The sequence below is a fragment of the Pieris napi genome, chromosome 15 (genome assembly GCF_905475465.1).
Source record: "Pieris napi chromosome 15, ilPieNapi1.2, whole genome shotgun sequence".
Taxonomy (NCBI): Eukaryota; Metazoa; Arthropoda; class Insecta; order Lepidoptera; family Pieridae; genus Pieris; species Pieris napi.
In genome coordinates this window covers 4,650,647-4,791,210 of record NC_062248.1, presented here as the reverse complement: position 1 = coordinate 4,791,210, position 140,564 = coordinate 4,650,647, and the positions used below count along the sequence as shown (strand labels likewise).

Sequence of the window (140,564 nt, the reverse complement as noted above, 5' to 3'; positions counted from 1 at the left end):
GTGACATTATACAAAGAATTAATTAAAGACGAAAGAAAGTATTTTGAATATTTTAAAATGCATAATATTTTTTATTTCGATGCAGCGGCGTCAGTGATCCGTGATAAAATATCGTTGTCGCCGATCACGTCCGTGATGGCCGGTGCCGGCACTGACACTGACGGTACTGAGACGACACTGACACTGACAAGTGTGAATACATCCATAGAGAATGTTTGAAAGAATAATTATCACTGATGCGGTACTGTGCCGGAACTGTGGGTTCACTGATATGTGTGAATCGACCTTAATGTTGCTAGGCAACAGTATATTCAATAATTGAGATTCGATTTTATTTAGTTGTGCTTGTATTCAAACAAATATAAACAATGGTGAGAATTACAGTTGAAATGGTTCGTAAAAAGGCAGAACATCACGAATGTCTTCTAGCACCGCTTGAAGAAATAGCGTTACATCAAGAAAACATCGAAAAGATTGAATTCATCCAAGACTGGTGTCCGAAACTTAAAATACTTCTGATGCAGAGCAATTTAATTGCAAAAATTGAAAATCTAAACAAGCTTAAACATTTAAACTATCTTAATTTGGCGCTTAATAACATCGAAGTAATTGAGAACTTGGAACGTTGTGAATCATTGCAAAAATTAGACCTAACCTTGAACTTTATTGGTGAAATTTTAAGTGTAGAGTCGCTGACTGGCAACTATAACTTAGAAAATTTATACTTAACAGGAAATCCTTGTACAGATTATGATAACTACAGAGATTTCGTTATTGGAACACTCCCGCAGCTTATATCCCTTGATGGTAGAGAAATTGAGAGATCTGACAGGATAAAAGCATTACAAAATCTTCCCGTTATACGCTCGGACATTTTGTTTGAACAGGAAAATTATCGTTATCAGAGAAAAGCTCAAAAATCAAGATTAGATCGTGATATAAAAAGTAAATGGGAGAATGAGTACAAAGATATGGAACCCGATGAGAGGAACAAGAAATTCTGGGCAGAAAAATGTGAACATTCACCTGAAGTACGGTGTGAAATAGAACGTATGAGACAATTGAAGTTGAAATCCTACGAGCCCGCTCCAAAAGAAGAGAAAAAACGAGTTTACAAGTACTTCGCCCCCGATGGACGACCCTTTAATATCAACCAAGCCAAAATAGACTTTCGCTTTGATGATTCGGAACCAGATAAATATGTCCTAGACCTGGCAGTGTACAAACATCTTGACACAAGTTTATTGGAGATTGATGTACAACCTAATTACGTAAGAATCACAATAAGGGGTAAATTATTTCAATTACATCTCCCAGAAGAAGTGGATATTTCTAATTCGATAGCACAACGTTCGAAAATAACTGGCCATATGGTTGTAACAATGCCCAAAGCTAATGTAATTGTCACCGATAAATCACAGATTAAAAAACCGATTAAAAACTCACAGCTATACCACGAGCATACGATTGCAGACTGTGCAATAAAAACAGAACAGACGAAAAGAGAGTTTTTAGAGATTGGAGCGTCTGATATTCTAGATTTTACGAAAATGACAGAACCCAGTACCATGCCTTCATATACTGATACTAGAATTAAATTGTCATCAAAACAGCCTGCACCAGATTTCGTTGATGATCCTAATGTACCGGAATTGATATAAAATATTGTTTCATGTTTCATAAGTTCTCATTGCCGTTAAAGACGTGCCGTGCGCGATTCACGATTCGTGTATGTTTTTCGTACGCTTACTAATGGCGAATTACTTATAAAACAAACGCTTTATTCAATATAAATATTTATTTATAACTTATGTACATATTTATTTAGAGTTAAAGCTGACATTCAGATTACACATGTATGGGAAAACTTAGATCTTTTATTCTTCTTATATAACATGATTATGATAATAAGTTTCTACAAAAAATAAATTATATATTAGTGGTAACTACATCACATATACTAACGAACAATAATATAAAATCAATATACATATCTTTTACACGTTTAAGAATAATCTGTACAAAACCAAACTATTTCGAGATAAACTATAATTGCCTTAATAAAATTACAGGCGTTTTATTTCTCATAAAGAAAATAAAAGTAAAATGCTATGTATAAACCATTTTGTTATCGACGTGTTCAACTAATTTGCATAATGTTTTTTAACCAACTAGGAAATGATAGCTATACATTTAACCGACAGAACACATATAATTAATTACAATAAATAACAATTAGCTGTCAATATACATTTAAAACGGTCATAGGCTTGCTTACGAGAGACAATACTTTATTCTTAAACCAATCTAAAGCTTAATTAAGTTTTTCTTATTAATACCGCCAAGCGCCTTTACACAGTGATTTCGAATTAATGATTACAGCTGTATGCTTTCCACTCCATCTATCGGAGGGATGCCATTTGTTATCGGCGGCGCCACAGTGAAGGAAAGGAACCCGTCAACATCGTGCATTTCTTTGGATGAAAATTTAGCTGAAATCTGGTGTTTGCCAGCCCATGGCGGTGTGATCTTGAATTGGGCTGTTGCAAACTCACCTGGTGGTACGTTCTGGAATTGGAAATGATTTTATAAAACTTGCGAGTGCACCAGGAGGCGGTTTTAATACTGCGATTCATTTTTAAATTTGTTTTATTTTACAATTTCATTTCTAACTACTTTTTAATATTTATTTAGAAGATTAGAAGCTCAAGATTCTTTGATTAACTGACAGTCCATCGATAAAAAATCTATTTGTTTTGAGATTAATTAAAACGAAATGTCAAATTCGGCTTTAAGGCAATGTTATTTAAAGTTGGTAGAATCAATTTTTTTTGATGTGAAACATCTATAGCCGCACGTAAAACCGATTTCTGGCGTGGCAACGCATGCCGTGGCGACGCGTCGCCTATGTACGCTATACGATGGTATATATATATACAGTCTATATGCAGTAGTGTGTACGGTGTGTGTATTTCGAAGTCACTGATTAAACGAATTAAGTAGTCACGATTTGAAATAAATTCGTAAATTTTTAGTCATCGTTATCTGGAAAAAATCGTAATATTTTATTTTATCATTATGACATATTTAGTTCCTATCACAATCTGTTCTTTTCTACATATTACTTTTACAAAATAATGTCGATGTTTTACATCTGCCAGGCGTCCCGTGACGGCTCACATTTTTATTTTGACCTTATTCCAATATAATCCTCACCTGGTCAAGTTCGATCTTAAGTTGTTGCTCAAGCCCTGGTCCTTGTATGTAGAACTTGGCGTTTTTCAAAGGTATCGGCAAAGGATTTTCCACTTTAACATTGACAGTAAACTCCTGTTTAGACAGCGGTTTATCCTCGATTGATATCTTGATATCCGGATTCCGAACTCTGAAATCGTCTTGCGCAAAGTAATCGAAGTTTTTGTCGACTATTGTTGCGAGACATGCAATGTTGAAGGAAGCCTGTAAAATTATGAACCTTTAAAATTTACTTATTTCTAATATTAATAATAAAAAATCGGTTATTTTAACCCAATAATAAAATAAACCGCCAAATGAAATAGGCGTGCAAATCAACAAATGTCAAATCATAATGACATGATAATGCGTACAGTTACGATATTTATAATTATTGTCAAAACTTATGGTCTACATTCTAAAATAATACTCTCCCACATTATAAAGGCAGATACCTTCCCCTTGAAAGTATAACAAGGCAATTATATATATCTTCTATTTAAAATATTAGAATACAAAGCCTTCAATGAACCAAGAACGTTAATAAAAGCAACCTTTATTGTTACAAATATACATTTTATAAACAAGACTAACTGTGAAAAAATCACTTTTAAAATCATTCATTATGTCTTTTATGTATACATTATTTTATTACATCGTATGGCATGTGAAAGATATACAATATATATATATAAAAATATTGATTCAAACCAACCTGATCAACCAACTTCTTGTAGTAATCATCAAAGGTGACACGCAATGTTATACGGTCTTTGCCCTCTGGACCCAGCACCTTATCGAACTCCTCTCTCTTCACACCATCACCTGTCACGCCAGTATAAGTGACCGTGTCTACTCGGAGTACACCCTTCACATTATGCTGGTCGACAGTAGACCGATTCTTTATATTTAATACCTGGTAGGATTATATATAAAATTAATAATATAGAGTGCCTTAAACGTAGAATACGCTTAATAGAATGACAGGAATTTGTATGGAAATTCTGAACAGTGCTGCAATATTGGGTTTCATTGCCGATGAAGAAACATAAAAATTATAAATACACTAGTAATAGTGCCTGCTCCATGTATTTACAGGACCTTTTCTAATTTCTCCTTGTTTCGTCACAATACTTACGACTGTGAAATCCTGTCCAATCTTGATATCGTCTCGTAGTTCGAACTCGAAGATAACGTCATTGAAAGCATCGTTTAGGTAATACCTCGCGAAAATACTCTCAGATTTACGTAAAGCCTTCTCCATTGTCAACCGCTCCTCCCGCGTTCGTTCGGGGTATTTGTACAAGTTTGTGATGTCCTGTAAAATTACATCAGGCGTTAAAAATTATAGTGAAGAGATAGCGGCAGGCAACGTTGTTACTTGTTACTATGTATTTTATTAATATGTATAAGCTTTGTTTAATTCGTTTGACATCTATTGTTGTAATGGCGGCTTCATCTCTTTGAATTAAGGTCTATTTTACATTGCACAAAAAATCAAATTCATTTGAATTTTTCTTTGGCAAAAACATGGAAGTAAAAATTACGCTCCTACTATGAAGAAGAATCAAAATAGTTACCTCTCTCTCCATTTTTCCGATTGCTTTGGTTGAAATATTTTGTCCAATCGATATTGTATCTCTCGCCATTAATTTCAGAGGCTGTATTTCTCCTGAATACTTCCATAGCACCTTAAAATAAAAATAGGCTTATTGTCGATACTGAACCTATATTGCATCGAAGTACATAGTTGTTCCTTCGCGCCTCAATGGGGTATCGTGCAGTTACGTTACTATAATCATTTGTCCTACCTTAAACGATTGCTATGTCGTCCAAATCAAACTCAAGATTTGCGGGTGTACTGAGTCACTGAAGCGACAAGAAGTGGCGAAGATCGAAAAACTCAGTATTGTATCGCGCAGCCCCGAAATACAACGACCACTATTTAAGCCTTGACTTGTTTAAGCTATCACGGAATATGCTTAAAAGGAGTATTAATATCCATAGCGCTAAATCACTTGTAATATTATTTAATTATATTATATCGTTCAATTAGTGGTTTATGTATGAAAACGCAACAAAGATCGGCCATGTGTTCACGTCTTAAAATTATGAAGAGCATAACGCTATGATGTCGATTCGAATGGCTTATTTAAGGGACCTGAGCATATTCTATACCTTATCAGCGTTGACCTGTGCGAAAACATAAGCTGCATCATATGGCCTTTGAAGTTCTCCATCACGCACTGCCCTCAGAGAGGCAGGCCCACATCGGTACACATCTTCAGATGTCTCCTGTGGTGTCGAGTCTATCGCCTGCCACCCACCATACTCCGGGCCTAGGTCGGGTCGTTCCATCCACACCTGGAATTCATAAACAAAGATAATAAAAGAGTTTTTAATCTTGTTTAGTTTAAAACCGACATTTGGTTTTAATGTAGTAAAACGAAAATGATCTTTAGATAATAAACATTCAAAATGCAAAATCAAAATCATTATTTCACACATATCTTCTATTCACACTAAATTTAAGAAAATACAAAGACATGATAAAACTATATATTATTACGCGAACGGAATCACAAACGCTAGTTTGAAATACCTAGGTGAACCATTAAAAACTCCGACTAGGTACACATATTATTACTCTATTTTAATTAATTACCTCTATGCCAGATAAAAAATATTTTATATAGGCGAGTTCATGCATTATAACCCAATTTTATATATCATATCAAAAGACAATATCACGAACTTTCGCAATTTTCTCATGAAGGTAAAAATTTAATGGATATAAAACTGAAATCTTTCGGTGGCCAAATCGTAAAGACAAATAAAATTAAAAATAGCTAACCTCATTCCACACATGATAGTTCCATACTGAATCTCTGGTAAACTCTTCTAACGTGTTCCCATCTTCATCCTTGATTATGTCAATTGTCAAACTACCCTGACTGTCATGCGCTGCGTCATATCCAGTGACGGATCTACAGGGTATACCCAAAGCTCTGCAAACTATATACACGTTGTTAGTAATATCCTGAATAAATATTTCATCAAATCGTGGAGCATCAGCCAAAATTGGCGCTGGCTTTATTGATATCTTCTCTTCAAAAGAATTAAAAGTTGTGTCAGTCTATCAAAGCCTGAACATAAAACCTAATACGCACATCACATACCAACTAAGTAGCGATGACAGAGATTTATTTATCGGAAACAAGACTAGGTTTTTTGTTTAAAGATTCATGCACCAATTAAAATCTATTATATCTATATATATATAATGAAAATGGTCTTCGTTTGAGGCTCAATCACGCCTAAACCACTGATCGTATCGACATGAAACCATTCGATGCGAAATTTTTCCTAGATGGTTTATGGCTATTTATTTATTAAATTCCAACGTTCCTTCATTTTTTTATTGCTGTTTTACTTTTATGAAAATTTATCCATACGGACTTCACCGCGGAAACATTCGGGGAGGCTTCCTAGAACCTCTAAACGTCAACATCTGTTAAAAACTCGATTTTCGAAATATTTCAATTTTCTTAGCGGGAAGTTAAAAAGAAGAATAATAAAAATATGAAAAAAAAAAAAAAATGAAACATAAAATTTATTTTAATTCGTCCAGCAAAGCGGGCGCGAAACGGCTAGTAATTATATAAATGATTTTTTTATACTTACTTGTCGTCAGAACTCCAGCATAAACCCAGCATTGTGCGTATTTCACTGGCTTCTTTTTTGAGTAATATTTTTGCAATATATCCAAAGAACCGACCCATTTAAGAGGATGATTACCACCACTATAGTCGCTTAGCTCCTTGCCCCAATTACCAAACAATACTCCATTATCATCTTGCACGTTTACTGCAGCGGACAGAGCGCGCGCAGTTCTGATGGGATCACTTCTCGCTCGACCTTTGATCTGTAAAATATTTTGGCTGATATTAATTTCGAGCCGTTTCCGTTTATAAAATATCATATTAAATCAATCAATAAGAAATTCACATATTTTAAAAGCTTGAAATACGTAAAAAGTTGCTTAAAAAATTAAAAGGCCGTTGTGGATTCCGATTAAACACTTATTGTATTATATCAGTAAATTTAAGAAGAAATGTTTGCATAACTTAGCAGATCACATGATTTGCCAACATACATATATTATACATATATATTACAGGTACTACGTACTTATCTGTTTCGTTGAACTAAATATAATATAATAATATTGTTTGATACATAGTGAATAAATGTGATCAACATTTGATCCCGATATCAAATTTATGAGTCAATAAGACTAGTTTGTCGTAGGTCCTACATATACTATATGTAAAGATTATATATATATAAGCTACAAGCTGCCGCAGTGCAGGCGCAAATAAATAAAAGATTTCAGTTGGCGCCTGGTAGATAGTACCGGTGAACCCAGAGCTGGTGCTTTTCTCGCTCAACGAATAAGTATCGCATTACAGCGAGGAAATTCTGCCAGCGTTAAAGGTACACTGCCACAGGGACCAATTTTTTTAAATTTGTTTTAATTTTCTATTTATCAATTTATATTAATGTTAAGTAACATATTTGGCTGATAGTTGCTGCTGTTAGATATTGCTCTGACAGTGCTAGTATAATGACGGTAAGAAATTTGGCTGGAGTCAATACCAGCGCGAAAGTATTTAGGTTTTGAATCAAAGGTATATGCGTTGATCATGGCTAGGTACATCCAAAACCTAAGTTAGGAAGACCCGATGTTTATGCACCAATTTAACAGAACATACAACATATGATATATTTATAAGTCTACTATTCATGTATCTACCTTTCCAATTTCCCTGACCAAATACAGAGCGCAGTCTAATATATCCTTCTCATATTGGGCATAATTCCAAGGTGTAGGTTTTATTCGATTGTGAACCCCTCTAAACATAAGACCTCCGTCTTCTTGCACGTACTCTTCTCTGTGACTGTGACCTATAAGCCGAGTTTTCTCAATAAGCATTACCTCAAATCAAATTTATTTATTTATAACTACAAGTATGTAGGATGAAGGAAGAATTACATTTACTATTATATATATACAAACTATAATAAATATATATATCTATAGTCCCGAAATCAAGTGCGTATAGCGGGCGAGATCTGGCAAAAAACTCTCCGCTACTCTTTTCAATCAGCAAGTTTTTGGTTCTCTAGGAAAATTGTAAGGAACTGCAACCATTGCATCACGCTTTACGTGAAGTATTGAAACTAAAAGTAACAAACACCACTGCCGCCCATTTAAAACTATGCCACTGGGAAGTCGAAATTGTAGGTAAAACTATGTTGTAAGAATATTTACCTGGCATATAAACACTATCATTCAAGCACCATGGGTTGAATAGAACATATATTGGTAAGGGATGTGTGTAGCTAAGAGAGCTGCCACCATTCAACTTGGTGTCCACATCTATGCGCCATGCAGCAACTATGCAGTCAGCCGATGGCGTCACAGCCACTATGAGATGAGAATCCATTTGTCCTTCATAGACCGCATTCCATAATCCAAGCGTTTCTGATCCTTTCTCCAGCATTGGTACGGCCGCTGATGTATCATCAGACGGCCCACGCTTCTCCACATCTGTTTGGATATTTTTGTATTATAGTATATTATAGTATTTATAAGAAAAACGATAAACGAGAACGAGAAACGATCGTCTGTTATTTTTACTTATAGAAGAATGTGTTTTTTGTTATTATTCGACTGTCTTCGAAGATCTCTTCCTAATTGTATATTACTAAGGAAAAATATATTTAAATAATAATCCAGCCACAGAATCATTCGTTTCTTTAATCATTTATATTTTTAGACAAGAAGCCTTCGGTGTATGACACATGATGTCGATTTCGGGGTGTCGTCACGATGTTCGCAACGAACCGCCTTTACCGTAGGAGCAAGTGTTAAAGATTTAAGTTGGATAGGTAGCACCGGTGAACCCAGAGCTGGTACTTTCCTGACTCAACGAATAACTATTGCAATACAGCTAAGCTTCAGGAAATGCTGAAAGCATGAAAGGTATACTGCCGCAGGGACCCAACTTTTAAAATTAGTTTTTATTTTCTATATTTATCAATTTTTAATTATTACTATGTAGGTTAAGAATATTGTTAATTATATATGTATGTGTATTCGAAATTCGATATTGATAGTTTCTGGCAAAATCGATGACATATGACATAACTTGATGACTAAATATTATTTTAAGACCTGCACATTAATTTTTCTCTCAGTAAAATAAAAGCAGCTGCAGATTCAATCCAATAACAAACCTCCCACATAAAAGATGAAGGAAACGGCGTCTCTCCGTGCATCGTATGGTCTGTTTAGCAGTATATCAAGTTTAAAGGCCTGCCCTCGTCGAACAACTAGACACCTGTCAACATCTCTCGTCATGAGGTTGAATTTGTTTGTGTGATGATTTTCCCCGTTGGTTTCGATGCAGAAATCGATGCCTTGCACTGCGAGGACACCTTGGCGTGTACCGTCGACGACATCTGAATAAATAAACATATTAATTAAAACATACTGAATTTATTTACCTAAAGTATACACATAAAAGGCACAGATAATAGAACTAATCGGTCTAATGAAGTACGTCATCGGGAAATTCGCGCCCTATTATTTGGATCGCTGCCAATTTTCATTTACAAAGTATTGGATTTGGTTTCCCAATATTTAATATTCGCGAGCTATATTTAGATTTTTTTAAACCATACCTGGCTGAAACGGAACTATGATATATTTATGACGTCGTCCAAAGTAATGTCTCCACAAATTCTTAATGTACTCCATTTTTAGTGTACACTCATAACTTTACACTTTTAACTCCGAAATCCAAAACTGCCGGCATTAACAACACATATCTAATTGTTAAACAAACGTGTAGCTCCTTGAGAATGCCGTCATGAACTGTTGGTTCCCGCATAAGTTGTGTATAACACTCCTACATCTGGGAAGATGATGTCATAAAGCAAACAACGAGAGAAGCTCAGCTATTCATTGACAGAGCCTTGACGATCACTTCCTTTGAGAAAAATTTATGAACAAATATTCGCGTTTTCTTAGAAGTTCACTTAAACTGTCATAAGTACAATTAAGTTTTGATTCATGAACTGTTTCACTATGAGATCACCTTAGATTCTGATCGTCGCAGAACAAACTCAATCAATTAGGCGAGGACGTGATAATTTATAACGTGACCTCTACAAATTTGTTAATTGGAACAATCGTTGTTTAATATAGACGTTATTCTTCTCCAGCTTTCAAATGTTCTACTTGGTGTCACTTAATTGTATTTTTAGGTAGTAGGTGATCAATTGTCTCCATCATGTGCAGTGTTTCGTCAGGAATCGAACTCAAATCGACCCACTGAGACTACAGAATACCAACGCATATAATAAATAAACAAACTACGCAATATACACTATGTAAACTAGTAATACACTATTAAATAGTATCTATATTTTAAGTTAGCAAATCACGCATAAATTTCCAGATACAAGAATTATGCAACCACAATATCATTTCGCAATAGTTGCTTTGTACTTCTAAGATAGAATCTCTTTAGAAGAATTAAATTAAAAAAAACTGAGACAATGAGTGCAATTTCTCTTTTAATTCGACTCCACAATTCGACGTTCAATTTTTTTAGTCTGTTCAAGTAGTTTTTTATGACTTGTCAGATATTATGGTCTCTTAAAGATGAACTTCCATCACGATTTCAATTTTATTTATAGAAATACATTCATTATCCTCACACTAAGCTTATGTCGAAAAAATTGTTAGTAAAGTATATAATATTAAATACATAATATCCACAATAGCGATATTGTGAACTCACTCTGCGAACATATAAATATGTCGTTATGTCGGAGACAGCATTCAGTAGGCGCAACGTCTTTGATAACGAGGATCTGTACAACACTGTACAACTGGTTCTGGCCCTTGGTATTGCAAACAACCTTGGCCTTCGGCGTCGCACATATCCCATAGGTACAAAGAAACCGAATTCTTAGATAACACTTAGCTTGCTCACCACCCCCCGCAAGACTTAGAGTAAACAAAATTTCGTAAGATAAAAACCTCTTTTGATTTTTTAAACGACCACAGATTGTATACTTTAATTCAAAGAACATAGACTAACTTAACGCCATGACACATTTAATGAATTTCTATTCCAAGTTAATGACTATATAGCCTTAATTGATATTGTGGGTGCAGATCCATATCAGATGAAACCTTGAACTAAACATTACATAAAACGCGTAGGTTTTAAACCTAACTGCATAAAGATTTATTTCCATTTGATGAATTGTTATTATGATTTATGTTAAATATTACTCATAGATTATGTTGTTAAATATTCAATTTTTTTATATTTATAAGACAGCGCTCTGCTTACGTACAAAAATACGAATTTGTGTCTATTTATCGAGATAAAAATCTCTAGGAAATCATATCTAGAGTAGATATCGACCAGGGAGACTCATGCGTAATGCGCTTACTTTACAGTACATATTCTAAATATATACTTCCATCCTCAAGTGGTGCTATTACCCTTTCTTATTGGCCTAATTGTGGTTCTTTTTTTTAGAAAAGTAGTTCAGCCTTCTGTATTAAACACCTATACCTACATTTAAATTCTAGAAATATTACGATATTTTTTCCCACTATTGTTAAGCTGCGCATTGGTTTGTGGAATCCGCACTTAGAGTCTCAATAGGTCCGTAGTTAAGCTGCGCATATCGAAACTACAATCATTGCTCAGCCGGAGTTCGAACCCATTCAATTCAGAATCACATATTAACCACTGCACATAGAATACTAATAGATTTACTTTTTTGTTTATGCTGTAAATGCTTACGTAGAAACGTCTTGTCAAGAGCTAGACCTTTTTTTTTAATAAGTGTATATAAAATAGACAAGTCAAGTCCCCAAAAGCGCTAATACATCTCCAAGAACTTCGTTAACTCAGTTAAAATATCAAAGGTGCAGCTCGTTTAGTAGTGGTTCACCTTGAGAATTAAACCATGCGCTCGTGCGGACCACGCACCTATTTGTCAACATTCCATAAATTAAATACCTTTTTTAACAATCGAGGTCTTGTTACCATAATCCTGATATGTGATTACTGAATGCCCATATATCTATAATGTGGATAAATTTGCTTGAAGAAGAAATAGTATAAAATATTGTTATTCAATAAATACATTTTATTGGAATGAATTTTACAGTCGCGACGTCAATCGGAGAGTTCAGTGCCTCCGAAAATTTTAAAGTCTATACCGTAAGTTTAGAAAATTCTTTTTTTAAGATCTGATTATTTAAAGACGTCAAATTTACTATAATAATAATTAGAAAGAAACGTTTTTTAACGCACACAAAATATTTACAAAGAAACATTAAACTAAGTACAAAAAACGATAAAAGTGCGCAGTGTTAATTTGGCCTCAGTACGCTCGCAGTGGAAACTTGGGCAAGTCTTGTGACCACAACACTGATTTTCAGTGAGGCCGTTAAGGATATATATATACTAACAAAAGGATAGAAAAAGTAATATATATGTGTACACTTATTATAAACGACTATAGCTTATTATAATTTCATTATTATTATCCCTAGTGTTATAAGACCAAGGGTTGTAGTGTCTCTAGTTTTATTCAGAATTAGATTATTTAAATAAAGTATCTATACTTTTAAATGAGGTCCATTTAATTCAAAGAACAATAATTACGTAATAACACTGTCTAAGGCCGATTTACATTATCTTAGTGTTTAGGAGAGAAAGGCAAGTTCTTTAGCGTAGCGTTTACTAAAGCAAGTAGCGTTTACATGTTTCAACTAAAGTACCATCCTAAAGCACTCTCCTAAACACTAATGATAATGTAAATCGGCCTTTACGACACCACTGATTCAAATTAGCTCACACTTATAATATTGTTTTAATGTATAATATGTTTATGTTTATGTTTTTAAAGGCTTGAATTTACAGAGGGCTGTGCGATCGTAATTCATACTGTTTTTGGCTTGCAGATAAAGCTCCGAGTTATTATAAATTAACTATTCTAATTTAACGAGTTAGTTTTTTATAAGTATTTATTTATTTTACAGAATACTATAATCTAAATCATAATATGTTACAGTTGAAAACCATTGTGGTTTGTATGAATATAACCATAGCAGTCTTGCTTAGGAGCGCGACAAATGCATATAAAATAGTTTTTCAACTTTCTCTTTTTAGCCTTACCTTATGGCCGATTTACATTATCTTAGTGTTTAGGAGAGTGCTTTAGTACAACTTGAAAGGCAAGTTCTTTAGCGTAGCGTTTACTAAAGCAAGTAGCGTTTACATGTTTCAACTAAAGTACTATCCTAAAGCACTCTCCTAAACACTAAGATAATGTAAATCGCCCTTTAGGCTATCTAATAACTGACCGGGTAGTCCATTTATAAATCGCGGTATCAAATACCTAAACGATCTCCCGCCATAGACGTAACTCTAGTACGTTATGTCTCTAAACCAAAAACTCACAGTAAAGTGGGACGTATCTAAAAACAAACTACAATTGAGTCGTAAAGAAAACGATATAAAACATCTCGGTTTCACAAGACAAAGATCAAATAATTTTATTTGTCTCATTTCTTTATCGTCTTGTAATAAAATTTAAATTAGTGTCGCTTTATGACGTGCACTCATAATTAATTAATCAATCATAATAACTATGCTTTGTTACAGAGATTTATAACAATGCAATAATTATAGATATTTCCTTAATAACTTAAACACTCTTAAGTTAGCTCAGCGACCCAAAAAGTATCATTATTAATAACCTAAAAAGTACTTAATATATTTTTTATTTAAATTGTTTAATTGTTAAAAGAATTAAGCATAAACATATTTAGGTAATTCGTGGCAAATTAGACGTAGAATTTAGTACTTTTAAGTTTTAAGGTAACAAAATTGAATTTATCCAAGAGTCGTTTCTATTTGACATTTTTTTTTGACATATTACGTCATTTATTGAAATTTAATGTATAGAATCTATTAATCAAATGGTCGACACTTGTATACACTAAGTATCCTGAATAGGTAATTTATGTAAAATTGCTATTCTACAATATTGTAAGTCAATAAAAATTACTAGGTAACTATGAAAACCGGAATTTAAGAGTTAACAAGCTAAGATTTATGTAAATTAGACGTGTATAGGTAGTATATTAAAAACTATAAAGTTTTTATAAGTCTTTGGAATTATATGTTTGTGCAAGGCAATTGCAAAAACCCCGTTTAGTAATTCATTATAACTACTAGAACGATTAATATGTCTAGAAAAAATCTCCAAGTTTTATCTCATATTTGGTTTATGAATAGGTAGGAAATGCCTTGCGATTCTGTAACTCACTTTTCGAACTCACACAGCGGTTACAGAAAAGTGAGTTACATAATCGCAAGGCTGGGTTGGTTTATTGAAAAACGACTGAAATACTTCTTATCATTACGGGTTTTTAATTTACGAATTCACAATAATTGTAAAAATATATCGAGACCTAATCAATATACATATTAAAACAATATAATAAACATATATTTAATCAAACCTTGACCTACCATTAGAGGTGTCCAATCTCGGTGGTCGTGGCAGATCTTTAAGATCATATGAATCGACGCCTCTCAAACCGCAGCATCCGCAATCAGAGTTCCAACACCTAGACAATCTACTCTTCACTGCACCCATTACTAATCACTATATAAAAATCCTTAATCACTCTCTTTTATTCAGCCACTGTGTAAACAAACCGTTCTCGATTTAGTACGATAAACAGACGCCACTTAAAAGATATTAAAATCCATTAATACATGATCGGCGCGTGCGCTGTATGCGATGGATTCGGAACATCTGCGGTATTAAACCTATAACCTAAGGTTGCTATGACCTCTTATCAGCTGAATTTGTATGTCCAAGAACACATTGACTCATCTTTGGTATAAACAGTCATATTTAAGAGAAAATTTGCGGGATTTCACGAAGGTGCGTAACCATTTGTGTTTAAGTTATTACGTAATAGAATTTAGGGCTTAATATTATTGCAAAAGTTTACGCTTTACATTTGAAGTGATGAATGAATTACGTAATAAGCGTAAGAGATAGTAAATAAGACTCTGGCTGTGTTGGTTTCAGTCTAAAAAGATTATCTGTACATATGTATGTACACTACTACAGATTTTATAAAAAAATCCCATTAATCAGGTCAAGTTCACGACTTGTGTCATCACTGAGTAATATACTCGTACATTCCACTGTAATTTTTATTCTTTTCGAGCGCTTATAATTCTTATATCATAAATAATGTGACAAAGGCTGTTTGATAAGATGATATAACTTACACACGATTAAATTTACTACGATGACATCATCAATGGCAACCTGTCGCAAGGTCTTACATACTCCGCATTTTCCTTGTAAATGAATTCTATCTCATTGATTTATAATATTCCGCGAATATGTGACATTTAACATGTATTAAATCTATGAAGGTCGTGTGAACATTGATGACTACGAGCTTTTAGTCAGTCGTGTAGACCTTGACATGTTTCTTTCTTGACCCGTGAAATCCCGTTTAAAACTGACACATTTCACTAGTATATTAGTAATTGAAATTTGAATTAGCCGTAAATTAGCTGTATAGCCTTACTCGCCTGTTAAATAGGTTAAATTAAACAAGTAGATAAATGATAAGTTCGCCACGAGTGTGGTGACAGCAACGAGAGCTGTGACACAAAAATATTTCAATTATGATGAATGGCCTTCGTAACCTTTCATTGACAACTAAATTAAATTCTGTTTTTTCTTTTTTATTGTACAACCAAAGTATTTGGTATGTTTCCCTTCTTATTTAAGAAAAACTATATGTGAAGATTTTTACTTGGCCCACAATGTTATATATATACACATCTATTTCTGTATTATTCTGTAAATCTTCTGAATAAATGAAAAATATCTGAATGAATTCATTAATTAATTCACTTTGACCATTAAAAAGAAGAAGATAAGTTACTTGGGACATGTGCTTCAACACGAACGGTACCGACTTCTTCAAGTCAATCATGATGGGCAAGGTCGAGGTAAAAAGACGCGCTGGCAGAAGGAAGATGTCGTGGCTCCGCAATATCAGAGAATGGACGGGAGTGGCCAGCGTAAAACAGCTGATGCGCTTGGCGAAGATTAAGAAGAAGTAAAACCGCCAACCTCCAGTAGTAAAGAGGCACTACAAGAAGAAGAAGAAATATCCGAACAAATGCTCAGTATTCAATTTAGAAAGCACAATAAAGTTTTTTTACATCTAATAGATACTTCTATTTATATATTTATACATTTCCCTTCCCCGAAGGGGTACGCAGAGATTTCCTCTTGCTACGATCCTGACATACCTCACTTGCTTCATCCATATTCATGACATTCACCGTACATGCTTGTCGGTTTTTGGCTTTGATTTGTCCCCTCTTTAGTACGTCCTGGATTTGTGTCCAGCCCTGCGATTCTGTAACTCACTTTTCGAACTCACACAGTGGTTTTCGCATCGGCGGTCGCTCTCAAATCAGTCGTGAAGCAGTCATTTTATGATTTGTCATTCTGAAAAGGTGGGAGCTTGTAGTTTATTGTTTATAATGCCAAATCATAAAATGACTGCTTCACGACTGATTTGAGAGCGACCGCCGATGCGAAAACCGCTGTGTGAGTTCGAAAAGTGAGTTACAGAATCGCACGGCAGGTTTGTACGAAATTTAGTTCTATGGTTGCAATATTTACCACGTAGCTTAGATCGTCCACACCAAACAGTTATCGACCCGATTTATAAATTAGGAACTTTAGATTAATAAACAATGCGATAGGCACCAAAGAAATCGTATAAGAAACAATAAGAGCAATAAAGGTAATTCGTCTGAAGCCAGTAAAACGATTTGGTGATAGTATTTAAAAAATTAATTACATGTTATTATGGACATTCCTGTTTTATTTTGGTTCGTTTAGAACTTTCCCAGAGCACGTATTGGTTACTACTTAGGATATTTCAAAATTTAAACACCAATCTGATGTATTAATAAACGTTACTGTTTAGCATTCCTTGCTATTTCAGATATTAGGCATTTGTTTCGTTTCGACACCATTTTGCAGTATGAAATGGTAAATATAAAAGTAAGTAAAGAAACAAAACTATGTAAAAATTATATAATTGGAAATATTAGCTGTTTGTAGTCATAACTCAAGAATCATCGAAGTAATATTAATTATTTTATAACAGAATCACCACTTCCCTATTTATTTTTATTTCCACAAATATAGAGTATTAGAATATTCTTAACCTACATAGTAATAATAACAATCATTAAACATTGATAAATTGAAAATTAAAACAAATTCAAAAAGTTTGTGTGGCAGTGTAGCTGGCAGCATTTCCTCGCTGTATTGCGATATTTATTCTTTGAGCGAGGAAAGCACCAGCTCTGGGGTCACCGGTACTATCTACCAGGCGCAAACTTAAATCTTTAGCGCCTGTGCACTTGAATCCTACGGCCCAAGAGTCTCTACTACAAAGGGATCAATATCAAAGTTGGAGGAAAGACTCTTGTATGAGCCGTTTATTTTATTCCGCCTTTTTTATGTAATAGGAGGCAAACGGGCACGAGGCTCACCTGATGTTAAATGATACCGCCCATGGACACTCAATTTGCCAGAAGGCTCGCAAAAGCGTTGCCGGTCTTTCAAGAATTTGTACCTACGCTCTTCTCTTTTATTTTTTTAGTTTAAAGATAAATATTTACCACTTGACATCATGAGAGTCGTGTGAAAAGTTTCATACAAGTATCGCTCTTGAGGAAAACATAAACTGAGAAATCAAACAAACAAGTGGTTTATTGCTGGAATTTAGATTGCCATGAAGCAGAAACATCATCTTTTTCCCCAGAGGCCACGAATCTCCACTTGCTACGGTCCTGACATGCATCTCTCGCATCACTTCACTTTCATGACATTTACCATGCATGCAAGTCAAATATGGGAACTTTTAACTTGTCCTTTCTCTAGTACTATATTAGTTGATCGCATCTATATAAGCATATCTATTTTTAACTACGAACTCATAGGTACCAACTCTTCTGTTATCAAAATTCTTGCGGTCGGCATAAATTCTATTATGGTTCATAGTAAAGTTTATTTTGAATGAATGACTCAGTGTTTCAGGAGTCATTCAATATTGCGTCACTGGGAATTACTGATCGCAATTATTTAATGTGATGGGTACAATTAAATAAAAGACAAATTATTAATGCAGTGAATATTATTCTTGAGATCTCAAAAACACACAAACACCGTGACTTTTTTTTTTTAATTTTACGATAAATAAACACTAACAACTTACGACTAAAATAACACCGGAGGATGTACATCAGCATCAAAATGGCACTTAAATTCTACCCTCACCGTTTCCCACATTGTGCAGATTTTTTTTTACATTTTTATTTTCATATGTGCTCTGTATAAAATGTAACAAAAATCCGGTGAATTATACTCAAATGAAATTTACTGAATATAGAAGAGACTTATCGATTTCTAAATATATATAAAGTATATTAAAATACTAAGGGTCTGTTTCACAATGTCCGGATAAGTTCCACATAAGTTCCAAATAAGCTATTTATTACTTATTGGTAGGATAAACACTATTGTTGCGTTTCACGACTGTCAGATAGCGCTATTCGTCACATAAAGTCCATCATAAGCTATGAGTCCGATGAATGTCAAATAACACAATTTATCTTATAAATAACTTATGTGTTGCATAGCTATTTGGTACTTTATCCATACATTGTGAAACAGATCCTAACAATTACATAGATTGTCTAAGATATTCCATCGAATCATCATAGGTTAGTAAAAGATATCGCTAAACAGCTGATATGTTAAGATCTATTTATATGATTAAAGCGGCATAGCTTAGGGCCGGTTTTTTGATCCGTAGTTAACTCAACTATTGGTTAAAAATCCTTACTATTAGTTAAATATCAGCAAAATGCATTTTTTGATCCGTGGTTAGAGCAACTAATGGTTAAATATCTAACCATTAGTCAAAAATGTTAACTACTCAGTATAGAGAATATGCAATATTCAAATAACACTTAAACAGTATTTCTGAACAAATTCACAGGATTATTGTAACATTTGCATATCAATAACCGTTAAACATAGCCAAGTCGTTGAAATTTACACTTTAGACAGTTTTTATTAGGGTATCTCCTTTTATATGTGGCTCGGGTATTGAATAAGATCTGAAGGAACAGTCGACGTCGATGTGAACTGTGTGTATCGTAGGGCCCAAGTTCAGTCCCCTGGGCCCTGGTTCTAGCTAGCCCTTCACATTGATGACAGCACTGCCGAAGATCTCATCAATTTGGCGTGAGGAGAAAGTAGCTACTACGTGAATATCTCCTTCGCGACGTGGCAATACCTTGTCCTGGTATGTGACCAGCTCGCCAGGTTTTACATCTCGGAAACGGGCCTGGGAGATAATATGGAATTATTCGCTGGATACTAGAAGTTGTAGATATAACTAAGCTAACGCCTTGACGGGCTTAAATAAAAAAAAACTAATATTTAGATTTTAGACCTGCAAAAACATATGATATAGAAAAAATCTTACCTGACGCGGTCTCTGTATGCCAGGACCCTCAAAACTAAAGTAACAATCTGTCAAGTGAACAGTCAGCGGGTTCTGAAAGCTAAACACCAGTGTGCCATCTTGACCTACTGTCAGCGGTCCCCTGGTCTGGAAGTAGTTATTTGAACATCTGTTAATTATGTTAAGACAATATTTGATCAAAAAAACCCGTTTGGCTTGACATGCTGGCGTATTATGTAGCCCTAATCATGAATGGCATTTATAGAGGAGGCCTTTGCCCGTGAAGGGGTTCCGATCGACGGTACTGAAGGTAGCTATGATATAGGATAACAAAATAAAAATAATGTAAAAAATCTAAGCTGTATATTATCATTTTTTTGTCATAATTGGAAATTAAACAGGCCTCATTATTATTATTATATCAAAATAAAATCAAAATACGTTTATTCATTTTAGATGCGTCTTAGGGCATGCTTATGAATGTCAAAAACGTTTACAAAATTCGCGAAAGAGCAAGACTACGCCATCCGTTCGTCAAAACTACCAGCAGGCCTTGTTCTGAGAAGAACGGGCAAGAAACTCAGCAAGTTTACCCTCCCTCTACATTACAATTATTCAAAGGAAAATGTCATAAACTATTTATCATTATATAAGCTGGGTTCGTTTACATAATTTAAGGCAAATCAACTTATAATTATTATAGCCATTATTCAAATGAAGGGATCAAAGGATGAATGGAACTGGGTCAGAGATGTTTGCCCCATTGGGAGTTATGTGACTACAACCTTCGTCAACTTACCTGTATCTGCAGCTTCGGCTTGTGCAAGGGAAAGTCATCTTCCTCAGACCAGGCCTGACGAGTCTGCTTGACATAAGCCATGGCATGGATTTTTATCATCGAATGATCTACCAATTTATCCATATACTCCTGTGACGTCACGTGCAGTTTAAGTATCTCCCTTTGTCCTGCGCGTACAATGAACTCTCCCTGGGCTCGTCTCAAACGCGAGGTGATTGCGCCCGTATAGTAACATGAAGACGCGGTCAATATGCAAAGTATCGTACGATCTTCCGTTGATTTATTCTAAAATATAAACTCTATTGGTTTGAAGGAATCCGAAATAAGATACGACATTTATTTGAATCAAGATATGAATTGGAATTTATAAAATTAGTTTATCTGTTTATTTAACGCTTGTATCATTCAAAAAGCTTAACAATATTTTAGCTAGCAACATCCACCACTAACAGTTAAGATTATCAAAAGTTTTGAACGTTTTAGCCAGTTCCTATACTAATTCTTCTTTATTACTAGAAACATACGACCTAAATAAATACCTGGATGTTCATAGAGCAGTCAAAGGGCTGTCCATACGGCACGGTCTCAATATCCATCAAGTCAAAGGTCACATCATCGTCACTTTGATTTGATTCATGACTTTGTTGTAAACGTTGAAAGCCTCGGCTTGAAGCGATAACGGACAATCGATCGGGCGCCGAACCATTCGTAGGTTTATATTCTTGGGTTATTTCAAGTAAATCACTGTCACCTTCTTCGTCTTCGATATTCGGATTTTTCGTTACTATTTTGCGACCGACCCTGCAAGTGCAAAAGCTTGAGTAAACATATTTATTTTTAGATAATAAACACAAAGGCATATTGAATAAAGATTGGTATTGAATTTCGAAAATAGCTATTTAATATTTGCGATATTGTCACAATTTCAATGTATTTAAACTTTTTAAGAAATAACTGACCAGAACACAAGAAGCAACCATTCTAAATTCGTGTGTCAATAGCAACAATTAGAAGCATGAATTGCTTTAAAATATCGTATTTATTTCTTACAAAAAAGAAAATTATAATTAGTTGAATTAAGTTAAACTTGACAAGTGTGTAGATGATTCTTTTGCATCAATCAGACACAGTAACATGGAACCATATACAGAAACATAAACACACTATTTAATCTTATTATTTAAAACAACATCTATAATCGTACAACTGTTTAATACTCACTGTTGCTGATTCGAAGCCATTTTGATAAATCCCCAATCAGAGTCATCTTCCTCTTGAAAATGACACAGCTGTGAATTAAGTTCGGAATAAACAAAGGCAGTATCATAATTAAAGCCTACTTCCCCTCGTCGAACAGCCTCCAAACTCGCTGGACCACATTGGAACACTGCATCAGCTTCCTCTTGAGGAGTAGCGTCAATGATTTGCCAACCGCCATACCCTAGAAACTCTATTTATTAAAGTTCCTGAAGATTAATTGTAATTTTCTACACATATATGTACGTAACAAGTCTTGCGTTTCATACCTTTTCTTACTAGTATACTAGAATATAATTTGTTAGCTTAAAGTATTTTTTTTTATATTTTTTCGTTTATATGAATGTTATTCTTAAAGCTAAATATGTTAAACCGTTTGCCTTGTAATTGCCTAAAGGTTTTCTTAAGACCTTATAAGATGTATGCTGTCATTTCTTTATGTTTTCAAATTTAGCCCTGCTATGTGTCTGACCGTGCACGAGTAGTGCTTCTCTATAAGAATCCTATGACCTAATAATTGCCTAGGGCAGGACAGGGCCAATCTCTGTTTTAGCCTAAAATTCAGACTTCAGAGTCTAGAAGTATATCAAATCCTATACGTTTTTGACATATGGAAGTCAAACTTAACGCTAAGTTCGAACCATACCGAGATCTACGAGAGATCATGTTTTAGTTATTATAATGAGACTAATAATAATAATCAGTGTCGCTACAACCTCTTTAGGTCTAAAAAATCTAATAGGCAAGTAGGTGATCAGCCTCCAGTGCCTGACACACGCCATCGACTTTTTGGGTCTAAGACATGTCGGTTTCCTCACGATGTTTTCCTTCACCGTTCGAGCAAAAGTTAAATGCGCACATATAAAGAAAGTCCATTAGTGCACAGCCGGGGATCGAACCTACGACCTCAGGCATGAGAGAAGCACGCTGAACCTACTAGGCCAACACTGCTTCTTAAACAAGTCTGATTGAGAGTTATGATGGAATTATAATGAGAATATCCGCAAAAAAACCCGGAAGTATGGAAAGTAATGTGTGATATTTTTCTAAATTAAACCTACCTTGTGGAAGGTCAGGTCTTTGCATCCAAACATCGTTCCAAGCGTGAAAACTCCAACAGGAATCATAGCAATCCTCATCCGGCCCGTTTGGCACGAGATTCCCCTCTTTATCGAAAAACTTATCGACTGTAAATGTCCCGTTCGTATCCTGCGCTGACACATAGTTCGTTACCGAACGGCAGGGGATTCCTGGAGTAGATAATGACGTGTTAATTTGAAATACTTTGTATGAAAAAGTTCCTTATTAAATGGGGGATATTTCTGTGTCAAAAAACTTTAGAGGTGTCAAGGGACACCCGGATGGAACGAAATTCCTTTCGATTAATTTATATGTTAATTGGTATCATAACAGTATGATAGATTTTCTCGACACCAATCTTACGACGAAAAAAAAAGCCAACATCACGAGGTGTTCTCAGGCGGTCACCCATCCAAGTACTGACCTCGCCCGTCGTTGCTAAACTTCGGTGATCGGACGAGAACCGGTGTATTACAATAGCAAATAGCAAAAAAGTGTCGTGACAACTTTTCGTAAGATTTTTTTTCGTCTAGCCCCCTTTCACAACGCGCGATAAGGAACTTCGTTCGAAAAATATAATACACAATCGCTATGTTACAGATTTAAAACATATTTCTTGAACCAGCCTTGCGATTCTGCAACTCACTTTTCGAACTGTCACAGCGGTTTCCGCAGCGGTGGTCGCGCTCAAATCAGTCGTGAAACAGTTATTTTACGATTTGGCTTTCTGATAAACAATAAACTACAAGCTCCCTCCTTATCAGAATGCCAAATCGTACAATGACTGCTTCACGTGACTTACAGAATCGCAAGGCTGATATCTATCGATTATTTGGCAATTTGCCTGCCCCGCAGAAACTGTAGGTACACAATAAACGATGGTGTTACAACTTACCTAACGCTCTGCAAATCGTGACAACTAACCCGGAGAAGACCCAGCACTGTCCATATTCAACTGGACGTCCCCCGTCCGTTAGGAATCGCTCCAAAATCGCAACAGACCCAGTCCACGCGTGTGGTGCTACACCATCTTTGTATTCACCATCGTATCTACCTACCATTAAACCATCGTCGTCGCTGTTTGCGTTTATCTAAAAGATACACATTTTTTTAAGTTGGTCAAAACTTTCGAATATACTATACTAATATACGATTACGAACATATATAATAACAATAATATAGCTTTATTCCATAAGAAACAAACACATATACGAGATTAACAACAAGTAATGAAAAAAACCTCTACGAAAGCATTCCAAAATCTTCTATTTTTTGTTATCTGCCAGCGCGGTGGCTCCAAATATAAATGCAATAAACATAAACGATACATTAAAAATAGTTTATATAAATCGACACAGTGCAATTTTCCAGGGAATCAAAAACCTACATGCATATCTGCAACTAACTAGTTAGTTATATTAATATATCGTGTTTTTTTTAAATTTAATGTTTTAAAAATGGATTAATAATATTACCATAGACGAAATCGCTCTGCAAATTCGTACTGGGTTCCCTCGATCCGAGTGTTCCAAACCACTACGCTCTAAGAGATATGTAGCAGCGGGAAGAACCACATCATCAAACTGTCCAAATATCCATTTACGACCAATCGGCTGTTGCCATGTGCCACACCATAATTTTCCCTGATCATTCAACACATATTCCTTCCTAGATTCCTCATTCTCCATATACACTGTGTCCTCACGACTCCACGGATTAAATATTATGTAAATATCCTCATCGCATTTATAATCGTGACGGTTATCGCGTTGACCCAAACGACTCGTCTGAATCCAGCAATTCCACAAGCCAACGGGAGCTGTCGGCGGAATCGTTACTTGGAATGTTATGGTGTTCCCGTCCTGTCTGTGGATGCTAATATCCCATTTTTCTGATTCCGGTATAGAAGGTGTTAAGTTTTGGACCGAGCCTTGCTGAGAGCGACCGTAGGCCGAAGGTGTTGCGTTTAATATGGGTCTATCTACGGCTCCATGAGGACTTAGTGGACTTGGCTGAACAGTCGGTGGATCATTTCCAAACGAGCTACGTCGGACATTATAGTTATTTGTCTCTCTTACACTGCTCACGGGACTCATTGATGCAGTAGTTCCCACAGCTGTGGTCGTAATTGTGCTGACATCGCATTGCATTCGAGGTAATCCCACACTCATGCCAATACCAGAACCAATCACATCACGTGGGTGATGGAATATTGTTGGTGGCGAGACCCATTGCACCGGTAAAACGATTCGTGTACCTTTCGTAACGCTGGGTTTTGGACCTAAAATCGATTTAAACTATCTGTAGTATAATATTTAATCATACACTCGACATGTCTTTACTTAAAAAGTAAAAGAATTGTACTGTAGAGAAAAGCTACTTTAACACTTTTTAAATGAAAATAAAAATCAAATATGGACAACAAAAACTAGTATTTGTATAGTCATTTAATGATAATTATAGAATTGTAAAAAAGGAGAGCCTAATTATTGATTTGCCCCATTTTCTCTGTACAAGAAATGTGAAATGCACTTACCACAGCAAAGGACAACATGTATGATATCCAGTTGCTTGTCTGAAATCCTATCAAAGCGTACAGCAAACAGAAACTTTTGGCCTCTTCTTAGAACTGGATTGGGAAATACATTATCGTTAACCAAATCATAAAGCTCGGTGTGATGTTCCTTCGAGTTGTCTCGCGAATAGAACTCTGTAAGCTCGACTTTGAGAGGCAGCTGCGAATAAAAGCTCTGTGAAATCAGCTCCATTGCATCTTGTCGGCGGCGACGTTCATTCTGATCGGCTAACTTGCATATCAAAGTATGTGAATACTGAGTATTGGGGCTATTGCGTGGCGAATATTTAAGGCGTCGTTGCAAGCCTGTGCTTGGAGAACGCCCAACACGAAACTGAGCTGTAGGTCCCGCTCGCTGCATCGGCCATCGACGAGTCTGTCCTGGACGTTGACAAAAGCTTGATATGTTGTAATTGGCGGATAATCCTGGGACATAGTTGGTAGGCATTCCGCCGATCGTTATTTGCTGTTCACAATGGCAGCTTAGTGCATTCAAAGCGGTAGCAAGTCCTGTAATACCACCGAGCCCCATTCCAGTAATACTGGAGGTCATACTGGATGACATTTTGTCCACACTTGACTTCTCCACTGCAGCCATTGCTGCTGTTCAGATGAAATTTCGCAAGAACTTCGCTCTGCGATAAGCCAGAGCAAGTGATACTACTCATATCACGGCGTGCCTTTATATGCCATCAGAAAAGACGGGTTCATCCACCGACAGTCTCAGTTTACATGAAAGCGCCGCATTTACTAGTTTTAAACAAAGTCCTATTGTTTGCAATCGGTCAGATGTAGCCGTTTTGAACGTGGTATACCTGATGTAAGACGATACCCTTCTAAAATAAAATTAGAAATGGCAATTGTTTCCTGACAGATTCAGCAGTCCGTATCAAGCAAAGGAAGAATTCATTTACGTTATGTAGTGAGTTTTTAATGCTTTATTTAATTTGCGGTAAATATAAAAATATACTAACCAATGGAAGTATAAAAAAAAACTTTTAATGTCCGCCTCAGATTTCTAAATCTGTTTGTATTTTTTTAAGTAGGCAAGTAGCTTATCAGCTTTTTAGATTAGCACTCATAGATAGATAGCCCATTGGTGCACAGCCGGGATTCAAACTTAAGACCTCAGGGGTGAGAGTCACATGCTGAAGCCACTAGGCCAACACTGTTCTGGAATGAATATATAAACAGCCTGCATAAGGTTTGTACAATGGTGTCTTGGAATAACTTGTTAACGAAGGTCAAATAAAATGGTAGTGAAAAAAATCACCATGACGGAAACGTTGGGTAAGTATAATTTTTAGTTCCAACAAAATATGTAGATACGAGCACGCAAGTAAATGTTTTTTTGAAGTAAAGGCCACCTATTGCTTACATATGTAAACACATAAAAAGATTTAACATTCTGTGGATGCAGAGTCGAAAGACTTGAGTCTACCCTTAAACCAAATCTATCTTTTGCAAGTATCGATCCTCGTTGCTAGGCAACGGACATCAATAAATAAGATTATTATTTATTCGTGAGTTGTGACTGCATTTATGAATTTATGATTGCAATTGCTACCATGTTATTGTGGTTTGCCATCTACATCTTTATCGTTTGCTAATTTTGATGTTGTTGTCATATATAATACAATACAAACAACAATATACAAATCTACCTATTTCAAATATTCACCTACAGCTAAAAACACAGAAACATGGGTCTTTATAGATTATTTAGCTATAACGTGGAAGTTCAATATAAAAGTTACTTTTTTTCCAAAGCCATGCTCTTTGCTCTTACAACATCTGTATTGAATATCATTTTACCCTTAATATTTGCTTATAGAAGCAGAGGTATCTACTTAAATGATGTGACATGTAATTATCAATTTTCAAAGGTAATAACTGGAATGTTTTTACAGGTTTCTGGTTGAAGACTCATCATTTTTATGAGCAACCCATGGTTAAATCAACCTATGATTATGTGCTCATTGCAGAAACAGAGGATCCCAGTATATCAATTGTGTGTGGAAATGGTAATATAATGCACTTCGATGAACTCTGTTCAGAAGTTCAGGTATAGAGATTAATGATTTAAAAATGTAATTATTTTTTATTACCAGCATGTTTAACATATTATATTGTGTTATAGATACAGGAATTTGATAACAATAAGGATACAATAAATGATATAATAAGCTTTAAGTTGAAACTAAATGTACCTGAGAACCATACCATAATGTCTGTTATTTTAATATTAGCTCTTGATTTTCATTTATTGGTAAGTAACAAACTTTTTAGGAATGTGCCAATCAAATACTTATTGGTTAACAAACTTTGTGTTACTTTTACAGACTGTGTGTCCCTTGCAAATGCAAGCATTAGGTGTTATTAATAAAGAATTCAGCATTCCAGCATCAGGAGTTAAATATCATGGAAATCTCGAATTTTATCAAACATCACACCTTCCCTGTTTAAGATATCACATAGACACATCCTACAATACATCTCTTCTTAATAGCATAGACAAAAATCAAGATATAACAATTGATTTCATTCTGGAAAGTTATTTTACAAGAGAAGGTATGTGTATAAGTTTTCTGTTACTTTATTTACTTATATATAGTAACTAACCAGGGATCTAAATTTTTCTAGTTTTAACACAAATGAACCCCATGTTTGTCAGAAGTAAGCATGGTCATACCGGAATATTGGACTTTGAATTGTTTTTAAAAATACCAGAAGTAAAAGTTCTCTATATTCCTAGCTTATTGCAAGAACTTAAGTGGGCATGGCCTCAATATCTCTCATTGGTAATTGTTTTCTATTGGATAATTCGTAAAATCAAAAGTTTTGTCTTCAGGAATCGCCTACTAATGGCTTGGGAAATAATTCCTTGGAAGACAATTGATAATAAATAATTATAATATAACCAAAGCCAAAGATAAACAAATAATGTTAATAAAAGTCTAAAAAAAAATATTTACATTTTATTCACAGTTCTAACTAATAAGTTTTAACATTTTATCATATTTACGTAACCCAAGTTTATTGAGTCAAAGTCAATGTAGGTAGTTGACTAGTAAAATCTGCTTTTTCTGACTGATCTAACTCTGCTCTATTATCTTCTATTATAAAAGTTTTTCCGCTGTAATCATCAAGCTGTACTAGTAAATATCGGCACATATAATTTCCATATTCATTCTGAAAAAATTTAGTTTATTACAAAAAACAGTTTTCTATTAATCAGGAAGATATTCTTATTAGGTAAACTACTTGCCTGCTTCATATCTAATTCAACAATAGCCTTATTCCTCACTCCTTTAATATAAAATCTCATCCTCATATGCTTAACTCCATTCTTCTCATACACTGCATGGCTCACATGTGTACGTCTTCTCCTAGTTGTTTCTTCTCCATAACCTTTTATTGGTGCACCAAGAGCATCTTCAACTCTTGGATCCTAGAAAAATGTTTATAGTTGAAACCAAATTATTTTAATAGTAATTACCACTTATTATATTGTAAATACTCACACTTTTACATTTTTCAAGAGCTAATGAGTATATACTGTTTGAACTATTGCTTGAAAATAATTCTCTAAACACATAGTAAAATATAACACCAGTGATTCCCACACCAGCTAATATAATTCCTGTGTAAGATGCTGTTTTTGTTGCTTCTTTGACTTTTTCTCCTATAGGTCTGACATCTGTAGAAACGTCGGTTCTTTCACTACCCCGAGATTTCGTCAGGCCACCTTCTTTTTGATTGGAAAACCATCGAATACCATTAATTCTGGGTGTTCCAAACAGTACTATAGGAACCGAATTATTACATCGAAAATATGATAGACTTTTAGATAGAAGGTTCATTGTACAGATTGTAGATTTAAATAAGTCATTCGCCAATCAAATTTGACTATTGCACTGGTTGTTTATTACTTTATTATATTTAGTGCTAGTAAATTGAATTTAGGTATTGTAGTGATGCAAATTGTCACGTCACATAATATGACAGCTTTAAAATTTTAATAGTACATATCATTTATTGAATGATCTGGGAGGCCGGACAATTGCCCCACAAACGGTTAAAGTACTTTAAAAGACAATTCTTTGGCCCAACTTACTTTTTGAACGATTTTGTAAAAAAATCTAACTTGTTTATTATCAAGATATCGTCTGTTCCTGTTGAAATAGTTCACCTCCGTTATTCAATACATCGGGTATACTATTATTAATGACCACACTTGTTTTTTATATAACTGTTTTTAAAGCTAAACACAAAAACTACTTAATGAATTGCAATAACAAACAAAAACAGGAAACCAACTACGAGCATTCATCGAAAACATTGCTTTACATCCTTAACTGTATTACTAAATATATACTAGAAAAGTATGTATCGTGAAAAAAACAAAATATAGCAAGCAATCAATTAATCGTGGACAATATCTATATAATTTATTTGGTTTTTAACTTGCTCTTGTTGTTTGTTAAAAACCTATATATATAATCTGTATTCTGTAGCATCAAGTTCTGGATGACAGTTACAAATTACAATTTACTGTGACAGTATGACTGATTGTCAGAATTGATATTCCTTCGTCTGTGATGACTGATGAGTGATCCTTTAAGAAAAGATTATACGTATTACGTACTTCAAAGTGCAATCAAAATTGATTGTCTAATGTCTTTCCATACTCAGTACATACTACATACCTCTGTGTAGAAAAATATTATTAATTAATTAATTTAAGTTAAAAAAAGATACTTTAGTGGTTACGTGGTACAATATAATAAATATTAAATATACACTGAAACCGTGCACAGCTGTCTAATCTTGTGAAAAAACGGCAATCACAATTTTAAAATGTGATATATTTACTGAATCCAGATGGTTTTAATAGAGATATTATAAAATGCGCACTTCTCTAATGCGCAAATATTAATTGTAGTGAATTTAAATCGAGATTAACCAAAGAAAGTTAGTATGTTAAGTTATAAAATCTTTTTGTGATCCCAGATTATGGCGAGGAATGAAAAGAACATTAAATTACATTGTGTAGAAGTGAAGTCCTTAGCGTAAAAATAAAATCATAGAAACCATGGATTGGATAATATCTGATGAGTTAGGTCTCACTGTGGGACACCTTGTGGGTTGGGGAGCAGCGGGGGCTATGATAATTGGAGGCATTGCACCATACATACCGCAATATAGACAAATAAAAAAGACACAAGATGCAGAAGGATTTTCATTGTATGTTTGTTTAACACTTCTAATAGCTAATACTTTGAGGATTCTATTCTGGTGTGTATTGTATTACTCTTGGTTCCTTTGTATTTTCTTAGCAAAATTATTAAATTCTACTTGGCTACATATTAACTTTTAGGTTTGGAAAACGATATGAAATACCACTTTTATTACAAAGTATCGTAATGAATGTTACAATGTTTATTATGATTCATCTATGTGTAAATGTGCGCAAGAAAAACCAGATCATTCGAGCTCGAGAGAGAATATTTACAGGTTAGTAGGCATCAAATAACTTAATAATAACATAAAACATATTAACATAAGATAATATGTGTAGTGCTTGGATTGTTATGCTAGACCTCTTTCTCACACTCTTGGATTAATTTCTTCTGACATAACATTATTTCCTTAAAACAATTTTTATAAAATTTATAATAATTCTGTAAAATCAATCCTATTTCTTCTCTTCACTATGCTATATTTTCCTATTCTTCCTCTATATATTTCTACTTTTGTTTTATTTTTTATTTTTTTTGTACTTTTGTATTATATTTAATTTTTCTTAATATTTATGTTATGTTTTGTTTGGTGGTTGGGGTAATTGGTGAAATTAGGCACAATATTCATGTTATATATACTATTGTGTTGTATAAATGGGTCAGCTCAACCTGATGAAACAGCCCGATGGTTAGGGCAGCAGAGTGGTGTCACAGGAGGTGAGAAGCCCCGTCGCTTCTATGGTAAGTCTAGTCCTGAAGGAATGCATTGTATTACTTGTTAAATATTCATTCATTCATCATTTTTGTTGCAGCAACCTGTGATGTACACGCTTCTAACTTTGGATTTATATATCATGTCTTGGTATATTGTCATTTTTTCATTAATGTTTTGCCCATACTATGGTTTTTTGGCATGTGTTTTCTTATTATTATTATTGTAATAGCAGTGTTAGTATACTCCAGATATACAGTAGACCCAGTTACCCTATAATTATTTATTTTGTGTTTTTCAATAGGTGTGCATTTTATTGAAATGAGTGAAATAGAGGGTTGAATTATCACCAAACTAAAACTATAATTATGGTTTATATCAATGGTTGTATAATAGTATTTAGTTCATTGTACTGATAACATAAAGTATATTATTATTTACTATCTCATCTGTGGTCAGAGCATTGACCAGGTCACTATGTTTATATTTAAATTATCTTATCTTACTAACATGCATGACGTTTCCTACTTGAGACATTAACAATCAAATTAACTAAACTCCTTATACATAATTGTTTGCCTAAGAATTAATAATATTTATTTTTCAGATATGGATCGAAAATACTTCTGGGCATGGACTGACTTTCAGAGTTATGTAGACTGTATGCTAGTATTCTCAGTATTAGGGGCAGCTATAACTTATTTATTAATCGAAGTTTCACCATTTGTAGAATTTATTGGCTTCCTAGCTGTATTTACAGAAGCAATGCTTGGTGCACCACAAATTATCAAAAATCACCAAAACAAAAGCACCGAGGGAATGAGGTGATTTTCTTATACTATAGTTTATGATATAAGTGTCTGTATTTGTACCTACAAACGTGTTTAGCGAACTCCTGCATTGAACTCACACACACATACTCATAATACTTAATACAATGTCGGGTATGCTAACTGACTTAGTAGATCAAATGTTTGGTACTAATTAATGTGCTTACCCTGTCTTTGATTCCTTCCAAAACCTAAGCATTACAAAAATTGTTTATTTATTTGATTTGATACCAACAGATTACTCACATACAGATAATAAAAAGTTGAAGGTTTAGTAGGGTTGCATAATGCATGTATGTATGTAGGGTCCTAATTATATATGTACAATAAGTGTAATGTAATAAGAATAATGATACATTAATACAATCATGTAACATTAATTCATATTAATCTTGACTTGTCACACTAGCACTTCTTATGTGTGGGAATTTGAAAAAATAACAAATTTATTTAAATAATTCAGAAGAAGACAGTATAACATATTTAGAGCATGTATTTTATAGAGGTCCCTGTTTTTTTTTTAAATTAAGGGGAATGCATTTCTGCACAGAGTGTGGGACTCGCTCTAAAAGCCCTACCCACTAAATCCCTCCCTCCAATCACATCACTGTGTAATTTGGCGTCGCGTAAGCATTCTACCAAGAGATAGAGGTACCTCTGTGAAAAAGCTCAAAAAGGCATTGCTTCATAAAATGTTCCTTTGGTTGCCTGGAACAGATCACTTGAAAGCGATTTTGTATTGTTGAATTAATTCCTTTTAGCAAAATAATCCAGTGACTAATTCTAAATTTCAGTGTGAGTATGGTAATAATGTGGACCTGTGGTGATGTATTCAAGACGGCTTACTATGTGATAAGGGAAGCGCCAACACAATTCTGGGTGTGCGGCGGCCTTCAAGTTATGTTGGATATTGTAATATTATTACAAGTGAGTTATACTTTAGTTTTTTTATCATGGTTAATTAGAATTATAATAATAGTTTTACTATAACTATAGTATTCTGATGTATACATAGTTACTGAACTCCATTTATAATACATTTATTTATGAAAATTTTATTTGCTTATGTTATTTGTATTTGATTTAATATTACATTCAGTTGTTGAGATCTTTAGTTCGATACCCGTCAAGTCAATAATTCCTAACGCACATACTGTAAATCATAAAAATCATCAACCTTATTATAAAATCTATATAAATAAGGTTTATTTTTATTTTAAAGCTCAACTGCACACCATTTTAGTTTTCTAAACCAAACAAAACTTTTTCAAAATGAAATTATACAAGTCCTACATATTTAAATATCATTTCTTTTTCACGTACATGCATATGACATTATTTACAAATCTTGACATTCAGTGTTTTCAAGCATACCTAGTGCTTTATGCTTTATGAAGCAATTTTATTTCATACCCTAAACCCTATTTGATTTAATGTGCCCTTCCAAGACTTCCAGAACTTTCTTGCACATATCCTAAGCTATCCTATATGAAAAAGTATCTAAATCATCAATGTCTATTAAAATAACAGGTATGGTGGTTTCGACATAATACAGCAGCGGCTCGCCGCTTGCGTCGCGGGGACTAGCAATGGACGGAAACAGACTTATAGCACTCGCTCAACGCCTTCAGGGTCTATTGGCCGCCGCTTTGCCATATCTTCCATCCCTTATGACCAGTAGACACCTAAACAATATACAAAAACGCCAAGATGCTGCTTAAAATTGTATCTTAAGCTTTCGACATTATTTAGTATATTTATCTGAACATAATGCATGGTCATGATGGTTGACCAACCGCTTTGGTAGTGTTTTAAAAGGTTTTGACATTGTAGTTTTTTTTAATATTACAACGGAACTCACAGAATAAATATAGCTTAGCAGAACTTGTGATATTTGAATTCTATTGCTATAAATAGAGCGATTTTGAGCAGCATCTATGTTTTAGGTGACGTTTCTGTATATATACAATAGGATCAAAGAATTGACATTGTTTGGAAAGGGAAGTGACTATGATATTGACATTCGCATGACACATGACCAACATAATACTGAGCGAGTATCGTGTACGTGCCAAAAATGCTTAAGTGCCTCTATTATGACTACTAAAAATTTCCTGATCGAAATGAAATATATTGTTTTGAGCTTTTTAAAGCAGTACTGATTGAATTTTCCTATTTAAAGTGTCTATCAGTAACGTTATTGCTCTAAGGTTTCACTATTTATAAAAAAATACTAAGTATTTTTTTCAGGGGTAATAAATCGCTTCGCTTGATTTAGAAAAATCACCAGCGAGGCGTTCATTTTTCTAACTGAATATCGATCAAATATGCAAACTTACCGAGTAACTTTAATAGGAATCTCGCGGTTTCCTTTGAGAAAAGAAATTGGGAATTTTTCCTTAGATGACGTCATAAGGGACGTTTCAAACTGATTGAAAGCACTTCAGATTATATATTTCATGTAATTGAGGTCTTCAGGTGCTAGAATTATCTTGTATCCCTTGTTAAATCTATAGAGTAATTATTACTTTGACATTTGTTCCAATTGCGAATAATAGTGCTCCATTGGGAACAAATTTTGATTGTGTATTATGATTTTAAGCCATTTGATAATCTGTTGTATTAGAAAAATAATGTACATTTTGTATGACATAATATCATTCATCATGTCAAACGTTAAATAATTTAACGAATAAAGCGTTATGTTGAGAAATTTAAATGCAAATTACCATAATTGTATGGTGCTACTATTAGGAAATGCAAAAGGCTATTTAATTTTATTATGTTTGTATTAGTATGACATATTTAGGGAATTTATGAAGTTTTATAAATAATTTTTAATCTATGAATGTTTAGTATATTGACATGTATTTGTATATTATGTAATATTCATATAGAGCTCTTATTAATCAAATTTATAGGGAATGTTTTTTTTTTTTTAAATTTGACTGCACAACTTTAGATGAATTATATCAGCAACACAATTTATATGAGCTATTTTAACAGTTTTAGGTAATGTAGTTTAAATCTAAACATAATTTTAAAAGGCTTGTTATCCTGACACAGAAAGTTCCAATGTATAGATTAATTTCAAAACTCATTTCTTTGACGTCCAATAAAAAATGTTGGTAGTAAAATATGTCAAAAGCTTAGTATGGAAATTGTCATTACTTTATATCGTTTTTATATATTGTTTGTGTCATGGGTTTAATAGTAAATTGTGCGATGAAACTTTCTGAATCAGTATAATTGTTGTAATTCAAGAATTAAATAGTTATTTGATGCACCTATCATAGATTGCAAATTAGTACAATCACCATATCTAGTATTATCTATACTACTGTTCTCTGAAATAATATACTGATCAAGTAATTTTTAATGAAAAATGTCGTTTGTTAGAAAACCATTTTCACTAAAAAGCAAATACTATACAAATGAATGATGTATTAGCACGTTGTTAGTTATAACCCAGTATACTATATTTTTGCCAAGTACCAAACACTTTTTCTACCTTGAGTTTGACAAGATATTGAACGTTAACGTTTAAAGCGTCCGTTAAATGTTTATGAAAATCTTACAGCTGGCGGTTATAATAATTAACATATATTTGGCAGGTAAGAGTTTCAACTGTCGTACTCATGGTATGGCTACTACGTAATATTATGTTTGACATAATAGTGTTGACAGATTTTTCATACAAACATAAACGCAGACGTTAACGTTTATATTATGTTAGGCTCATATTATCTTCCTACTTCATTCGTTGATTATTTTTGTAAGCGTCGCATTTATCTAGAACAACTTATTTTACAATCAGTTTTAAATAAGTTTGTACATAACAGTCATTTAATATGTATATAATTTATCTAATTTTAAGTACTCTTAATGAAGCGTCAAAAATAAATATTTGTTATTGTTTAGTTGATTATTTCATGTACTGTGACCCATTGGCCATAGAGTAATAATAATTATTGAAATCAGTGAAATTATTTTTTATATAAAATGACTAAGAGGCTTGAAGCAAAATCACATAAATTGACAATTTTCATACAAATTAATTTAGGGTTGGTGGGTCACGTCTGTCGAATAAAGATTTTGTCTCCCAAGGTCGTATAATATGTAAAATCAATCTAGTTGATTATATAAATAAATTTGATAGATTTGAAATCTGTCAAATTTATTTCTATGAGATTAGTTGACAGAACTCGGTACTAGATTGTCTTTTACGTTTGAAATTGTACCGCGTTACGTATTTTAAATAATGTTTTACAAAAGTACAATGAGGTGAAACAAACTCAATCTGTTGTCTAAATAATCGAAAAATAGAAAGACCTGTTTGTTTTTATTGTTTTCATTAACCGATAGTCTTATTGATGGGTCAAATAGAATAACAGAAATAAATTGACGCAAAGTCATTCGTATGAGTTGTATAAAGTCGCGTTTATAGAAAATATGTAAACGAAATATTGAGAGAATATTGGTACATATCATTTATGTACAAAATGGTATTTATTAAACGATTTTTAAATTCAATTGACATTCAATTAATAGGTACTGATTTTAGGATTAAGACACGTACAGCTGTTGTGATTTTAGATGTTAACGTTTCTTAATAAAGTTGTTTGTTTAGAGTTGTGTGTTTTTATTTGAAGTTATCAGAGCGTGACTATTATCAAAGATATACTGGTCTATTATCAACATTATGTTCGAGGCCAACAAGGAATCTGCGCTTCAATTCGTCCCACTCGTTTTACGTCAGCTGTAAGGATAAGTCCATATGAATAATGAAATTTGATATATACTCGTATAAAATAAGGTTGAAAATCCCGAGAGCAAGGATGGATCGATGAATTTAACAGGAACAATACGACGCCATCTGGCGGAAAGATTGCGATTCCCTCAGTGCGCGGGGCTCGTTACCGCCGCTCGTACGTATGCGTGGAAGAATATATTGAAGAATTTTAATATAAGGTACGTAATCTAATTGTATATTCTGTATTTAAGGTGATACGATAGCAGTATTTATCGAGAGTTCAGAGTCCATTTTAACGTGTTACCACGACTGCGATACATAACAATATTGTTATTAATTGAGAGTCATTTAACCTATCGTATAAGGATATTTGTGTACACCTTCCTTTTAACTTTAATACAATCTAGTGCTTTATAAAAGCGTTACTACTTTTATAACAAAGTAATTATCAATGAATGACACTGTAATGTTCGCGATAATTGTCATTTCCATTATCTGTCATCGTTTGCATCTGCACTGCATTAACCTCCGCATGCATCGTCAATTTCAAAAGCCCGAAGTGCATTTTAATTAAAGTAAACGCTTGAAAGATAACCCTATAACTCATTCAGAATATTCAATTAGACTTATATTTTTATTTAGGCAAAAAATTTGGGTAGTACTGCATATTTGAATAATCTCAAAGATAAGCCGTGGTTTTATTATTATTAGATATTGTCCGGTACGTTGCACACATCCATCCAAATAGTCTCATACTATAAAGATTCAATTAAGTTTATTGGAGATGTTTAGGTATGCATTTTATTTAGGCTCTTCAGACGGTGTGGGTGGCCAAATATTTAACCACGATAATTCGGGTGCATGTACGCCCGGTAATATCTAGAAAAATATTTGAGTACCTGCTCCTCTTACGTACAAAGCTAACGTTAGTTACCCCCGATTTTGTACAAGCACTTCAAGGTTGTACCTATTTAGAAAACATCAAAGAAATGCTCATTAGAGGGGCTGAGTAGAAATTCATCCCTGTTGGGTAAGCAGTAGGTAAACAGTACGTCGCATGACCGCACCTCAGAGGTAATGAGAAGGCCAAGGACAAAAATGAAGTCTAGAGCTTTTTATGAGAGGCTGCTAAGAGCTTCGTTTTTTATAGACATGTAAAAACATTTATAGGGCAATATATATTGCAAATAAACCGAGTAGAGACTCATACAAGCAATGAATAACAATCAAATGGGGACTTTACCCAGTGCTGCTAGTTCAAATAAGTTCATCATGGATGTAATGCTAAAAACTCCTTTCTCTGCATTAAGGGCACAATTTAATATTGTGTGCTCAATTGCATCGTTCTTTATATATAATTATTCTTGACTTTACAAAACTAAAAAGAAGTTATAAATTTTTAGATTAGATAAGTAGGTATGCAAACATCATGTTGGCAAATCTTTGCTATTGCATGATTGTAATTTGAATATCAAGGTTTTCTTTAAAAAATATCTGGACTAATATAGACTTCGACAGTAATATTTAATACAACAAATTCTATAGTCCAATACTTATTAATGTCCTTATCGCAGCGTTTAGGAGTAAATATTTATCATCTATATACAAAAATAAATCATGCATAGATAAAAAGGATATATTGGGAAAACACTTCACATTTTTTATTAGGAAGGCTTTCGAAGTTATATAAAAGATTTCTTTCTCTACACAAGTCGTAGGGTTTTTATAAGAACTTTCAAATTCCCACAACACGGGCAGACATTTCTGCATCTGTTTTCTGTTGTTTATGGATAAATAATAATGTCAGTCAACGACATTATACGATAACATAAAGTAACGGTCAATCCTCTCATAAACGTGGAGGTGAAGATCTCTTCTTTCGGGAGCAAAAAGCTATAACATAAATTATCTTTGTTCAGCTTTTTAGTAGCGCGCCAATACGTATTCTAATAAAACCTTTTATTTTGTCAACTCGACTTGTTTTAATAACGATTCGATTTTGATTAATGGTTATAAAATATATTATGGTATGCTAAGCAGTAAGCACATAGATATAAATAAATATAAGTAGCCGTAGGTTAGTGGTGACGTGTAGATCTCAGGTTATTGGGCACAGGTGGCCGACCGCCTATTTGCATTACAAATAAGTTTAATGAAGAAATAAATTCATCTGTGCGGATATGAGCAGTGTCCTTAAGGTTCTTCATAGACAAGAGATGGTTGGTAGACACTTCTTTCTCTATATATACCTATGTTTTGACTCTATATACCTAAATAGCATCCCGCTTCGTAAAACCGCGTAGAAAATTTAGTATTTTCATTTAGATAGATCTTAATTGTAATTCAAATGTGCGCGTTTGACGTCACTTCAATTTATTAATTATTAATAGTTAATTGAACAGTCCATTGTTAGTAGAAACTCTAGTAACTATAGTAAAATTAACCTATTGAAAGTCACCCTGTCCTCATTCTAAATGTAGAGCATCCTCCTATTGAGTTACCGCATTTGCTCTAATGCATTATAACACTTATAATAGCTGACCCGGCGAACTTCGTACCGCCTAACAATGAATGTTGTGTTACAGATTAGCTGAACTTAATTTATGATTTTAATTACCTATTCGCGACGTAATTTTATCTGAAAATTGTGGATATATTTTGTCCCTATATGTACCCTATATTTAAATAGCGATTAATATTAAATGTTTGACAATTACCCATCAACATTTAGTATAGGATTTTCATTTTATAATTTCGCAATTTTTTAAATTATATTTAGTTTTTTTTAGTTAGTAGGTTCAACATTAATTAAGAAAAAAAGTGACGTGTTTTAAAAACAGCAGTTAAACAATAAACTACTACTAGTTGCAAGTAGATTTATTAATAAGTAGACTTTATTAGCACTCATTTCATATAAGTCCTAGTAAATGAGAAAACGTCGGTTTCTGATACTAATACCTGTCTAATCAAAAAATCGTCTGCACAAAACATTCCTACGAAGAGTCTTACAGCGACTCTGGTAAGCGCAATGTATGTTTTAAACAAAATTTTACGCTGAATCATATTTAGTCCAACTCACGATAGTCGAACAATGTATAGTTTACACCAGACACCGGATTTCATAATGACGTATGAATGAAGATACTTAGTACTCAACAATTTCATAACATCCAGTGTAAATTCAATGCTGTAATGGAAACTTCTTTGCGTTAAATTCTTCGCATATTACACAGATTAGGTATTGCTTCTTTCAAATTGATAAATAGAAACAAATTGTTTTATATTGATAGTATTATATGTGTTAGCTATTCTTTAATATAGTTAAACAAAGTTTGACAAAAAAGCCGAAGCAAGAAAACTACAATTTGATGTGCATTTTTTATACTTCATTATAAAATAATAATCAATAGATTCGATCCCCGGCTGAGACGAACGATGTGATGAGCATTTGGTGTTGAGCTTAGGTCTTGGGTGTTTAAATATGTATTTATATGTCTATCTATTTATAATATGTATGTATATCCGTTGCCTAGTACCCATAACACAAGCTTCACCAGCTTAGCATGGAACTAGGTCAATTGGTGTGAATTGTCTTAAAAAAAAAAAATAGTTTTATAGGTTGATGAGTAATAAATGATTACTGTTTTATTATCAGTTTTCGCATGTCCCGTTAAAACTAGATTTAATATCAATGGTAATTTCAAATTTGTGTACAAATTGAAGTCACAAAGTACCTACTTGATGTTTTACACCTAATATACAATATTTTAATTAAAATAATTAAAAATTATACTTTTTTAATGTCAAATATCACGATAATTACTGTCGAATTATAATGACGTAGCATTATTGTCAACATAACAAAGACAGCGCTGCTGCGACCGCAAATCCCGCAACGTTTCTATTTCCGCACATCTACATTGCTTATCATGAAAGAGCAGTGTTAGTAGGTTAGGCGTGCGAGTCACAAAATCGAGACTGTCCACCGATTAAATTTACTTTATTTAACACTTTAAGCCAAAAATAAATATTTTAAGAAAACCGGAATATATTAGAGTCGAGACTTCGCGAACTTTGACTCTCGTATGTCGAAAATAGGATTTTGTGATTGTCTTTCGGTTTCTCTTTAAAGGAAAAATCATATTAATCTAAGATAACCCAAATTATCTTCATAATTACTATAGTGTATAATTAAAAGACCTCCTGCTGTGACCGTTATTGTATTATGTATTAGCATCTTGAGTGCAGATCATAAGATAAATTCACACATGCAACGCATAAGGTTAGCGTAAACTTATGTTGAACAAAAAATGTTATCCCCCGCGGCCGCCTCCGTGAATCAATTGCTCAATACTTAGATTCAATGCGTGTAAGAGAGATATTCAGAACGAGAGGGCTATGATTTCGCACATTAGCGCCTGACCGCCCTGACGAGGCAATTGATATCTTTATTTTAATTTATAAGCCAACTTCGAAATCTCCGGGGACGTTATTTTTCCAAGCGTTTATTAGCCATTTCAGCTTGAAGCATCTTTACCTTCATAGAAACTCCAGCAGACACGATCGGACTCCCATATTTGCTAATAGTGACCCGAGGGAAGAGAAATAGGCGTAGAAGGCTCCTGTACGTACTGAGGCGCATGCTACGAGAAAATTCTTTCTTAAAAAAGCATCTAGCGGATCAAGACACTAATTATAGGCCATATTAGCACTGCCAAACAAAACTCAAATGCAATCTAAGAACGAAACCCAATTTCCATATGATTATCTCAATGTATTTATAGTATCATCGCAAACTTTGAAATAAATTATACATTGTTGAAATTGTGAATGTATAATTTTAAAATTTAATTTCTTATTATTTTACAGACATTTTTGTTGAACATTTATAGAAATTAAAAAAATACTTTAACAGTCCAATGTCCATTGCACTGGATTACGATACTTAAATTACATAATGTGTGAAATTTCACGAAAAACATTGCGTAAAAACCTGTAAATACTAGTTTCGTGTTAATAAAAATAAAAGCCCAATAGCTAAGGGCTGTATTGCGTAATAGCCAATTGTGTGTGGAAGTTTATGTGCGTCCTTCGTCAGTGGCAAGGACAAAACAAGGTTAATCCTATTCCCTACTTATTTTGTAAATGCGAAAATAAATTTTCGTTTAGTTTAGCTCTTTAGGTTTGGGGAAAAAAGTTCGTATATGCTTACACAGCTTATGACAGAACGCACTATATTGTTCTAATCAAAGCCAATTTGATTATTTAAGTGTCATAGTGCCCGAAATCAAAAACATAAAGGTTATTTTGTAAAAACATATACATTATGTAATAGTTAGTACTGAATAACTAATTATAATTCACGGTCTTTGATCAAATTATTTAACGTGAAAGATGAATTTTATTATCGCTTTCATATTGTAAGTTTTTGCAAAAAGACAGTACATATATAAAAATGATTTGTTTTCGTTTGTATCGATAAAACTTGGGAATGGGTGGACTTAATTTTGATTTAAACGTAATTTTGACCTTGAAATATTTCAGGGATGTTCAGGGAAGGTTTAAACGTTAAACATAAATAATAAGTAAAGAAAAATACTAAAAACGATAATTGATTTTCCTATAAAAATTGTCACGTATTGTCATATAAGTATTTAAAGATCCCTTGTGTTTCATAGCTGTAGTATGAGAACTCTTTGTTTAAAAAAAAAATATTTTAAGTTATGACACAAATATATGTTGGTGATTCGAAGTTCACCGGATCATTTTCTTTTTTGTTCATTACAAATATAATGTATATACAACCAATTTTCATTATTCACGTACGGTTTCATTATCACTCTAGTTGGTCACGGCCAAAATCACTTATTTCATAACAGCATCTTTAATTAATATTTTTCCTTTGTTTCAGGGCTAGACGTTGTAATAATACAGATGGTTCATTCACACGAAAACTGCAGGCGTAGGCCCGAGTGATGTTACGCACTTGCAATATTACATCGAAAACCTGCCACCATTCTTGAGCCAAGATTCCATTTCGTTCGCACTCTCACTTTGCGAGTAGTCGCGCGTACACGTGCGAGACTCGTTATGCAACAAACATAAACAAATGCAGTGAAAACGTCTTGGCAATTGTCACGGCAAGTGTTAATTAACTAAGTTGGTGTAAGTGCTTGTGAAAATGACATCGCGGTCGAAGGAAAAGGTAGCGGCGGCGTTCAGGAAATTGTTCCGAAGCTCTGAGAAGAGGGATAATGATGGCGCTGGACCGAGCGGTTCGCCTGCTAGAAGGGGCTTGTTCAGGCGACACAGGTGAATTTATATTTTAAACAGTCTTTCCAAGAATACATCCAGCATTACAGCATTAAAGCTGCCTCCAACGGTCCCGAAATTAATAATACAAATATGTCAATTTAAAAAAAATGTTTCGATAATCTAATAAGGTACACTTATTGTATATACCAAATCAAAATACTGAAAGCAAAAGAAATAAATAGAGAGAAAACTTAGAAGCCATACTGGGAGTTGACATGTTTTTCCGGTTCAAGGCGATATTTATTATATAATAAATTGTGCGGTTAAATAAATGTACCAACATGAGTATTAAAGGTTCTTTAAGTATTGCTTTTACGAAATAGTCAAGTTAATCTCGAATTCTCATTACGACTTACTGCAGTACAATCGATAATAGATTACTCCATTTCACGAAAACTATCAAAACTTGCTTATTGTTAAGAGAAATCTAAACAATGGCGATCATAAAATAATCATGTAGTCTAATTTTAGGGTTGTAAGTTATAATGTAGTGTGTTATAACGTATTCGATTCGCACAAGAGAAAAAACCCAGATCCGCCCAGTACAATGGTTAATAAAATTGAGTTCTCCTTCCGGAGGGTTAGTCATTTATCTTAGCAATATCATACACTACATACATATAAAAATCTCAATCTCTCACAATACTACCGATGGAATTGTAGAGTACTTTCGATATTTGAATTATCTTAGCAATATCATACACTACATACATATAAAAATCTCAATCTCTCACAATACTACCGATGGAATTGTAGAGTACTTTCGATATTTGAATTATCTTAGCAATATCATACACTACATACATATAAAAATCTCAATCTCTCACAATACTACCGATGGAATTGTAGAGTACTTTCGATATTTGAATTATCTTAGCAATATCATACACTACATACATATAAAAATCTCAATCTCTCACAATACTACCGATGGAATTGTAGAGTACTTTCGATATTTGAATTATCTTAGCAATATCATACACTACATACATATAAAAATCTCAATCTCTCACAATACTACCGATGGAATTGTAGAGTACTTTCGATATTTGAATTATCTTAGCAATATCATACACTACATACATATAAAAATCTCAATCTCTCACAATACTACCGTATTGTAGAGCACTGTCGATATTAACTTCTTTTCTTATGTACATAAGTGTACTTGTTTACCTATATGATAAAGTTATTTTGACTTGACTTGACTTGAATATTGGAGTGCCAGTGCTGTTCAGCCAAATGGGCAGGCACGACCGGGGTAGTCACTGAAGTCTGTCTCACAGAAAACCGGCGTGAAGGGATGCAATAGGTTCATCTTATTGTACTCGCGTTTCGTGGTAAGTGAGACAACCGGAGCCTATCCCTACCTATAAAGTATGAAGGTGCAGTTTGAACAGAGGTTATCCCAGGTACCACACGCTTTCGCTGTGGAGAATCCCCATGGGCGTCCACCACCGAAACATTCAGCATTTGGACGGACAGGCTGGGCCGGCCGGTTACGCACTTGCGAGCCCTCTGGCATTGAGAGTGTCCATGGGCGGCGGTATCACTTAACATCAGGCGAGGTCTTTCGCCCGTTTGCCTAAAAAAAAAATATGAAAGAAAAAAAAAACCTTGACAAACAAGTTAGTAACTTGGAATGTGGGTGCATTCTAGTTACTAGAAAAATAACTCTTTGCCATAACTTTATGACATTACTTACTTTTTTATAACTTCCATAATTTTTACATAACTTCCAAAAGCTTTCTTGAAGTTAAGAGGGGAAAATATAAAGTTTATTGAGCTTCATGTCCCTTTTATAACTTGTTCTTCACAATGAAAGACCTCATAAGTGCAGAAAGAACCAAAAGTCCTGTTTACATCATCAGAATACAATGTCTTTGTGACGTCGGGATAATTATTGAGGAAATCATAAGTCGCAAAGAGATTGTAGAATCTTAATGTTCTTTGTAAATATGCGCATTACTGTATCGTTTATTAGTTCCTTAACACAAATATTGACGTCACAAATATTATATTAGGCGAATTCAAGGATTTTCTATAGGTGTACATTCATTTTTATATATTTCTTAAGTAATTAAGTTTATGTAGCTAAAAAACTTGTAGTTCCTAAAATCTACATAACCTTACTTTCCACGAAGTCTTTTGCAAAACTTAATACGATGACTGATCAGTCAGAAAACGATCGTTTTTCGTAATAGACAAATAACTGATATTTATACCACGCCGAAATAGGCTATTTGACAGTATTTAAAATACTGCCCGCCCTGCTTTTTTGCGTCCTGTAATATAAAGAATGGGAAAATTAAGTATTATTGAGAGTAATTCGTTTAACATACCATGTAAAGGTAATACTGACTTAAAGAAAGGAAAAAAAATCTTTATTATACACAATAACAGGATACTTAGGTAAAATAAAGTGCACTAGCCCCCACACTAGGATTCCATGTATTGTGGGTAAACTTCCTTTTGATTCCTACGTAACACCAATTTATAATTAAACTATTTTTTCACAATAAGAATATTTTCGGTATCGATTTGGATTGAAACAATATCGCATATATTTGTGTAATTCAAGAGCAATAATTAACACGTAAAAAACTTTAAGTTGGTTTACGTGTTTACAGGCATGATAAAGTTATAGGGCCTGGTGCGACGCCACCTTACCTCTAGAAGTTTTGGCGAGTATTGTTTCACTGGAATCGAAGTCACTGAACCAATAGACATATAGACAAGTCTAATGGCTTCAAACCAGTGAAATAAAGAGTTTATCTAGTACAAATAAACAATTATTATTTTTCGTAAGAATAATATATTTAGAAACTTAAGATCTATTTTAAATAACTGTAGGCCGTTTTCATTAATTGACTTGGAATTTTAAGGTCATTTAAAGGTAACCGTTAAAGATCGTAAGAATTAATTACGTTCTTGACCTATTTTCGTGTCGAACTATTTTTTTCCTTGTATTCACTTTTACTGTTTTCCCCTTAAACTAACCTATGTAAATCTAACAGTAATGTTGGGATGATAGAGCAATGGCTACAGCGTGCGACTCTCATCCCTGAGGTCGTAGATTCGATCTCCGACTGTGCACCAATGGACTTTCTTTCTATGTGCGCATTTAACATTCGTTCGAACGGTGAAGACCCAAAAAGTCGACGGCGTGCGTCAAAAACAGGAGGCTGATCGCCTACTTGTTAGATTGACAAATGATCATAAAACAGATACAGAATTTTGAGGCCCAGATCTAGAAAGGCTGTAGCGCCACTGATTTATTTATGTTTTATTGTTAAGATAACAATTGAGCTACATATCTACAGAGATATATCTGAGAATAGCAGATACGTTACCGTCCCATTTGGATGTGCTTTTCGTCAAATTATAATAATTTAATGTTTAGTTTAAAAATATCAAGTACTGTCAACACATTGAAGTTCAGCATTGAGCGCGTGCCCCCATTCTGAAGTGTCAACAATTTAGGTCGAGTGGTGACTGGAATCAGGGAATGCAATCATGTCATATAGCCAAGCAATCTTCCAATGAAATACTTGAAACATCTAAATCACAACATATTGTATAACGTCCGTACTTAAAGGTCGATCAGATTTAGAAGTTCTTGGGCTTACAATCCAGCTTATGATAATAGTTTCGTCTCTATCAAGGATACACTATCTTGTGTTCTATTTGTTCCACATATAACAGAAGAAGTTAGTTGATGTAGTGCCATCCAAAATATTGAGATAAATTTTTTGCCACAACCTGGGACAAATCTCATAGGTACTTCACGTTTTTAGCAGTAGTAGTCCAAGCCGAGGTCATAACCCTTGTATCTTCATTATCTTGTGGTTAGCATGTTGAATTGCATATCGGCCTCGATTCAAATCCCGGGTAGGAATTGTTATAAGAAAAATGGGTACTTACGTATTAACGCCACCGCGGCAAAAATTCTGTTTGGTTTGGTTAGGTTAGTATATTAATATTTATTATTCTCAAACTTTATTTAAATATCATCAAATTCGGGCGACGGATTTCTAAATCGTTACCAGAATTTTTGCCGCGGTGGCGTTAATACGTAAGTACCGAAAAATTAATGGCAGTGTTTAATGCGACCCTACCCTTCCTGAGGAGGCTAAGTCAACAACGCAGTAAGTTAGATGAACGGGGTATTGTTCGTACTGATTTATTATATGCTGTTTATAGATTTAAATACAATTAAATTACGTTTTTAGGATTTAATTAATAAAAAATTGTTAGAAATTGGATTTTTGTTCAAGTTTTTTAAAGCATTAAATGTGAATGACTATTCTTATGCTGTTTTGATTAGAAAATAACATTAAAATATAGGATTTTGCTATTTTATTACACAGTAAACATCACCCGTACAGAACTGTGTAATGTGGAATACAAAATACGTACATCAGTCCGATTATCGATATATCAAGGTAAACGATACGTACGTATGCGTACGTGAATGTTAAGAAACGACATTCCATCATGATGATTACAAGCAATAGTTTTTAAAAGGAAATACATTTTGCTAAAGCAACGTAATCGATAGAATTTAAATAAAGAGATGTTTTGGTACTGTCTAGACTCTAGAGAGTACGTATATAACGGTTTAAAAAATTAATATCTATAGTCCTAAACGTTTTCGCAGTGTTACACGAAAATTTGGGGTGCATAAAAAAAACATGAATTTTGTAAACAAATGAATTTTGGTCGTTGGTGGAAATTTTTAGTATGAAAAAATGATAATTGTAATAGAATAATTTATAATCCAATTAATAATATGAATGGTTTAGTAGGCGATTTCGAGGTACAATTAGAAATATTAAATTTATACTATTTAGTAATTGTACTAAGTATCAAATCTTTAAACAATTTGCTCTACGTATTATGAAACATTTCCATTCAATTAGCGATTGCTGTTTGCAAAACAGTTATGAAATAATAGCTGCTAGCCGTGACTTCGTTGGCTAATACAGCAAAGGGCCCTTGTACTTCTCCAGGGTCCCTACATAAAATTCGATTAACCTTGGAGTCTTGCATTTTCTAAGATACGTGTAACAAAAATCAATGGCAATGAATTTAAAACGTAGAAACTGCCAGCAAATTTTAAATGAACTAAAGAGCTGTTATGTTATACAACAAAATAAAGATGACTGAAATCAATTGAACCCATGATTAGGCACCTGGCGAGTTGCAAATTATTTTGATGTAAACCGAAAATTTCTATAGTAGATGTTTTTACTTTGATGTAGGAGTCGTTTTTTTGTCAAGTACATTGAATCATCTTTTACAGATGGTCTTATTACCGTATCTTACATCAGTACCATTTGAGATAATTTCATGGACGTCTCTGAGTTAGTCCTACAAAATCACTCTGTAAAGAAATCATAGCTGTTTTAAGCGTTGTTTTAAGGGAGCGTTCAAGTATTACGTAACGTATTTTGGGGGGGGGGGGTCCTTTTGTAAAACGTTACGATGCGGGGCGGGGATTCAATGACGCGTTATTGTTAATATTTTTTTCGACTTACACCACATAATAGTAACTAAAGAGTCACTAGGTGGTCACGAAACGTTTTACTATACTTGGGTACAGTACTGTACTTGGGTACTGAAAAACGTTACGGCGAGTTACATGGGGGTGGGGGGTCAATAATCTCCAAAAATTGCGTTACGTAATACTTGAACGCTCCCTAACTTACCAAGGCTTCCTATAATAATTTGTATTTTGTAAATTACAGAGACGGAGTAACACCGGCCGAAACAACTGCAAGTTTACCAGCCAGTCCAACAGGCAATTCGCTCTCTAGGAAAAAGGCTGGAGCTGCAACTGATGTAAGAGAAAGAGCAGCCGCGGTGCGCACGCGCCGACTTATGAAGGAGCTTAAGGAAATTCAGCGATCACATGAAAACCGGTCCGATCCAGTGTTCACGGTAATTTTTTTAAGTTTATTGTGTATTCAATAAGCTTACATACTTGGAAAACATAACTATCTTCTGTGTATACCGTGTGTGTATAAAAGTAGCACACTACTAAACTTTATTTACGTCAACCCGATTTAAAAAAACGTGTGTTTACTTACGTACATGCGTTAGAAGTTATACTTCTTTGGCGTAACAAGATAAAAATATTTACAAAATAATTCTACGTTTGTAGAAAAAACTACACTAACAATATAAAAAAATATAATTTTGACTATAGCTAACCTCACTGTGTCGGTTTTTTGTGACATGTAAAAATTTACTCTCATATTTTCCCTAAAGCGCCAAAGATGTATAACTTCAAAAATAACTTATGTAGGTATGTATTTTGAAACATCGATGATTATAAAACTTTTTTTTAAATCATCGATTTTAAATAAGTCTTTAATTAAATAATTAGTTCTAAGTTAAACCATAACAATTCAAGGAATTTAATATTTGGTCATAATTGTTCGAATCGGAATTGTACTAAAACATCGCATTCCCACTGCATTGCAGTATCTAAGATTAGATGTGTAAGTACATCTAAATATTCCAGATATTTCCGAGAACTCGAATCCTAGGGATTTACCACTGTATATTTTATTAACACTTGCTCGTACGGCGATGACATACGAAAACATATCGACCCAAACAACGATGTGTCAGACACATAATGATGACACTGCCCCGTGCCACATTAGCTCATACCATATTACACTTACAAAGCAGCGTTATAATAGTGTTGGTCTAGTGGCTTCAGTGTGCGACTCTCATTCCTGAGGTCATGGTTCGATCCCCGGCTGTGTATCAATGGAGCATTTAACACTCGCTCGTACGGTGAAGGAAAACATCGCGAGGAAACCGGCATGTCTTAAACCCGAAAAGATGACGGCCTATGTCAGGTACAGCAGGCTGATAACCTACTTGCCTATTAAATTTAAAAAAATGATCATGAAACAGATTTAGAAATCTGAGGCCAAGACCTAAAGAGGTTGTAGCGCCACTGATTTATTTATTTATATTTAATAGTAGATCAATTAAAATTAAACTGTACCAAAAACATTTGGTTGATTGGTGATTTCTGTATCGTTTTCCTGATTATTTTTTCTATGTGAACAAATAGATGAGCCTCCTATGCACGTCACACGATATTAACCGTTAGCTTACGAGCTTGAATCATTAACGGTGGGACCAAACGACCTCAAGAAAAGTGACTAGACTAGACATAATATTTATTACTTTAAAAAAACACACACAGAAACACTCATAATAACAACAACCAAAGAAAAAAAAATAATGAGAGATAGCATGTTTTTTTCTTTAAGGAACAAGGTTCGTTTTAAATGTGTAATGCGTGTGTGCATCATGATTTTCCCTTTAAGGAACAAGGTTCGTTTTAAACGTGTGTGCTGCGGTTGTAATTGGCCCTGGCTCAGTATTATGCTGAGGAGCAGACTGTTCCACTGGGCTGGTCATTCTGGACCACAGCAGCACAGACTAACACTGCTTTACAACCATATTAATAAAATTTCGACTCTTTAAATACTATTACGCACTTAGAATGTAACTTAACTCTTTATAGACAATAAACGTATAAATTGTTTTAAAGGTTGAGCTGGTGAATGATAATCTATTCGAGTGGCACGTACGCCTGCACCAGATCGATCCCGAGAGCGATTTGGCGGCGGATCTTCGGGAGTTGAACATTTCCAATATTCTCCTGCATCTCGTTTTCCCAGAGAATTTTCCGTTCGCCCCGCCATTTATGAGAGTCATCGAGCCCCGAATAGAGAAGGGATTTGTTATGGAAGGTATATTTCTAATTATAAATACTAATTTTTACGTTCTTTATTTTTTTTTATTTTTAATTAAATTTAGACGACTCATTGGTCTAGTGGTTAGTACCCCTGACTGCGAATCCATGGGTCCCGGGTTTGATCCCCGGCTGAGACGTACATCGATGTGATGAGCATTTGGTGTTGTACTTAGGTCTTGGGTGTTTAAATATGTATTTATATGTCTATCTATCTATAATATGTATGTATATCCATTGCCTAGTACCCATAACACAAGCTTCACCAGCTTAGCATGGGACTAGGTTAATTGGTGTGAATTGTCTTTAAAAAAAAATCTTTTTGGTACATATTGCTTTGTTTAAAAGCTAAAGAGAAAAATAAAGCTCGGTAGGTCTTGAATTCGAATCTCAGGGATTGAATTTTTTTTAGCATAAGGCCTACTACTATGTGGTCAATTCTTTGTATAATCGTTTCTAAGGTTCTAAATTCATCGATATTTGAAATTCCTTATTCAAGATGTAAGATAAGAATATCATAATATAATATTAAGTAACAACACTTAGTGATTTGAGCCTGTCCAACCATTACATCGAGAACTGAAGTGCAGTTTTTATTTCATAGAGAATTCTACGACGTAGCAAATTACTGGAATTTTGGATGTCCCTAATCCAAATAAGTTTAGGATCGTAATTTTTAATCTCTTTGTGCAGAAAGTGATGTGAGGTCGTAGCGGGCTTCGATGTTAGGTATATTGTCAACACTCTTATGTCACTATAGCTTGTACCAATCATCTTAATACTTAATATATTACAAAATAAAACATTTCGTATGACCTCCACGTCGGTTCTCTTTTCTCACTAAGTGTACTTTTACAGCAGTCGTGATCAGCAAGCAACCCTTAAATTCAGTAAAACCTTTGTTACCATACCTAAGAAGTCTTTAGTGTATATTTGATTTTATAAGGTGGAGCAATATGCATGGAACTATTGACGCCCCGTGGCTGGGCATCAGCCTACACAGTGGAGGCAATCGTGATGCAATTCGCTGCTTCAGTAGTGAAGGGACAAGGGCGGGTTGCGCGTGCGCCGCCTCGCTCTTCTAGAGAGTTCTCAAAGAGACGAGCAGAAGAGGCGTTCCGATCACTCGTCAAGACACACGATAAATACGGCTGGGTTACGCCTTCATTGTCAGATGGTTGAAGAAGTATGGTAAGAGTTTACTAACTAATATAAACTAAAGAGTAAATTAACTAATATAAACTAAAGAGTTAATTCACTAATATAAACTAAAGAGTTAATTAACTATTATAAACTAAAGAGTTAATTAACTAATATAAACTAAAGAGTTAAGTAACTAAAATAAACTAAAGAGTTAATAAACTAATATAAACTAAAGAGTTAATTAACTAATATAAACTAAAGAGTTAATTAACTAATATAAACTAAAAAGTTAATTAACTAATATAAACTAAAGAGTTAATTAACTAAAAAATAGTTTTTGCTAATTATGAATTTCTGTTTTGTTCTTCTTATAGAGGTTTTCTATGTTTGTTTTATTATTAAATTTAAATATAATGTTGTTCTCAGTCATAAAAACACTCCTGGTCTATCTGGTGCAGTGTTAGGCCCCGAGTTTCATGGGTCAATCATGGGTTGCACATAACCTTCACTTTCACCCAATAAAAGTTCATTTTATAAATTTTTGTGTTTGATTTCAGGTATTAACAATGAACAGAGAAGAAAGGATCTCTTGTAGATAATTAATTTTAGAACTTAATTTATAGTGAACATTTTTTAACTCTTATTAACAGTATGGTGAACATAAACATTCCTGTACTTATTTTTCATGTTTTTGCATGTGGTAAAATTCATTCCAATTATGTGTCAAGTCTAGAATAAATGTTTTATTGACCATTGCGGTGAACATGTGCCAAAATGTATTAAATGCTCAACGCTTAGAAAAATGTGTGCTTCTTTTTAACCATCTAATTCTATTCTAATAATTCATTCTATACTTCAGATAAGCACAAAATTCATTCTATATTATTTGAAAAAAATTATTATATAATATTTCCGTCCCAAAGTCATTTAAATTTTATATTGTATAACTATGTATTCAATTATTCACACTTAAGCTTTCAGACTTTAGTTTAAGAAAATTTTATTCCAAATGAAATTTAGTGCTCAAATTAGACATCTTATAATTAGAAATTGTGGCTTGTGGCAATATTTTGATGTGTAGATATAAGTATTATAATATGTAAGATTGATGTTGTTTACTCTGTGAACCAAAGATTTATTTTTATGTAAAATTCAGTGCAAGTTGTGTACTTTAAATGTTATCGATGTAATAAAGTACTTGCTCAAATGTTCATAGTTTCATTACTACTACAGACAACTATAAATTTCAGGGAATTTACAAAATATAAGCAGCTATACTCTCCCAAATCTGTTGTTAGAAGTATAGTATAGTATATTGGCCAAAGCAGACCAATTTTTTTAAATCTACAGAGTTATCAGCAAATACTTCTTCTCGTACATAGTTCGAACTACCATATCCCAGAAGTCTTTAAAATTTAGTTACCTGAGTGTTTGTTTCTGTTACGCAACAAATGTTTATTTCATTTTTTTGGACTTGAACTTGACTCTGAATTTAGTTAAAATAACAATGGGATTATAGGGGCTAAGAATAAATTAAAAGTATAAACTAGTTAAAGACAGTTATCATATTTCACTTTTTACAATAAAAAATTAAAATTAAGCATTAAAAATATGAGATGCCTGAACACTGATCACTCGCCCCCTCTCAAAGCCAACACTAAGTGAAGAACAGAGCCACCTTGTACCTTATAATCTTGTGCAGTCTTCTCATCATTCCTGTAAAAAATATAAACATCATCAATCTTTACATCTCAGTAGGTGTATTAAGTCTTATTTATGGTGATAAATTATGAAAAATATTGAAAGCTACACAAGAAAAATGGAGCTACAGTAATATTTATATATTACATATATTATTTATTTAAGTTCTTTTCCAACTCTGGCTCCTTATTTTACAACTCTACCTACAGACAGATATCCTAGACCCTTCAAACTGTTATTTGTATCACAAATGACTTCATCTTTTTATATTAGTAATGATATAGCATTATAACAGCGCCGACGACATATACATACATAGTCAAACAAAGCCGATTCTTACATTTGCTTGCCCGAAAAGATCAATCTCTGTTGTTGAGGCGGTATCCCCTCTTTTTCTTCAACCCGTTCTTTAATTCTCTCTACTTTGTCTGTTGGCTCAATGTCTATTTCAATTTCTTTTCCAGTAAGAGTCTGCAAAAGACAAGGTTAAGTTTCTTCACATTTTAAAACACGAGAATTAGCAAATCCCAAGGTTTTACCTTAACTTTGATTAACATTTTGTTAGACTGCTGTGCAAACTAATTAAATACGCAACTGATCAAGGAACTTAAATTCTTAATTATTTTGTGGCAATAGTTAATCTAAACAATATGATTCAGTTTCTAATCCTTAGTCAAACACTTTGCAAAAACGAAAATTTATGATTTCTCCTTGCGTCAAATGTTAATGTTACTGTCAACTATCAAGCCATAGTCAAGTAATTTGTCAAGACTCCTGACAAATTCTACTATGACTTGATACTTGACAGTTACTCAAGACACTGACTTAGTGACTTTACTTGTTAGATGTTAAATGTTAATTGTTCTAGGGATGGCGATTCTTTACGAAAAAGATCGATTTTTAAATCGATTCGAATCGTAGTCTAATGAATCGATTCACGAAAAAATCGAGGCCTACAAAATCGATTCTTAAAAAATCGATCTTTTTTTCAAGTTTGCGTTTACAATGTAAATTTGTATCAATTTTACTAAAAACAAGATTAATATTGCAATTAACGATATCTTATCAATAAATAGATAATTGGACATAAAGTAATCGTGAATGAAGTATGAACACTTCCATCAATAAGAATTCCACATATTACTTATTAGTTATTTCAATGCTGATTATTCCTGTGTAAAAGTAAATTTAAATGATAATCACAACTAACAGAACAAACTGAAAATAATAGCGTCAAAGTAAAAAATAAGAAGCGCTTTACTTATTTACTTACCTACTCTCAATTAGTTATTATTTCGCAACAAACACTACATGAAAATCTGATGAAAATCAATCATGAAAATACTTATATTACGCTAATAACAGTATTCATTAAACGACAACAACAAATGAATAATGCAATATCAATCGTCACAGATTATAAATACATAAAGTCAAAGACTACAAACGTAATTTTTTTATTAAAGAGAGGCGAGTAAAGGATACTAAACATACAGCCATCTCGCGAGTTTATGAGTAGTTAACTCTTTAACCGGCAGCACTCTTATAATTCAGGCACATTCAACTAAATGCAAATAATTGTATGGTTTATACCAAAACAGAAAAAATCGAATGTCGATTTTCAAGGGTGATATATCGATTCAGTGAATCGACACAGTACTTCATATCGATTAAAAAAATCGATATTTTCTGCTCGAAAAATCGATTCTTCGATTAATCGATCTCAGATCGCCATCCCTAAATTGTTCATTGTTGGCTTATGGCTATTGCCTTGCCTTATGCCTATTACTTTAGAGTTTAGACTTGTTTTCTCTTTAATCATTAATGCAAATTAGTAAATTACTAATACCAATCAAGTTGTCTGTATTTTGTGGATTTAGGATTGGTTAATTTAACAATTCACAATAATAATTGATCATTGTTTTTAATTTCCAGATTTAACTTACTTATTTTTTTTTAATTTTTAATACATATTATTTGTTTTATAGGATTTCTAGAAAATGTCCAATGTAGACGAATTGTGTAAAAGGATCGACAGTTACTTCATGTGTATAGGTCAGCACAGTAAATAAAATTATTTTATTTTACTGCTATACCTATATAATTGCTAATATGTTAAAAACATTCAAATGTTTTTTTCAAAATTTCAGGAGATGATGATGACTACTTTACATTACTCAAAGAAATTATTCAAAACAAATCAGATGTTAAGTGCAATAATACTCACTTTGATTCAATTAATGGCTTTATTCAAAATATAATTGAAGAGGTGAATGAATTAATGAATGTAATTAATAACACTGCAAATATTTTGATCAGTGTTAAAAATCAGAAGATATTAAGAACATGTTACCAAGTAGTAATTAATGTTGGAATTTCAAATTGCTTAATTCCTGGCTTGGGATTACGTTTAAGATTGGACAAATCAGGAAATTTTCTTCCACAATTGCAATTGACTGATGAAGAAAAATATAAAATACTTATGCAATGTACAGACTTTCTTCATAAAAGCTACCAAGTTCCGATACTAAAAAATATAATTTTAACTTTTCACCTGTCTGACTATTTAGCAGCCTTAATACAACTTGCATTTGCACCTTTAAAAAAGCCTGGAGTATATGAGAATTTTGTAATGACTGAGGAAAAGTATATAATTCTTAACACTGAGAGAAAGATTTATATTGAAATATATGAATATTTAGTCAAAAATTGTTTTCAACCATTGCTTATGAAGGAATTGCTAGTTTTACAAAATGTTAAAGAGGTTAATCCTCCCCTGTTCGTCAAGAGAACAGTAGCCAAAGAAATGAGCAGACGTCTTATTTCACCTGGAGGATTGCTCAGCCTCATCAGATGTTTTATAGAAAGTCATAACATTGATACAGGAGTAGAATGGACAAAAATAGATATGATTTGCAAAATTATCTGCAATAAACATGGCAATGTTACAGAAAGTGAATATCTGAAAAATATTTGTAGTCAATTAAAACAAATTTTTTCTCTTAATAACGCCAACTATTTAACAACTGCTGCATCTTGTCTGGTCAGTTTATTTGGGAGATATCGAGAAAATGATGATGTCAATTGTCTCTTGAAAGACATTCTTCAACCCTTTGATTATGAATCAATTATATCACAACCCTGTGACCCTGGTACTATAGTTTTAACTTCACAAGAAGTAGACCAAAAAATATTAATATTACATGCATGTGTATGTAGCACTAAATCTGATGTACCATTTAGGATTTTGTCTATCAATCTGAATCTTTTATTAGCATTATTTATGAAATGCCCCAGTAACAATCTGAAAATTAAATTAAATGGTATAATAATAAAAATCCTGGAAAAAATAGATAAAGATGAAGTTTATAAAACTGTAAAAGAAGTTATATATGACAAGCCAAGACCACTACATTTAAATGTAGAAGAATATAACATGGGCCTAATATTAAAATGTGCCAAAGATGTAAACATTCCTATGGAAGAAAAGATATCTCTCTTAATGGATTTATTTAAAAACTCTGAATGTAAAAAAGTAACAGAACATCTCTTTACAAGTTTTTTACAGCTGCTTATTGACCTGTTACAAAGTAAAAGAAATCAGTCACTATTAATGTTAGAAGAAGATCCAATACTGCTGACCGAGCAACATGAGAAATATGCCGGTCTACTTTTACTTTTATCTGAAGCTTCATCAACACAAAAAGCCACACAAATCTTGAAAACTAACCCGTCAATAGCTATTGACTTCGTAGAAAATTTATTGATCATAGACAAGGAATCTGATGAATGTGTAACTATAGCTTTAGCATTACTTAACTCAGTCCTTAAACATTCAAATGAAGAATTTGGACATAAGCTAATACATTTAATACCAACACTTGAAAAATTATCAATGAGAAATGATGATAATAGTATTTTATGTCGAGAGCTATTATCTTCAATCAAGAGTGTTCCTAAGTCTGATTCAGCTTATGACAAAGCTTTATCAAATGTATTTGATGAGATTTTACCGGTGAGGGCTCATGGTATTATGGAACTAAGAAAACTAATTGATGCTGGCGACACTGAAACTATTTCAAAGAGGCATTATCTGTTTTGCCTGTTCCAGGTAATTATTTAACTTTTTTAAATATTCTTCTTTATGACTTAGGTGGTTTCTGCGCTTGATCCCCTTTTAAATCAGATATTAGCAGGCACAGAAGCCTAAACATTGACTCAAAAGTTAGAGTGTTAATGGTAAGTGCTCTATGCCATTACTCCATTCTCTTGTCTATTTTACAACTAAGATTCAATCACACTTAATAGGTTTAGGTTCAAATGCCCTTATTTAAATTTATATGAGGTTTCATTTCGGCACACTATCCCTAAATATACAAAATTAAAATTATGGTTTGTATTATATTCTATTTTTTAATTGGCTTTATATTTGTTGTAATATACAATACACAATGTTCATTAAGCCTATTTGTTGTTTTTAGATTAAAATCATGCACATAAATGGCTTACATTTGGCAATTGACTGTTTCAGGAACATTTAAAAGACTTGGACTCCTATGTGTATTTATCTGCAATCAATGGAATAGCATCACTCGCTACACATTGCACAGAAGATGTATTGGGAGTTCTTTGCAAGGAGTTTCTTCAAGTGTCTACAGAAAATATTGAAATAAGTGAAAATAATAAAGCGGAGTTGCGAATGAAAATTGGTGATATTGTTGTCAAAGTTACGAAACGCCTTGGTAAGTAAAAATTGTCTATGGGCTCAATATGCTTTAAGCATACAATACGTAAATTCGAATAGTTAACGTAATAGAATAGTAACAATAAAATCTTATGAACTTCATCAAGATGTGGAATTAAATGTGGAAGCACAAAGATCCTTGTTTGTTGTTAGACGATAACGTCGCAGACGCTGACATATTTATATATTTTGTTTAACTTACGCTAGTAAAAATTAACTCTATATGAAAAATATAAAACCTTACTGTTACTTCTAAGTTCTAACAGTATCGAAAATATTGACGAAAATTAAAAAGATAAAATCTATAAATAATTTCAACTATAATGTTTTGCAGTTAAAAAGTTTTTAATTGGTTTGGATATAATATAGTAAAATTATGTTTGGCGTCCGTTTTTAACATATTTAATTAGGACCCTATAATTTTAGGTGAATTATCAATAATACACAAGACAATATTATTGAATACGTTCTTATGCGGGTGTCGTGATGAAGACCCCTTGATAAGAGCCTCCGCTCTTTCCAACCTTGCAGAGATTGCTTTGGTATTGCATTATAGAGTTGGAACTATTATATATGAGGTATGTTCTCTGTCTCTCTCTCTCTCTATGCTTTCCTTCTTCTCTTGCTTTCGCTCTTTAAGTAGATTTTTAAAACATTTAGCTGATTATTTTCCTACCAGAGAGTAATCTCTGGAAATTGGTTTTAGTTTTCGATTCGAATTCATATTTGGTTTGTCGTCATCAAGGTATTATTTCTATTTAGTCTGTATTTTTTATTGTTTTTGTGAAATTTCGATGTATATTAAATTGTTCTAATCTAATTCGTATGGAGTCCGAACTAGATAGGTCTGCTATAATGCCTGCTGTCTGTTTGAAATAATATTTTGTTTGAGTAAAAATATCATATTAAACCTACTTTGCAATATATATCCAGTTCCGCTTTACTATACTTTTTTACTTTTAGATTTCTTATATACTATCTGTTATTAATAACATAGGTTCAGTTTTGAATTATTTATGTATATTTCAGATTCTTATCTGTATTTGGAGTATAATAGAAAGTGATGACGTAATCGAATGTCGTCGTGCAGCTGTCATGGTCATATCGAGTTTACTAAAGGGTTTAGGGCGGGATACATTAATTGAATTAAAGGACAATCTGCTACCAATATATAGAGGCTTAAATAAAATATATAAAAATGAAAATGAAGATTCAATTGTTAGATTGCATTCTCAAATAGCCCTCGAAGAACTTAACGATATTGTCAAGGAATTTCTCTTCGCTCAAATACCTATGCAGCGTGATATGCGTATAAGTGAATTAAATGAAATAAAATTTAAATAATATTTGCTTTTTATTACACACATTTTACACCTTACTCATATAAAATACCTTACACATTAAAATCTTGTATTGTATTGCTTTTTTATAATTACAATTAGGTTCCTTAAAATACTTTATTAATGGTATTAGTCCAAGTAGGTTTATACTGACCTAACACAAAATATTTACAATTAAAGCTAAGTTTAGGCAATTAAACAATGTATCGCACACTTTTAAAACACATCTATCAAATCAAAATCCTATACATTTTTGACATATGGGACTCTGGAGCGCAAACTATGACTCCCGTATGTCAAAATTCAATACTTTTTGACACATATCGCTATTTCACAAGTATTCAAGCAAAATCTTGAAATTGAATCCGTTGAATTGAATTTTTTAACTTATTTATTATTGATACGGGAGTCATCAGATTCAAGATTTTTTTTAAATACAAAAGTCGTGCTTAGCGCTGAGTCTCGACTTTGTATCCTGTCTAAAAATCTTAGCCATAGAGAAATTCAGACCGGCTGAATATAGAACTTAAGTTTTTATTCTTTTTTTATACAAATTAAGCTTCAGAAGTATTGTCACCCTGCTTCTTAACAATATCCTCATCCTTCTCGGACAATGTTATTGAGTAGACAGAACTCTTGTCTGAGAATCTATCTCGGTTACGCCCACCGAAAATGCTGCTGCGAGAAAGAGATGACACAGTTCCAATAGATATGTTGTCTCTATCGGCTTGGGGAACCATCTTCCATACAAGAACACCAATTCCGACAAACGCAGTAACAACCAAAAACATTACCATTGTTATTTCACCAAACATACCTGAAAATAAAATTTAAAACATGTTTAATCAGATCAATTAAATGTTAGACACAATTTTCAAAATATAAAAGTTTACGCGTTCCTTGTTTGGTCAAGGGTTCTAACTTCTAATATTGATTTCCAAACTATTTATAACGTATTATACTATTTTATTAAAAGTTTTTATGAATACAGAAACGTAATAAAAATGTTCGAATGTATTAACATTTTTTAATTATGAAGTATTAGAGAAAGTTGTTTTACGAGTCAATTCTTAATGATTACTTTCTTAATCATATTTACCAAATATGGTCATAACATTGTATTATGTATATAATATGAAACCCTCGTACGTCCACATAACGTCAGTTCGAAAGCAAAAGCTAAAATACATAATGTGCTTATTCCAGTTTTATTTGTATACGATTATCTACAGAATCCCACATTATACACTTTCCCGCTTAAAGTGTTCTTGCGTAAGGTTAGTCTATGCTAAAAAAATCCTTTATCTCTATGAAATAATCTTACGAGGTTTAGTTTTATTTAACCATAAACGACAGTTACGCGATTTGAATTTAACACGCTTATCAAATTAACAAGGAGAGCGGAGTTAATTATAATTTGTGTTGTAGAAAGTTAAATTCTTTTAACTACGTTTCCAGATATTTTGATTACGTAATTAGTTTTATTCAATGCGCCAATTTTGATTCGTTTCCCGGGAAACAAAGATTTGAAGACGATCTACTGTACCCAAATTGGTTAATAAAATATGACCATTTTATAATGTTTAAAATTTTAAATACAAAATAAATTGATTAAAAATGTTTGGTTCTTAAATGGTTTAATTAAAGAATTGCGTTAGTGCAATGGTATTTAGTTATATAGAAGTCCTATTAATACATCGTCGTAAAATAAGTTTCATACTTTGTGTTGAGTCATCCCTCTGAGCTTCAAGTCTTGCCGGTTGGAGATTATTGTCATCCAAGTCGTAGGGCTCCACTGAGCCCAAAGGTCGGGGCTCCAGTAACACATCGCCGGGACTTGACTTGGGTAAGTTGATACCAGCTCGAACCGTCAACGTTTCCGGTTTGTATGAGCATAGCACTAGGAATCTATAAACAATTTATTGGATTAGTCTACAATAGAAACAACACGCTACATGTCAAGAAGAAAAAGTATTTATCTTTACATTTGTTCTCATATACTGTGAAGTAATATACAAAAAATCAGGCTGTGGCAAAATTATTAAAAAAAAATCACAAAATTTACCATGAATTTTATTGACAATTTATTTTAGTTTAAAGATTATACTATCAATACATTTCTGTCATATTCGGGTCGGAGAAATAAATTATAGTACATAGTAGGTAAGTTTTTACGCAGCTTGCCTTTGACATCAAAAAGATGAGGTTTGGGTAGCGACCCATTTCCGTATAATATAGTTACTAATGTAAATAATAAATTACCTATATAGTTTTATTACGTTTTAGTTGATTGTATTCGGTTGGTTTAAGTTTCTTAAACAACTTTTAATAAAAGATAAAACTATTCAAGGCATGTAACATTTAATACAAATAACGGCGTATCTACCACGTGATTTAGAAATAAGAGAAATTAATCTCTGTACTGGACAAATTGTGCGCAGAAACCAAAATACGTACCTTCGAGTGCTGTGCGTCAATATCGGCAGATTCTCCTGCACGATGACATATGTCGCTACAGTGGTTTCGTTCACTTCCGATCCGCATTCATCGTGGTGTATTCGAAGTATGTACGCATCCTGGGCACTATTGGGGTTCCCTTGTAGGGAACAGCGTTCCGGACCGCCATCTGCCGCTTCTACGGCTATTCGCCCCCCAAAGTATGGACCCGTTGAGACCTCTACTTCGCTTGCGTGAGGCAAGCATTGGGTGGCGCGTGCTGAAACTGTAAGCACAGATTGATAGATGGAGAGAAAAGATACTTCTGCGTTTGTATCATGCTGTTTTTTTGTCTATAGGACGTCGTCAATATTTAGATTTTGACATGCTGTTTTCTGTACGATGGGAAGAAAACGCACGAGCAAGTGTTAATTGCGATTAAAGAAAGAAAAATCGATTAGATCGCACGCGTAGATAGGACGGCTGCTCTCACTAAGTGAGTGTGAGAGTTCTTGTGAACTGTACGTAGAATAAATGGCTTGTAAATCTCTTTTTATGATTTATTGCGTTACTAATCGCACTTTCGTTGCTCGATTTTTGAAGACGTTTTTCTAGTGATTGTGAATTTCCGAAAACCCTCTTCAGATACTATTTGCTCCTAAAACTGCCAAAATTTGAATCTGAGTGTATCATGAGTTACTTGATGAAGAAAATTTCATAGAATAAGATTGTAGGCTAAATTGCGTTCAAATTAGAAGCCACATCGTGGGAAAGTAGTCTAGCATTTTTTTTATCTAAAACAAACCTATATATATATACATAAGTACGTCAAAGTCGTTTACGCCGACATCGTTTAGAACAACATAAAGGTTATTTTGACCAAAATCACGGCTGAATTCTTTGTTTTAGGTACTGATTCATAACAACGTCATCGGCTGTCGGTTTTTACGACCAAATATGAGTAGTCCCTTCGATGTCGTTATAATAGATTTTGATTGCAGTTATGTATATGGTAAGAACAACAAACAAATAAGGAGTGTGTTGTCTTGGCTTATGCGCTTTCTTACAAAAATCGCCTCCGTAAAACAGTGGTACACATGGCACATAATACAGAGGTACTAGGTTAGATACCTGGCATAACATGGAAGTGCTTAAACGGCCACTCACACAGGCGCATCACATGCTTTATAGAAAGTCAATAAAAAATTAATTTAATGATATCTGTCAATGCATAGTATTATTTTAGAAGATCCTTTTCTGATAAATACTTTTTATATCCATTAGAAAGTGGTCCTAGTAGACACTTATATAAGCACTTTCTATTTAGCTTTCGGAGATGAATATAAATTAGTATCGCTAATTTACAACTGTTATCATTCATAATCGTAATTCAAAACGAAAATCATTATTCTTTATCGTTAGAACCAGCACACTTTTGTTTTCTTTAATTTAATTTTTGTTGGTTTTTATCTATTGAAATCAGAAACAAAAATCAATGAAATGTAAATATTTTAGTCCAACTGTTTCTAATTATTTGTAAACCAATGATTTGCTCTCGCCTGTGCCTTAAACAGATAAATTTTGGTTTAAAGAATATCTTCTTCTTCTTCCCATCCGGTGCACTCTTGACAGAGCGGTCGTGATCGCTAGGAGTAGTTGTAGGGGCAGATGTGATGCGCTTCACGACATTTTGCCATCGTTGCAATGTAGTGTCATGTATGTTTTTAATAAGAATTAAAGAATTTAATTCTCATTAAAAACATACATGACACTTACATGAGAAAACAATAATAATATTAAAAACATAAAAAGTAAAATATCACGCCGTCATACGCTGTGCATTAGAGACCATATACCAAAAACCTTCGCAGGTTTTCGAAACGAGGATTGCTACTAAACGAGGATAATTTAAATATTATTTCTATGTGGATTTTTTTTTCTCTTTATGGCAATGTGTGGTATATTTTAAATACATCTACGACAGACATTTAATTATTATTATTTTACACATAGACTATACGGTGACTTTGCAATATTTTTTTATATCATCAGTTAAAATACACATGATTGATTTAATACTTAAATTGCTTCATTATCACGAACATGGAATAGTAATATATGTTCTCGTATGCAAAATAGCATTTCGTGGATGAAGTATGAGCTTTCGAATTTTGTTCGTATAATTAAGTTAACCTATACAAAAATGTTTAGGTACTTACATCCTTTGGTAGGAACAATGATAATCTTTGAGCCAATGGAAAGTGGATCGGCGAGGTCTCTTGGGTCTCGTCTCACCGGTCTCACTTCAAAGGAGTATGTGGTGGCCATACGGAGACCAGTGATGAACGTAGTATAAACTCTTCCTCGTCGCACTCCCAAAGTGGGTTTGGTAGTTGTAGTGGTAGTAGTTGTAGATTCGGTTACCCTCCCTTCTCTTCTCCCCCTGTCTTCAAAGTTCTCTACTACCTAAAAAAATATTATTAATTCTATACTGTTCTCTTATGGACTTTTCTATGTGCGCAATTAACACTTGCTGGTACGGTGAAGGAAAACATAACAAGGAAACATGTCTTATTCGACGGCGTGTGAACTTGTCTATTAGAAAAAGCAATTAATCACGATCAGATACAGAAATCTGAGGCCCAGCCCTAAAAATGTAGCGCCTTGTATTCTTTCGCCAATATGCGTGTTTAACTCCGGTAAAGGTAACAAAAAAGTAAATTTTATAGTTATGTCTGTGCCTTACGGCCGCTTTCTATACTCAATCCCAATCCAATTTTTACTACTAGAGATTGATATTTCAATCCATTTCTCATAAAATACTTTTCAATAACCGATCGATGGATCGTTTTTGTAAAATATCTTTGATTTCGACAGATCAAATTTTGGCATTTATCAATCTAAATTTGCGAAAATCCGGATTGCAAAAAAAATTCTAGATTATAGATCGAGTATTGAAAGCGGCCGTTAGTTACTATTGATATGCGGACATGTAGCAACTAGATTTTGTTTTAAATAACATTATTATCTATTCTGAATTACTCGTTACCATTCGATTTTTAAAACCAAGAAAATGATAGTAAAATATTGCCCAGACCCACGGAAACCATTCAATACGCTCTAAATTGAGAACATCTAGAATGCAGATATTATGTTTCGCAGTAATAAAATAAATTGGGATTCGATCGCGGTCAGAGTTATAGCCTTCCTCACGTTATGTTACGGTTACTGCACATAGTAATATGGTTTATCTAGAGCTCCACACTGCTATTACAAATATAATAAATCAAATAGATAGGAAGGCTTTAATTAGTTTGTTGATGGCAACACTTATAAAATTTCTAGTTTTAAGTTTATAAAATGGTAACACTTTTTTTGTACCGGGATTCCATTGTTGGGCCTGAGACAAAATCACTATTCGACAGGCGTGACTCACTAATGCTAAACGTATGGGAATGACATTAGCTTACACTTTGTCACGTGACCTTATCATACATATTCGTATGGCGTTAGTGGGTTTTGTTGCAAAGAGAATTTGCCTCAAGTCCGTGTTCTATGAAAATTAATCAAGCCATAACTCTAGGTACTTCTCCACAACATGCTCCATGCTCTGCATAGTGTTAATATCAGTATTCAAGGATTTTTGGGTTACCTTAGTTCGACATCGGTATTGCCCCCAAGCTTGTAGCTCACAGTAGTGTATTTGGAATGCCAGCAGCTTTCTTGAGTCCTCATCTGGTTGACCGTATTCCCAACGTAATCGGACATCACGAAAATCTGGCTCACCAATGAGATGAAGAACTTCTGAAATGTAAATTTAACATTTTGGGAGATTTCATTTAAAAATTAATATTTTAATATTCCTTAGCCTAATGCCCACGCTAAATGGATGAACTTTTGGACTTTCTAAAAATATTTAATAATGTATTTTTACACCCGCGAATTTTTATAAAATTTAAATATTGTAATAAATTCGCGTTTATATTAGTTAAAAAGCTTTGATTTAAATGTACTCAAGTAAACTAAAAAAAATGTATTTTTCTTCTTTAGCATCAATTGGCATGGTTCAATTTGCCAATCAAATTAGATAAAATGGGATACTGTATAATTTATTTACTATGAAATAGTATTTATATAGGTATTAAATGGTCTTTGTCAAACAATTTTTTTATGAAAAATTTTTATATACTTTTTAATTACCTATTCGCTCATTTTTTCTATGAGCTGCCTATTTCTCAAAAACAATACCTATTTGATTTGTTATTATTTTTATACAAAATATTGCCGAATGGTTAGGGTCAATTACCCGTTGTGATTTACGGCATGAATACACAACGAAAACAATTCGCAAAGAACTGGAGCAAAATGAACGCGCTATTTGTTTAAGGCCAGGAATTCGCTGTAAATTGGAAATATTTTTGTTGCTATTTCAATTCGTAGGCGTCTTGCTCATCTTATACAATAAGATAAGATTCGTTATATCGTCTTGAAAATCTTCATTAAAAGTAGAAATAAGCGGGACATATAATAGTGCAAGAGTGTGTTCGCAGGCACTGCACTCCAGCTGAGCTAAAACTTCGTAGGCTGACATAGAAACAATCTTGCAATGACCCAGCAAACGAATTTTTGTTAAGTTTTCCATAACATAAAGGCTGTTATATGATAAAGGATATAAATGTAGGAGAAAACTTTATAACAAGAATACTGCACAAACGCCAAATCGAAAATAAGAAAGTCAAGATGTCAATTGTTTCGCAAACATTTGATACCGTATGTACGCAATCGCAAAGATGACCTTGATATTTCGTTATATTATTCAAATATTTAACTCACTGCACACGAAGCGGAAACGGTAGTGTTATGCCTATGTATTATATTGTATTTATAAATAGTTTTAGGATAAAATCGACAGGATGTATTATTTGGCTAAAAATGATGGTGATTTACCTAAATTGAATGGCGGGTTACATGATATGTATTTTATTTAAGTAGACGTTGTTAGCATGAAGTTCAAAAGGAAAGTGATCGTAAACGTAATCTTTGCGGCACCCGGTTGTTCGCTCTCAAATCAGTCGTGAAGCACTCATTTTACGATTTGGCATTCTGATAAACAATAAACTACAAGCTCCCACCTTTTCAGAATGCCAAATCGTAAAATAACTGCTTCACGACTGATTTGAGAGCGACCGCCGATGCGAAAACCGCTGACTGCTGAGTTAGTTCGAAAAGTGAGTTACAGAATCCCAGGGCTGTTCCATAAAAAAATGTATTAAAGTAGCGGTGCCCGGTGGTTTCAACCCTTCATTCGGTGGAAGCGTAATTCGCTTCAATAAATGGTTTAAATTCTTTCAAAAGTCGAAATTCGAGGCGATTTCATTTGATCAAATATTCCACATAACCGAGGAATATTCAGTAACAGTAGAAACTGGTAAATAACAAATGCGTTATTTACGCAATTCCCATGCTAATATTTAACGATAAAAACAAATACCGAGTGCTTTGTGGTTCAAAGAGCCTTATTTGTCGATCCAGACTTCCCATAGAAGACGCCAGGCAGATTCTTACCCATAAATCCCATGCAGTTATTTCACCAGCAAAAAATAGTTGTAAGGCCTATGTCAACGCTACCTATAAAGTATAAAGGATGCGATAATGTTAATGGAAAAAGGTAATTACCGTTGGGAGGGTTGAATATTGTATTAGAGCCGCTATAAATTACAATAATATTTCATTTCACACATCGCGGCATACCTTGTGCTTGCGGCACGCTTGCGGTGGCTACCATAAAATCCGTATACAATGATCCCTCTATGTATAAGTTGGAATATTATTTTATTAATATTCATGATATAGCTATGACCTACAATCACTGCAATGACATCATACCCTGAACGTGCTAACGTTTGGACCGCTAAGGATATTAACAACTTTCGGCCTTAGTTGTTGGGGTCTGGGGGCATGGATCTTTAGGTTAAAGGAAAAGAGCACCAACACACCCATTTATCCTATAAACATTAAGTCGTACTTATTCGTATCGATTTTTTTTCCTTTTTACGATTTCTACTTAAAATCGAAACCAACACTTGTGTCCCTTACTAATCGTATGTATAGAAGTAACGAGTAATTGACAATTATCATTAAAAGGTTTATTTGGATGGAAACAAGATAGAATCGCACGTTAATAATAATTGATGATGATGTGTCGGTCATGCGATTGTGTTGAGTGACTGACGCGAAACGACACCAACAAAGACTAACACATCGCTCTTCCTGTGTATATGAGGCCATCTGATTCAAAACATATTGTTACAGTACGAAGCCCTTTGTCAAAGTGAAATATTTTTTTTATATAAAATACCTACTTTTTAACATACATATTGGGTTCTTTATTATCACATTTATGTTCAATTGAAAGCAAGAATTAAGCTTCCCGTGAACACATGAAATAATGGCGCCAAAACTCAACACATCAGCGCAAGCGTTATGACTGACACCCCCACAGATAAATATAAAAATTGTATTATCTGAATTCTATTTATACTTATCAGAAATTGCGCTCAAACACTGTGTGAATACTCTTTTGATTTATAAGTTCATCTGTAGAACAATTATTTTATATTTGGGCTTGTTTTAAAATTTAAAAAGCATTTTTTCATCGTAGAAACATTATTATTGATAAAGAACTCGCTGACTAAAAGCTAAGAGCGCATAAAACTTTCAAAACGTGGAGAAACTATGTAAATCCGAAGTATTGTTAAAATGCCCGTGCGTGTATAATCTTCATTTTTGCTGTAGGTATTCAATTAAAACTGACCTACTGTCGTTCAGATAAAACGTTATTGTATTCGAAACAATTACACAGGTATTTAGGTAGATGCAGTTTCTTGCAACTGCATATAAAAAATATAATATAAAGAAAATGTAGACGCAGTGGATCGTAAACAAAATAACAGAATTTTTCCAATTTTAGCCCTAAAGCCCTTTTTGTCATGGGATATAGTAAAAATGTTGGTTCGGATTTTTCTAATTCTTAATATAGAAATATAATAACTCGTTATCGTCTATATGCATTAGTTAGAGTATTTATTAGTTATAAATTGTATTAGTAAACCACTAAACAATAGAGTGAAGCTTTTAAAAATGTTTTTTTTTTCCATTTGACAAGTTTTCAAATATTTGTTAACTCAAAGAACATTAAATGCTCATTCATAGATAACAATTTTTTACTATATGGCAATAATTTAAAACCGAATATTTGTTTATAATACAATGTACAAAAAATGAATCTATTTTAAACCACGTACACCTCGAAACCCTGAGGTCGTACGTTCAAATCACGGTTGTTCCCCAATGCAAATTTTATCTTATTTCTATGTCTTTTAATGTGCACAAATAACACTCTCGTGCGGTGGAGGAAAACATCGTGAGGAAACCGGCATGCCTCAGACCAAAATTTGTGTCGGACACAGTTGGCAACACCGACTAGAAAAAAAAAATATCACGAAACGGATACAGAAATCTGAGACCAAAACGTAATACGTTTAACGTTAAAGTAGATTCAATCTATTCAATTCGATAAGACACCTCAAATAGCTAAAGTATGCCACACAGTTCGTTCTCGCGTATGTAGAGCATATCATTGATGTCTAATAGCTTATTGTAATCAATGTAACTCAATAATACCTTTTCTTCAACACTTTTTTCATATCGCACTAAGAACAGGGTAACGAGCTTTTGAATCCAATTTGTCATGGCCTTGTTAAAAATAAAGACGCTTATATTTTAGAATGGTTTAGAAAAATACCAATTAAATTGAGACATAATATACTTATAGTAGATATAGAGTGCGGGCTAAGTCTCGAGTCTAAATTTCACCCTTAGGACCTGATATAAATAGAAGTTAGGCTTTATGTAGAATTTTAAATTCATTTGTTATATATTTAAATATACTGTACACTTCAACTGAATACGAGTAGGTACGGCCTGTGACTCAGTTGGTCGAGTTTTTAGTTATACATATTTTTTTCTGGATTCGATAGATACAATTTGCAGTTGACCTTTGAAGAAATATTACCACCAGACAAATAATTTCCTCATCATTTAAAGAAAGCTTAAAGTGTTCAATTAAATGCTCTTTATATTAAATAATGTGCCTTTCATATATTAGTATTACGTTATAACATATCATTTATTTATAGCTTGTACGCAAACATGCGCACACGTTTTATACATGTTTATGTAGTTTGTATTAACCATTGTATAATGTATTTTTTTTATAGAGCAGAGAGCAAACGGGCAGAAGACTCACCTGATCTTGAAGTGATGAACCCATGCACACGACTAACGAATTAAAAATATTCGTAAAAGAATATTTACTCAAATGTTTCACGAAATCAAAAAGTATTTATTGATTATGGAACAAATTATACTTTCTTGTTCCTGTATTTCGAAAAATTTACAACATTGGTCTGTCGTTATAGCTTATAAAAAACAAACATATATAAAAACCCTGGAGCTACTGCGGTCGATGGCGGGAAAAAAAATTCGTCAATAGGTATAGAATAGTTGTAACGTACATGTTCTAAAAATAATAATGAAATACAGATATAATCCTGATGATTAGACGTGAAAATGACGGTTCGTGTCGACAAATTTTCATACAAATTTAGTTTTCGACTTTCTACATACACTACTGTTAAGGCATGTTGACTACGCTTCCTTGAAAAAACATCAAATAAAAATTAGTTAGTTAAGTAGTTACCGTTATAGGATTTTAATATTTAAGGAAATCTAAATTGGATTATTGCTATATTTAAACAAACGCGTGGGATCAGTCATAAACTAAAAATTCAAATAAGGTTGAAAAACCGTTACAGATCGTGCATTTCTATCAGATAATTGTTTGTATCCAAAACTGATATCGAAATATCTGATAATCACGGCTTTGACCTAAACGGTTGCAGGTCCGGTCGGTGACCTGACGGGAGTCGGCTTCCAGCTCCCTACTTCCAGTTTTGAACCTACATTGGATATATCTAGTTGTCTATTGCTATTTATGGGATAGAACTTTGAGACGAGGTTTATAAATTCACGGATCTTAGTAGCATATATTTGACTATTTATAAATCAAAAATAATTTGTATACTTATAAATGTAAAAAGAGTCTCTAAATTTAACTGGCAATAAACTCTTCGTAGTTCGTCACTTCTTTTAATGGCCAACTTGTGCCCACAGCTCCAAAGTCTAATTTGGAAATTAACTCCCTAGTAATAGAACATGTATACGAAACTCGGAGTTCTGACGGAGTTTTCTTCCTATGTTCATTTGTTTTTACGGTGCAAGAATACGTGGAGGAAACCGTACAGCTACTTATCAGGTAACGACGCTTTTAATGTAATTATCAGCTAATTAAGAGCCTTGTCAAATGCGTTAAGTGAAAGCTTGGTTTCACACACGCCCTATTTCAAATGAACCACAACGAAAGTAAAGCAAATGTTATAACATGGGCACGTTTTACTCATAAGCTTAAATGCCGTACTAAAGTGGACTACCGTGTCGCGTTATACGTTAGGCCAGGAAACGCACTTACGCTGTAATAAAATCTAACTAAAATCTGGCTCACCGTTTCGTTCATGTAACTGAATTGTACAATTATTGTCAATTATCATCTTTATATTATTTGTGTACAAAATATTTCAACAATTGCGCGTTTAATAAAAAAAAGTGGTACTGTTCGCACATATTTTACAATAACTTTATTGCCTATACACACACACCAAATAACGTACACTTAGAATGCTAACATCAAAATAAAAAAAATATATTTAAACACACGTGATGTAAGTGGTATATAAGTATTGATTCTTTGATTACTAATTACCTTATCAAAGAATCAATACTTTTACTAAGAAATTAAGACGATTTTCATATACTAATAGCAAATTGAATTAATTATATTAAATAATAATTAACTCGATGTAGATACTTTTGTCAACATTTTTAAAATAGTTCACACTCTACTGCCATTTCATGCTACTTGCGCAGTAAGAGACCGTTAGGACATGCATAATGCCAACCGCGAAGTGGTTCATTGATAATGACATGCGCACTTTGGACCAAAGTTGGTATGAACCAAATGTTTTTAATACAAAAGCTACTTTCAAATCTAGGTTCCTGCACAGAACAATGTGCTTTATTCGTCGGTGCCGGTTGGATCATGTAGATGTGGGGCTTTCCGTTCTTCACTATTCCTATTTGACTCTAAATTTATAAAGTTACTAAAATTATTACGTACGGTACTAAAGTTAGAAATGCCATCGAATGGCTATCAAAATAGAATTAATACCAAAGATTGTATGGAAAACAATTGTTTTTGATTGAAAAAAAATTGTTTGAAAATTTAGGAAAACTTAAATTTGAAAGTAAACCGCAACATAAAATGCTTTGTTCGACTGGAATTCAGGTTGTATGAAAAGCGATTCGAGCTGATTACTGACATACAATGAAATAATGTCTATAGTAAAATATACTATGTATATGTAATTACATTAAAATGGTGACGTCCAAGAGCTCAACGATATGAAACGATTCTCAAAATTTGAATCAAATTTGTTAAGCCGTTTGGACAATAATGTTTTTTTTAAAAACATCTATATAGTAAAAGTACAATGCATAGTTCCCATTGACAATTTTCACAAGAGAAGTTGCCGATTTGTGTTACACTGTTCTGCGAAAGGAAGGGATAGTATCTAGTAGTAAAATACTTGCAAGGGCTATATCAAAATAACTATTATTCTGTTACTCAGTGTTGGCGTAGTAGCCTCGGCGTGCGACACATCGATGAGGTCGTAGGTTCGACCTCCGGCTGTGCACCAACTTTCTGTCTATACCCATTTACCATCCGGTGAAGGAAAACATCGTTAGTAAATGCATCGGCATACTTTAGACCCAAAATAACGGCCTGTGTCAAATATTTAAACAGAAATGTTCACGAAACAGATACAGAAATCTGAGGCCTAGATCTAAAAGGTTGTACCGCCATTGGTTTCTTTTCTGTACTTGCGTCATATTAGAACTGATACGGTTTGGTCAGTTCATAAGTTTACGAGACTTTAAGGATCTCTTTCGCTAATCAACAATGAGAACAAGAAAGCATCATATCAATCATTTGACCTATTGATACATGATAGCTCGAGGTGTAGGTTAATCTCGTGTTTGATGACAGCGGAACCTTGTAAGTAGAACTGGTCACGGGTAATACAATCCATCACTGTACAACTGGGTGAACTGTATCGGATATTAGGTCCAATCTGGCTTGTTATCCAATTTTACATTTGTCCTACTCTCGTATGACCAATACCGTAACATCAATATATTTATAATAACTTCATATCGATCGGCCAACGTCACTTCGACGATGAGACAATTTGACGCACAAGTAGGCTTCACAGCTTAGGTCAATACACATACATCTTCAGTAATTTTTTACCCTTCAAATAAGATAAAAATTGTTTCGCATAATGTCATATCAACTTTTCTCAGATTCTGGCTGATGAAAAGATGCGCATTTCAGTCTACCAATAGGCTTAAGAATTGTCTTTCCATCATAGCCTCAACTCAATTTGCCAGAATGATATGCAAGTGTGTGAGTCTAATTAGACATATTTAGTTTTCACGAAAAATGGGGTATAATGGTAATGGTATAAAATATAAAAATGGGCTAGTATAAATTATTTTGGATTGAATAGGTAACTCAAAACTAAACCAATTTTTTAAATTGTCACCATTATTAATGCTACATTATCCCTGAGTAACAAGAATACGTTTTTTTTCAAAATGTAGAAAAGATAAGCACAAAGTCGGGAAAAGTCCCTTATTTCTAAAATACCCTTACATAAATCAGCGTAATGGTTGTACCGATAAAGTTATGGATCAGGCATTAATCTAGGTCGATTCAAAATGCAAATCGGGTATGAAATAACGATAGTTGCAAATTCTGATTGATTTATTCGTTTACAAAAACAGTTAGGTTTACTAAAGCTCCCGTTGCGATCGTTAGCACTGCCAGTTACTGTGCCCTGCACATCTTAATGATCTAAAAGACATCAGATGTACTCGTTACGGAAAACTGTTCCAGTGATTACTTTGTTGCTGGTAAAAAGCGGAACAGGGATCGTGACGTTAAGATATTGTTTCGGAACCGTTATACGGGTTGCAGACCCAGAGCTAAGCTAAGTTAGTTTAGCTTAGCTCGCATAGCTGACGCAGTTTTCCATACTTGTGTGCAAACCGCAAACTATGCGAACTAAGCTATGTGAGCTAACTAAAATATGCGAAGCTAATTTAGTTGTGTATGCCGATGCGCAGCTACACGAGCTAAGCTAAGCCCCTCCCGCTACCCCGCACACCATTTGCACATCCTTCGCCACACTGACTGAGCTTTGGCTTAGCTGTTGGTGTGCACGCTATTTATTTCTAGCTTAGCTTAGCCTAGCTTGATTGGCATAGCTTAGTTTAGCCTTGGCATAGCTTAGTTTTCGGTCTGCAACCGGCTTTATACTGAATTGTCACGGGAGTTGCGTAATTTGAAACCAAAGCTCTCAAAAATAGTACATAAACGTATTCATTTTTTGTGGGAATCTCGAAAATGCATTTCGTTTTCAAGAATAGTTAATGTGTGGGTAATCTTCTATATATATATAATGAAAATGGTCTTCGTTTGAGGCTCAATCACGCCTAAACCACTGATCGTATCGACATGAAACTACCACCATTCGATGCGAAATTTTATGGCTATTTATTTATTAAATTCCAACGTTCCTTCATTTTTTTATTGCTGTTTTACTTTTATGAAAATTTATCCATACGGACTTCACCGCGGAAACATTCGGGGAGGCTTCCTAGAACCTCTAAACGTCAACATCTGTTAAAAACTCGATTTTCGAAATATTTCAATTTTCTTAGCGGGAAGTTAAAAAGAAGAATAATAAAAATATGAAAAAAAATAAAATAATGAAACATAAAATTTATTTTAATTCGTCCAGCAAAGCGGGCGCGAAACGGCTAGTATGTGTATAAAAGTAAATAATTACTGTTGACGTAATCACCAATTAAGAAAATCAAAGACCCCCCTCCAACCCTATAGTGCTTACGTAAATAACGGAAAGTTCGCAGCTAACCTGAATGCTCATTTGACAACCCCATAATCTCGAAGGTCTCACATGGAATCAATGTATAGAAAACGAAAAACAAATTAACTTAAATTCTCGTGTTTTTGCTCGCAAGAATAAGACTTAGTGTGTGTCAGGTCCGTCCCCTTTACGCATTAGTGCCGTTTTATGCACTTATTATACGTATACGTAGGTAAATTGCAACATAAAGTCGGGCAATAATATTTTATTTTAAAATAAAATGCTCACTTTAAAATTATTTATATTGTGATGAAATGTATACTGCTACGCATTATATCTATGTCATATTTATGTTCTATCTGGGAGGTACATCACAAAACTATTTCGAATGTCTGTGCGAAATAGTTTTTACTACAATAGATGTTACATGTTCTCATGTAATCTATTGATGGCCATAAACATTACCTATTACAACTATAAATATGAAATTTGACTTTGATTGCAAAGCATTAAATTTCGGTAGGTTAGGTCGTAATAAGACGGAAAAAAAATATATGGCATGAAAAACTTTGCTTTTGTGCTTAGAAGACTGATTGAACGAAATTTTTAATAATCTCGGATTTTAATTTTAGTATTATTATTATAACTATCACAAAAGCAAACTTTATACCGAAAAAAGGTACCTATTTTCTTTTCGTTTTTGTGCATAACTAACTGGAAAATAATAGTATAAACTTTAGGACAAAGAACGAAAATTTTTTTGTAGAGTCGTGTTATTAATAAAAGTTTTTTGCCAATATCAACGGTGGTCAATGGAATCATAGATAGTGGTCATCACGCCAGATGTATTTAAATAAATTATAATCCAGTGGCAACATATGTTGGCGTCAGACTGCATCCGTTTCTTTGATCACTTTCATTACAAAGTCAAGTAGGTGATCAGCCTTCTGTCTGACATGACGTCAATTTTTGGATTTGAAACATGCCGGATTCCTCAATATGTTTGCATTCACCATAATATGAGCGATACACACAAAGACAGAAAGTCCGCTGGCAAAGCCTGGGTTGCCGTTCAAATATGACAGTCGCACGCTGAAACTTGTGAGTGTCCATGGGCGGCGGTATCACTTAACATCAGGTGAGCCTCCTGCCCGTTTGCCTCTTATTATATAAAAAAAACTACTAGGCCAACACTGCTTCGTTTAAAAATACTTCATTTTTCAAAGAATAACATTATAAGTGAGAAAATATAACTGCTTAGACAACAAAAGGCAGTATCAAAATATTTTTGGAGTTTTGTTCATAAAGAAACTGAAATCTCGCCGTGGTGAAACGAAACCACAAATTAATTATTATTTACAGGTCTATACTTCACGCCAAAGTCAAATTAATTTAAACGTAGATTAATAATGATATAGCCTTAGAACCTATTTTTATTTCGTGGGGAAATGCGTTACGCATACCCTCGGCACGGTTAACCTGGTGGGGAAGGGTTATGTGGAACTCGCTGTTGTGCATACCCACTAAAACCCCACGACAATCGCCCGGGGCAGGACACGGTAACAGCTTAGCCTTGTCCGCATCCAGGCACGTGATCAGCCGTTAATATCACGGTCCTCTACGGCCACGAATGATGTGGAATGGACCTTGGTCTTGAGTCATAAGAACAGTGCTAACTACTTAATGTAATATCCCAATGACTAATTTAATACAGAATTTGGCACTGATTAAAAAGCTTCTGATTATAAACGTAAATCTATACGCAGCATACCTCTAATAAACGACTCTCAGTAGGGCAGTATAGCGTTAGTCTTTTGTAAGTCTTAAAAGAATAACAAGATATTCAAACGTGAAATCTTTATTAACTCTAATGTTAGTGAAAGAGTTAATGATGTCTGTCGAAAGTTTATTCTATTCACGGTTCATTACATCGTCATTATGAAGGTCAATTGATGATTGTCTCATCAGTAATGTCAATTACGAATTATTGAGGATATTTAGTACATTATAAAGTTGAAGAGTTTGGTGAACGCGCTAAGACAAGTAAAATGAACATTTTTGATATTAATATTTTAAGCCGTATTATATCTTTTGTTTATTGATTAAAGGCCACCACATATATAATGATAGCATTAGCTTGTAACATATACTGTAGATCTATGTTACAAGCTATCTTTTCTAAATTATATGACAAATATGGTAAACATAAATGTTACAAAAAATAAAATACAATAAAAATTTGTATTATACAAAATTAAACAGTTTACATTATAAAACCTCAATGGTTTTTTGTAGCAATACATTTAGGATCGCGATTTCAATATTATTATCTATTAATACATATAGTAAAATTCTTTAACTAAACTTTGCAATACCTAATATTTAGACCACTATGTTTTGAGGTGGTGATACAATAAAGACACCGATATATTTAATAGTGTTTTGAGGAGTATCATAATTTGGAAAATATAAAACAACTAACTTTTTAATTTATAAATTTAAAAAAATAATGTAAAAAACGAATATGATACACTTAAATTAAATAAAGGTTCTAAATAAATACAAAATGTACAGAACGATATTTCGCATGTTTTACAACCTTGACTTTTAAATTTTATTTTATTTTTTAAATTTTAACTTAAGTTTAAATAAACGTAAAAATAATAAAATAATCCCGTTAAATTGTCATTTGAATAGACGGATATAGGTTAAATGGATTTATATTAGGTACTTCATAATATGTAATGTATTTTAGTTTATTTATAATAATAATATTATTAATATTGAATTAATAAAAAGTCCTTACCGTCATCCGAACCAATTTCCGCGATTGGGGACACGAAGGTAATTTGAATAATTATCCAAAAAAATAATCTCGCACACAAACTCATATTTTTTTTTTTGTTAAAAAGTATTTATCATTAAAAAATACTGGCTGATTAATTCGAGAATATAAATATACCGCGTTCGAAAGTAGAGAGCGGCACACGATAGCCTTCCCGCAGTCAAAGTTAGACTAACGCATAACATTCTGTAAGCACTAAGGTGAAAAGCCCGTATCCGAATCATGAACCAAGACTAGTTTAAGCTTCTATTAAAATATAATTGTGTTATTAAACATGTTTTAATCTGGTAAAGTATTTATTTTGAAATGTATAACTGGGGTTTATAGTAATCGTAGATTTTAAAAAAATCTTTAAATTTTTACTATGCTTAGTGCGCTTGAAATAAGTTTTTAAATACGAGCCTGGCCTTTACGTGTGTGATTACGTGCCAAAATGTAGAACGCATTTGCAAATTTTTTTAATACCGTAAGATTTGTTTTGCTTCAATTTCGGAACTGAATTTCTTTTATCCTAATCTTTAGTGTATATACATAGCATTCAAAAATCCAATGCATGTATAACATTTATGGCCACGAAGGATGATTGAATATGAAATATATACGCATTATTCTTCCGGATTTTAATTTCATCCTAAACAAAAGCTGGTGACTAAGGTCGAAGCCAATTATCCTGCTGTTATCATTGGCTTACGTCACATCTTGCACTTGCCTGCCATGGAGGATGCATTCTTTTATTTACAAACAAAAGACGCCGATTATTTGGCGCATGCGTTATGCAACGGCGCGCGCAATCCCCAGGAAAAGGGCACATAATGGCTCAAGTTCAAGGCTTAAGTAAAACATATCCCTCAAATCATATCAAAACATCGAACGACACGATGGATGACCCATTTAAGCACCTGGCCTTAATCACTTTCATGAAAACTGTTCTGTTCGCATTTAATTTTATCTATTGGGTAAGTAAGTGCCTCTATGACGTATCAGTCTTTGTTAACGTTACTAACGCTCTTTTCGCTTTGTCCAGGTCATAGGAATATTTATTCTTATCGTGGGGCTTTGGGCGGAGTTCGACCTTTATCAATACATGAATCTATCACCAGACTTTACTGGTGCAGCTCCTCACGTGATCATAGGGATATCCACTCTCATGGTCATTACGAGCTCGGTCGGATTCTCCTGCATCGTAAAGGGGCAACCAGTTCTTTTATTCATTGTAAGTTTTTCTGGATTTATATTATTTACTAGCAGACTGGCCAAGCGTTGCTGTGGCTAAGGTTTTTGTTATATTACATAGTAGTAAACTAATCAAGGGAAACGGTAGGAGAACACCAATCATGGGGACCACCGTGCTTTTTTGGTGGTTATGCCATTCAATTGTAGCTTATGTGAAACGTTGGTACTTTCAACACAGCGCCATCTGTTAGAATTGTGATTATCAAATAATTTGCAATAAAGTAATATTGCGGGTATAAATTGAGATGTAAGCTATCCTATCTTTTAAGTTAGATAAAACTGCACACGGTGTGCAAATTTGATTGAAATCGGTTCAGTAGTTTAGGAGTCCATAGCGGACAAACAACGTGACAAGTAATTTATATATATTAAGATTTTTCCTAAGGAAGTTTAAGTATAATGCTATTTATTGCTTGCAGTACGGCTCTATCATGCTATGCATCTTCATGATGGAAGTGGGGCTGAGCTCTTCGGTGGTATGTTTCAGGGACGGCTACGCCCAAGGGTTGTACGAGGGTCTTACTGAAACATTGAAGAACTACGATCCTATCAAGACCAATTTTGACTTTGCTCAATCCGCGGTAAGTCACTTCATAAGAAACAATAGCGAAAGTCGTTTTACAAACATCTGCTATTGTGCAGTAGAAATCTAATCATCCATACATGGCAATATTACTCATTTATAATATACTACGATTTTTTAGATGCAATGCTGCGGCGTCTCGAACTATACTGACTGGATCTTGTTTTCTCCACAACGGGTGATTCCGACCTCGTGCTGCATTAACACCACACACTGTGTTACCGCCAATTATAACGATGTCTACCAAAGGGTAACATATTTTTAATGAACTTGTTTGGAGTAAATACGTGTAAAGTTAGTGTTGGTAAGAGAAAGGAAACGCCTACATGTAGGTACTTTAATTGTAGTTAGCAAACTACAATTAAAAACTATTTTTTTTAAATAAAAAATACCACCTTATCACAGAAACAAACAAAGAGAAAAATCAATAAGCTATACAGATATAAGTTATATTTAAAAAAATAATTGAATGTAGTTTTGTTTTTATTTCAATAAGACTGAGTAAAATTTGCTAATATGTATTCTATATATATACTAGCCGATCCGGCAAACGTCGTTTTGCCATGTATATCATTTATAATAAAAAAATAGGGGTTGATCGTAGAGGGTTGAATATTAGGGGTTGTATGTATTTTTTAATTCTGTAACATAAAAAAAATAAAAAATAAAATTTTATCTATAAATAAAAAAATAAAAATTAGGGGTGGACTACCCTTAACATCTGGCGGGCTGATTTGTGAATCTAAACCATTCCCAGATCCCCTTGAACACACACAAAAAATTTCATCAAAATCGGTCCAGTCGTTTAGGAGGAGTTCAGTCACATACACACGCACACAAGAAATATATATATTAAGATTATATAAGGTAGGTATCGAGAAACTCTTGGTGTTAAAAATTGAACAATGTAATGTTAGGGTAAGATTCAAAGTCTAAAGCGCTAGTTGATTCCCGTATGTAGGAAAACGTATATTTAACATACACAAATAACAAGTCACTTCGTGCTAAAGGTATATAAACCAGGCTTAACGCTAAGTCGAACACCTGTGCTTCAGAAATGTATTAGATTTTGATATACGGGAGTTATAGTTGATAGTGCGAATGTCATATTTTTGAAGTTATACTTCTTTAGGCGCGTTATGAAAAATTGATGAGAGTGAAATTTTACGATGCGCGCGCACCGTGACACAAAATTAACAGATTGAAGTTGCCCACGGAAGATGCTACGGCATTGGACATAATTTAAAAACAACATTCGAATAATAATAGAATTTATGTTACACTTAATGTAAGAGAATAATAATAAATATTTATTTATTTAATTTTTCAAATGTTAACTGAACTTTATTGACTATAATGACTTCTTTTCCAGTCTTTGGTTATTTAATTGTAATTTATTATGCAATCAAAAACTATTTTTAATAATGCCAAAGAAGTGTAACTTCTTACGCGCGTACATAAGTACACGCACCCTTTTTTTAGTAAGTTTAGGTCAAAAGGTATATATAATCGTTAGTTATTTTATGCTTCAATTTACAGTAACAAATCTTCGATATATGAATATCGCTCTTGATTTTCAGGGATGCTATGCAGTGATTTACTTGAACATAAAGGATAATATGGACTTGATTATTACGACCGCTATTCTAACATCGGTTTTGCCACTCGGAGGCGCAGCATTGTCTTGCTCACTCGGGAACTTCATACGGCGAACCAAATATGATGCTATTGGCTAAACCTGGCTCGAATAATGGCGATTCAATATTTACGAATGTTATCTTGAATTAAAATATCAATGTTACTACTCAAATGTTTAATATTAGCGTTGTGACTCCCTTCTATTTTGTGGAACTTTAAATTATATTAGAATGTGAAATAAATAAAGTTGGCCAACTAATAGGACTTTTTATTTATATGAGAAGCAATATTTAGTTTAATTTTCTAACCTACACACAATTTTAAATTTGACCTGTATATATCAAAAGCGTGGGTATATAGCAAAGAGCTACTAATTTTTATATATGTATTAGGGTTAATACATCGTGATTAGCAATCGGCTATTTAAAAAATATATTTTATTTTACGTCGTGATGGAATAACTTCTCATGTCAAAAGTAAATAATTAATGCGCAATATTAATAACTAAGAAAAAGTAATGTCCGTTTTCGACTAGAAATTTTAGACTTCTATCCTAGGTTTAAAAACAACATATATTTATTAATAAATAAATATTTTAAATTACTTTTGTTTTTATATTTACTAAAAATAAAATGTCTATTCTTTAAAAAAACTCAAATATATTTTAGAATGTATTTAAAAAAATAATTTAGTCACTATCTGAGCTATTTTTGTCATCTTTTGTTTCAACAGGGACATCTTGCTTATAATGTCTGTACTCTGGTTTCAGTTCCCACATATTTTTATGTGGATTCTTCAAGTTATAATTACATACTTCTTTTAAAATCTCTTTAAGGTATACTATCGGTTGTCTGGTTATCTGAAATAATAAATTTACTATGTATACCATATACTTTTAAATAGCTATCAATTGTAAGGAAACTAAATTGATTTATCTCACATAAAGATCACTACATCATAAAGTAAAGACCAATAATAAAAGATTACCAGGAAAATGAGTTAAAAATCACTTTAAACAGTCAATTGATATAGTATTTTTGCTTTGTTTAATAAAGACTACAGACGCAAGGGTGGTTATACCTAGCTTTATAGCTTTACTAAATTTCAGTTAGCCATTGTAAAATAAATGATAAGTAACTATGTATATATTAAACTACATTGCCTTGAAAATTTTATAATATTATATATGTATATATATATATATGTTTAATATTTGTATACCTAAACCCATAATAAAGGATGTTAATACCCAGTTTATGGGGATAGGTATTCAGACAATCTTTTTACCTTTTGTAAATCCTTGATATTGTAATATTGATGTTTCTCAAAGGCAGCAAATAAAACATTAAGCACAGCCTCCTTATCATCTCGGGCTTTCTTGCCCTCTGCTTTCTTCTGTTCTCGATATTCTCTCTGAAAATTATATATTTACTTTATGTAGAAAACTAGTAATGGGGGAGCAGGTTGGTGTTATTAAGCCACAGCTGCTATTGATGACATGCCCGGTGCTCTACACATTTGGTGCTGAAAGAGCTCCATAGAGGCACCACAAACATCAAAATGATAAGAATAGGTATTCTCTTAATGGAATTTTGTATTCTCTTTTATAGTTGGGGTTTTATGAAAATTATTATTTTATTTTATTATTACAGAATCTATATTAGTCTATATGTTCTAATTTAGAAATGTAGTACTTACATTGTGTTTATGATCTGAAACTGGTTTAAAGTTTTGAACAATTTTGTCTAATTGCTGTACTTGTCTTTGAGGCATTGAAGCCTTTCTAATAGATTCTGACTTAAGCTTATAGTATATTGAATCTGCAAATGGTTTACATTCTAGCTTTTGTACAATCCTCCCTTCCATATACAACTTTTCAGTTTCTGGTACCACAGAATCGGTTTGATTAGCTGCAAATAATAGTATTAAAATAGATAATTAATTTAAATAAAACAGTATTAATTATAATAGTCTAAGCACATTTCAATAAGTATTGTTTTTTTTTTTTTCCTAAATAATTATCTTATAATTGTATTAATATTCCAAATAACATGAAATACATATCTAGGTAACAAGTACTTACGCACTAAATGAGAGAAAACCCCCAAGGATTGTCTTGTTACATTTGATACATCCAGGCGATGTTCTTTAGGTATACTCTGCTCTCCAGGGTCCTTAAGACATAATACACCCTCCGACAATGATAACTGAACCTGGGGCTTCTGACGAGCTACGCGGGATATTTTCAATTTCCCAACTTCAATGTCTCCAGGAGCTTTATCCCATTTTGTTGCTATATATTTAGGCACTTTCACTAACCACACACCACGGCCGGTATTCGACAAATCTAGCTCTCGATCAACCTGTGGCACAGCATTTGTACTAGTCATATTTACCCAATAAAACGCAACGTGGTAATAAAAAAAAATCCTTAATTATACACAGAGAACTCAATGATTCTGAACAATGTTTTGTAAACTGAAATTGGTAAGAAGTTAAAAAGTTAACTTATAATTCATTGAAATAAACAAATAATGTCAACCAACTAATCGAAGTTCCTAAGTTATACTCAATTAATATACTATTTACTAATTAGTAAGTACTGACTACTGATCACAGAATTGCTGATTATGTGAAATGTGAAAAATTTAACTATTTTCTATATCATGATCAATTTGCAACTATCCAAACTACGAAATTCGGAAAGAGACAGATTATATTCAATTCTCACAATATTTGTCGTCTTATATTACTCTGTTTTATATATTCTGTAAATTATTAAACATCAAATCATTATGCCCCGTATTCATGGGAAACATTTGTTGAGCAACAAAGTTGAATCAACGTGTTGCGGAGTTGCTGTCAACATGTTGCTGGCAACACTGCGTGTTGCAGAGTTGACAGCATCATGTTGACAAGCTCTCGCCCGACAAGCGTAAACATCAGTTTAGCGACAATTGTTGACGTGTGTGGACGAGTTTGCAACAGTTTATAAACATGGCAGTAGTGTGGAGCAATGATAAAATAATGCAATTAATAGAATTATTTCAATCAAAACCATTATTATGGGATTGTTCTATAAAACAATACAAAGATAGAAACAAAAAGAACGATGCATTCGAAGAAATTTCTCAAGTCCTAAATATACCCAAAAAAGACGTAGAAACTAAAATACATGTACTGCGTACTCAATTTACTAGAGAGAAAAAAAAGATGTCGGCAAAAAAAACTACAGGCAGCGGCGCAATAGAAAAATGTAAATGGATTTATTACGAGCCATTGGAATTTTTGTTATGTGGTGCAACTACTTCTGGTGAAACGGATACTATGAATAAAACAGTAAGTTGTTTTTGTATATAATTGTTTTATACTATTGTCTGTAAAATTATTACAATTACGCTACATTATTTTGCCATGGAACTCTTCCCTCTGGAGTTATAAAGTAATCGGCAAACTGTTCTCTAATACAAAGAGCTGATTGTGATGCAGGCCTGCCCCGTCTTTGCAAATCAATCATAGGAAACGAACTTAGTTCCCTTCGCCAAGAACCTTCTAATAGGTTACCTTCAGAGTCTTCAAAATCAAAAGTTTGTGGAGGTGTATATATGGATCTGGAAACTGAGTTACGTCTTAAGAAGTTATGTAAATATACACAAGCAATTACCACGAGTTCACAATTGGCTGGTTTTAACGGAATAGGTTTAGTGAATACACGGAACACCACACATAAAATGCCAAAAACATTTTCTATAATCCTCCTAGCTCTTGATAGTCTGTAATTGAATATACGCTTTTTGTTCCCACGTTCATGAATGCCAGGATATGGTTTCATGATGTTCTCCGTTAGCGCGAAAGCACTGTCACCTACAATTACATACGGCATTTCTGTTCCGCCTTGTGTTATTGGTTCAGGCCGTGGCAGTTTAAGTGAGTTTTCTAACAATGCATTATAAAACGGTGTTTCTTGAAATATTCCACTGTCGGACGACCGACCCTTAGCTCCATTTTTATTATTATTAAAGCTTTATTTAATCCATACATACAACAATTGTTAGTTTATATTAAGTATTAGTTAAGTTAGTAAGTTTTAACAAAATTTAAGTTAGATTTTATTTATTATTATTTTTTATATCTGGTTTTTGTATGGCCCCTTTTAGGGTAAAAGCCTCCTCCATAATTTTCCATTTTTCTTTGTTTTGCGCAACATCCATCCAGTTTTCCCCCGCTATTTCTACAATTTCATCTGTCCATCTTTCCCTTGGTCGTCCTATACGTCTCTTTCCAGTAGGTCCAGTCCATTTTGTTATTTCTAGTGTCCATCTTTTATCCCGCGCTCTAGCAATATGACCTGCCCATTTCCATTTTAGCCTTAGAGCTTGTTCAAGTGCATCTGTAAGTTTGGTTTTTTTACGGATTTCAACATTTTTTATTTTGTTTATTCTCCTTAACTTTAGGATGCTTCTTTCCATAGCATGCTGGCAAGACAGGATTTTTCTAGTTGTTTTCTTGCTGAAAACCCACGTTTGACTTGCGTATGTAAGACAAGGTAAAATATTTGAATCCATCATTATCTTCTTGTGTTGTAGACTGTAGTTTCCTTTCAGAATTTCCTTGTGGGTCCAGTATTTCTTCCAAGTCACGTTTATTCTTCTATCTACTTCGTTTTCACTGCTGTTCTTATCGAAAGATACTTGTTTTCCTAAATATACATAGTTGTTAACATATTCTATAGGTTTACTGTCGACTCTGATTGGCTGGCACACACTGTTGGATAAGATTCTTGTTTTTGTGGTATTCATGTAAAGCCCGACTTTTTGACTTTCCCTGTCTAATGTTTGGAGCATTTTTTCTAATTTTGTAGCGGTGTCACTGAAGACGGCTATGTCGTCTGCGAATCTAAGGTGAGTAAGATGTTTGTTTCGTATCCAGAGGCCGTTATTATTCCATTCTATACCTTTGAATACATCTTCGAGGACTGCTATAAATAATTTTGGGGAAAGTGGGTCACCCTGTCTTACACCTCTTTCAATTCGAATTTCTCGGCCTTTGTTTTCTAGCTTTATTCTACCAACACTATTGCTGTATATGTTCTGTAATATATTTATATATTTTTCATTTACTTTATTATTTTTAAGCGCTTTCCATATGGATGTATGCGTTATACTGTCGAACGCTTTCGAATAGTCTACAAATGCTATGTAGAGTGGTTTGTTAAATTCATTGTATTTTTCGATGATTTGTTCGATAGTGTGGATGTGGTCGATAGTAGAATATCCTGGGCGGAAGCCTGCTTGCTCTACTGGTTGGTTATTGTCAATTTTTGTTGATATTCTGCTTAGTATTATTGATGAAAACAATTTATATATTACGGATACCAAACTGATTGGCCTGTAGTTCACAATGTCTAATGGGTTGCCTTTTTTGTACAGCAATACTATATTTGATTGGCGCCATTGTTTTGGAACTTCCTCTCGTTCTATTACCATGTTAAAAAGTATTGTCAGATATGTAACTAGGATAGGTGCTCCAAATTTCAGGGCCTCGTTGGTTATGTTATCTGGCCCCGGGCTTTTTCCTGACTTAAGGGTTTTTATGTGATGCAATATTTCGACTTTACTTATAGGCATGATCGTTGTATCCATATCTATATGCTCCTGATGAGTCGTTCTCGGATATACGTTGTCTTCTTCAATTTTTGTGATTTCTGGTTGTTTTTTGTAAAGTTCTTGGTAAAAGTTGGTTGCAAGCTCTAGGATGTCTTCCCTATTTATTGCTTTCTTCTGACTGTTTCTTAGGCTCTGAATCCATGTTTTGTGTGTATTTAATTCTTTGTATGCTCGCTTTGCGCTTCTGGACGTTGCTAGGTTTTCCTCGATTATTGTTTTCCTGTACGTGGCGTAGTCTTCTCTGATTGCTTTGTAGGTTTGTTTCCAGATGTTTTTTATTTGAGCTTTTGTAACTACAGTTTTATTTTTTATAGAAGTTAGTTCTCGGCGCTTTGAGATTAGTTCTAATGTATCTTTTTTAAGTATTTTTTGTTTGTTTTTGTTGTTTGTTTTGTTTTCTAATTTAAGACTTGTTGAAATTATTTCTTCTATGTTATCGTTAAGTTTTTGTATGTTTATTTTGTTCTCCAAACTATCATGTAATGCTTTCGAATTCTCCTCAAGGTTTCGCATATATTCTGTTATTTCTGCCCTAGTCTTAAGTGAGCTTACTGTTTTTTTAAATGATCTTCGACTCATCTTTGGGGATGTTAGGGTCAGGCAACATCTCAGCATTCTGTGGTCTGATGGGAAGTTAACATTTCCTAATATTTCCATATTGGTTATAGATTTTGGATTATTGCTCAGTATGAAATCAATTTCGTTTTTTGTTCTTTGGTCAGGAGATACCCATGTCCATTTGCGTGATTGTTTTTTCTTGAAGAATGTGTTCAGCACTGATAGTTTATACTCATTGGCATATTGTATAAGGCGTTCACCCCTTAGATTTCTTGTACCATAACCATATTTGCCCATTATTCCTCTTTCGTAAGGACCCGGCATCCCTACTTTTCCATTAAAGTCTCCCATTACGACTACGTTTTTGTCAGCTGACTCATGAGCTCTCCTAAGATCTTCGTAAAACCTATGGATTTCTTCTTCGGCTGCACTTTCTGTGGGAGCATAGACTTGAATAAGTGTTAATGACAAGTTTTTAAATTTTAATTTTATGAATGCCACTCTTTCTGAAATCCCCGTAAAGTTTACAATATTATTTTTGAGATACTTTTTTATCAAAAATCCTACTCCATGAAGTCCTAACGTTTCCCCAATGTAGCAGAAGATGTAATCTTCATATTCTTCAATACTACAACCCATCCTTTTTATTTCGGCTAACCCTATAACATCCCAATTGATTTCTCTTAGTGCATAGTTGAGTTCTAATTGTCTTGTTTTGGATGATAGGGATCTAACGTTGAATGTGCATAATATTAATTTTTGTAACATGGAGCGCCTTTGTTTACTTTTATTGTTGTCCTTATTGATGTCTTCTTCTTTATTTTTCTGATGTAATGGAGGGTGGTGGTCGCTTTCCCCACGGGGACCAGCCGGATTGGGGAGTATTTTGTTTGCGTGGTAGTTGTTATTTGTTGTTATGTTCTCCAAGTCCCGACGTTGAATTTGCTCTGGAACGAAATATATTGTATGTTTTGTTTACTTTCTTCGGAGCCGTTATGTCATTCTTGTGTTGCTGTTTATTTTCAGATGGTGATTTGGATTGTGAGCGTTTCCTTTTAGAGTATGTCGATTCTTTCTCCTTTACTATCAGCTTATCATACCTTATAAAGGCGATTTTTCCATTTTTCTCTTCCTGTTCTTTCTTTTGCTTTAGACCCTTTCTTTTTAAGATGACATCTTTGGGATAGTCTTCCGTCGCATATATATTTGGAGGGAAGTTTTTATTATTTTTTAAGAGTTCGTATTTACGCCATGTTAAAGAGAGAGTAACCAGGATTGGTCTTATTTTGTTTCCAATTTTCTTGCCAAGTCTTCTCAGATTACTTATCTCCCAATGGTCCCACTGGCGTACCCCTTCGCTTCTTCGTGCTGTTTCGTTTAGTACATCTACTGCGTTTTTCCAGAGTTCAGCTGTGTTTTTTTCCGTTTCTGCAATGCCATGTAGTATTACATTGTTCTTTCTTGCTTCTCTTTCCAAGTTTTGCACGCGCGTTTGAAAGATTTTCACTTCTTCTTTTAGTTTCTGGTTCTCGGCTATAACAGGACTAAGTTTCTCGTCTATAGTGTTTAAGAGGCTTTTCGTGAATTTTTCAGCCAGTTCTTCATTTTGTTCTTTGAAAGATTGTTTCATTTCCTCCATTTTTTCTAAGAGAATTTTTAATTGGGGTTCCATTTTGGGTATTTGTTTCAAAGTACTTAATTTACTTGAGTGCTTAGTACGATATTTTTTATTCTTGGTGAAACTGCCCTCTTGTGACGAGTGGATGTACTAACCATTAATGTTTAACTTATTTTCTTATGGTACGCTTTCTTCCAATTTAGTGAAAAGATGATTATTTTATATGATTTTATTTAATATAGGAAATATAAAGAATTCCGAAATTGCACAGCAATAAATGCTCCTTCAATAGTGTGACAGTACAAATGACACTGCAATTAATGCTCTTTATAGTAATTTGCACGTATTTACCTCGACTTTATGCGATATTTTCTTTAAGCAACTCGGTCGTAGATATACAAAACAACCACGTCGGATCGAATCTGCCAATCTGGATTCCAAATTCACTATATTTTATTGTTCACATTTTCTAGTCACCAGCACACTTTTGGAAAGTCGATTTTTATTGCTTTTACAATGTTGCTGGGCTGAATAACATTAGCACTTTTTTATCGTGTGATATTACACCACTTTTTGTACTTTTGAGACTATACTAGACTTAGCTCCATAATTTGCGTAAATAAAGTTGTAATTGCCATCTGCAATTGCCATAAGTACCATGCTGAACTGATTTTTATAATTGTAGTATTCACTTCCAGAATTATTTGGCGCCACAATCATAACGTGTTTCCCATCAATGGCCCCAATGCAATGTGGAAAATTCCATCGTATTTCGAATTCACGACTTATTTGTTTCCATTCTTGTTCCGAACTTGGAACCTAAAAAATAAATAAATATATAATAAGATAATAATTTACAGGTAGATGAAAACAATGCACTTGAAAGTGGTATGGAGTCAGAGCCATCTCAATCACCAAGGCCGAATGCTACAACATCTACATCTTCGAGGAAAAGAAATAAGACAGATGAATCAAATGAAATATTAGAGGTTTTGAAAAGTGCTAAAAAAAAGATGGATGAAAGGGAGAAGAAGGATCCATTTGATATATATGGTGAATATATTGCTGCTGAATTAAGAAGTGTTAAAGATGACCAAGCCGTGACACAGGCAAAGTACCATATTAATAATATACTGTATGAATTAAAAATGGGACGATATAATACATATGGATATCAAACGGCATCTTCTCATCCATCATCAACACCAAATAATGTTCAGGAAACTGAAATAAGGGAAATTGAGAGACACGAAACAAATAGACTAGATGCATTACGAGACGAAACAGAAGATTCGGCTATACTAAACTTAGTTAACTATCTCAGTGATGAATCAACGCAATAGCATACACTGTTTTTTTTTTGTGTTTTTTAATTAATAAAATACTTGATTACACAAATAGTGTTCTTGTACCTTGACATATCCTGCTAGTGAGTTAATTAGTTCTTGACCTACATCTGGTATAATTTTGCTAATCAATTGTTTTGATACTCTGAATGTGTATGAAAGAGAACTGTATGAATCTCCAGTTGCAAGATACCGTAATGTAATAGCCAGCCTCGTTTGAGGTGAAACTGGCTGACGAATATTTGTTTCCCTTTTGGCTATTGATGGACCAATCATTTCTAGAAGATGTTCGAAATCACTTTTCGACATTCTCGTAAAGTTACAAAATGATCCATCTGTCATTCTGAGGTCACTCATCAAATTTTCTCTTTGCAAAAGATAATTTCGAATCCACCATCTTTTTCTCTTTTTTTTATTAGAGATTCTATACATCTGATACAGAGAACACAACAACACTACCTCCTCGGGCAACATTTTAACGCAGACTGGCGTGTGGACAACCTGTATTGATTTAAACATAGTTGCTAGCAACATTCTCGCCGCTCACCAACAATGTTTAGCAACTGTTGCTAAACAAATGTTTACCATGAATACGGGGCTTTAGGGTTGTACTTCATTCAGATTTTAAACCAATTTGTGCATTGTAACGTCTTTTTCTCTTTCCGATTTTCAAAATTAATATTACATCTAAAAACGTAACAGAAGTTAGAATGAAACTAAAATTCACTGAACTTAAATGTTAAGGCAGTACTGAAACTTTATTTACATTTTAATTAGATACCTTTCTTAGATTCTATGAAAATCATAATGTTTGTATACGATACTTAAATATCAGATCGGAGTTGTTGAAATATCCATAGGATTGTTATGTCGGCGATCCGATCTCCAATAAGATTGTTACATCCGAAGTTCGTAACATTTAATGTAATCTGTGCATTACAATTTAGATTGGGAGTTAGAACGAGTCAAAAAAAAAAGATTTTTGGCCTAAAGTTCTAGATACCAGGCCATAAACTAAAAAAAAAAAATCTGTGAACAAAAATGAAAGAATTGTATTATTTGTAGTAATAAAATATTTTTTCGAAATACATAACCATTCACAGTAATTTATTTCATTTTCTAATTTTCAAACATATTGGTGCAATGTATTATTACATTATAAATTATTTTAACGCAGTGCATTTATGAAGAAAGAAGACGTTGCTGTTTTCTTTTTTACCGTTCTCTGCCTTACTTTTTTACGATATTAATGTATTTATTGTACAATGTTCGGGTATAGCAAAGAAGCAGTTCGCGTGAAAGTTAAGGTAACAATTGTATTTATATGATATTTATGGAAGCAATAGCAGAGAAAGTTCTTTAAATACCAATTATTATATGTTTTTCCAGAAATGTGAAGGAAAACTTCAGCCTGAATGGCGAAAGTTTTCAGTGGATCCTCAAATAACTTCCCTAGAAGTTTTACAGAGTATTTTGATCAAAGCATTTGATATCAAATCTGATTTTACTTTAACCTATAGGACAATAGATGACATTGCCCAGGATATTTATTTACCTTTGCTCTCTGATTGGGATTTGGATGCAGCATTTCTCAAGTAATATTATTTTTAATGTATTGACAATATTATAATATTTTTTACAACTCCAAGAACAGAAAAATCTGTTTTATTATATTCACACATAAAAGTTAAAAATTTAAAGAGCGAGTCTTAGATGTATATATATCTTCAATAAAGTTAGGTAAATTATGTAAGTGTTTATAAACAATTTATACTTTTTTAGAGCACATAATACAGCACTCACACAGAAAACAGAACCATGTGTTCAATTAAAAGTGGATATGAAGCCCTTTGCAGAAGCTTCCGAGGATTGGGAGCCACCGGTGCTTTCGTCTGGATCTATAAGTCAAACTACCAAAGAGCCACCTCTTACTCAACCAAGTGTCATTCAAAACGATAAACCTGAAATACAAACAGGTTTACAAGGAATTATTATGAATCGGGTAAGGAACAAGATTATGAATGGTTTATCAGTTTTCTTAAATACATATAGGCTAAGTTTCTGTGAATCTCATAATAATATATTACTATAACATAGCTTAAGAATGATGCTAAACATGTTGCCCATTGAAACATAATTGTAAAAAAATGATCAGCCTTCTTTTTGACTGTACCTGTAGAATTTATAGTTGAATACATATATTTAAATATTGCACAATTTAAATTACATTTTATAAATGCAGGTAGAAAAAACATTCAATATGGTATCAAGAGCGTTGAACTTGTATGAAGATCCTAATACACCACCTAGGCCACCCTTGAATGATGTAGAGTTTAGAACATTTCTGGATGCGGTTGGCCAAATTAACAATACAACTAAATTAAGGGAAGTTATTTACTGTGGAGGCATTGAACCAAGCCTAAGGTATTATTCTATCTAAGCTTTTTATCAAATCTATGAAAATCTGTTTTGAACTCATCAAACCAGTTTTGCTAATATTAGCGTAGGGAGTTTAAATTGTGTGCAGGCAGTGTTTTACATTTCCATATATGAAAGCTGAGATGATATTTTTATCTATAGTTATTCATTTAAAAACTGCTGAAATTTTTAATAAATCTTTCTTATAGAAATAGATAGTACATTGGAATGATACGATAGGCACAGCTGCACACATAAGTTTTTTGTTATATTGGTCCAACCAAGAAGCTACACACAAATAATATTGTATAATTTCATTTTGTTGAACAATTTCTTATTTTTAAATTAGTAAACTGCCCTAATGTTTTTCAGTTAAAAGTCTATTTTTTTAAACAAGCTTTCATAAGACAATATTATATATTTTATATCATATTCAACAGGAAGGTTGTGTGGAAACATATACTTAATGTTTATCCTGAAGGCATGACAGGAAAAGAGAGAATGGACTATATCAAAAAGAAGGCAAATGAATATTATACACTAAGGGCAAAATGGAAGGACTGTATACAGAATGGAAAGGTATGATTATTAGTCAGCTTCAGACAAGAATGTTCATTTTTGGAACTTTTTTCATTGTGGCTGATTTAAACAAAGATGTTGTTTAAACCCTATTAGAATATCTACATACATAGTGTATTCATATAGGACTTTTAACTATTGGCATCTGAATTTTGATTTGTGTTCAATTATTGCAACTCCTTTATGTAATCAGATGCTTATAAAATTATTTGTAAACCAATTTAAGGTTTCTTTAATATCAAAATTTAGAATCATAAGTGTTCATGAGCAATCATTTAAATAATATTAAAAAATATATACATTTATTCTTCATCATTTTCAGATTAATGCCGATTTGGCATATGTTACCAGTATGGTGCGGAAGGATGTACTCCGAACTGATAGACATCATGATTTTTATGCTGGAAGTGATGACAATCAAAATATTGCATCACTCTTCAACATTTTAACAACGTAAGTAATATAATAAAAGTACTTGAAATACTTAATATAATAAGAGTGACTTGCTCTGCATAAAACTGGTACAAAATTCAGTATCTTCTTTTAGATTATATTATTTAAATTTATGCATGGATTACTCATACAATTTTTTATAATAATAATAAAATATAATGATGTTTCACTTTACAGATATGCTTTGTACCACCCAACTGTCAGTTATTGTCAAGGAATGTCAGATTTAGCATCACCACTGCTTGTAACGATGGGTGATGAAGCGCATGCATACATTTGTCTTTGTGCTCTAATGACAAGATTATATCCAAACTTTTTATTAGACGGTGAAGCTATGACTTTAAAATTTAGTCATCTAACAGAATCTCTTCAAGTTTATGATCCAGACTTTTACAATTACTTAAAATCACAACAAGCAGATGATCTTTTGTTTTGCTATAGATGGTTGTTACTGGAAATGAAACGTGAATTTGCATTTGATGACGCTTTACGAATGTTAGAAGTATTATGGGCTTCTTTACCCCAAAAATTGCCCAACCCCGAATTATCATTAATGGAAACGGATTTTGACTTGTCATATGAAGTACCAATTGACCCTCCACCTTCAAGCCCATTGCTCAAAGCACCGAGAGAAAATGCATATACAAAAGTTTGTGCTATGAGGAGACAAAGCTCTAGCTTCAGTTTGGCGAATGTAAAGGCACCTAAACTCTCTACAACTAAACCTACTAATCTTAGTTTAGATGAAAATGCTGTAAGAAAAGCACTGAATAATGCATCATTGAAGAATGCAAAGGTTTTCCAAAGTCTGGATGATGCTACATTACAGACATGTAAACCTAATCAGGAAGTAAAATCTCCAGACAGGGTCAAAGAAAATTTAAAAGTATTGATGAAAGAAGTAAATATTACTAAGCCAAGTATGACAAGTGTGCCTGAAGATGTTAAAACTGATAGTTCACAGGAACCACAATTAGAATGGTCAAGTACAGGAAATTTAGTCAATGGAACATCTCAACCTGAAGAAACCAGAATATCTAAAGAAACACCTCTAGGTAGCCAAATAAGGCTCCTACGAGATAAAATATCAGAACATAATAACAAATTCTTTTCGTCTATAGATAAATTTGAAAACTCTTTAGGTGAAGATGGTGATAATAAACCCAAAATTAAAATGATAAAAAATCTTAATGAATTTTTAAACTTTGCAACTGGAGCCAAAATTAATAATATTAAGCCAGACACTAGCACACAACTAGAAAAATCTGATTTTAAACATTGCCCTAAAATCACATTAGCAAATACTCTACATGTATATGACAACCTCACAGCTAGGATAAAAAATCATACAACTTCAAGAATAAGTGTAGAAATTAATGATGGGAGTAGCCCTGATGATTCACAGGAATATTATCCTATGACAACTTCCATGACTAGAGAATTAAGATTAGAATTAGAACATTTGGATAGACAAGTATTTGGTCCATCATATGTCAATAGATGCAGTATGGTCTGTGACTCTCCATCTGAATCTACAAGCACAGATGAAAAAGCATCCAAACATTCTGAAATGAATGATATAACCATGCAAAACTTAAAAGTCCAAGTAGAAGCAACAGACACTGTTCAGACAATAAAAAAGTCACCATTATTAGACGCTACAAAAATGAATGCACGAAGTGTAGAAGATATTTATCTTTGGGAAAATCCGCTTCATAGGAATACCTCAACAACACGAATAACAGCTAGCTGCCCTCAAACACCTGATGAACAAGCAGAGCTTGACTTCGATGGTGACACAGGAGAAATATTCGAAGAACATTCAGGAAAGAAATCAATTACTCCCATTAGATTACTTAGAAAAAATAACTCCTTGGAACCTCAAGACTTAAGTCAGCATAAAAGTTCAAACATACAATCCAGTGAGTCTGAATGTTCTGATCCCGTGGATTCTATACATATGACACCAACAAATCAAGATGTTAATTTAAAATCACATAAGTTTTTTTCAAATATGTCACAGGAATTGGAGAATGCAAAGCGAAACTGTGAATCTATACTTAATGCTAGACAATCTAATTTACACAATGTTGCATCAACTATCAATAATTTTCAGAGAAAGTATGATGTTTTTAAACCACCACTAAAAAATGTGCCAGTCACAAACATTGGAGATAATTCAAGTAAAACCACTATAAACAATCTTCCTTCTCCCACTGTGTTTGGAGGTGGAAATCCATTCCTTATGTATTTATGTCTAACAGTATTATTACAGCATAGGGATTATGTAATGAGAAATCACATGGACTATAATGAATTAGCAATGCATTTTGATAAGATGGTGAGGAAACATAATGTTAACAGGGTATTAAATCAAGCTCGGCAAATGTATGCCATGTATTTAAAGCAACAATCACAAAAGACTGGTGATGTGACTACTTGAATGTAAGGAAATGTATGCTCAGAATTATGGGATCTAGAGTAGAATAATGAATTTATTATTTTACCTATTCAATATAATGCTTTTGCCAACTTATTTTCAATGGTAACTTAATATTTACTGTCATTTCATTTCTTTTAATGTCAGCTTTTTCTTATTGTATGTTTTAATTATAATATCTGTACTAGTCTCTCAAAATCAACTTAGCTTGCAAAAAATGATCTCCTATTTTGTGCTGAGTTAAAAGCCTAATATAATATATAATATTAGGCTATAGGTTAACCTCTATATATATATACCATATTTATAGAGGTTAACGGTTATAATACCATAATGCAAATATTAATACTGTGGTTTTCTAGTCTTAACAATTAAATTAATGCACACAACTATCACAATAAAAATGGTAAAACATTTGAGGGATTGTTGATACTCAATTCTACTTATTGACCATCATGTAGATCAAGGCTCTCAATTTATAACCCATACTAAAGCAATTAAACACTGAAGTATAAAGTAGCTTAATGGATGGTTATTGTATTAAGTCACTGACAGTTGAGAGCTTAAGATTTTGTATGGAATACAAATATTGATGTTTAATATAGATAGATAGATAATGTAGCACCAAGTTGCCGCTGCTCCAACATTATATTTGGTTTATTTACCTAGTATTGAACAGCCAAAATTTTAAGTTGTATTATTGGACTTTCGATTGTGATATTATTTTTAAATACGTTTGTATGAATTTTAATGTAACATTCCAACTGCTACAAGACGTAGTTTTCCAAAACGTATGGTATTAGGCAAGGGTTACTTATGCAGTTTTAACAATTAGAGTATGAAGTCAAATACAATTTAATTTCCTTATAATTAGGCCTATATTTGAGTGAAATAATTGTGCTTATACAAATATATTCAGAACATTCCCAATTTTACTGTAAATACAATCTATTTCATACACTGTTGATTTTCTTTAAGTCCTTAACTTGAAGTCTATGTATTAAGAAAAATTTGACTGAATAAATGAAAATAATAGTGGCATAATTATTTTTTATTTTTAGTGCAAAAATTGCATTTTACACTGAACAGATTTAAAGTTATTGATGATTTTAACTTAATTTTATCAAGAAAAGTAAATTTAATACTTAGTCATTCTTTTAATTAAGTTACTTTTGCTTAATGTCACATAACACAAAACACTGCACATTCACTTGAACTTGACAATGGTAAAAATCCTATTAAATTAATGGATAGACCAACCACTGTAAATATTGAAATTAATGATATCCTAAATTCTAATAACGGCGCATACCAGGTGGTCCACGGCCAGGACCTCCCCGACCCATACCTGGTGGTGCACCCATCATACCAGGTGGCGGACCGCCCATCATCGGCCCACCTCTCATTTGTGGTGGTGCTGACATTTGACCTCTACCACCAGGCGCCATATGTTGTTGAGAAGGTCCACCGACACCCCTGGCGGGACCCTGAAGCCCTGGAGGTGGTCCCCCAAAACCAGCACCTCGCCCAGCAACCCGACCGGCACCTGGACCACCCATAGCACCAGGCAAGGGTACTCGGGGCAAGCCTTCTTCAGGGGGAGGCGGGCCTTCTATAGTTAACGAAACTATGTTTTCTCCTCTTAACAAAACAAAACCAAGCGTCCGCTTTTCTTCTCGGTCTGCAGTTTTCGCATTTTTAGATTTAATTTTTCTAAATTCTTCGCAGTCTCCTAATATCAAATTCATATGTTTATCAAAGGCCTTAAAGGTCCCTATAAATGTACGTGAGTCTTGTAATATTACCCTCACTCTGTAATTAATATGCTGTTGCATTTTGTTGTTCTTTCCTATAGTCTGAAAACAAACAAAAATAACAAAAGTGAGCATATAAATAATTATAAGTTTAAAAATTGTCATATATAAGTATCTTATTAAAAATACCAAATTACCATTTTTGCAGTTGATTATTTAAACAATCGAGGATATAAAATACAAGCAATAAACAAAATTTTCCCGGTTCCTAACAAATTACAACAACATAAATTCATAGACAATTTAAGAAGAACGAAATCAAATGTGATTTGACAGTTGACACTTGACAGTAACTGTTGTTAGTTGACACCAAGACCACAGATATCCTTTAAATCCAGCTGTTATTCGTTGCATATAACTACTCTTTTCTCGTACTATAATAGCTTACTTAGGTAGGCTGTTAATTATTTTTAAATTTAAACACATACATTATTTTTATCTTTATATGAATATTGTATTTCATAATAATTGAAATAAATTACCAATCATCTAAAACCAAAGACAATTCAATCTATGCTGAGGGATGGATCGTGATGTTTTTACTTTCTAGGGTCAATTTGATTTGAACGCTGAAACTATCCTTCTAGTTCAACAGAAGTAAAGTTAATCAAAATTAACGTGTTATAGGGAATTTGTTGCTTTAGAGATGCCCACGACGCAGGGAATCCTAGTGTGCACTGTGCATATTTCATTATATTATGGTCTAAAGTATTTCTTTCTTTCGTTCTGTTTTTTAAATTAATATAGGTACTTAAAACAATTGAAGGAATAGCGTATCATAATACCTATGAAGTATAGTTGACACTTTAATATTTAGCCTTCTATGAAGTTTAGCATTAGTATTAAGATTTTAAACAACATGATCTTCAAATCTTTTCATGTTGTACTTTCATAAATCGTTTAATAATAACATATCTGCAGTACATTTTAATAATATAAGTTTAGTCGTAGGTAGCATTGCAAATACTAATGTCATAGTAAGCCCAGACGGCTTGTTTGTTTTATCTTTACATCGATAGCTGACTAAAGGCCGATTTACATTATCTTAGTGTTTAGGAGAGTGCTTTAGGATAGTACTTTAGTTGAAACATGTAAACGCTACTTGCTTTAGTAAACGCTACGCTAAAGAACTTGCCTTTCAAGTTGTACTAAAGCACTCTCCTAAACACTAAGATAATGTAAATCGGCCATAATACGTGAACCAAACAACTTGTTTAAGTAGCGGTGGGTGCGGGTGCGGACGTGGCAAAAAAGAAATTGGAGTAATAGTACCTACGCCAGCTGAAACTTTTTTTCATAAATAGTCGACATTGAACTGAAAAAAATATCAGAACCGTCAGTTCGTCATTTTCTTGAATGACTTGTAAAAACTAACTAAAATCATAGTACTTAATGAAATTTACTAGGTGATTGTTTGAATAACTAATAGTAAGAAAACAACACCGCAACAAACTACACCGCTTGTGAAGCGGTGAAAAGACCAGCGGCAGATTCATAAAGATCAGCTAACAGAGTTAAAATACAGATTATTTGAACAATGCAGTTACTTTGAGGGTTTATTTTTGTCCTGTTTTTTTGTTTGAACAAAATGCATAATATGAAATAATACAGAATATAAAATGAAATATAAATAAAACAAAGTAGAAAAAATGTTTCAACATCTCAATCTCACAATCATCGCGCGTGCGTCATCTTACGCTTAGGTTACTTATAAGTCATTCGAAATCTATTGAAAACAGCGGCAAGCTATCGGCGTAAAAACATTACTTAAAAAGTAACGCAAACTTCCAGACAAAATGATACACCGTTCGGATCATATGATTCGATGCTACCCAAAACCGACGGCACGTTATCTGATGGTCACATCACTATCTAATTATCGATGTTTTATGATATTCATAAAAATACACACAAATTATTGAACATTTTGCTTGATCTCTCCAATTCGACAAAAACCTAGAACTTTGTCCAAAACGAAACATTTACATATTATCTTAAACGAAATATTACTCAACTGATCAGGTTTTTTTTTGGTTTACGCCTAGGGTTTATGTATAAAGTTACAAAAATTGTTTTCTTTAATAATAAACCATATAGAAAAGAGATACCTTGATGAAAAAATTCTTTAGGTAACCAGAAAAAAGTTGCAGCTCACACTGGCCTATCTAGAGAGCTTACAACTGATCTTTATTACGACGTTTGACCTTACAGTGAAATGTCACCGCACCCGCCACGTGTGAGTCGATAGACCATTCGCTAGGGTCCTTGCAATGTACTAGAGGTGGAGTTGTAAATTTAATGTCATTTTCATTAAAAAAAAGATGTCACCGTCCCTTTACGGCTTAGCCCGCGAGGCCATTCCTACGTATCTATTGTAATCCCAGTACAGTTTAACGACACAACATAATTTCTTGGCTTTATCTAAAATCGGCGGAAGCAGTTATAACCACCTATATTCCCTATACTTTATTACTGTGCAGAACCAGTAGATATAACATGATAAAAGGTTTAATACTGCCATAGACAATAAATCTTATGATTTTTAGGAATTGCTACTCATAAAATTGTGGATATCTAAAGGCCGATTTACATTATCTTAGTGTTTAGGAGAGTATTTTAGTACAACTTGAAAGGCAAGTTCTTTAGCGTAGCGTTTACTAAAGCAAGTAGCGTTTACATGTTTCAACTAAAGTACTATCCTAAAGCACTCTCCTAAACACTAAGATAATGTAAATCGGCCTTTACACCTTTTTACGTCATTTAATGAATATGTCATTCCATTCACACTTTAAGCTAATAATTATTAATTTTATTACCGCATAAATGCAACTGGCTCAATGCAACAATTTTTTAAATTTATATTATCTTTATATTTTGTCTTATTTAACCAAATAAAGCTCTCGACATATTTTACATGACATCATTTTTATAGTTTGGGACATTGGGACAGCTTAATTCTTCAAAATAACAATATTCTTTTAAAACCAATGCTTCGTTGTATTCTTGTAAAGTGGCACCTGCCTATATTACTTACGCTAGAGTAAGAAATTAATAGGAATAAGAATAAAATAATGTTTTTAAGCAATGTTTTAATTGTACAAACGTGACATACCTACTTACAGAAAAACTAGCCTTATAATTTACATTCACCTAAACAATACATACCTACGTTCTAATAATATAAAATATTATGCCTTGATGTTTTGGACACACGACAAACATATCTTTACTTCGAATTAAAAAAATGGAATCCGTTTTTACGTAATTTTATGAAATCATTCGTCGTGTGAAAAATTAAAAAATAAATAAATACGATCCTACAAATGCAATTACAATAGATAAGTCTTTATAAGCAAATATTATGACATGTTTCAAAATTACTCATTAAGCTATTGTATTATGCTAAAGGAGGACATTATCTACGCCCCCATCCAACTTACACCTAATACTAAAAACCATGCAGTCAAAAACAGCCTTTGAATATTAAAGTAAGCATTATTGAACTAAGCTATTTTAAAAATTGTATAAATATTGCTATGATGTCTCCGCAGCAGCGGGTGCGAACTGTATAACAGACGTGTGGCGAACTGGCGCAGGAATATCTTCTATATTATGAGGAATAAATTTTCGTTTTCTAGGAGGAAGACTAGAAGGTGCTAATGTGTATTGCTGATAGTCTAAAAGCGCTGGCGGCGAAGGTGATGGCGTCGGAGACAGGGATGTTAATGTAACGGACGGCTTCATGTCAATCGCAGCAGGCGCAGAAGCTTGGGGAGATGGAGGAGAACACGGAGGTGTAGGTGGAAGTTGCTGCAGAGCTGCTTCAACAATATCACACATCATATTGCCGTTCACGACAGGCGTAGGAAGTGGCGCCTGTGGCCCTTGCGAGTTATCGGCGCCATGTTCTTTATAGATATGGGCTTCCATTTGTTTCTTAGTATTGAAGGTTCCGTCACAGACGGTGCAACGGTAGCAACGCTCTCCGAAATGCTGGAAGCGATGCAGTTTGAGAACGTGATTATACCCGAAGTCTCGCAAACATATCTCGCAGGTGTAGGGTCGCTCGCCAGTATGAGTTCGGGAGTGGACCTTCAACTGTTTCGAACACGTGAATCCCTTTCCGCAGCCAGGCGCCGGACACCTGTACGGTTTTTCACCTGTATGCGTCCGTAAATGAATGACCAATTGCCCTGATTGTATGAAAGTTTTGTGGCAATGTGGACAGGCATGTGGCCGTTCTCCGGTATGTATCCGAGCGTGGCGGTGTAATTTTCCAGAATGTTCGAAAGCAGCCCCGCATACGCCGCATCTGTAGGGTCTCTCTTTTGTGTGGATGCGGCGATGAACCTGAAGATTTTCCTTGACGCTGAACATCTTATGGCAATACTCGCATTCGAATGGTCTCTCGCCAGTGTGGGTGCGATAGTGGCGCACCAGACGGGCAGGTACCGCGAATGTTTTATGACAGACGTCGCACCGGTGGGCATCGGCGGCAGCGCGATGCGACCGCGTGTGAGCGGTCAAGGCACTCCGTGTTGAGAGTATCAACCCGCATTCTCTGCATTGATGCACGCGTTCCTCTTCACCTATAGAATAAAAACACTGATTTAATGAAAATTCCTCACTCATGTTTCATAAGATACTCTTAAAGTAGATAAAGTGCAAATTATTTTTTAAAAAAAAGACCGTCCGCATTACTGAGTTGTTTATGGGTGGTAAACGCAATCAAGAATACCAGGATGCACAAGTGCGGGCCCTGAGGGAGGCGGCAAGGGGCGATTGTAATAAAGCGAAGTGAATGTCCTCTGACGGCACGTGGAGGCCCACCTCGGTTTCGACGCAGAGAAACCGCGGTGCGCCTCCACGTGTTTGGGCCAGCGACCTCGTATGCCTACAGCCACGAGCGTATTGCACCCCTCCTCGCCCCGCGCACACCCTATAACTTTCCCTGTTTTCGGTTTTCCGGAACTAGGATAACATTTTTAACAATAAATATGTAATAAAAATTATTATACTATTAAAGAAATGATATATAAACCCTTAAGTACCCTATTACAGCTGAGAGAAGAAAAATACTACGATATAATGCATGCATCTTACATTTAATGTTAAGTATTTTACTACTGTAATAAATTTTTAATAAATGAAACTTAAAAATTACATTATATCGCTTGAAAAATTAAGACATTCAATAATTATTTTCAAAATATTTATAGTTAAAAAGGGTTAATTACAATAAAACAATATAAAATGCTCTTACCTATCATAATAAAAGTTGAATTAATAATAATATTATGTATAGTCCAATGGCGTCAATGTTGGCGTAGGTTGTGAATTGATCAAGACCGAAGCGAACGAAACAAGCGCGCGTTTGACTGACGGTCCACGGCCGAATGCGGAATTCGCGACTAAAGCCACCGAGTGTCGATTGCGTTCAATTTGTGTCCTCCGACCTCCGTTCTCCTCTACGCTACACACAAAATACTCTGAATTATTAATATCTGCTATATCTACTATAAATGCGCCTATGTAGTGTATAAGATGACACTACACTAATTACTCTAAATAATAATAATCATAGAAATTATCTAGATTTAATTTAGGCTTATACTCATTGCTCTTTATCTATAAAAAATGAACGATAACGTTTTATAAAGTAAAAATGATAAATTTTATATAATATAGGTATTATTTAGGGTTTAAAATAAAATAACAAAACAATAGAATGTACAAGTTTTTGGTCGTCTAATAATACGATACGTTACCTACCAGTAAAACTGATGATATAATGCTAAATTTCATAATTTTTAATATTATAATTTAAATACCAAGCTTATAACTATTGTTTTTTAAATACATTGAATATAAATATAAGTACTTACATAGCTATATGATATTATACGGACGACCGCGAGCTTTGTTGAAGGTTGGAGAGAAGAGGCGGGGTGCGGGGAGCGGAAGGGGAACTCGAACACGAGGAGGCCCACCGCGGTTTCTCCGCGCGTGTGAACTCTTGGCTGCACTGCGCTTGCGTGGCATGTCGGCCGGCTTGTTTCCTCCCGCACTCTATACTCGTATTTTATCTGTCTAGAACAATTATAAATATATTTACTTACACGAAAGTAATGAACTGCTTAGCTGAAGCACAAAAATATTTTCAAACTGTCACAAATCCGGTTATAACAATTGATGACTACACTTTTCTTAGAACATAGAGAAATATAGAACCTACTTACTAATATAAGAATAGAGTAATCTTTCTAATAGTAATTTCTAGTAATGATTTTTTTTATAACATTATACCAGAAACGGTAGATTATCGTGGGTCTATAACATGGTTAGACTAGGTCAATTTTTTTTGTGTAAACATGTACCTACCGTAATGGTAAATAGGTTGTATGTACAAGATAAATGTATGTATTATAATTTAATTTAATTTTAATCTAAACTATGGATAGATACTATATCTTTGTGTTTATCTTGTAAGTGGATACCTATTTATTACTACGTTTCTCACCAATAATAAAACAAATCACTACCTTTAAAATTACAGCGAAGTTGTATAACAATCTAATGTGAATCAAAACAATCTCGGTATGGATATTTTTCAGAAGCGTACGGTTAATATAAACCCTCGAAAATTGTGATAAAGTCCTATTTTCATCGCATCATTAAAGCCTACCGCTGAAATTAGAACCATGGCCTGTCCCACAAGGTTCAAACTGAGAACAATCGTAATTGCGACTGGGTTTCACTGCACAGGAAATTTGCTTTTACTCCTCTCAATTTAAAGCACTTTTTCGTTTGTCATGGTTTTACTTATTCCCTAAATTGTTTGTGTAAAGAATGTTAAATTGGTCAAGAAGTCTGTTTATTCGTGGCTAAAGCCGTATTATTATAAATAGTGGATTTAAATTAATACTTTCTTCCACTACTAGACTACTAAGATTCCACAACTGAAAATTCTAATGATAATATTAGATACTCCGATAAAATATAGAGGTAGCAACTAAATTTACTTGACATTTTTCAAGTACATGGCAATTTGTTATACCTAATATCTCTTTTTTTACCGTAGTAGGAACACCCGTAAGAAAGTTTATAAAAAATGTGATCGATGATATATAGATGTTAATGTGATTGTAGGGAATTAAAATGCATTGCAGATTTTTAAACTGACGTTAAAAACATAAGATTAAATCTTGTTTACATGCAATAATATTGTACATAAATCGTTGTGAACTATACCTTTAATGCCAGTAGTTTTCCTTATACCTACGTATCTACAATGACTACCATAAACAATCCTAAGGAAAATGAGATTAGATATTAAAATTTTGGTTAAATTATTGAGAAAGGTTAGTTCATAGTTATCGGTTTTCTTAGGGTTAAAAAGAGTAGGTATCTAAAGTGACAATAATTTGGAAACACCCTAAAATAATTCGTATTGAGAACAAAGTGGTGCGGGGTGTCTGAGAAGGCGAGGGTGCAAGCAGGGCGGGGCGGGGGCGTAACGTCGACACGCGCTGCACGGTCAGCGAACGCGAGAAACCGCGGTACCTGAGGCCCCGCGGCGCGTGCGCCCGATTCAACCTTCCTCAACGCGACCGCAACTGACCCGCATCAGACCACGGACGCGTTGCTATCACCTTGGGTTCCTTGCGCGTGTAACTAGTAATGTATTAAGTCTTAACAATCAGTTATATAATCCTTACCTACACTGGGTATTTAGCTCTACAACGCAATTATTAATTCCTCATTACCAAAGAGAGCTGATAATATATTTTATTATTAGTGAGTTCAATTTCAAAGCATCACGTTATCTAAACTGTGTACATCATATAATTTCATAAACAATTAAAATTTAAAATAATACTGGGGTTTCAAGACGTTGAAATAAATTCGTAGCTAGGTTAAGTTGGTAGGTAGGTACAGGTTAAGTAACCTGTTTGTATAATAAAACAGAATGTAACACTAATATTGTAATTGTAAAAACTTTATAGTTTTAAATATATATAATAAAAGTCATTAGCTAGTGTATATTTTAATTGAGCGTTTTAGCCTTGTAAGTAACCAAGGTTTAAACTGCAGTAGCAGTTCTAATTCAATTTGAAATAGTAGCCTGTATCTCTTAATTTTAATTTGAAACCTTTATAAAAGCAAAGTTTAAATAGACTAAACAACCAGAAACCGTACTAGAGTACACATAAATTCGTTCTTAAAAATGAAAATTTCAATGCTGGAATAAAATCATTTTTTTAATGAATCGGTTGTATTTTTTATTCAAAAACTATTTTTAATAAGGCCAAAGAAGTATAACTTCTTACGCGCGTACTTAAGTACACGCACCTTTTTTTTTATTAAAAGTAGCCGAATCTCCGAAATAAATTAATCTTTAATGTATATAAAGTTTTTCTTTTCAAATAGTCTATTTATTTTGAATTCATTAAGGCGGTTAACAAACCAGAGACAAGGTAGATTTGGAAGTGATGTGCAATCATAAATAGATGAATGAATGAAATGGTGAGTTGTGAAGTTCCAGTGTAGTTGCAAAGTTTTTAAATATAATTGAGGCTTATTTTGACTACTAACACTTGATGACGGTTAATGTACAAATGGTCAACTTTGTAGCGAGCTGCAGTGGTCATAAAATTATAATTAAATGTGATAAATCTAATTTTTCATATTTAATCAACATTTCTTTAGCTAGGTACGTATTACTGTAACTGTTGAAAGTAGTCTATGACACAATCTTTTCGTGTGATTTTATTAGTTGCTATGAGCACTTGGGCCCGTGAACCAGAATTACTGCAACTTTAAAATCTTTATTATGGATGTGCACGATTTCCAAGTTACCGGCAATTTTAAATGCATCATGCATTAAACTAAAGGAAAAACACTATTTTTAGCAATCTTTGCCGAATATAAGATGATTGTAAACTGGCAATAAATGCATCTCCAACAAATTAGCTATCATTCTTTTCAGAAGTATCTTGCTTAAAATGGCATTCTTTTGAAAGTAAGTAGGTCGGTTGCTTCACCAGTTTTTTGAAATCGTTTTGAAAATGTATGCCTAGAATCAATGTCAATGGATTGCTTTTTTTTTTTTTTTTTTTTTTTTATATTATGGCAACAGCTTCAACTTTATGCCAGTTTCAAGTAAAAGGTTGGGAAACTACACGCGAAAAAAAATAAACAAAGACATCAGAAGGAAATAAAGGGATAAGCTGGTTAAAAATAAAATATGTACATAAACATATTACATCTTAATATTATTATAGATTATGAAAGAAGATAATACATTATAATACAATAAAGGATAAAGCAAAAGGCAGGAGATTTTAGTCGGAAACGGAACATGAAGTGATTGTAAAGAATTCAGAAAGGAGGTACGGTCATATTGGGAACAAGAAAAGAAAATATGGTCAAGGTCACCAATATCTTCTCCACACTCACAAATATTACTATCAATAATACGAAGCCTTGCTAAATGATGAGGTGTACAAACATGTCCTAAACGCATTCTGGAAATGATAGAAGTGACAGTTTTAGAACTTTTAATCTCAAAGAACCATGGTCTACTGGGGATCCTGGGTTGAATTTCAGCATAATGTTTGCCTTTGAACTTGCTGCTTCTCAACCAAACATCATTCCATGACCCCCAAAGATGGGTTTTCGGGAGAGCAGCTAAATCATGACAATAATTAATGTATGGGACTATGTCTCCATCCTTTATAGCTTCTTTAGCAAGCTCATCGGCTTTCTCGTTTCCTTTAATTCCACTGTGACTTGGAATCCATGCAAAGATAACGGTGTAATTTCTTTGAGAACATATTAAAAGCTTATCACGTATTTCGCAAATAATAGGATAACAAAGTTTCATTTGGAAAGGAAATTTTTCAAGAGATTGTAGTGCACTTTTTGAGTCTGAAAATATGATTGTACTTTTAGATTTTAATAAAATAACTAGTTCTAAAGCTTTTAAAAGAGCAAAACACTCTCCAGTAAAAACCGAGGATTCAGGAGGAAGTTTAATCTTTTGAATTATTTTATGTTGCCAATGAATTAGACCAACTCCAACACAATCATCAACAGAGATTTTAGAGGCATCTGTAAAAATATAATCCCAACCTTCCCAATTTTGTTCCTCAACGCTACTCATGAAACGAATATTTGTTTCCAGAATATCTTGCTTACGGACGCCTATATTATATCTTATATCCGGATCAAGAATTAAAGAATTGAATTGTGTCATAAATATGGGTAATGATGGAGATCGATGAATGCGGCTGTGTAATGTTAAAAATTTACGAAAGCTTATTATTAGACATGGTAATGATTTGTGACGCCAGTAACGGGATGTATAAATAATATTGTTCAATTCATGCAGCCTTCCATGTAGAGGGTGGTTAGAAAACTGCATAGATTTGAACAAGAATCGATCACTTAAAAATTGCCTTCTTAATTTTAAAGGAGGATCGCAGCATTCTACTTGTAAAGCATTGGATGGGCTTGATTTCATTACTCCTGTCACAATTCTCAAAGCTTTTGACTGAATGACATCAAGTTTTTTACTTCCCAAGACACTTCCTCCATCTAAGAGAAATGTGCCATAATCTAAAACAGATCTTATAAGCGCGTTATACACAAGTTTCATAGAAAACGGATGAGCACCCCACCATACACCTGAAAGGCATTTCATGATGTTAAGCAGCTGTGCACATTTCATAACAACATGTTCATAATGGGCAAGTCCAGACAATTTTGAATCCAATATAACTCCTAAAAATTTAATTTTTGTTTGGAGTGGCAAAGATTGACCATTGAAGGTCACATTTATTATAGGAGTTGTGCGTTTTTTGGAAAATACCACTATAGAACTTTTGGAAACTGATAGATCTAGGCCATTTTTAACTAACCAGATATTAAGACAATTAAGTGAACTAGACATGGAATTGCAAGCCTTAACCACAGATTTATCAACGGAATAAAAAAGAAGATCATCTGCATATTGTAGCACATTTATATGGGAATTTATAGATAATTCTAAATCATACGTGTAAATATTATATAAAAGTGGGCTTAGTACCGAACCTTGGGGAAGGCCTTTAAAAACTGTACGCTTTAACTCGGTAATATTACCATCTTTCTGAACGATTAATGATATGTATCTGCATGATAGTAAATTGATGATAAAACGTATTAATAACGTAGGAACCTGTAGCTCTAATAATTTGCGTTGTAGAATAGAAATGTTCACATTATCATAGGCGGCAGAGATGTCCAAAAAGGCAGCAACAATATCTTCATCACGCGAAAAAGCTATGCGAATATCTGTGGTCAATATAGCTAAATTGTCTATTGTAGATTTTGACTTCCGAAAACCGTATTGACTATTGGCTATTAAATTATTGTTTTCTATAAACCATTCCAAACGATTCTTCACTAGATGTTCAGCAATTTTAGTTAAAACGGAGGACAACGCAATAGGTCTATATGAGGCAACATCATTGGTAGGTTTGTTAGGTTTTTTAATCGCTATAACTTCTTGAGACTTCCATGTTTCAGGAATATTACCTGTGACCATGACGGAGTTTATTAAATTTAAAAAATACATTAAGGCAGTATCACCAAGATGAGATAAAAATGAGTACATAATACCATCCTGACCAGGAGATGAATCTTTAACATGTGAAAGCACACCTTTCAATTCATGTAATGAAAAAGGAGAGTTTAAAGAGGAACTGTCATCTATCAAAGACGATTCCAAAGGAAAGTAGATCGATTCAGCAGCTGATGGAGGAGCTAATCTGTCTAAAAAGGCATTTGTTAAAAAAGGGGGAAGTGAAGACGATGATAAAGATTCTTTGAAAGCAGATCGAAAACGTTTAATACTTGTCCAAACTTCTGAAGGGCACGTAGAAGGAGATAAAGAAGTACAAAAATTTTTCCAGCCTGCCTGCTTTTTATCTCTGAGGAATTTACGTGTGGTACTAATAACTTCATTGAGAATATCTAAATTTTCATTGGACATGTCCTCAGCATAGACTCTCTCAGCTTCCTTTCTTCTGCTTACAGCAACCATACATTCTCTATCCCACCATGGAGGAAAAGGAATCTTATTAGACGGATTTCGTTTGACAGAAAAAATCTGATCGGCAGATTCTATTAAACATGTAGCCAAAGCTTTAGAGGAATTGGTCTCACCACCGCTAACTAATTCAGGCAAATCATTTATTTTAGATTCGACAAGGATTTTAAATGCAAGCCAATCAGCATTATTTAATTTATATTTCACACGAGGTTGTCGTTTTTGATAAGGAGAGCGTCTAATAGGTGAGGATATGATAATCGGGAAATGATCACTGCCAAAAGTAGATGATGAAGTGTACCAAGAACGAGAAGAAGCAAGATCTGGAGTACAAATTGATAAGTCAACCGCGCTAAGCTTTTCATTAGGCTTTGTACGTCTGGTTTGTGAGCCAGTATTAAGTAAACACAAATTATGTAAATCTAATATTTCAACTAAACGTACACCATTGGAGTCAGTAGTGCCACAACCAAACATTTGGTGATGAGAGTTAAAGTCACCCAATAGAAGGAATGGACGACTAAGTGAAGAAAGTAAATTATTAACGCTATTGAGAATAACAAAAGAGGAACGAGCTAGGTAAATGGAAACTATAGAAATATTATCAATTTTTATGCCGACAATATTAATGGCATCATTAGAGATTAATGAAGAAAACGCTATTTCAGAAAAATTAATTGAGTTCCTGACAAGTAACGCTACGCCACCATGGCCATCAAATCTATCATCACGCAAGCAGGTATATCCTGGGATCCTTAATAGGTACCCTGGCTTCAACCACGTTTCAGATAACGCAACAACAACGGGAGAATGTTTATTTATCAAATATATCAAATCATGTTTCTTTGGAACAACACTCCTGCAATTCCATTGAATTATCTTGGAATCCATTATTTTTAATAACATTAACTGATTTAATTTTTTCATTAATAGAGGCAACGTGGGACGGTTTCAATAAGTTTGAGTTTATTAAACTAGTTAATAATGCTAGTATCATTTCTAATACATCAGATTTTTCTTCTTCTTTATTTTTGTGTCCAACCAGAGCACTGCCATTTTTAGGCTCTGGAACTTGGAAATCTTTTAAAACATTATAATGAGCAACACGATCATAACCATGTTGTGGTTTACGAGGAGAGCGAGGTTTTAAGAATATTGTCTTTTTATTTGAGGCATTAGTAGAATTATCACGAGATACAGACTTCGATGCGGAAGAATATACGGGTTTTGGTACTTCCGGAATTGTTGAACTTAATGCATCTGCGTATGAAGGCTTAATAGAAGAAAAATATTTACTGGCTTCGGCATAAGACATGCAGCTCTGAGCCATTTTAACTTTGATTTCTGTCTGTCTCACAAATTCTGGACATGACTTATCTATCGCTGAATGGGACCCTTCGACTTCACACATTACACAGTACAGAGGATCTTTATCTGACCTGTCACATGATACACCTGCATGTTGACCTCCACAGTTATAACATATTGGAGTCTTAGAACGACATTGAACTTTGGTATGACCATAACGGCAGCATTTATAGCATTGTATGGTAGGATAAATATATATTTCTACTGGAAGAGCATTATAACACATGAAAATCCTTTTTGGTAAAACTTGCCCATCAAATGTTAATACAACTGATTCAGAGGGTTTCCAAGAAACCGAGTCATTAATTTTTACCTTGCGATTCAAGCGTCTTATTTTAAGTATTTTGCCGCAGCCTATAGGTACGGATACATTTTGTTGAACTTCCTCTACACTCCAATCTACAGGGACCCCGCGAACTAGACCCATTCTTGTTACGCTGAAAGTGGGAATGAAGGCTTTTAACTTTTTCGTTTCCAAAAGATTGCAGTTAAGAAAATTATTGGCGTCTTTATAATCGGAAAAGCCAACTACGCACCTGTTTCTTCCTATACGCTTTACACTTCCGGGAATAATATTATTAAATTTGTTCTGCTTTAAAAAATTGCCAAATGTTATTGGATGGAGAATAGTCCCATCGTCAGGTGAACTTTGAATACGTTGAACATGTATAAAATAAGGGGAAACATCGGTAGAAACATATTCAGCACGGCCAATCGAACGGGGGTCCGTATTGGTTACTGAAGTTGTGGTGTTGTTTAAATTTCCCGCGTTAGAGTCTTGAGAGATATTTGAATTTTCCGTGTAAGATGTTGATGGTCGAGAGGATGTGCTATGTGAATTATTATTATTTTGCAAGTGTGGAGATGACGTGGATTGAGATATAGGTTTTGAAGTAACCTTTTTAATTAAAATTGACTCATCTTCTACATTGCATAAGCTTTCGCACTGACAGTAATCACCGCTAGAACCACTACCTTTCTTTTTCTTAATTTTCGTACATTGGCGACAAAGGCGCAAATAACGTGTTCGTTTACGACTTCCTTCACCTGTTTGAGATGATACCGAACAATCGGTATCCATTTTGTCAAATTCATCTTGTGAACCAACAGATACATTTGATCCCACAGGGAGATTCAAGCCAACAAGGCCATCATCCCCCCGACCTAGATCGGGGGGCTTGTTCATACAATATTTACAGAAATTACAAAAACTTACCGACTACACGATGACACTATACACAAATATGATATAAAGATTACATATAATACAAAAATTAAAACTACCAGCTTATCCTCTTCGTTTTAACTAGTAAAATTAAATTAAATATTCAACACCGTGAAAAATACGTCTACCATGAACGAAGTTTCCCGCGCTTTTCAATGGATTGCTTTTAAACTAAATAATCTAATTGTTCAATTGCTGTCATCTGTACAATCCTGTACTGTCCTGTGTATGCGCAAACATTTAATGAGAATAGTGATTTATTACTAATCGAAGCTTTATTGTATGGACACCTCTGTCTTATTGACAACATAAAATTATTATTTTACCAATGTAAAAGAGGACACATTGTTCAGCAGATCGGTTCTCCATCGAATCGATCTGCTCGTAGATACTTGTCCATTATAACGTTTCATTTATTTATTTTTGTTTATTAGTTGAATAAATAGAAAGAAAGTTGCTATTATTCAACCGAAACAAGAACATGACTATTAGAAGTAGCTTTTTGACAGAGCCCAATTTGATTAAGACTGTTTCTTTATTGATCTATACATTGAGTCTTATTATTATTGATACAAATCTGATTTCTAAACACCAATAATAAAAAAGTGTAAATTTTATTTTTATCAACGTTCACAGATCACCCATCATTCTCAAATCTATAGCTCTATATAAATCAATGACATCATTAATATATTTCATAGATAAAACATTTTTGACTAATACTATTAATATTGAATCTGTATTTTTACACAATGGTTGTGTGACGATCTATAAGATTTATAAAGTATCCAACCCTCTAAATACCAATAGGAGAGTATGAGTATCGTGATAATATCGTGATTTTCTTACATGGTACGATGGTTTGTTTCCACTTTAATTCAATTCAAAAGGAATGGATTGTACGGTGTACCGAAAAATGGTTATATTTAAACTTAACTCTTGCCATCATAACATAATAAATATTAGCACTCGTGGTAATCACAGATAAAAAATTGGTCCCTTTTGACAGTTATGACATGACACCACTGTCAAGCTTAAGGATGTGCACAAAACATTAAATAAATCATACAATGGACAATTAAATAAAACTTCTTTAGCGGATATAAATACGAAGTTATTGCATTATTTAGCCGACGTGAGACACATTAACACGATTGATGAAATCATTTGGAACGTCGAGGAGTAAATTTGTGTTTATTCTTCGACAAGATATGTGAATTATTTATTAAATTTAAATGAATAAAATCAATAACTAATTTTGATGTCAGACACTCGCTTAAACCTAAGAAGAAAAATCTATTTCATAACAAATTCTTCCTCTGACCTCTATTCTGTCGGTAAATTTATTACAAAATAATAGTGTCATAATCATGTATATCGTATCGGTAAACAAAAGTGGTCACGTTAATTCGATTAACTTAAAATTATTAAAGCAACATCTTTCGTTATTTTTATGTAGGTATTATAGTCTATCAAATAAAAGACAGCCATACTGTTATTTATACAGTTAGTGAATAGTTTAGGCTTTGTTTTATGACTCGCACGGTTTGTGCATTGTGGCCCAGGGTAAAAACAGTGAAACGGGTAAAAAAATAAAATTATCGGAAGGCTTTTATAATATTAGTCTATAGTCTATGCATTTGGCGCAGCCATTTTTGTTTACTTGAAGTCTATGTTCACAGACTAATTAAAATATCGTATTGCCAGTGCCCAGTGCCATAAGACATTAAACATTAAACAAGTACTTTCATAAAAATCATGTCAAGCGTTAAATTAATTGATTTTTAATTTACTTCATATATTAAATAACAATCTGTGTTTGCTTAAACATTTTGTTTTAACTGTGTTCTATGCAAAGTAAAAGAACATGGGTGGTGGAGACCTGGTAAGTGCTAATTCAGTATTTTTTGAAGTCATTAACTTCATGGATGTTTAAAACTATACATTCCTGTTTCAGAACTCTAAGAAATCATGGCATCCAAATACTATGAAAAATCAAGAACGGGTTTGGAAAGCGGAAAAAGTAGCTGCCGAAGAGAAAAAGCGTATACTGGAATTGCAGCAAGAACGTGCCCAAGAAAAAGATCGTCAGGAACTTAATGAACTGGCAAGAAAAAATGCAGCAAATAATTCAGATAATCGTTTGGATTGGATGTATAATGTGAGTTGTTTCCTTTCTTTACACACATATACCTAGAGTTTTCAGAAACGAGACCTGAGTGAGAGTATGACCAAGTATGACTCCCTTATGTCAATGGAAATCCTGTGCAAATAGTCATGTCTTGACTCTAATTCTGACTTTGAATCTTTGAATTACTTCTGCCTTGACATACATGACTAGTATAATGTAAATATGATTGTTAAAAGTGATCAATTCAGGCAATAATACAAAAGATAAAGATTGAAAGTACTATTGAGGTTTTCTTCAAATTCTTTAAATAGATAAATTATTAAATTTTCTTATATATATGAAAGACTCAACCTCTTTCAATTTCTTATTACTTTATTATCATTTACAGAAACCTGATAAACAGGTTCAACATGAGGAATACCTCCTCGGTAAAGCTATTGACAAGAATTTTGAGCAACATGGAAAACCAGAGCATAGTGAAATTCCAGCAGTTGCTCGTAGAGTTGTGGGCTCAAGCATGCTGTCAGCAGCTAGTGATGTCCAAGTTGATTTAGCTCGTAAGATACGTGAGGATCCACTACTGTTGGTAAAGGAACGAGAGAGAGCAGCTAGGGCAGCTCTGTTAAATAATCCTGTACAGCGTAAAAAGCTTACCGAGCTGTTACGTAAAGAACAAGTAAGATTTTAGATTTTGTATATATATATTGTATGAAACCTAGTTTTTTGTTATACTAATAACAATCTAGTAGTACAGAAGCCTTCAAAAATTCTTGCTTTAGATTTCTACATACAGAAAAATCCATTGGAACAAATTCACTTAAGTTGAGAATTGCATGCTTATTCATTAGCTGGCTTACATTGCTCTTCAGTTTTACAACTTCTTAGACTTCTTACAATTTAATATTATTATTATGTTAAAGATTGATTCCAAAATGCAGTAGTGTGTACGGTGTGTGTATTTTGAAGTCACTGAATAAACAAATTAAGTAGTCACGATTTGAAATAAATTCGTAAATTTTTGTATTTAATGAAAATAAATGTTTATTCAGTCATCATTATCTGGAAAAAAAATCTTAATATTTTATTTTATCATTATGACATATTTAGTTACTGTCACAATCTGTTCTTTTCTGCATATTACTTTTACAAAATAATGTCGATGTTTCACATCTGCCAGGCGTCCCGCTGGCTCACATTTTTATTTTTTTGTTACATTTAGTAAATGTCAAGAATTTTTTCCCTTAATAATTTTTTTTCCGTGGGACACTTCCTACACAACTTACCATATTGTACCTAGTTCATCTCTTCAAAGCATAGACCATGTTTAAAATAATCTTTAAATTTGTACTTCAGTTTAGTTAAATATTATATGCATCTGGTTCTGGTACCATACCACCATGTTGTGTGTCAATGCAGTTGTGGAATAATCAGTGCACTTGTGTCTTTGAGTGCACACTTGTATACTATATCTCCTTATTACTTGGCGAGTCTCAATAGAGATGAGGTGCTGTGGCGTATAACCTAACTATTATTGCACAGATAAAGCGTTATTTAATATAGTTTTATTTAAAAAAAATTTTGTATAAACAAGCTTCGAGACATTTTTTTCTATTTAGTATTTAGACTAATGTATATCATTCTAATTATTATTTCAGGAGCAGAAGAAAGGACATAAGGAAAAAAAGAAACACAAAAAGAAGGATAAAGATTTAGATAACATGTTAGCAGCAAAACTTACAGCATTGAGTTCTAACAAAATTGATTTGGCTAAACTTTTAGAGTCAGATGATTCTTCTGATGACGATTCCTCAATAGAAGAAAAGTCTAAGAAGAAGAAAAAGAAAAGTAAGTCAAAAAACAAAAATAGTGATAAATCACGTAAAAAGAATAAAACAGAAAAGTCTAAGTCTAAGAAGCACAAAACCAAAAATGACAGTTCTTCTGATAGTGATGAAAGTACAGATACTGGTCAAAAACAAAGTAGAAAACGTAGTAGTTCTGGAGATAATGAGTCCGTACCACATAATAAAAAACAAAGAAACGAAAGTCCTGAACAATATTCACCTGATAACAGACAAAATATTAGGCATGAACCTCAATATAAACGATATTATGATTATGAATCGAGTCAAAGACAATTTAATAAGGTAAGTAGAGACAGGAATGAAGATAAATATGTTTCAAATAAATATAGACATCACAGTGAAGCACAAAGTAATAGAGAAACTAAAAGATGTAGCCCTATCAGAAAGGTGAATAGGAATGAGAAGTCAAATGAACAATCAAGAAGTAAGAAGGGCCTAAGTGATGCAGAAAAAGCAGCCAGATTAGCTGAAATGGTTGCAGCTGGGGCTGAAAGAGAAATACAAAGGGGGCGCCGTGTTGCAGAACAAAAAGAAGAAAATAAAGCAGCGGAAAAGGCTGCTGCTTCACGAATGCCATCACGGAATGAAGCAAGGGCTATTCCAGACTCACTAGAAAGTCGAATCCACTCAAATAGACATTACATTCAACGAAATGAAAAACACATGAGCGAAAACTTTGCAAGACGGTGATGACTTCAAAGGATAAATGAATCAAGATTTAAAATCAAAACGTTTTTATTACATAATAAATAGTTTATGATATTAACAGATGAGTTTCTATATTTAATTATTTTCTATTTGAAAGCATAAAATTGTTATGATAAATAAATATTCTATACAAGCTAAGTTGTCAGTCCAGAGGAATTTTCTCTTTAACAATCTGAAACAAAAATCATTATTTTGAAAAGAATATAAAATGTTTTTACCGACCTTATAAATAAATACGACGTCTCATACGTCCTGGTTTTACGGAAGTTTTTTCTTTTCTGGTTCCCATTCTCTTTTCATTTCATAAGACAGGGAGACCTCACAATAATCGATCAGTTGGTGAAGTGAGTAATAAAGCTGTCGTATATAATATAAAAAATTAGTTAGTGCCCTCAGATATTCGTTTGTCTCATCGGGTATACCTCAGCGCACATCCCGGCGTAAATAGGATCAGTGTCCCAGGGTCCCCTTTCGGGCAAGGGCAGGGCGCGACGCCGGAGCTCGGCGACGAGCTCGCTAACCTCCATAATCGGGATTGGGTCAAGCGTACGCGCCAACCCAGCCAAGTATTCCACGTAGTGCATCCTGCAAGAAGACACGACGTGAACAGACCTGGAGCAGGTTCCGTTTGTAGACGCCCTCGAGAGAGCCGTAGGGCCGTGGCGGAAGCCTCAAAGCAGCTCGACGCACCAAAGTCTCCAAATCGTCCACGCCCAATATCGGCAAAGGCTCGATTTTCTTGTTACGCACCAATCGACTCAGATACTCCAAGTAATGGTTCCTGCAAACACACGCTTCGCTCACCCCCGTTACCTATGGTTCTTCGAGGATAAGGATGTATGCCAGTATGCCCCATGTAATCGTTACTAATTCCACTGGCTATCTAGGTAAGAGTGCTATTTAGGTAAGATATCAGATCATTATAACAGCTACTATGCATTTACCAGCTTTAATCATTTCTTAAAACCTACATTATACACCTGTAACTCTTCATTTTCTTAAAATTGTGTTAAGGAACTTACTTGCAAAGACCAGCGTTGCCGGATGCAACTTCGTTGCCACACGTTGTGTCTACGAGACCAGTGGGAGTTTCCCGTTGCAATTGAATTGGACAGCGCTTGTTGCTCCCTTGCGGAGGTTCAGTTTCATATGTGACGTTGTTCATCTGTAATCAATAAAGACTCGCGTAAGGGAGCGTTCAAGTATTACGTCACGCAATTTTTGGAGATTATTGACCACCCCTTCCCCGTGTAACGCGCCGTAACGTTTTTCTGTAACCAAGTATAGTAAAACGTTTCGTGACCACCTAGTGACTCTTTATACCTAAAAGTTACCATTACGTTTTGTGAAGTACTGGAAAGTCGAATAATATTAACAATAACGCGTAATTCAATCCCCGCCCCGCATCGTAACGTTTTACAAAAGGACCCCCCCTCCGAAATTCGTTACGTAATACTTGAACGCTCCCTAATACGAAACATTTAATATGATCTTATTTCAAAATTGCATGTTCTGACAATAGATGGCGCTATATTTAAAATTGTTTTTATTTGCCAGTTACCTGAAGAAGCGTTTGCAAATCATGTGGCTCTTTATCACGTAGGTAAAAGAGACAGTTTCTGGGATGGTGCGCGTGTAATCCCAGCTTAGCACAGTATTCGCTAAGCCCGCATCTTGCACCCATCATAAATGGCTTTCCACAACCGTAACAAAACTCGTATTTGCATTGGGTACAGGTGAAATGCATACAACCACCTCTGAAATCATAATTACCCTTATCATATATTGTAATATTTTAACGAATGTTAAAGGGATTCTATAACGTCGTACCGTATTTACAGAATATGGAATAAGCTGCTTATTATAAGCAGCATGTCTTAGACCCGAAATTTAATGTGTCAGGCACATCTACTAATATTTATTACTATTTCTTAGTCTTTGATTTACAATAATAATATCTATAAAAAAGATAAGAAATGGTAAAACCAGAAATTACTGTAAGCGTAACTGGATTTAATTAAACTTCAAATACCTGATAAAATCAGTAAAAAATGTGTTGATATCTCAAAAACTACAGAATCGATTTAGAGGAAACGTTCTCTAAGTTGGTAAAGTAAATCTTAAATCAAAAAGGATCAATATGACTTAGTTACCTAGAAATTTGTGTTCAAGCATAATTATGTTTATGTGTATGTTTATATACATAAGTTCTTACGAAACTTAACACGAATTATGAAGCCTAAATATGTAATTACACTCAAATATCTTACTATTATTTGACTACAGAAATTTTAGTCCCTTAATAAATTTTTTTTATAATTTTTTTAAAATTTCGTTTCGAGTGCTTTTAAAATGGTAAAATGCTCATATTTATAGTCAATAGTTTAATTTTTACCTGGAAAGTGAATATTTAAAACGGCACCGCGGACACTCCAAGCCATTTTCTTTCAAATGCTGTTGGACCGCAGCCATTGATCGTTCCGGATCGTTATCTTCAAGCCATATCGCATATTGTTCACATGAAATACCGTCGTGATTTGCGGACCACTGAAAAGGGCAAATTTGTCAACAACAATAAATATAAGAAAGTAAATAAAAGGAACGGAGATCGTTTTACTTAAAACAAAAGTTCGTACTTTGTGTACGGTGTATTATATTTTAAAGCCAGGAATCGAACCTGTTCAAATGAGAAAGAACCGTTTATAAACAAACCGTACAACAAACACAGCAACATTGACTTGACTTTTTTAAATCAAAGTTTGTTCTGGTTTTAACCAATATAAACTGTTCACGAATAATAGGTACGTGAAGATATATATTTTTTCTTTTTTAATTAAATATTTGACAGCACTGTTTTATATTTAAGACGAATATGAATAGTATTTGTATAGTAAACTACAATAAATGTTAAAATTATGTTTTCAAGCTGATAGAAACTGAATTTATCGTAGACGAAAAGTTGGTGGAACTATCAATCTCGCAGTATAATTTTACATTCATGTTGATTGGCGATCAACAAATTAGATCAATCTTCTATATATATATAATGAAAATGGTCTTCGTTTGAGGCTCAATCACGCCTAAACCACTGATCGTATCGACATGAAACTACCACCATTCGATGCGAAATTTCCTAAATGGTTTATGGCTATTTATTTATTAAATTCCAACGTTCCTTCATTTTTTTATTGCTGTTTTACTTTTATGAAAATTTATCCATACGGACTTCACCGCGGAAACATTCGGGGAGGCTTCCTAGAACCTCTAAACGTCAACATCTGTTAAAAACGAACGATTTTCGAAATACATATTTCAATTTTCTTAGCGGGAAGTTAAAAAGAAGAATAATAAAAATATGAAAAAAAATAAAATAATGAAACATAAAATTTATTTTAATTCGTCCAGCAAAGCGGGCGCGAAACGGCTAGTTCATTATATTAGAAAAGTTTTAAGCCTATATTGTTTTTCATACCGGTTTTCTGCACGTGGCACAAGTGACAGATTTGCATTCAGGACATCGAAGTTTCCTTTGCTTGGGGTTTACGAAACACCCTGAAGAGCACTCAACGCACCATCTGAAGTTTGGATCTCGGGCGAGCGTTCGATCTCGTAACTGAAATCAGTCAGGTAATTCATCCTATTTTATTGTAATTTTTGTTTTATAGGACTGATGTTTTGTTTATTAATACAAAACATATTTTTTTTTGCCTTTTGGTGTTGGGATTTTTTAAATAATTTACATAAATCTTGTTCACTTATACACAGCCAGTCAGCAAACAATTAGGTAGTGTTAGGTTACATATAGATTATTGTTGACCAAATAATGTAGTCAATCTAAATATGAAAACTTGAGCTTTTATTTGAAGGAAAGTTTTGGTCTTCTTTATTTAACTTACTTTTCTTTGAAATAATTCATGTACTTCGTTTTCAAGTAACGTCTTCAGTAAAATATCCAAATGTGCAAAGTAATTGACCCAGGCATCTTCGTCTAAGTTTTCCAACTCTGGTTCTTTACAATATGCGCATACGCAGTCAACGATACTGCGCTCAGTGATTTGCACTGTGAAGTAGTGCCTGGCACACTCGCGGCAACACCTGTGCTCACATCGCAACATAGATACCATCTGAAATCAGATTAAAAGTGTCATTTTTTAGATCCGTTTTTGAGTAGGAGCTACTAGTATTGATGCATTTCCAAAAAATGTAAATTTAGCACTTTGGTAATACTTGTTATTGTAAAACATGATGAAATCAACAGATTATCTTCAATGGAGTAGCTGACGCATGCTATACAAAATACGTACTTCATGTTCCGGATAGTGTGCAGCGCACAGTTCACAGTATTGGTTTAAGTATACCAAGGCAGCTGTGAGATCAGTGCACTCCAATGCAGCTAAGAGAGCTGTTGGGACATCTGTCCCTCGCGTTATTAAGTCTACGGCGATCCTAGCTTGATCCCAATTTTCTGTTGCGCCTTCCGCTAAAAGCATACGAGCTTGTCTCTGGAAAACGAAAAACGATGAGTTTTTCTATTCTTAGAGTTGCTAGACATAGCGAAGAAAACCAGAATGAGTAGGTATTAATTATTGATCATGGCCGCTTGTAGTCCAGTCAAGGAACACTATGAATAGTTCATTTCATTTAACGAACTCTATGCTGATAGGATGTGAAACTAGTTGTCGTGGTAGTAAAAGAAACTACTTTATTGTAAACGTAGCATTATTAACTATAGCCGGCCTTTTTGACTTGGAACAGGAACAGTCTATTTATAATATTATTGGAATATTTAAACACTAAATATATAGACAATTTCTGTGAGTAAAATGTAAAAAAAAAATCCTCACCTCTGGAGAACCTTCGGGCAATTGTATTCTCGTTAAGTCTATGATTTGTCCCGAAATTCGCCGCATTGTTAGTGGTGGAGGCGGCTGAATCTCAGGTGTTGGTGTGGTTTCCCTAATTTTTTGCATTGATTTTATATCTTCATCAGATTCGCTGTCAGTCCATTCATCTTCTGTTCGACACGTTTCCCGGAAGAATTGTTCTTTTTCCTTAGGAGACATATTTGGTGATGATTGTTTCTCACTTTTCGGAGGTTGTGGAGCCTGTTTTTTCTTTAACGTTGACGTAGAAGGTGTTGGATCTAAAATAGGCGTATCTTGGCTTATTTCAGGTTTCGGAACAAATAATTTGCTCTGTAGTTGCTTAACATTTCCATTTTGAACAGTCGCGAATTGAGCTTTAGGAGGTGCGGGCGCTGGGTATTGTTTGATTGAAGTGCGTCTTACGGGTAATTTAGAAACTATTGTTTTAGGATTTTTATCCTGCTTATCTTTTTCGGAAATAGTTTTGATGGGGACTGGAATATTAGATTTACCTAACACACTTGGTTGAGATATATTAACATTCTTTTTGTTAGCATTTGTATTTGAAACAAGATCTTCGCTTGGGTTTGGAGTATCATTTTCTTCACTGTCGTTTGCTTTATTTAAGTCGACTATTTCGATAACAGTTGCATGCGAAGGAATATCATTAACATCTTGCCCATTATTAGATTTTTGTATATTTATTTCTCCATGAGTAGGCATGGGGTCACCTGGAGTGGAATCTTCTAAATTGTTTTCATTTTTAATATCTTTGTCTAGGGATGGTAAGTTTACTTCAATCTTTTTTATAACAGGATCTGATTCTTTTTGTTCATAAACATTTCCAATGGAAGCATTCATGATAGGTCTTCTAAGTTCCAAAAAAATCTCTTTCATTGGTGTAGATACTTTAAATTCTATTGCTTCCAGAGTTTCTTTAGTAAGTTGATTACTTTTATTTTTTATAGGTATTGTTACAGGGTTTTTATTTGAATTTGTTTCTTGAATTTTAGTTTCACTCGCCAGCTGTTCATATATTTCTTCAAACGAGTTCACTACTGTGAAGAAGTTGTTATTCATATCTTCAGGGAGCATCTCTTTTTTTATCGCTATTATTTTAGGAGAATCAATATTATCATTTTGTAACTTTTGCGAAGAAATATCAAACACTGTTTTGTTATTTTGTTGTAATTCTTGTGGCGATTCAGAATAATCTATTGCTTCTTCAAACTGCTCCGTATCCTCTGAACTTGTGATAGCATCTTTATTTTCTGTGGATTCTCCATTTTCTTGTTCATCCTCTTCGATCGAGCTTTCATTTTCATCAGATGTACCTTCAACTTCTTCTGTATTGTTTTCCGATTCACTATAACTAGATTCCTGGCCTGTGGAAGGCTCTGAATCATTCACACCTGAAATATCACTTTTCTCGGAATCTTGGTTTGAATTGATATCGTAATTAATTTCATCTTTCATTTGTTGTATTAACCGCTGTGTGTTATCTACTAAATCACTCAGATTATTTGATTTGATATTTTGCACTTCTACCGTTTGCCTTTCCTCTATAACATTAACTACCGAAGCTTTCTCTAGCTGTCTGTTATTAACATTTAATGTATTATTTTCTTGAGATGGTTCTATTTTTGGTGATGTTAAAATTTCTTGTGTTGTGCTTTCAGATGATATTGGAATATTTATTCTATTATTTGTATGATTATCTGAATAAATTGGTGTATTTACAATACTGGAATCTATATTCGATGGATACAATTGATTTTGAGGCTGTTGATCAAGAGTTTGTATGCCGGTGTCAATTGAAGAGTCGGTTGGAACTACTTTCTTATGTTGTTCTATATTTGGCAATGGACTTAGACGTGTTAATGCATTGTAGGCATCAATAAAATCCTTTTCGGATTGTATGAACTCCAATAAATTATCTGTATGCTGTGAAGGAGAAGTATGCACTTTATTTCCCTTTAATAATTTATTAGAACTATCTGCACGTAGTCCTTGCACAAGCAAACTTTCTTCAATAGAAGGAATACCAGCCAGGTCTAATAATAATTTTAATTTTTCAGCTATATTTTCTGTATCAGTAGGATTAGATTTAATTCTATCTTCAAGCTTTGGTTCAGTTTCATATGTATCTCTGTTTATATTTAGCGGTAAATACATCCAGTCATCGTCTTGAAAATTATTAACGGATTCTTCGAATTCGTCTGAACTGTCGTTGGCTGAAATGTAAATGGTAAATTATGATGATATGCTTGATGATACGGCGAGACTTTTTTTATTTAATTTTGTTTTGCTTTTCATTACCGCGACTGCGGTGTGAGCGGGTGGAGAAAGACGGTGGGATGGCTTCGTCATCGACACCTATCGGAGAACCCCAAACTCGACCTCGTAATTTTCCTTCTTCACTTATTCCACTTTCACCTATCTGTAAAATAAGTGAAGATATTAAAAAAAAATAAGTTCTAGTTTATTTTCACTGATGTTACTTGAGGTTCGATTACCTGTCGCCTATGTCGCTCGACACACTCCGTAACGGCGGGCCACATGGCTCCTCTATGTTTCGATAAAGCGGCGCGCGCTTCCAGCTCTGATACGTTGGTTCCAGCGGCAAGTCTTGCTGCCGCTGCTCTAACTCCCGCCACCAAACTGGGCCATCGCTCTCTTAGCCAGGCAAGAGGCGCTACCGGATTCTGTGCGAGAGCGGCGTGAACTTCAGCTGCACTGAAGCCGAGGCGTTCTGCTTCTGTCATGAGTCTTGCTAGTTCCAGACCTCTTTCTGCTTCACGCTTTGAATGTCCCCCAGCTAAAGCTTCTAAGGAAATTGCTCGATTATTTGATAACGGCTCTGGTGACGGGCCCTGAAAAATGTATTTCATTTTATATTGTATAATTAAACTCAAAAATAAATGGTTAGACGATTTATGATATTTATTCTATTTATAAAACAAATACCTCGGACCCATAAAGGCTGGTCCGTTGTGAAGGGCGCGTCCGGCGCAAATCAAGGTGTGAAGCTCTGCGCGTGAGTCGTTCCGCTTTCTTGCGCTCAGTCTCACTCCAGTCAGCGGCCGGACTGCTGTCGCGCCACTCCCATCTACCACCCGTTGTGCGGACACTGCGTTCACTTTCCTTAAAAATGTACAATCATTTTATTGTTAAAATCGATGTCGAAAGTCGCGGAAATCGTTGTATCATTGACTTTTTGATAATCATTGTGTCGGGTCGTACGGAAATTCCCGATTAATTTAAATAAATAGTGATTGCAGAATTATATTACATATATGTACATATATATAGATCTCAAAATAATTAAAGGATTTTAACTTACTCTCGTATCACTGGAGAGTGAATGCCTGCTGTGAGATCTCTCTCGCCTGTCTTCTCTGAAACGGCGCCGCGGACGTGAGCGGGTCACAGAAGCTGGTCGTTCCCAATTATTAGGCACTTCATACGTCTGAAAGTTTCAAATAAATAATTTTATATATAGGAATTCTTATAATGTCTCAAATTTACGTATCATTGTTTTTATTTATTAATTAGTCTGCAACTGTATATTGTTAGTTCGGTGTAAGCTAAATAAAGAGTGTTCTGGTGAATAATTTCAGACTCACAAAAAAGAAGAAGAAAACTGTGAGCGATTATAAAATAAATCTGTCTACTTGATATTTCGCTTCAAGTCGCAGCTAGGCATCTTAATTTTCAATTCTTGTAGAGGACTTTTTCCTCTGTGTTCAGATTTAATTTGAACAATTACCAACTGCTGAAACGGCTCACGTGGTTTTTATTATTTATTATTATTATATATATTATTAACTGAAGGTGCGCGATACCCCAACAGCTCATAAGAAAAATCATATGTATGTGTGAATAGGTGAAGGTAGTATTTAAGATGTTGTTTTATAACAATAAATCAGATTAGAATATTGCTCTTTCTTATTAATTTCTCGCTTCCTCCCAAAGTGGCGAAGACTACTTCAAGCCCTTAATTATCTTGGGTGAGCCTGCCCGATAGCTTCGTGATAATCCCACCACCTTGAACCTTTGATCCTACCCGTTGGGCTCCGTCTGTTACCTTAGGTCTCTTTGTGCGGACATCCCGTACTTATTTATTCACTATTTATGTGTTAGGGTACGTCTTTAGGGCTTAGGGATCCGTAGGGTTGCTAGAGTCTGGCTAATGAAAGAAGATAATTGAATTATTTGAAAACTTTCGGATGGCAACTCAGAATGTCATTAAATTTCTTAGGTTAGTATGATTTATTGTCTTGATACTTCATGCAATTACTCATTTTTATTTCTATTATATGTTTTTTCCGAATAGTTAACAGGTATAATAATAGCCTAAACATTTAGAAAGTTTCATAATCAATGTGAGAGACAGTGATAACAGCAATGACTCTGATGAATCTATGCATATTGATCTTATGGATTCTGATTTTGATTATTCCGAATAAAGTTGCGTTTTATAATAAATATAGTTTTAGTTTTCCATGCAATGCTAGTCATTTTAAGTATCAATAGTAAAAGACTAAATACGTTACTATCAATGTAAAAAATAATAAAATAAAACCAAGTATCAAGTAAGTTTAACCCACAAAATATATCAAACTTTTAGGGCTACCACACTAAATTTTTTTGAATTCGCCGCGCTTTTTCGTTATCTTCTTTCATTAGCCAGACTCTAGGTTATTACATAATTGATTTAGGTATCTAGTGCAACTTGCTTATACACACACTACGTATATTTTATAGACACTCCTGACATTTAATAATACATATAAATTTAACCACACATTTCAATGTCCACTGGCTGGCAAGCTGTACAAATCGAATAAAATAAAATAAACCTTACCTGTGTTGATATACTCTGAGGTGGTGGAGATGTACCCGTATTCGACACATTAGTCCTGCTTCTTGATTCTGGTCTATCGCGGGACGGTGAACTTCCAACAGACTGTTTTTGTATTTCATACTGTTTCACAACCGTTTTAGTTATTGGACTGGATGGTGGCGATGATCCAATACTTCGTTTCAAAGTTTCAACAGGTTCACGCGGCTGAGTTTTGATGTGACTTTGAATATCTTTAGGAGGAGACGGCCCAACGGCAATATCATGCCGGGAATGTTTTGATTTTTGATTACTTTCTCTTGTCGGTGTTTCTAATCGATTTTTAGGGTTCACGTCTTTTGGCGGAGATGGCCCGCAACCAGTGGACACGCGTTCTTTTCTGGTGCGTTCTTTGTTTGGTTTGTCATCTGCAATAATATTATAACAATATATATTGATGTGTTAGTAATCTGTAATGAAAGGAAATGCAACATTTATTTCTCAGGAGCAGAGATAACAACTGCCACTAAAATAATAAGATAAGGGTATGTACATAAATTAAGTTTATTAATTAAAATTAAGGAATCAATGACATCGGCCTGTACTAGCTTTTAACAGAAATTAAAAAACATGACTGTAGTGTGTGTGTTAACTATTTAAGTCCGTGACTAAAGTAGATTTTGATGAAATATCTGTTAAGTATTAATTTTATTTGATATTGGACAAACCTGTATTATTTATAACTTTTGTAACCACCGGAGATGGGGCTTTTTCAACTTTTTCAACAGATTTTTCAACCGTTAATTTCTCCATGCTTTTTTGCAAAGAAGTGATAGTTTTCGGTGTAACAGTTGGCGTGCGACAGCATACAACGCATACTCTTACACCGGGGTCGTTAACAAACGTACAATGTTCACATTGCCATGTCGTGTTAGGTGCTTGTGGGGCGGGTCCTAGATCACTTTCACTTTCTTTAATTTCTTCCTTATTATTCATTTCCTTTTCTTTTATTTCCATTCTCTCCTCGACTCTCTTTACTTGGCCTCTATCGCTCTCCGGCTCACTTTCTGAGTCAGCATCACTTGATGGCAAAGACGGCGTCGGAGATCTCGGCTTGCGTCTTGATGTGCGGGAACGCATGCTTAAAGCTGGCGATGGAGCGCGTGAGTGGGCGCGGGAAGCAGCACGAGACACGCATCGACTTTCCGCTGAAAGTTCATTCAATAGATTATAAAAAAATATCAAAGTTCGTTTAAAAATTTAATTCCGAGTTTATTAACAGAGCATAATTTAACTTAAGATCTTTTAAAAAAGAAATAAGTGTAACTTTACTGAATTGTTGTTTAAAAAACTATTAATTAGTCTTAAGTCTTAGAATTGCCTTGTTATACAGACGCTGGTCCTAATACTAGAACATTCCTGTGTTGTGGATGGCCAGCCTCTTGATGAAGATGATGAAGAAAAAATAAGTATGTACTTCGAAATATACAGTAAAATAAAAGAAAAACTATTTAATGAAATAATTGCAACAAGTTCAATGACATGTAAACATTCGCTATAGTACGATTTATAAAAAAAAATGAATTATAAGAAATACCTCTTCGATACGGTTGAGGCGTCTGAGGGTGCATTTGAGGATAGGGCAATCGGGGATTATGCGTTGGTGGAATACAGCACCCTTGTGGCCATTGCCCCCAGGAGTTATCTAGGTTAGCACAGCTTCCGTAGCGCCATGGGTTGGGGGCACAATGGGCACAGCCAGCACAAGGCGGGGGGCCCCCTAACTCCATAACCGAAGCCCCGCGTCGTAGAGGTCGACCCCAATTCTGGGTTAGATTTTCGTGGCCTTCCCAATGTTCCATTTGTTGGGTTGGCATCTGGAATTTTTTAAAGAATTTTTCATTATATCTTAACTTTATTTCCACACAATTGTTCTATATGAATGTCTACAAAAAATTATCATATATCAGGGTAGTTTCGGGGTCTAATATAGTCTGGTAGGTCGACGCATTGTACAATTTATTAGTCTTACAACTTAGTGATTACCTTAGTATCGTGGCGTACATAGCCCTTCCTCTTTATTATAAGTATGTACTACGACCTAAGAATTATCACACACTTAACGTACTCTACTTACAATGTTTTGGGGTGGGACATTGTATCCGGGTAATGAAGTGCGCGTGCGTCCCCAAGAGTTGAAACCAGTCGGTTCCATAGGCGCTTGCATGGCACCAGCAAAGTTGGGCATTGCTAAATGAGAATTTTGAGGTGTACGTTGACTTGGAAAATTGTTGTGTGGTAGCGTCGTTGCTTGGTTGAAGTGATTTTGAGGCCCATGGACCAAATTTACGGTGGCTTGCCTCGGATCGACCGGTTGTGGTCTAGGACTTGCTGTGCTTCTGTCTCCAGCCATCTGAGGACATAATTACATAATATGATAAAATTAGACTTTCTTTTTTTCTTTGAATATGTTAGTAATACGAGTATTATAGATAAAAACGAGTAAATCACGTCAGGTATTTTATTGAATAATATATATAAGTAGCAAAACAGTAGTTAATATACATAGTGGAATAAATATTGTTTCAATAAATACAATGCTAGAAAATTGGCTAGCGTCAAAGAATGCGCAGAAGACGTATAAGCTTAATAGTACGCGCGGGCAACATTCTCCCAAAGCACAATATTACTTGTAATGCATACATATTTTTGAAGTGAAACTTCTTAAGGCGCATGAGGGTAAAATTTTTACGGATGAAACGCAATAATAATAATATTAGCGTCACGAAGATGTGCAGCAGCGTTTTTGTCGAAGAAAAGGGAGAGAGCAATTGAGACCGATTGAGAGAGAGTGAGACGGGCGAATTACCTTATAGAAGTTCTATTTTTAAAATTAAAATTTCGTAAAGAGAATTTATGAAAATATATTACTATTTTATATTTTATTACGAATTGTAAATTAAAATGCCATGAAATACATTTAAAAAATAATTTGTATGGATTTTTCACACTTTAATATTTTAATCACAATTAAATAAATGAAATTCCTAACATATCTTTCTTTTTCCCTCCCTCTAAGTCTCGGAAATCTAATGTTATAAGAATAAGAATAAGAATAATTTTTATTTTCTCCCAAAAACAATAAGGTAACAATTGAATTGAAAAGGTATTGGGAGACTGGTTTCCAAACTAGGCAAGAACCTGTGATATGGATAACCAGGCTTCCATTCCACAGCAAAGTCACAGTGTTTACAAAGGGAACATACATAATATATGGGTAGGCAAACAAATTAATACAATATAGCACAAATACAGTTGAATGTGAGGGTGGGTGTGTGTACGTGTGTGCGTGAGTGTGTGTATGTGAGTGTTGTGTATGTGTAGGTGAGTGTGTGTGTATGTTGATAGTGGGAGAGACACTCACCCTCTCCCACTATCTCTACTATCTCTATCACTCCACTATAGATTTGTATAAATATGAACAACACTTAAAAAATTAGTTTGCTAAGGAAGTTTTAGTTCTGACATCTGAAAAGTGCGTGCGTACAAAGCACGCACTTTTCTTTTAATTAAAAATATTTTTTTTACCTTGTGTCTCCGAGGAGGTGGAACGGGTGGTGTTCCCTTTGGTGGTAAAGGCGGTCGTACTTCCTTTATCTGGGACGGTGGAAGGGCCTAAACATAGTCAATTATTAGTGCAAGTGCAAGAATGTATAAATTAATGTTTACATCAGTGGGTGCGGCTGGCACTTTGCCCATAATTTGACGAAACTAGCTTATTTAGGGCCTCTTACTAATCGCCTACTAAACATCGTCTATGCCTCATAATATAATCTTAATCAGTCATACGAAACTTTCAATATTCATATAGAACGAACAAAAATAGGAAAACTAGTACTACTATTGCAATACAGCGAGGAAATGCTGCCAGCGTTAAAAATACACTACCATAGGGACCAAACTTTTGATTTTGTTTTTAAATTTTCTATTCATACATTTTTAATTATTATTATTACTATTTAGGTTAAGAATACTGTAAATACTATGTGTTGGGAATTAATATCATAATATTAAATTAATCAGACACAGATATTCCCAATTCTGAGTTGGATGTTATATGATTGTCTATGAAATATAGGTTCAGACTGAATAGGAATAGAATTATATACAAACAGGTCAATGTAATAAGTCTCATTCATAATCATACTATGAACCTCAATTATATAATGTATTGTGTTTTTATTTATTAATATCAATGTGACACGAATCTACGATAAGGCTTTATTTAGCTAAGTAGACATAATATGTTGTTCACACTAAACGCTTAACCCTTACATAAATATTAATACATATTAATTAATGTATGTCCTGTACCTTCTGGAAGGAGCTAGGCTGGCTAAATTAGCCAGGACTCGTACGCACAACGGACCAATTAGGAGTCTAATTGCGGAGAAAGGAGTCCTACTACCCTAACCCTAACCCTAACCCTGTACCTGTCGCTGATGATTTCTCCGCTTCGGGTGTCTGTGATACATGTCGTCGCATGAAGCACAGAGCGCGCGACGTCCGCATTCCGTACACCGCACTCTAGCGCCGCCACCGCCGCACAGACCACAAGACGTGTCCATTGGATGACCTGGGGTAAAATAAAAACAATGAACTGGTGCCCTTCCATAATCAAGGCAAGTAACTCTTGGTCAACTTAGAACATAATCGTTCGTTGTTCTTGACCTAATGGGTCCACTGCTCTAGCGGAGTTAAAGTAAATATTATTCTTAAAAACGAAAGTCTATCTTTACAGTTGTGTCTTTACATACGAGATAGCATAATATGCGAAATAATCTAAAATTTCGGCTCGATCGGTGCAGTTTTTTTGTTTTTGAAGCGTACGCGAAGCGTAGCGTTTTGGTTTGTGTACGCTTCAAAAACAAAAAAACTGCACCGATCGAGCCGAAATTTTAGCATGATATATAATCCGCATCAAGGATTGTTTTTATCTAATTTTTTTTTAATTTTTTAATTTTTTTTCACAAGTATTGCAAAATTAAACTTATATAAAATGTTTTCTTCGTTTTGTTTCTCATTTCTCAACCATTCAATCACAATGTGCCACAGCGAAGCGTGGCAGGAAACAGTTAGTCATGTATATAAGAGTGTCATTTTACTATTTTTTATGAGTTTTTACATACCAGTTGGTGGTCGTGGTGGCGGTGGTGGAGGTGGTTGCAGTTTAGCGTTGACGTACTGCTCAGACGGGAACTCTACTACTTCGTAGTCTGGTTCCGGCTTCGCCATGGGCGCTCTGTTTAGGGTCCGCATTCCCATTGTAGGAGTCCCGGGCACTGAAGCCCTACCGCGACCCTTCAACATCTAAGGAAATACAAATGTATTATGACGACTTTATTACTATTCTATTAGGCAAGGGTCATAAGCTGTACATAAAAATTATAGATAGAGAATCTTAAAGAAAAACTATTATTATACCGATAATATGTAGTAATCGTCGAAGCAATGGGTTTCAGCGCATTTTTTTAATTGCTCTTAGTTCCAAACTTAGCACGTGTTGCCTGAAAGAGTTGCGCTTTTATCAGAGCCTCTCGAACTCAGTCTTTGACTTATAACTGTGTCGTATGTTTATTGTTTTCTTGTGTGCAAAGAAGTGTAAATAAATCTATTATTTATTTATTTAGTTAGCGTCTAGTAGATAGTACCGGTGACCCCAGCTGGTACTTTCCTGGCTCAACGAATAACTATCGCAATACAGCGAGGAAATGCTGCCAGCGTTAAACTTAAAGGTTCACTGCCACAGGGACCAAACTTTTTAAAATTATTTTAAGTTTCTTATTGTTAATTTTTATTTATTTTTATTATTATTGCGTAGGTTAAGAAAATTTTAAAACTGTATATTTGATTGTTTTTAATATACTGTACTATTTAATACAATAAAAATATATTTGTTTATGTTTTTTTATTTATTTGTACTTTTTTTTTTAATTCAGCCCACTACCGAATATCTCTAAATTACCGTTCATTCCGTTGTATTAACGAATAATTCAGATAAGAGATGCCTGAACTAGGTGAGTTTTTGAAGGACGAAATTTGAAGAATTCTGTTAATTTTGAACCCTGGGAATGAATATGGGACGATAATATTCTATAAGGAGCTACTATTATTTATATTCTCTTTTTCACTGTATAGGAGCAACACTCTTCTAATTGTGTAAGAGCCTAACCCCTAAGGGCCTAAACCTTAGGGCTTCTAAAAATATTGCATCGGCATACAAGTTAAGTAGCAAAGTTGATAAAATGCAACATTCTGAATTTCAATTCAAAATTCAACCTCACTGAATAAATGAAAAAAAAAACATAAATATAAGATAAATGTTTGCTGTTTAGTAGCACTTTGCTTCTAATATAGGTTTTTAATTAAACGACAATTCGGTATTTCCTCCATATTGTACATTATCAAAGGCGTTTTCATAATCGACAAAACAGACGAATAGAACCCTGTTCATGTCGCAGCATCTTAGTATCAACACTTGATAGCCAAATAATGTTTTTCTCGTTCTTGACACCCCTTCGAAAGCCAAATTTTGAGTATATCCTATTATATATCACTTTCAGAAAGAGTATCAATACATGGCTTACATTATTCCAATAGTTCGTTGAGATATAAACATAACTTGAGATATAATCTACCAATACACCCACGTCACGAATCTCCTGAATCTCTGAATGTGTGATGAATCAAAACACGCTAACAGAGCTCCTCGAGACGGCATGAAAATCGCAAACAAGATAATTAAAATATATATAAATATTAATGAATATATCTCTTAGCTTTTATTAATATACTAGCTGACCTGGCTAACTTCGTTCCGCCCTACAACCTTATAATATCGTTGTTACTTTAATTTAACTTATTTTAGGATTTCATTAATTAATACAACTTTTTTGCAAATACAGAAATGTTTTATTGCTTGCCATTGCGAAAGAAGAATGGTAGTTTTACACATTAGGCATTTTCTCTCTAGCGTCAATATGGCGATACTGCATGTTAAGCACTTTCTGATATCCAACATCTTTTGATCAGGATCAAAGCATGGTTATGCATCTCCTCATTCACCTCAAGATCGGAATTTCTTTAACTGACACGAATTCGACGTAATATGATGCGTAGTTTTGTCAACAGATGGCACCATATTGTTTTTGCATTCGTTAAATTCATTAATTTATTTATTGTTATTCGATAACTTATCCGATATTTTATTATGCTTATTCTGCTATTCGGGACGGAAACAAATCCAACAAATCAAAAACCATGGCAATCGGTCCAGCTTTTCTCGAGTTATAAGTGTTGTAACAAACACGACTTTCTTTTATATATATAGATTATAGATACTTATAATTTTAGGTATTATGAAATAAATATTACCCTATAAGATATAATAATAGGTCTTATTACACACTAGACATATTATATTGTAAACTCATCCCCTATCTTTTCTTATTATCTATTTATAATTTGTAGTTGATGAATTTTAACAAAACAATGTTGTTTCTTTTATTTCATTAATTTCCGACATTTATATAAAAAAATGCGAATATCACAGGTTTTAAAAATAACAAAACCTAAATCAGTAGGACATTAAGGTCTAGGATATCTAATGAATATTTTCAGTTTTAATGAATTATTGAAGTTATACTTCTTTAGGCGCGTTATGAAAAATTGATGAGAGTGAAATTTTACGATGCGCGCGCACCGTGACACAAAATTAACAGAATGAAGTTGCCCACGAAAGATGCTACGGTATTGGACATAATTTAAAAACAACATTCGAATAATAATAGATGTTACACTTAAATAACTAAATGTAAGATAACAATAATAATAAATATTTATTTATTTAATTTTTCAAATGTAAACTGAACTTTATTGACTATAATGACTCCTTTTCCAGTCTTTGATTATTTCCAGTGTTTTTCGTCTTTGTATTAGTATCGCAATGTTTGATATTCCGTATAGTTATAATAAGAAAATCGTGCTCCAATTGCCGTTCTACATTCGCATTTTATGAATTGGTGCAAGCGTTTTACATTAATAGATTATTACCACCAAATAGCAGCTGTGGCCGGGGCGCAACGGGCGTTGTCTCGACCTAATTGCCTTACATATCCGAAAATATCAAAAACAATCACCTGCATATAGATTAAATATATTTAAAATATACTCGCCTTGGTATCCGAAGGTATCACGTCAATGTAACATTATGCAATGTGGTCACTACACTCGCGGGGGTATTGTACGCAAATACAGGTGCCGGGCGGCGCAAGAGTGCAATCACAACTAAATTTTATCGAAACGTACGCCCTATGCGGATGAAATTGACAGAACGAACGCGTGCTCTGCCATCACTATCCTCTATTTCTGTCCGTGGCCGCGTTGCCCTGATTCTACTAAAATTAAGACGCGCTATTTCCGCACTCAACCTATAACGCCCTCTTGGCCGCGTCAAACATCTCGCGAAACATTAGATAGAATATTTATAATAATATTAAATTGGAATTATTTACACATTCATGAATGCATGAATGGTTTTGATTGAAATTCTCAATGTAATATTAAATTGGAATTAATGAAATTTATATTGAAATTCTCAATAATGTGTTTGTTTTTTTTATGCAACGCCGTTCGTTGCTGTTGGTAAATGTAATATAATATTAATACTACCTACTCCATATCCTAAAGATGAATATCTTGGATATCAATATGCAATGGATATAAGGAAATATCAAAAATGTTAGTCGACATCACAGGAGACCGAAGAGCTGGTAGCTACCTCGGACAAAGTATTAGTCTAGCGATTCAAAGGGGGAACGCTGCCAGTATCTTCAGAACCTTGCCTAAAGGGACTCCTTTTAATAATATATTTTAAGGTTACTTATTGTTTTTATTGTTCTTCTGTTTTGTGCATTTGTGTGTTGGAAATAATTTTTTTAACTTAATATTAATTATTATACGAAAGAGGTTTGTTTAAATAAAAAAAACAAAACTTGAAGCAATCAAATTAAATGCCATAAAACGTAAACAACTCACAACGGACACGTTGAAAGTTGCGATTGTTTTATATTCCTTTATGGAGTTATTACAAAAGTTCAAACAGAATGGGTACTTTACAGCCGATTTGTACCATCTCATCGCCCAGAAGAAGTCGATGGGACATTCGGAAGAGGTAATGTTTTCAAGTCTGTACTTTATCGAATAATGGTTCTCTCTAGTTAGGTACACCTGTGTTGTTGTATTGACTGTTAAGATGAGATTGGTACAATTAATGCATAACTTTTAATTCATCTCTGAGATTGTGTTGACCAACAATTCATGAAACTATCGTTGGTTGTTATGCCGTCTTTGTTTACTGGATGATACATTAATAAATATTACCAGCAATATAAGCGATAATTATTTACATATGACGAGCTGAGTGCTGTACAGGAATCGTGGTCAGCGGGAGTCTGTCTATTATTTAAATATACGTTTTTTGACAACAAACGCTATTCATATCAAATCTCTATGAACACATTGTGGAACCTACAATCTTCATTTTCTGGGAGCCACGCACTCGATTTTAATGTTTTCTTTTCCTTTAGCCTAGGAGTAAAGGTGTGCTAAGTCGCATGTGTCTCGAAAGACTGTTATGTTGTTAGGGTCTATTTTATACCTATGTAAGCGTACTGGTGCCCGGCTTCGTACAGGACATATTTTATTTTAATATTTTAAACACAGTTACAGATAATCCCATCGGATTATATCAGAGAAATGAAAATGTCAACATTGGAACGATTACAGTCCTTACAAGCGATACAAATCGACAATTATGTCATTTCCGGAAGCAAAAGTAATAAAATTGTGTTGTCCTTTTCACCGAAAGTCATTGTCTTCCAAAATTTTAAACCGAACGATAAGATTGTTGCCAAGTTTTCAGTTAAGAATATAAGCAAGGTATGAAATGTTTTTTTTAATGTAATAGAAAATGGACAAAGCTAGTTAATATATAAACAAAATATAATTCTGTCTTGGCTTCGCACGGCTGGTTATTTTATTAAATGTGTAATAGACATAATATGGTATCGCGGTTTTTATAATTTGTATAAATATAATAATAATAATAAAAATTCAAAGTGCTCTGAGATCTGTGAGGAAGGTTTCAAAGTGAGATTTTTTTCCGGAAAAACCTAAAAAACACGTTTATATTCCGGATAAGCGAATAGTCTCTAGGTATGGGACTACAGCAAAATGTTCCATATATTGGTGTGTAGCTACTAGAAAGGTTGGCTAAGTAAAAAATTAAGGCGAAACAAAGTTCGTGGGGGCGAGCTTATAAATAGACAATATTGTAGAACTTTCTGTACAGCCTTGCGATTCTGTAAGTCACTTTTCGGACTCTCACAGCGGTTTTCGCAGCGGCGGTCGCGCTCAAATCAGATTTGGCATTCCGATAAACAATAAACTACAAGCTCCCTCCTTATCAGAATGCCAAATCGTAAAATGATTCACGACTGATTTGAGCGCGACCGCCGCTGCGAAAACCGCTGTGAGAATTCGAAAAGTGAGTTACAGAATCGCAAGTCAGGGCTGGTATGTGGTCTTTCATATTAGATATACAATTTAAAAATCACACACTCATCTACTACCAAATCAAACGCGCTATACTCGGTATCTTCTTATGTTTAATAATAATTGAATTCCCTTTTTTACAGGCCCCTACGTTCCTTAATATGGTTTTCAAAGAATCGTCGTATTTTTTTATTAAACCATGTGGAAACCAGCTATTATCTAGGCTGGCCCCTGGAATAAGTGCTACTTTTGCTATTACGTTTCAACCAGCTCAATATGAAGATTATACCCATCGGGTAACTTTCTATACCGATGTTGACCAGTACATTGTACCATTAATAGGTAAATTTTATGTTTAAGTTATTGGTAGGATTACTGCGTCTACAAAGGCGAGTGTGTCTTTAGTGGTATACCACCGAGAAACTCTTTTGTTTGGGAATGGAATCCAGGACTTCGGTTCGTCATTATATGCTAAGCCACAAGGTCCTGCTCGGATTAGTATGAATAATTTAGTGAAACTATTCCTGCATAATATTTCAAGCGATTAGGATATTAAACAAAGTATAAAAGTACTGACTGCAGCGCCATCTGCCGGGCTTTGTGAATCTAAACCATCCAGGGCTCCACCCAAACGCATACAAAAAAAAATACATTCAAATCGGTCCAGCCGTTAATAGGAGTTCAGTGACTCACACGTACCTACAGTAGAATGATATATATGTAAGCTAACCTATGTTTAAAGTTAGATAAAACTGCACACAGTGTGCAAATTTGATTGAAATCGGTTAAGTAGTTTATGAGTCCATAGCGGACAATATGATGCGTAATTTATATATAGTAAGACTTATTTTTTATTTGAAATGAATTAATTATAAATTACATAAAAGCAAGCATATTCACGTAATAACAAAAATCCTTATTAGTTTTGGCTCAATTTATTTAACATATTTTATATTTCAGCAATGGGACCGCGACCTGTATTTGACTTTCCAGATAGCGTGGTTATTCCAAAAACTCCACTGAAAGTAGAAAAAGATATTTTAGTATCGTTCCGTAACATTGGTACAGTGCCTGGAGGATTCACCTTATCTACGAGATGGTAATACTGTTTTATTGGAATTTTACTGTCAGCCTTGCGATTCTGTAACTCACTTTTCGAACTCACACAGCGGTTTTCACATCGGTGGTCGCTCTCAAATCAGTCGTGAAGCAGTCATTTTATGATTTGGCATTCTGATAAACAATAAACTACACGCTCCCACCTTTTCAGAATGCCAAATCATAAAATGACTGCTTCACGACTGATTTGAGAGCGACCACCGATGTGAAAACCGCTGTGTGAGTTCGAAAAGTGAGTTACAGAATCGCAGGGCAGTACTCAATTAGTTGGTATAGATCGGTAGCTCTTGTGTGGTCTCGTCACGGGTACACATAAAAAATTAGGTTAAGACAGACAAATATATTCGTATGCACTAAAATTTCAGTTTTTAACAGCTCGATACTATATTCTATTTGCAGTGTTCGTGCTTCGGTTTTAATTCATATACGCCCACGGAGCTCTTTTTAAGTTTTCTAAACAACATTCCATCTTTACGTGTTTATTAGCGATAGTTTTAAATCGAAAATCGATAGCTTACGTATTGGGGTTAGAATGTAAAATAAAACAAGAATGTCTTGTCTATGACTGGACTAGTTTTGTTAACAATTAAATAACACGCGCCATATTGTTTTGCCGCCTCACATCTGGCCTGTTATAAGTATATTGTGACAAAGAGTTTATATAATATTTTTTTTAGCGTAGCGAAACACTCGTGTATTGATTGTTTTTATAAAAATTTCATTATTAAAAATTACAATCAAATTGCAGTCCATT

The 140,564-nt window shown here is 33.9% G+C and overlaps 19 protein-coding genes across 32 annotated transcripts; 9 read left to right on the top strand and 10 right to left on the bottom strand.

Moving 5' to 3' along the window:
* The first annotated feature begins 300 nt into the window (after window positions 1–300).
* LOC125056658 (protein tilB) lies at window positions 301–1,829 on the top strand. The gene has a single exon (XM_047659900.1). The coding sequence runs from the start codon at window positions 369–371 to the stop codon at window positions 1,659–1,661; it is 1,293 nt and encodes a 430-aa protein (XP_047515856.1). The 5' UTR covers window positions 301–368; the 3' UTR covers window positions 1,662–1,829.
* Window positions 1,830–1,898: 69 nt separating this feature from the next.
* On the bottom strand, window positions 1,899–15,171 carry LOC125056657 (annulin-like). Of its 2 annotated transcripts, none has more exons than XM_047659898.1 (12): window positions 14,877–15,171; window positions 9,538–9,762; window positions 8,570–8,848; window positions 8,051–8,202; window positions 6,919–7,159; window positions 6,089–6,249; window positions 5,413–5,598; window positions 4,815–4,925; window positions 4,373–4,552; window positions 3,950–4,150; window positions 3,217–3,459; window positions 1,899–2,568 (listed from the first exon to the last, which is right to left on the bottom strand). In XM_047659898.1, exons 1-12 carry the CDS (start codon window positions 15,001–15,003, stop codon window positions 2,377–2,379), a joined length of 2,298 nt encoding a protein of 765 aa, XP_047515854.1. In that variant the 5' UTR covers window positions 15,004–15,171; the 3' UTR covers window positions 1,899–2,376. The 2 variants fall into 2 exon arrangements, with proteins under 2 accessions (XP_047515854.1, XP_047515855.1); XM_047659899.1 differs by lacking the exon at window positions 14,877–15,171 and adding an exon at window positions 9,985–10,278.
* Window positions 15,172–19,482: 4,311 nt separating this feature from the next.
* Window positions 19,483–26,313, bottom strand: LOC125056569 (hemocyte protein-glutamine gamma-glutamyltransferase-like). Its single transcript, XM_047659728.1, has 9 exons — window positions 25,616–26,313; window positions 24,555–25,360; window positions 23,974–24,169; window positions 23,060–23,248; window positions 21,963–22,182; window positions 21,281–21,542; window positions 20,742–21,026; window positions 19,964–20,089; window positions 19,483–19,822 (listed from the first exon to the last, which is right to left on the bottom strand). Exons 1-9 carry the CDS (start codon window positions 26,250–26,252, stop codon window positions 19,670–19,672), a joined length of 2,874 nt encoding a protein of 957 aa, XP_047515684.1. The 5' UTR covers window positions 26,253–26,313; the 3' UTR covers window positions 19,483–19,669.
* Window positions 26,314–26,787: 474 nt separating this feature from the next.
* On the top strand, window positions 26,788–30,779 carry LOC125056572 (transmembrane protein 231-like). 3 transcript variants are annotated; one of them, XM_047659738.1, is made up of 6 exons: window positions 26,788–26,944; window positions 27,565–27,719; window positions 27,795–27,923; window positions 27,997–28,225; window positions 28,298–28,455; window positions 30,668–30,779. In XM_047659738.1, the coding sequence occupies exons 1-6, from the start codon at window positions 26,908–26,910 to the stop codon at window positions 30,728–30,730; spliced, it is 771 nt and encodes a 256-aa protein (XP_047515694.1). In that variant the 5' UTR covers window positions 26,788–26,907; the 3' UTR covers window positions 30,731–30,779. The 3 variants fall into 3 exon arrangements, with proteins under 3 accessions (XP_047515694.1, XP_047515693.1, XP_047515695.1); XM_047659737.1 differs by lacking the exon at window positions 26,788–26,944 and adding an exon at window positions 27,195–27,496; XM_047659739.1 differs by lacking the exons at window positions 26,788–26,944; window positions 28,298–28,455 and adding an exon at window positions 27,195–27,496 and having other exon boundaries at window positions 30,668–30,777.
* On the bottom strand, window positions 28,618–29,690 carry LOC125056575 (mitochondrial import inner membrane translocase subunit Tim21). The gene is made up of 3 exons (XM_047659744.1): window positions 29,179–29,690; window positions 28,923–29,105; window positions 28,618–28,846 (listed from the first exon to the last, which is right to left on the bottom strand). Exons 1-3 carry the CDS (start codon window positions 29,515–29,517, stop codon window positions 28,691–28,693), a joined length of 678 nt encoding a protein of 225 aa, XP_047515700.1. The 5' UTR covers window positions 29,518–29,690; the 3' UTR covers window positions 28,618–28,690.
* LOC125056571 (solute carrier family 66 member 2) lies at window positions 30,750–37,070 on the top strand. Of its 6 annotated transcripts, none has more exons than XM_047659732.1 (6): window positions 30,750–30,952; window positions 31,035–31,171; window positions 31,561–31,638; window positions 32,217–32,433; window positions 33,234–33,366; window positions 33,970–37,070. In XM_047659732.1, exons 1-6 carry the CDS (start codon window positions 30,750–30,752, stop codon window positions 34,024–34,026), a joined length of 825 nt encoding a protein of 274 aa, XP_047515688.1. In that variant the 3' UTR covers window positions 34,027–37,070. The 6 variants fall into 6 exon arrangements, with proteins under 6 accessions (XP_047515688.1, XP_047515687.1, XP_047515689.1 ...); XM_047659731.1 differs by having other exon boundaries at window positions 31,513–31,638; XM_047659733.1 differs by lacking the exon at window positions 31,561–31,638.
* A 200-nt stretch (window positions 37,071–37,270) lies between these two features.
* Window positions 37,271–53,643, top strand: LOC125056574 (ubiquitin-conjugating enzyme E2Q-like protein CG4502). 3 transcript variants are annotated; one of them, XM_047659740.1, is made up of 6 exons: window positions 37,299–37,410; window positions 43,104–43,504; window positions 49,258–49,450; window positions 51,090–51,291; window positions 52,240–52,484; window positions 52,994–53,643. In XM_047659740.1, exons 2-5 carry the CDS (start codon window positions 43,374–43,376, stop codon window positions 52,473–52,475), a joined length of 762 nt encoding a protein of 253 aa, XP_047515696.1. In that variant the 5' UTR covers window positions 37,299–37,410; window positions 43,104–43,373; the 3' UTR covers window positions 52,476–52,484; window positions 52,994–53,643. The 3 variants fall into 3 exon arrangements, with proteins under 3 accessions (XP_047515698.1, XP_047515696.1, XP_047515697.1); XM_047659741.1 differs by having other exon boundaries at window positions 52,988–53,643; XM_047659742.1 differs by lacking the exon at window positions 43,104–43,504 and having other exon boundaries at window positions 37,271–37,410.
* Window positions 53,644–53,983: 340 nt separating this feature from the next.
* Window positions 53,984–54,851, bottom strand: LOC125056576 (NEDD8). The gene is made up of 3 exons (XM_047659745.1): window positions 54,677–54,851; window positions 54,478–54,608; window positions 53,984–54,152 (listed from the first exon to the last, which is right to left on the bottom strand). The coding sequence occupies exons 1-3, from the start codon at window positions 54,692–54,694 to the stop codon at window positions 54,068–54,070; spliced, it is 234 nt and encodes a 77-aa protein (XP_047515701.1). The 5' UTR covers window positions 54,695–54,851; the 3' UTR covers window positions 53,984–54,067.
* A 1,411-nt stretch (window positions 54,852–56,262) lies between these two features.
* LOC125056570 (transport and Golgi organization protein 6) lies at window positions 56,263–60,227 on the top strand. The gene is made up of 4 exons (XM_047659730.1): window positions 56,263–58,248; window positions 58,669–58,879; window positions 59,308–59,459; window positions 59,911–60,227. Exons 1-4 carry the CDS (start codon window positions 56,419–56,421, stop codon window positions 60,223–60,225), a joined length of 2,508 nt encoding a protein of 835 aa, XP_047515686.1. The 5' UTR covers window positions 56,263–56,418; the 3' UTR covers window positions 60,226–60,227.
* A 355-nt stretch (window positions 60,228–60,582) lies between these two features.
* Window positions 60,583–78,818, bottom strand: LOC125056568. The gene is made up of 6 exons (XM_047659727.1): window positions 78,594–78,818; window positions 66,310–66,461; window positions 64,877–65,123; window positions 62,679–62,943; window positions 61,942–62,129; window positions 60,583–61,038 (listed from the first exon to the last, which is right to left on the bottom strand). Exons 1-6 carry the CDS (start codon window positions 78,676–78,678, stop codon window positions 60,776–60,778), a joined length of 1,200 nt encoding a protein of 399 aa, XP_047515683.1. The 5' UTR covers window positions 78,679–78,818; the 3' UTR covers window positions 60,583–60,775.
* Window positions 78,819–79,403: 585 nt separating this feature from the next.
* On the top strand, window positions 79,404–82,345 carry LOC125056533 (tetraspanin-7-like). Its single transcript, XM_047659668.1, has 5 exons — window positions 79,404–79,588; window positions 79,657–79,845; window positions 80,285–80,446; window positions 80,570–80,698; window positions 82,029–82,345. The coding sequence occupies exons 1-5, from the start codon at window positions 79,406–79,408 to the stop codon at window positions 82,182–82,184; spliced, it is 819 nt and encodes a 272-aa protein (XP_047515624.1). The 5' UTR covers window positions 79,404–79,405; the 3' UTR covers window positions 82,185–82,345.
* A 399-nt stretch (window positions 82,346–82,744) lies between these two features.
* On the bottom strand, window positions 82,745–84,790 carry LOC125056534 (general transcription factor IIF subunit 2). 2 transcript variants are annotated; one of them, XM_047659670.1, is made up of 5 exons: window positions 84,694–84,789; window positions 84,170–84,564; window positions 83,785–83,996; window positions 83,374–83,499; window positions 82,745–82,945 (listed from the first exon to the last, which is right to left on the bottom strand). In XM_047659670.1, the coding sequence occupies exons 2-5, from the start codon at window positions 84,474–84,476 to the stop codon at window positions 82,775–82,777; spliced, it is 816 nt and encodes a 271-aa protein (XP_047515626.1). In that variant the 5' UTR covers window positions 84,477–84,564; window positions 84,694–84,789; the 3' UTR covers window positions 82,745–82,774. The 2 variants fall into 2 exon arrangements, with proteins under 2 accessions (XP_047515626.1, XP_047515625.1); XM_047659669.1 differs by having other exon boundaries at window positions 84,170–84,790.
* Window positions 84,791–84,885: 95 nt separating this feature from the next.
* On the top strand, window positions 84,886–91,372 carry LOC125056532. Its single transcript, XM_047659667.1, has 2 exons — window positions 84,886–85,425; window positions 90,789–91,372. Exons 1-2 carry the CDS (start codon window positions 85,084–85,086, stop codon window positions 91,269–91,271), a joined length of 825 nt encoding a protein of 274 aa, XP_047515623.1. The 5' UTR covers window positions 84,886–85,083; the 3' UTR covers window positions 91,272–91,372.
* On the bottom strand, window positions 85,431–91,881 carry LOC125056531 (protein ANTAGONIST OF LIKE HETEROCHROMATIN PROTEIN 1-like). The gene is made up of 3 exons (XM_047659666.1): window positions 91,341–91,881; window positions 90,537–90,747; window positions 85,431–86,091 (listed from the first exon to the last, which is right to left on the bottom strand). The coding sequence occupies exons 1-3, from the start codon at window positions 91,806–91,808 to the stop codon at window positions 85,481–85,483; spliced, it is 1,290 nt and encodes a 429-aa protein (XP_047515622.1). The 5' UTR covers window positions 91,809–91,881; the 3' UTR covers window positions 85,431–85,480.
* A 462-nt stretch (window positions 91,882–92,343) lies between these two features.
* On the top strand, window positions 92,344–97,260 carry LOC125056844. The gene is made up of 7 exons (XM_047660156.1): window positions 92,344–92,581; window positions 92,664–92,869; window positions 93,057–93,276; window positions 93,517–93,698; window positions 94,133–94,271; window positions 94,594–94,724; window positions 94,902–97,260. The coding sequence occupies exons 1-7, from the start codon at window positions 92,540–92,542 to the stop codon at window positions 97,165–97,167; spliced, it is 3,186 nt and encodes a 1,061-aa protein (XP_047516112.1). The 5' UTR covers window positions 92,344–92,539; the 3' UTR covers window positions 97,168–97,260.
* A 940-nt stretch (window positions 97,261–98,200) lies between these two features.
* On the bottom strand, window positions 98,201–99,265 carry LOC125056846 (small nuclear ribonucleoprotein-associated protein B). Its single transcript, XM_047660159.1, has 2 exons — window positions 99,116–99,265; window positions 98,201–99,020 (listed from the first exon to the last, which is right to left on the bottom strand). The coding sequence occupies exons 1-2, from the start codon at window positions 99,116–99,118 to the stop codon at window positions 98,460–98,462; spliced, it is 564 nt and encodes a 187-aa protein (XP_047516115.1). The 5' UTR covers window positions 99,119–99,265; the 3' UTR covers window positions 98,201–98,459.
* A 2,785-nt stretch (window positions 99,266–102,050) lies between these two features.
* Window positions 102,051–104,978, bottom strand: LOC125056845 (Krueppel homolog 1-like). The gene is made up of 3 exons (XM_047660157.1): window positions 104,864–104,978; window positions 104,242–104,451; window positions 102,051–103,567 (listed from the first exon to the last, which is right to left on the bottom strand). The coding sequence occupies exons 2-3, from the start codon at window positions 104,246–104,248 to the stop codon at window positions 102,513–102,515; spliced, it is 1,062 nt and encodes a 353-aa protein (XP_047516113.1). The 5' UTR covers window positions 104,249–104,451; window positions 104,864–104,978; the 3' UTR covers window positions 102,051–102,512.
* Window positions 104,979–115,494: 10,516 nt separating this feature from the next.
* On the top strand, window positions 115,495–118,427 carry LOC125056426 (pre-mRNA-splicing factor CWC25 homolog). Its single transcript, XM_047659515.1, has 4 exons — window positions 115,495–115,550; window positions 115,623–115,826; window positions 116,185–116,472; window positions 117,452–118,427. The coding sequence occupies exons 1-4, from the start codon at window positions 115,533–115,535 to the stop codon at window positions 118,349–118,351; spliced, it is 1,410 nt and encodes a 469-aa protein (XP_047515471.1). The 5' UTR covers window positions 115,495–115,532; the 3' UTR covers window positions 118,352–118,427.
* On the bottom strand, window positions 118,413–136,503 carry LOC125056425 (E3 ubiquitin-protein ligase lubel-like). 3 transcript variants are annotated; one of them, XR_007118057.1, is made up of 22 exons: window positions 136,312–136,503; window positions 133,267–133,447; window positions 132,571–132,713; window positions 131,666–131,752; window positions 130,215–130,490; window positions 129,675–129,954; window positions 128,806–129,285; window positions 128,102–128,505; window positions 126,578–126,703; window positions 126,202–126,378; window positions 125,751–126,107; window positions 125,554–125,674; window positions 123,214–125,468; window positions 122,674–122,871; window positions 122,266–122,493; window positions 121,842–121,982; window positions 120,765–120,916; window positions 119,931–120,126; window positions 119,392–119,534; window positions 119,060–119,150; window positions 118,792–118,954; window positions 118,415–118,541 (listed from the first exon to the last, which is right to left on the bottom strand). XR_007118057.1 is itself a non-coding variant. In XM_047659513.1 (21 exons), the coding sequence occupies exons 2-21, from the start codon at window positions 133,445–133,447 to the stop codon at window positions 118,512–118,514; spliced, it is 6,138 nt and encodes a 2,045-aa protein (XP_047515469.1). In that variant the 5' UTR covers window positions 136,312–136,503; the 3' UTR covers window positions 118,413–118,511. The 3 variants fall into 3 exon arrangements, 2 of the variants coding, with proteins under 2 accessions (XP_047515469.1, XP_047515468.1); XM_047659513.1 differs by lacking the exon at window positions 119,060–119,150 and having other exon boundaries at window positions 118,413–118,541; XM_047659512.1 differs by lacking the exon at window positions 118,792–118,954 and having other exon boundaries at window positions 118,414–118,541; window positions 118,982–119,150.
* Between the last annotated feature and the right edge of the window lie 4,061 nt (window positions 136,504–140,564).

What these genes read in the sequence shown, in the direction of transcription:
- LOC125056658 (XM_047659900.1), top strand. Translation starts at nt 369, where the DNA reads ATGGTGAGAATTACAGTTGAAATGGTTCGTAAAAAGGCAGAACATCAC.
- LOC125056657 (XM_047659898.1), bottom strand. Translation starts at nt 15,003, where the DNA reads ATGGGTGCAGTGAAGAGTAGATTGTCTAGGTGTTGGAACTCTGATTGC. An exon ending in CTTCATCTTTTATGTGGGAG is followed by an intron (nt 8,849 to 9,537) that starts GTTTGTTATTGG and finishes ATATCCAAACAG; the next exon opens with ATGTGGAGAAGCGTGGGCCG. An exon ending in TGATAGTGTTTATATGCCAG is followed by an intron (nt 8,203 to 8,569) that starts GTAAATATTCTT and finishes CTCGGCTTATAG; the next exon opens with GTCACAGTCACAGAGAAGAG.
- LOC125056569 (XM_047659728.1), bottom strand. Translation starts at nt 26,252, where the DNA reads ATGGCTGCAGTGGAGAAGTCAAGTGTGGACAAAATGTCATCCAGTATG. An exon ending in ACTGCTCTATGAACATCCAG is followed by an intron (nt 21,027 to 21,280) that starts GTATTTATTTAG and finishes TTTATATTTTAG; the next exon opens with AATAAATCAACGGAAGATCG. An exon ending in AGCCGAAGCTGCAGATACAG is followed by an intron (nt 20,090 to 20,741) that starts GTAAGTTGACGA and finishes AACTACTTCCAG; the next exon opens with ACCAGGGGACCGCTGACAGT.
- LOC125056572 (XM_047659737.1), top strand. Translation starts at nt 27,358, where the DNA reads ATGGGTCTTTATAGATTATTTAGCTATAACGTGGAAGTTCAATATAAA. An exon ending in AACTCTGTTCAGAAGTTCAG is followed by an intron (nt 27,720 to 27,794) that starts GTATAGAGATTA and finishes ATTGTGTTATAG; the next exon opens with ATACAGGAATTTGATAACAA. An exon ending in CTCTTGATTTTCATTTATTG is followed by an intron (nt 27,924 to 27,996) that starts GTAAGTAACAAA and finishes TTACTTTTACAG; the next exon opens with ACTGTGTGTCCCTTGCAAAT.
- LOC125056575 (XM_047659744.1), bottom strand. Translation starts at nt 29,517, where the DNA reads ATGAACCTTCTATCTAAAAGTCTATCATATTTTCGATGTAATAATTCG. An exon ending in CTCTTGAAAAATGTAAAAGT is followed by an intron (nt 29,106 to 29,178) that starts GTGAGTATTTAC and finishes ACATTTTTCTAG; the next exon opens with GATCCAAGAGTTGAAGATGC. An exon ending in TTGAATTAGATATGAAGCAG is followed by an intron (nt 28,847 to 28,922) that starts GCAAGTAGTTTA and finishes AAATTTTTTCAG; the next exon opens with AATGAATATGGAAATTATAT.
- LOC125056571 (XM_047659731.1), top strand. Translation starts at nt 30,750, where the DNA reads ATGGATTGGATAATATCTGATGAGTTAGGTCTCACTGTGGGACACCTT. An exon ending in TCGAGAGAGAATATTTACAG is followed by an intron (nt 31,172 to 31,512) that starts GTTAGTAGGCAT and finishes TGGTGAAATTAG; the next exon opens with GCACAATATTCATGTTATAT. An exon ending in AAAAGCACCGAGGGAATGAG is followed by an intron (nt 32,434 to 33,233) that starts GTGATTTTCTTA and finishes TCTAAATTTCAG; the next exon opens with TGTGAGTATGGTAATAATGT.
- LOC125056574 (XM_047659740.1), top strand. Translation starts at nt 43,374, where the DNA reads ATGACATCGCGGTCGAAGGAAAAGGTAGCGGCGGCGTTCAGGAAATTG. An exon ending in GGTCCGATCCAGTGTTCACG is followed by an intron (nt 49,451 to 51,089) that starts GTAATTTTTTTA and finishes ATTGTTTTAAAG; the next exon opens with GTTGAGCTGGTGAATGATAA. An exon ending in GAAGGGATTTGTTATGGAAG is followed by an intron (nt 51,292 to 52,239) that starts GTATATTTCTAA and finishes TGATTTTATAAG; the next exon opens with GTGGAGCAATATGCATGGAA.
- LOC125056576 (XM_047659745.1), bottom strand. An exon ending in ATCTTTTCGGGCAAGCAAAT is followed by an intron (nt 54,153 to 54,477) that starts GTAAGAATCGGC and finishes TATTTTTTACAG; the next exon opens with GAATGATGAGAAGACTGCAC.
- LOC125056570 (XM_047659730.1), top strand. Translation starts at nt 56,419, where the DNA reads ATGAATGTAATTAATAACACTGCAAATATTTTGATCAGTGTTAAAAAT. An exon ending in CAAAGTTACGAAACGCCTTG is followed by an intron (nt 58,880 to 59,307) that starts GTAAGTAAAAAT and finishes CTATAATTTTAG; the next exon opens with GTGAATTATCAATAATACAC. An exon ending in TTGGAACTATTATATATGAG is followed by an intron (nt 59,460 to 59,910) that starts GTATGTTCTCTG and finishes TGTATATTTCAG; the next exon opens with ATTCTTATCTGTATTTGGAG.
- LOC125056568 (XM_047659727.1), bottom strand. Translation starts at nt 78,678, where the DNA reads ATGAGTTTGTGTGCGAGATTATTTTTTTGGATAATTATTCAAATTACC. An exon ending in CATTGTTCCTACCAAAGGAT is followed by an intron (nt 62,944 to 64,876) that starts GTAAGTACCTAA and finishes CTGTGCTTACAG; the next exon opens with TTTCAGCACGCGCCACCCAA. An exon ending in TTGACGCACAGCACTCGAAG is followed by an intron (nt 62,130 to 62,678) that starts GTACGTATTTTG and finishes AATTGTTTATAG; the next exon opens with ATTCCTAGTGCTATGCTCAT.
- LOC125056533 (XM_047659668.1), top strand. Translation starts at nt 79,406, where the DNA reads ATGCAACGGCGCGCGCAATCCCCAGGAAAAGGGCACATAATGGCTCAA. An exon ending in AACCAGTTCTTTTATTCATT is followed by an intron (nt 79,846 to 80,284) that starts GTAAGTTTTTCT and finishes TATTGCTTGCAG; the next exon opens with TACGGCTCTATCATGCTATG. An exon ending in ATAACGATGTCTACCAAAGG is followed by an intron (nt 80,699 to 82,028) that starts GTAACATATTTT and finishes CTTGATTTTCAG; the next exon opens with GGATGCTATGCAGTGATTTA.
- LOC125056534 (XM_047659669.1), bottom strand. Translation starts at nt 84,476, where the DNA reads ATGACTAGTACAAATGCTGTGCCACAGGTTGATCGAGAGCTAGATTTG. An exon ending in TTTCAGATCATAAACACAAT is followed by an intron (nt 83,500 to 83,784) that starts GTAAGTACTACA and finishes TATAATTTTCAG; the next exon opens with AGAGAATATCGAGAACAGAA. An exon ending in ATATCAAGGATTTACAAAAG is followed by an intron (nt 82,946 to 83,373) that starts GTAAAAAGATTG and finishes TTATTATTTCAG; the next exon opens with ATAACCAGACAACCGATAGT.
- LOC125056532 (XM_047659667.1), top strand. Translation starts at nt 85,084, where the DNA reads ATGGCAGTAGTGTGGAGCAATGATAAAATAATGCAATTAATAGAATTA. An exon ending in CGGATACTATGAATAAAACA is followed by an intron (nt 85,426 to 90,788) that starts GTAAGTTGTTTT and finishes AATAATTTACAG; the next exon opens with GTAGATGAAAACAATGCACT.
- LOC125056531 (XM_047659666.1), bottom strand. Translation starts at nt 91,808, where the DNA reads ATGTTGCTAGCAACTATGTTTAAATCAATACAGGTTGTCCACACGCCA. An exon ending in CACTAGCAGGATATGTCAAG is followed by an intron (nt 90,748 to 91,340) that starts GTACAAGAACAC and finishes TTTATTTTTTAG; the next exon opens with GTTCCAAGTTCGGAACAAGA. An exon ending in CAACTTTATTTACGCAAATT is followed by an intron (nt 86,092 to 90,536) that starts ATGGAGCTAAGT and finishes ATAATAATAAAA; the next exon opens with ATGGAGCTAAGGGTCGGTCG.
- LOC125056844 (XM_047660156.1), top strand. Translation starts at nt 92,540, where the DNA reads ATGTTCGGGTATAGCAAAGAAGCAGTTCGCGTGAAAGTTAAG. An exon ending in CAGTTCGCGTGAAAGTTAAG is followed by an intron (nt 92,582 to 92,663) that starts GTAACAATTGTA and finishes ATGTTTTTCCAG; the next exon opens with AAATGTGAAGGAAAACTTCA. An exon ending in CTCTTCAACATTTTAACAAC is followed by an intron (nt 94,725 to 94,901) that starts GTAAGTAATATA and finishes TTCACTTTACAG; the next exon opens with ATATGCTTTGTACCACCCAA.
- LOC125056426 (XM_047659515.1), top strand. An exon ending in GTTTGGATTGGATGTATAAT is followed by an intron (nt 115,827 to 116,184) that starts GTGAGTTGTTTC and finishes TATCATTTACAG; the next exon opens with AAACCTGATAAACAGGTTCA. An exon ending in AGCTGTTACGTAAAGAACAA is followed by an intron (nt 116,473 to 117,451) that starts GTAAGATTTTAG and finishes TTATTATTTCAG; the next exon opens with GAGCAGAAGAAAGGACATAA.
- LOC125056425 (XM_047659512.1), bottom strand. Translation starts at nt 133,447, where the DNA reads ATGTTGAAGGGTCGCGGTAGGGCTTCAGTGCCCGGGACTCCTACAATG. An exon ending in AAAAGTTATAAATAATACAG is followed by an intron (nt 128,506 to 128,805) that starts GTTTGTCCAATA and finishes ATATTATTGCAG; the next exon opens with ATGACAAACCAAACAAAGAA. An exon ending in CACACTATCCGGAACATGAA is followed by an intron (nt 122,494 to 122,673) that starts GTACGTATTTTG and finishes ATCTGATTTCAG; the next exon opens with ATGGTATCTATGTTGCGATG.